This window comes from Carya illinoinensis, chromosome 12, assembly GCF_018687715.1.
Source record: "Carya illinoinensis cultivar Pawnee chromosome 12, C.illinoinensisPawnee_v1, whole genome shotgun sequence".
NCBI lineage: Eukaryota > Viridiplantae > Streptophyta > Magnoliopsida > Fagales > Juglandaceae > Carya > Carya illinoinensis.
Window position 1 is genome coordinate 17,169,767 of NC_056763.1, and position 116,586 is coordinate 17,286,352.

A 116,586-nucleotide genomic window follows, 5' to 3' on the forward strand; every position below is an offset into this window, starting at 1 on the left:
ATTCTGATGATGGGATGGAGAGAAAGAGAAGGAAAAGTAAAGGGAAAGCCATGGTTGTGAGAGAGAGAGAGAGAGAGATCAGAAAGAGAGAGAAAGTAGTACTCCGGCCTGCTTTCTTTTCCTCAATTGATCCTCCCCAAGAGAGGTACTGAGGAGGAAAGAGATGATCAAAAGCAGATGATCTAAGGGTTTGAGCGAAAAGAAGAGGGGAAAAAAGTTGGTAAAATTGTAGCGGATGGGAGAGGTTTTAGGGGAAGGTTTGTTTATATATATGGAGAGAGACAGATATATAGTTATATATATATGGGGAGAGAGAGAGAGAGAGAGAGAGAGAGAGAGAGAGAGAGAGTCATGAGTCTATGTGTGTGTTTGTTGGGAGTGCTATTTTTGCAAGGAATCTGTTGATGATGTGGGTGGAGGAGGAGGAGGATATTGCTATTTTTGCAATGTTTTGAGGTTTCTAGAGGGAAGATATTGGTGTTATTTAGCATGGACTGCGCTGGACCAGCGGAGCGGAGCGAGAAGCCGCAGCGCATGAGCTTTGCCGATTGGCCTCTCTGCATGCATGTCTCCAAATATCGCCTTCTACCAAAGAGAGATCAGAATGATACGTATCCATTTTGCACATCATATTCCAAACAAAAATCTTCTTTGTTTTTATTTTATGTCTTCTAAGATTGTTGATTCATGCCAATATTCTTAGATCTGGGAATTAGGCAAAACAAGTTATTGATGATTGTCAAGTACTATGGTTATCAAATGGAGTAATCTCAAGCGCGCATGACGATTGTGCTCGAAGGTTAACGGTATTACGTACGTTCAAGATTTGAGGATTAACTGTTTGAAGACCAGCTATTTTAGCAAGGAACGTAGTGATCATGATCTGATATTTGGGAGATAAAAATATATTCTTTCTTTTAACTTTCGAAATTACTCTCTGAAATTTGAACTCATCCCACTAATATTTGATATATAACTTACGAAGGCAAGTGTCTTGATTTTTGGAAATTCCCATGTTCGAAATCCATGGAAACCTTCATGGCAAAAGAATGATCAAGAGTTGATGAATTTTGTACAACCATTCAAGAATTCTTAAAAAATGGAAATATATAATAGATAACTGTTACAAACACAAAGAAATTATACAAAAAAGAATCCACAAACTGATATAGTTTTATAGAATCCGTACGTTAAACCTACTTTATAATAAAATAATAAAAGTAATTTTATAATCTGCCACATCAAAACATATCAATTTATAGATATACTTTTATGTAATCCCTTTGTGACTAAAAGATTTTCCTATACACACACACACACACCACACTCTGATCTTACTTTTATCCTACTATGTAATATATCGCGTATTAATCACTATTAGATGATAAAATCCATCCATTAAAAGATCATTCAATGGTAATTAATATGCCACATCTTAAAGTAACTCACCATACATACATGCAGGTCACGCTTAGCCTTTTATGTACAAAAAAAAAAATGTTGAATTAAAGAGAGATGAATCTATAAGGAATAGCATCATAAATCAGCAAAGTGAAGCACGAGATACTCCAAGTATCAAGCCTTGAGTCAATTCAGATTAGTTCAGAGGTTGTCAAGCATATTTTCTCCTTTATTGTAGTATTTTCTTAATTGTTTTCCTTGTGTATAGTTTCCTCGTATGTATAGTTTCCTTGTATAGGACAGCTTGAAAAGGATCTATATATATGAATAATATACATCCTCTTTATCTCAACACGTGAGATAGTTTTCATCTCAATATTTCTTTATGGTATCAAGAGCCAAAACGTGTTGACAGAGAGTGGTGTGTTTTTTTTTTTTTTTTGTTTCCTGTTTTGTTTCAGAAATGACTTCATCATCGTCAGTGTCCTCTAATAATTCAGATCCTTACCCCTATCCAATTTCACAAAATGTTTCAAACTATGTTTCTCTCAAACTCAATTCCAACAACTTTCTCCTATGGAAAAGCCAAATGTTGAATATCCTTTAGAGTTATGATCTCCAAGGCTGAAGGGTGAAATTTCTGCACCACCAGAAATAATTCTTGCTAAATCCTCCATCTCTCATCCTAATCCACTCTATCAGAAATGGAGAAGGTTTGATAGGTTAGTCAAAGGTTGGCTAACAGCAACTCTTTCAGAAGAGTTTTTAGGCATTGTTGTAGGTTTAAAAACTTCCTTTGAAGTCTGGAATGCTCTTGTTCATGCATTTGCAAGAGTATTTTCAGATCGAGGTCTTACTCTTAAGCAAAGACTCACTTCAATCACCAAAGGATTTGATTCCCTAAGTGATTATTTGAGAAAATTCAAGACCATTTGTGATGAGCTTGCAACTATTGGCTAGCCAGTTCTTTATCACAAAAAGTCTTGGTGGCTCCTCAATGGTCTTGGCAAGGAATTTGAGGTCTTCACAACCACAATGATAAGGCCTCATTCCCTTCATACTTTGAGGTAGTAACATTACTTGAAAGCTATGTTGACATATACAAACTTGATGCCCCTCCTACGTCAATGGTGTTCTATGGACAAAAGTCTTACAAGAACAAGAAACAAAATGGTACTTTCACTTCCAAGGGATGAGGTTTTGCTCAAGGAAATTCAACTGGGTCCAAAGCACCAAATCAGGGCCAAATTTCAAACAATAACTCTTGAGGTTCAAGCAATAGCAAACCTGCACAAAGAGAAGAAATTGTCTGTCAAATCTATCATAAAAGAAATCACATAGCCTTGAAGTGTTTTGATAGGTTTAATCATTCTTTTACACATGACAATCTTCCTAAAAGTTTTGCAGCAATGAAGTTGGAAGAACCAGCAGAAGCTTCTTGGCATCCAGACAATGGAGCCACTAATCATATGACAGCAAATCAAGGTAATCTTCAATCTGTCACTCCATATACTGGTAATAATGGAATAATGATTGGAAATGGAAAAATCTTGCCTATTACTCATACTAGTCAAGTTATGCTTGGTTCTGCTCAACCTAAAATTCAGTTAACAATGTTCTTGTGGTACCTGACATCAAGAAAGATTTGCTCTCAGTTAGTAGGCTAACATCAGACTATCCTTTAAAGTTTGAGTTTGATGGCAATGGTTTTGTGATAAAGGACGAGATGACACAGAGGACAATGGCCACAGGGAGGAACCAGAAGGGCCTATATGTTTTTAATGCTACAGCATCGACTTCTCCAGAAAAACAGAACTACTTTTCCTCCGGATTTCGAACAACAAATATAGAGAGCTGGCACTTGAGGCTAGGACATCCAAACTCCACATTTCTTGATTATCTTTGTAGTAGAAAGCTTATTTCATTTTATTCTAAACAAAATTCCATGGGAGTTTGTACGAGTTGTCAAATGGGAAAAGCTACAAAATTGCCTTTTCTTCCTAGAGCACAAACTGTCAATGCTTCTTTCTCAAAGATACACTATGATTTATGGGGACCAGCTCCCACTCCTTCAAGGGAAAAATTCAGCTTTTATGCTATTTTCATTGATGAGGCAACCAACTTTTCATGGTTAATTCCCTTAAAGCATAAATTTGACCTGTATCAAACTTTTATTCAATTTCACAAATTTGTTACTTGTCAATTTAATGCCAAAATACAAGTTTTTCAAAGTGATGAAGGTGGCAAGTTTAATGACAAAAACCTTATCACTTATTTTCAAAACCATGGCATTCTCCTCCTATCTGCCTATCCAAAAACACCAGAGCAAAATGGAAAAGCTGAGGGGAAACATAGAATTATCACAAATATGGGCCTAACACTGATGTTTCATGCTAAACTTCCAAATAGATTCTGGTTACATTGTTTCTCCATTGCTGTATTTCTTCAAAATAGGCTACCCTCTTATGTGCTTAACATGCATGGATTCTCATTTCTTTAGACTCCATAACAAGCATCCAGATTATACACCTCTAAGGGTACTTGGTTCTAGATGTTTTCCCTATCTTGGAGACTATAGATCAAATAAATTAGAACCTAAGTCCTTGCCATGTGTTTTTATTGGATACAGTAGCAAGCACAAGGGCTACAAGTGCCTCTATCCCTCTACTAGTAGGATCTATATTTCAAGGCATGTTGTCTTCGATGAGTCTGTATTGCCATACTCACAATGTACTCAGTTATATACCTCTTCTCCTATTGAAGGAGATTTTTTTCAAGTTTTGAGGAATGTCACAATAACAGTCAGTCACCACCTTCTGCATTTGCACCCCCTACTACAAGTTCTCCTCAAACTAATGTTGAACATTCTCCCTCAAGTCAGCAAGCCTCAAATAACTCACCAACTTTATCTCACAATGTTTCTCAACCAGGTTCCCCATTACAAAATATTGTAGCTGAACCAATGTTACAGGTCCCACCATTGCAACATCAAATGCAAACCAAGGCCAGAAGTGGTATTCATAAGCCCAATCCAAGATATGCAAATTTGCATAATCTGGTGCAATTACCAGCAGAGCCAAAAACCATTAAATCAACAATGAATCACCGTAGATGTTCAGCTGCAATGGAAGAAGAATTGAGAGCCCTTGCTGCCAACAACACTTGGAAATTAGTTCCAAGAACACTTGGGATGAATGTCATTGGATGTAAGTGGGTGTACAAGGCCAAACTCAAAGCAGACAACACACTGGAAAGACTCAAAGCTCGGTTGGTGGAAAAGGGGTTCAATCAAGTGGATGGTGTGGATTTTTCAGAAACCTTCTCTCCTGTTGTAAGGCCAGCTACCATTAGAGTTGTTCTTACAATTGCTACTATTAAACATTGGCCACTTCATCAACTAGATTTTAAGAATGCCTTCCAACATGGCTATCTTAACAAACCTATTTTATGCAAACCTATTTTATGCACCAGACTCTAGGATATATCAATAAGGATAATCCAATGCATGTATGCAAATTACGGAGAGCTTTGTATGGGCTTAAATAGGCCCCTAGAGCATGGTTTGACAGGTTAAGTGATTACCTCCTCCAACTTGATTTTTACTCGAGTGTAGCAGATCCAAGTTTATTTGTTTCACACTCAGAACATGGGGTTCTAATCCTACTACTATGTAGATGATATGGTGGTGATAGGTGACAACACACAAAGAATTCAATGGTTAATCACATAGCTCAGTAATCAGTTCTCGATTAAAGACCTTGGGTTCCTTCATCATTTTCTGGGCATTGAGGTTCAAAAATGTGGTTCTAATATGTTTCAATGATAGCATAGGTACATAGTGGACCTCCTCACTCAAGCCAGCATGCATGAGAGGAAGCCATTGTCAAATCCAATGCCAACAAAAGTACAACAGAAATCTGGTTCCCAAGAGTTATTTACTGATGTCAAAACCTATCGAAGTCTTGTGGGAGGCCTGCAGTACCTCACTTTTACAAGACCTAATATCTCCTACAGTGTGAACTATGTCTACCAGTTTATGCAAGCTCCAACAATGGTTCATTTTCAACTTGTCAAAAGAATCTTAAGATATCTACAAGGGACTGCAACTCTTAGTATCAGAATTATGTCCAACAGATCCCTTAATTTATACGGTTTTTCAGATGCAGATTGGGCTGGTTGCTCAACTACACAAAGGTTTACAACATGTTTTTGCACCTTTCTTGGAGGTAATTGTATATCTTAGAGTGCAAAGAAACAACCTATAGTGTCAAGATCTAGTGCAAAAGCTGAGTACAGGGTTATGGCCTCTACTGTAGCAGAATTAACATGGTTGTCCCTCCTTCTCAAAGATCTTGGTGTTCCTTTAAACAAAGTTCCATCACTACATTGTGACAACTTAAGTGCACTATACATGACAATTAATCATGTTCTACAAGCTCGAACCAAGCATATAGAGCTTGATTATCATTATGTCAGAGAAAGAGTAGCTCTCGGGTCACTTGAACAAAATTTGTTCCCTCCACTAATCAGCTTGCTGACATATTCACCAAACCTCTTCTTAAGCCACAATTTAAGCAGCTGAGACACAAACTTGAACTATGCTCTCTACCACAGCAAAGTTTGAGGGGAAATATAAGGAATAGCATCACAAATTAGTAAAGTGAAGCATGAGATATCTCCAAGTATCAAGCATAGAATCAAGTCAGATTAGTTCAGAGGCTGTTAAGCATATTTTTCTCCTTTATTGTAGTATTTTCTTAATTGCTTTCCTTGTGTATAGTTTCTTTGTATAGCTTTCCTCGTGTGTATAGTTTCTTTGTATAGCTTTCCTCGTGTGTATAGTTTCCTTGTATAGCTTTCCTCATATAGTTTCCTTGTATAGGACAGCTTGTAAAGCATTTATATATATGAATAATACACATCATCTCTATCTCAACACGTGAGATAGTTTTAGTCTCAACATTTCTTTAGAATCAAGTTCCTAGAATGGATTAGCGCCCAATTAAGTTGCTTGTATAATTTTTCTGGATATAATCATATAATCCAACTGGTTCTTTGGGAGAAAAGGTAGTCTTGGTGCTACTAGACATTGACTTTCAAAGTTGATTTCATTGAGTTAGATAATTTCCTGAAAGAACTTGGATAAGGGATGCCAAGACATGGCAATATCTTGACTTATTTTATTATTTCTTGGACTAGGGAAGTGTGATCGCTTGTCCATGCTTGAGGATAACTTTTGAATCTTAAGATAATTAAAGGTTTACACTTTTTTATGAGAACATGATAAAAATATGATATGTAATTGAGGGATCCTAGAAATATTTGGAGTTGAGTGTTTTTAAGATCTTATTTGATAAGAAGATGTACTTTTTATTCATCAAACTCAAACATTACAAATTTGAATCAACCCAAATAGCTCGGAAAATAAAATCTGGAATTGAGTCCCACCAAATACTAATATCTTCTAGATTCCATGCAAAACGGACCAAAGCATGAGCAACTCCATTTGCTTCCCTTCCCTTATGATGAAGGGACCAAGTTGGATACCTTTGAAACATGTTTTTTATTTCTTTAATCAATCCACCCCACAATGTAGTAGAATACCCTTCCTTTTCCAACTCTTGAACTGCTAACAAAGCATCAGATTCCACTCTGAGTTATGTAATTCCAAGGGACACACATAGTTGCAAGTCCCTTAAAATTGCAAGAAATTCAATTTCCAAATAATCAGCTACAGCAGGTTTAGATTTACTAGCAGCAAATAACACCCTCCCTTCATGATCACGAAGCACAACACCAACACTAGCCTTGCATTGATCACTAAATAGAGCACCATCGACATTCAATTTCAAAACACCTGCAAGAGGAGGCTGCCAATAGCACTTATACTTCTGTTTAGTCTTTATGGCCTCCGCTGTAGCTTTATGTTCCTGGTTAAAGGTAAAGCATGCTCCCTGACTTGCTGAGTTGATAGAATATTTCCCTCATATATCTTTTGATTTCTTCTATACCAAAGGCCCCATGCAAGAAGGAAAAACTTCTCCAATTCTCCTTTTTTCTTCGCTTAATAATAGAAATAGCCAATTGTGTAAACTGCATCCTGACTGTTGCTTGTGTTATGGAAGGGAAAAACTGTAGCCAGCAATCAATTATACAAGGACAATAAACCAGTGAATGATTTAGATCTTCATCTTTTGCATGACACCATTGACAAGTAGGTAGCCTCTTCCAGCACTCTTCTATTCTTCAGATTCTGAAAAGTTGGAAGAATATTTCTACACACTCACCATGCAAAGACCTTGACTCTTTAAGGAACATGCATCTTCCAAAGGTGCTTCCATAATAACTTATCATCTGCAACTCTTGAACTTTTAGCCTTATCTCTATTATGCTCCAGAGATTTGAAGAAATCATAAGCACTTTTTACACTGAAAATCCCACTCTTCTCATGCTCTCATATAAGTATGTCGGGTATGTTATCTGGAGGCAAGCGTATACTTAGCACTTTATAAGCTTCTCTTACTAGCAATATACTCGTTACCTTCTTAATATCCCAGCTATTCTGTTCTGGCATCATAAGAGAGGACACCATCTATAACCTTGTTGCAACAAGAATTTCGACCAAATTAGCTAGCAACTTTTGGTTTGGAAGCCAATATTTATGGACAGACCATTGCCAACCCTCCACCTATAGCCTTTAAGTAAACTGTTCTTGGTTTCCCATATACCCCTCCACACATAAGAAGGATTAGCACCCAAAGTAGATTCAATAAAGCTAGTGGTTGGAAAGTATCTAGCTTTAAAAATCTTATGTAGTAGAGAAGAGTCTTCATGCATTATCCTCAATCCTTGCTTAGCTAGAAGGGGCTTATTAAAAGTTTGAATACTTATAAAACCCATTCCTCCTTCCATTTTTTACTCACACATCTTCCTCTAATTAACCCAGCTTAATTTTCTCTCCTCTTGTCTCTGACCCCACCAAAAACTAGCAATTAAGCCTTCAAGTTTAGAACATAGTGACTTAGGCAATTTAAAGCAGCTCATAGTGTAAGTAGGTATGGATAGGGCAACAGCTTTCAACAAGACTTCTTTCCCTCCTTGTGATAAGGGTTTTTCCTTCCAACCTTGTAATTTAGACCAGACTCTATGTTTTAGAACAGAGAAGGCTTGATATTTACCTCGTCCAACCATAGGTGGCAATCCTAAATATTTTTCATATTGCTAGAAATGAGTGACACCCCAAAACTGTATGATCTCCATTATTTGAGCTAAAGGCACATTGTGACTAAAACCATGGAAGTCTTTACTCTATTAATCTTCTGTTCAGATGCTTTTTCATAGATATCAAGTCTATGTTGCAAAACTAAACAAGATTGCATGTTAGCTTTATAGAACAAAACACTATCATCTGCAAACAGTAGATGATTCAGCTTAGGAGCCCTTCTACATACTCGAATTCCTTCAATCTGTTGATGCACATTTGCCTTGTTCAGCAATGTTATAAGACCCTTAGTACACAGTAAGAATAGATATGAAGAAATGGGATCTCCTTGTCTTAGTCCACGACTTGCTGAATTGGTCCCTTGGGCTCTCCATTCACAAGGATTGAAAATGATATAGTTGTGACATAAAACATCACCAATTGAATCCATCTTGAACTAAAGCCCATCTGCAACATCACCTCTTCAAGAAACTTCCAATCAATTCGATCATAAGCCTTGTTCATATCCAACTTCAAAGACATGAAACCATCTTTTCCACTTCTCTTCCTTCTTAAGAAGTGCACCATTTCATAGGTCACTAGAATATTATCCGTGATTAATCTACCTAGTACAAAAGCTGTTTGTGATGGTGAAATAACAGCAAGCAAAACTAACTTGAGTCTGTTAGCTAAAACCTTGGAGATTAACTTATAAATGACATTACACAAACTTATAGGCCTATAGTCAGAAACAAGCTCAGGTAGTTTCTTTTTAGGAATCAAGGTAATAAAGGTATGGTTAATCTCCAAAGGAAAAGAACCACCGTTAAGGGCATTAAGCACTACATCAACAAATCAAGTAGCGCACTCTGGGGTAATTTTTCACAAATTTATATCCCCTATAAATCTTATCTTAGTTTGAAATAACTTAATTTTAGTTGCTGAGACAACTAGATCATTTGATTTGATTACTTCAAAGAAGGCATTTAAATGTTTTCAATATTCTTCAATTAAGTTTGAATAGATGAGGGCATCATCTATGTGTAATATTAATAATGAGAAAATTGATTTATATACATATGAGAAATGTTACTATGTCACTCCAATTATACGGTTATACCGTTTATTTTGTCTCATTGATGTGGCAAAAGGAGTAAAAGAAACCTAGGGTCTCAGTCTTCCTCATTTTGTATTCTTAGACGTCATTTGGTTTTGATTATAGTTTTTTTATTTTTCTAATAAATCACGTGTCACCATATATGATGGCGTCACATCAATAAGACAAAATAAACGGTATAACTGAGATGACATACAACAATATGAGTTTCAAAACAAAACTATACACGACAATTCTTTTGAAATTTACATGGGAATATTGTGAGTGTGCACAAACTTTTAATAAGTAATTTCCCTTACGAATAAATTGTTATAAATTTCGATGCACAATAAAGAAAAGAGTTAACTCTTTAGAGCATTGACAATGGATTCTTTATCTTTATATGTAAAATTACATCTTTTGAAGATTGATTTTGAATATGAAGAAAAATTCCTATATTGGATTATGTAGTTTTTGACCAAATAATAATAAAATATTTTTTTTCCTAAAATTCCTAAACACAGAAAAAAATAACCAAAATAACACAAAAAAAAAAAAATCACCTTTTGGGTTACACGAAATCACCAACCAACACAGAAAAAAAATAACATGAAATCAGGCCAAATAACACAAAAAAAACATTCTCCAACCAAACGAAGAGAAGAGAAAAATATAGAAAAGAGAGAGCTGTTCGGGGAGGAGAGAAAAAAAATAATAAAAATATTATTTGAAGAATGAAAAGGAGGTCTTCATATTTAAATAAGAACTGTGCATAGTTATTTATAATTTTACATATGAATAAACCAATACAAATAATTTTAAGGGCATATTTTTCAAATTCAAAGATGAAAATGAAGATAAATAACCCATTGCCAATGCTCTTATACTTTTTTTTTCTTTTTTTTTCTTTTTTTTTTTCAAAAGAGCCGAAGTCACATGTTCAAGAGTAACCCCTTCCCAATTTATTAATAAAAACCCTCACTTCAGGCGGAGGAATACCATAGAAAAACCATGAGGCAAGAAAACACACAAACGTAACCCACAAAAGCCAAAACACTTACAAAATAAGGAGAAAACCAAACCAACAAAAAAATAAAAGAAAACCAAAACCATACAACCAACATACGAACACGACTCAAGCCTCAAGACTGAATAGAAGGAAGGCCTATTTTGTCAAGCCGAACCATTCCGCGTACATATCTTGGTAGCGTATCACTCTCACCATAAATTTTGTTATATCCCTCCTCACCATCCTTTGCTAGAGCATCAGCAACTTGATTACCTTCTCGAAAAATATGAGATATAGAATAAAGCATACCTTGAAGGTTTTCCGTGAGATGCTCCCAGTAATCCCACAAGTACCACACATTACATGCCTTAGTAGTCAACCAATGCACTAATAAATCTGAATCACATTCAATTTCCACCCGATAATACCCATGCTCTTTGCAGACCATCACACCTCGAGATAAAGCTCTCGATTCAGCTTCATTATTTGTTCCATAACCAAAATATTCCGAGAAGGCCACTTTAACATTTCCTTCATGGTCCCTTATGACTCCACCACCACCGCATGTCCCCAGATTACCCCTACAGCTCCCATCCACGTTCATTTTCATCCAACCCAGTCTCGATTTCTCCCAAACCACCAGCCTTATGTTTCGATGAATTATTGGCCTAATGTCCATATTGAGATCAGACAGTAGCACATGATCAGCTGCTGATATTTTTCTGCACTTTACAATATTTTCAGAAACTTGACTCAACCAGAATTTTATCGCCATCCAAGTAGCCTCAGCAGATTCATACTTTGACTCCATTCTAGCTTTGCATCTACGGAGCCACAACCACCAAGTAATTATGCTTGGGAGCAAACCTACTAAAATACCACGTTGGGAAGCCCTTCTCGCACAACTGAACCAATCTGACATCCTAGCCCTCCAATTCAAATAACCCATGCATCAAACTCCAAGAGTTGACGCTGCTTTCTCCCAGACTTCCGTTACAAACTCCCCTGTGCACAAAACATGATCAATCGTTTCTAAAGAGCCTCTAGCACAACAATCACATTTTGAAGCCAACGATACCCCCATATAGTTAATTCTCATATCTACAGGTAGGCATCGAAACCAAGCCTTCCAAACACAAACACTACCCTTCGCGGTAACAGATTATGCCACATCCATCCCTCCCATGTAAGTTCTTCTCGTCTTACTCTTATAATCTCCCAGGCAGAAGTAGTAGAAAAAATGCCACTTTTGTTCAGTTCCCATATATAGACATCTAATCCCTCTTTACCAGCTATTACAGATTGCATAACCTCAAATGCTCTGTTTTGACCAATCAACTCCTTTAGAGCATTTTCATCCCACACATTGCCTACCCATAAATCTTTAACTTTAACCATCGGATTCCCAATATCTTGTACATGCACTGTGACGCCCCCAAATCCCCACGCCCGAACACGGGAAAATCGAGACGTCCGGATGGTGACAACCCAGGTCACCATCCTATCGACGGGTGCCAAGTGTGTGCAAAAGCAACAAATGTGCATGAATGAACACGCAGCGGATAACGAAAGTCATATAAGTAAGTACCAGAATTTTCTTAATATAATACAAGCTGTTTAAAACATACATAAGTAAAATATTACAAAAACACAAATACAGTTTTAAACCAAATATAAAGCATAGCATCAGCAACCCGGCGGAGCCGCATCCTCGGGCTCAGCCTCCTCCTCTTCATCCTCAAACTCTGCACCAAAAGCTACGGGACCAAAAATGGTACCGCAGGTAAGTAAAACCCAAACACTACTAGATAAAAACACATAGAACTCAAACAATATGCATGAAACATGCCCAATGCACAAAGCCCATAAAACATAATTTTTCCACACACGCCAAAAAATCCCATTTGGCCCAAAAACACATCCTTTCCGAAAAACACGCCAAAAGTCACATTTGGCCTTTATCTGACTCAAATCAGAATCCATTTTATCCGTATGCACCATGACCTCCCCTAGGGGTCATCCGCACACCCTGGCTCCAGTACCACACCGCAGAGTACCACTACGCATGTGACACCTAACGAGCGATGCCCAGTTCCACGCCCCGCGTGTTCATAGCCAAGCATCCTCTAGCCCTCACCAGCGAAGGGCCACGGAGTCGGTGCGTAGGGCGATGCCCGGTTCCGCGCCCGGCGCGTTCGTAGCCAAGCAACCCCTAGCCCCCGCTCCCGTCGTCTAGCGACAACCCAGGGGACATCACTCAGTTTATTCCACTCCCGAGTGACCAGAGGAGCTCCACCGGGATAATACCCCATCCCGGCTTTGGGTCGTGATACACACGCACCCGTAAGACCACTTACGCCAATACACAGGCTTTTCACACTATTTCACAAACACACGTGCATGCACCATGCAATGTCATAACAATGCATAAAATAAACCGACAACATAAATCAAATAAACAGGCAACTCCGTCCTCCATTCATCCGACCTCCGAACTCCTCGGACTCAGTCCGGAATCAGCCAACCAACAGATAAAATTATTGAATGAGCAATATATATTTAAATCTGAAAATAGGGTTTGGAAAATACTTACAGTGCTATATGGCAATTTTAGAAAGCATGCGGCGTTACAAACGGCAGAGAAAAAGCAACGTCACAGTGAAAATTCACTGTGGTCGTGGGTTGTGAAAAACTCACTTTTGAACGGGGACAAACTAGGGCTTGGGATTGATAGGGAATGGTCTAGGGATGATTGTGAAACTATTGGAAGTGGTGGTTGGCCGTGGGTGGCGGCAGAAATGGCGGTGGGAGGCCGGATTTCCCAAAAAGGAAAGCTAGCTCGTAAGAGCTGTTCCGGTGGTCGTTGGAGGCCGAAAATAGGTGGGTTAGGACGGCAAGGGATCGGTGATGAAGTGGTGAAGAAATGGTGGCCGGAGGTGGAGCGACGGCGGTGGATCGGAGCAAAAGCCGTGCGGGCTTTAAAGAGGTTTTTCGGCCAAACGGCCGGCCGGATGGGGGTGAGTTTCGGTGGGGAGGTGCGCCAGAGGGAGACGAACCGAACGGTGCTGGCGGTGAGCCGCACGGTGGCCGGACGGCTGTAGATCAGGGGTGAAAGGCTTCCGGCGTGAGGGAGAGAGAAGAGAGAGAGACCGGGGGGGTCGACGCGGGGAGAGAGAGGGAAAAAAGAAAAGAAAAAAAAAAGAAAAGAAAAAGAAAAGGAAAGGAAAAAGAAAAGGAAAAAGAAAGAAGAAAAAGGGAAAAATGAAAAGAAAAGGAAAAAGGAAAAGAGACGTAGGGAAAAAGATGAGGTCTAAACCTCATTCCGGGAAAACAACACTAAACCACCGCGAAGATATTAAAAACTGTAAACAACTAAAAGAAATAAAACACAACATCAATTAAATTAAAAACTAACAATTTTAAAATGCAAATAAATTAAAATAATAACTAATATATTAATTAAAATAAAACAACTATTTCAGCGAAAATACACCCAAAAGCGGGTCATCACATGCACATTAAGTGGTCCACTTGACAACCACTTATCATGCCAAAAGGAAACATTTCCTTCCCTAATACGCACCCTTGTATTCTCATATACCTCTGGAAACACCTTCATAAGAGCCTTCCACAACCGTGAACCATTACACCTTGAAGCTGCTATACCAAAACTTCTGTCTTTTACATACTTTGCACGAAAAAACTGCGCCCATAAAGTATCCATAGCGATAAGACGCCACACCAGTTTCATGTGCATCGCTTTCTGCATCTCATTAAAATCCCATACACCTAAACCCCCTTCAGTAGTTGGTTTACATATAGATGACCATGAGACCCACTTCCTCTTAGGCTTTCCATTATGTGCCCCCCAAAAGAAAGTAGCTAGAATGGAATTCATCTTAGATAATATAACCTAAGGAACATTTAATACTGCCAAGAGATGAGTTGCCATACATGACAACACATGTTTTATCAAGGTTAACCGACCTCCTTGAGATAGAGTTTTACATTTCCAGCCCGCCACGTTATTTCTTATTTTGTTACATAATGGTTCCAAGTGTCTAGCTGTAAGTTTGCCTGTCACCATAGGTGCTCCTAAGTGCATAACTGGAAAAGTTCCCTCCACAAAACCCGACATATTCAGAAGGCTACATCTCCTTGAGTAAGAAATCTTTTTTGACATGAACAAAGCTGACTTCTCTGTATTTATTGCTTGACCAGACCAAAGAGAATATTGCTCCAATGTTCGAAGGATTCTTCTAATGGACCTCTTATCCCCACTTGCAAAAATAAGAAGATCATCTGCATAAAGAAGGTGCGACACCAAAGGCGCTCCTCTCAGGTGATAATAAGGAGTGATTTTTCCTTGAACAAATTTTTGCTTCAATAAACGAGTAAGAGCCTCCTGCATGATAATAAACAAATATCTGATCCCCTTGACAAAGCCCTCGAGTAGATTTAAAGAAACCCTTATAGGTTCCATTCATCATGATCGAAAACCACGGGGATTTCACACAATTCTCCACTAAGACACAAACTCGATCCGCCAATCCAAAACTCTTCAAAACCAATCTCAAAAAAGACCAATCCACTCTATCATATGCCTTTGCCATATCTATTTTCAGCATTACATTCCCGCCATTCATTTGTCTATGGAGAGAATGTACCATTTCTTGCGCAAGGGTGATATTCTCAAAGATACTACGGCCCGGGACGAAAGCACCTTGTTCCCAAGAAATCATACAAGGAGCACATGCGCCAATCGATTCACCAAAATTTTTGAAAAAATTTTATAAGCCACATTGCACAAACTTATCGGCCTGAACTTATCAAAGTTTTGAGGATCCTGCACTTTCAAAATAAGAACAAAATAAGAAGATGAATAAAATCTAGGCAATGGTGTACCTAGAAAAAAATCTCGCGCTGCTTCAATCAAGTCCCGTTTTACAATATCCCAGCATTGTATATAAAAGTCAAAAACCAAAACCATCAGGTCCGGGGCTACTTTGTTTAGGAATAGACGCTATGGCCTTCCAAACCTCCTCATCCGTAGGCTCTTTAACTAGCCCATGGTTTACCTCCTCATTAACCACCAGTGACAATAAATCACTCAAATCAGGCACCACCGTGGGTCCTTCTCCTGTCAAGAATTCCTGAAAATATTCTACTGCTGCGTTATGAATTGACGTGGTTCCTGAAAATACAATTCTTCTATATATAGGCAACTTCATGCACGAAGATGCGCATGAACCTGACGTGGCATTCTGCTACGTCAACACATATTTTATTTTTTTAAAAAGAGAGAGAGAGAGAGAGAGAGAGAGAGAGAGAGAGAGAGAGAGAGAGAGAGAGAGAAAATCATGAAGAAGAAAGAAGATTTGGTTCTACTCTTGTAAGAAACCAGTGGGCAAACTGCAAACCCAAATCCAACTGATCTCACACGCTCAAAGCTTTGCAGCCCACCTCTAACCAAAGCATCAAATCCTTCACAGTGAAGAAAGAAAACGAGGTTCCTTCTTTGCGACCCACCTCCTCGTCAAATCTGAAGGTCAACTGCACTCCTCCGCAGCTCTGCCACCACTATGCCACCTACCCATCAAAGTTATACACATTTTCCAAGTTTCCTCTCTCTCTCTCTCTCTCTCTCTCTCTCTCTCTCTCTCTCTCTCTCTCTCTCTCTCTCTCTCTCTCTCTCATTTTTCCTGTCCATTTCTTTGCCTACTTAGGTTTGTGACAATCATTGGGTTTCAGACTTTTTGATGATCCATTACAACACATTTGTGTGAAATTGAAATGTGAAATGCCACTAATCTGGGTTGGTGAAGAATAACTGCAGCTTATGAAAAAAGACATGGAGTTCAAGAGGATTAGGCAACTATTTTTCCATTGGTATAGAATTCAAAGCACCTGTGTAGCCCTCGTGGGTGGTAACCACACTGCATCCAGATTTTGCACCTATTAGAGTCCATTTCTTTCAATTGTTTTCCTCACAATCTTCAACATTTTGCATCTAGTTGTTCTCCCAATTGGAGAATCAAGCTTTTGTTCACATTGATTGGATTTTGAGTTTCTGAGAACCTCTTCTATTTATAGAATTTCTTAGGACTTGTTCCACATCACCAACTACACGAATGACCTGCAATGAAATAAGAGAGAGGCACAAAGCGCCAAGTGGAACTTCGATGCCTAAGTTAGAGAGAAGTTGTCTCAATATAAGTTTGTGAGTGAGTGAATACGTTATCTTTAGGTGTTATTTATAGGAGTGTGATAATGGTGATAACAACTAGCTCTAGAGTTTATTCGGGAGACTCTCCAAATAAAATGGATTGATCACCTTCTTGATCAATCAAATGTGTTCTCTATTCTCTATTATCCAACACATATTAGTAGGGTTATTCCTTGGGCTTGTAGATCAGCCACGGCATCTCAGACCTGGGCATTTCAACGCATGGACTTATTCCTTTAAGGCCCTAAATATCTCTTCCAAAATTTGAGCACAAAGGTTAAGGAAGTCATGGAATTGTCTTGTGGGCTTGGAGCCAAGACCAAAAACAAAATGAAGCACTTGAATGTTGGAAGAACGGGTATGAATTCTGATATCCTAATGGTGATTCAGCTTCCCAATTCACAGGTTCGGCACATTTTTCTCGATCAGTGTTCTTGGCATTGGTTATTCTCACGTTGACTTACATCATATCTATTATAAGAGAATGGGGAAATGGAGAAGGAAAGAATTGGATCATGAAACACATTGTATGCATGAATCAAACGCACCATTTCGTACGCATTTTTCTCCCCCCCACAATTTTCTCTCTTGCCCTCTGTTTCTCTAATACGCTTCATTTTATTTTTGAGTTGACATATCAGGGGCTTCGTCTGCAAGGCGTTCACAAAATGGATTTAGGATAGACTTTTTCTTCTTTATATTTTGAGTAATACTATATATAGTCATAAAGTGTGCAAGTATCGTGCAGTCATTTTGAAAAAGAGTAAAGTTTACTATTAAAAATTTAATTTTCTTTTTATGTGAGTTTTGTATTTATTTACTTTTTTCAAAATAATTACACGATACTTACATGCACGACCGCAAATATCATTTATGCAAGTATCATTTATGTTATATTATACTTGCATCCGGCCCACTCCTGACAAACTATGTTGACATGGCATTAACTAATGATAAATTTAGTAATTGACAAATAACACCACACAAACACAGTGGAACAAAGACAAGAATGAGAATATACTATATATAACATCTCCTCAAAAGAAAAAATAAATTCATTAAAATGACATATCCAGTCTAGCATGCTTGTCATTATTAGCTTGCACATATGCCTGCCTGCAGTTGCACGTGAGAATAAAAAAACTAATGCACACTTTACATTACAGTAAATATGACAAGCCTATCAATTTTTTTTTTTTTTCTTGAAAACATACTTCATTATCATAATAATCGTTCAACAAACAGGAAATAGAAAATAAAGTAAATACAGCATATTACAGACAGGAAAATTAAGGGGGATCCTTGCCACTGTGGAATTCCAGCAAACACTGAGGGATTTTGATTCTGGGTATATATCCAAATACTTTATTTGTAATAGAATGCGTGCATCGATTCTGAGATCGATGTATTTTGATTACTTTCCAACTTTCAAACTTGCCTAGTCTTGATCTTGCATCGGTTGTAAAAGCTTCCATGATCCAATCTGAGCTATTATGAGATGAGTTCAAAGCTGAAATAACATTCTGAGACTTTGGGCCAATTTTTTTCTGACGCAAGCCTAATACCTATCAAGGCAGCAAGAGCTTCTCCACAATTCGGATTACAGCTTCTAGTAAATTGGGTCCTACAGCAAAGAAGATTTCCCAGATGATCTCTACAAATGGCCGTGGCTGTACTTCCAGAATTTCGGACAGCAACATCAAAGGAAATTAAAATGTGGTCAATTGGAGGAGGGTTCCAATGAAAATTGCCAAAGCATTCATTTCTATCCCAAGCCCTCTTATGATCTAGGTATGTCTTAAGAACAGTATCCACAAAGATATGAATTGGTTTGGTTGTAGATCCATGAATGATTTGATTTCTATAAAACCAAAGACAATCCATTGCTATAATAGCAAAAACTTGAAAATAATGGGAGTCCTTAGGGAGAATATTCAAAGTTGAGACAGGATCCAAAATAGCAAGAACCCAGGAAGAGATTTCCTGTCCTGCCACTACCTCAATATCTAGAGGCCAAGGTGAATGCCTCCACAAAATTCTAGAGTAAGGACAAGAAAGGAAAGATGAGAGAGAGATTCCTCAGCCAAAGAACAAATGGGACAGAGAGTTTGTTCTTCATTTAAAGACAGGCAGTTTTTCAGTAAGGTTCGAGTGGGTAAAATCTCATGGAGAATTTTCCAAGTAAAAAGTTTGAGATGATCTTGAATGTGCAATGACCAAAGCTTCTTCCAGATTTGAGGTGGGTGACCAGTGTCCAAAGCCTGAGGGAGGATTGTGAGAGCTGCATAAGCAGATTTAACAGAAAAGTTGCCACTAGAATGGTGTCTCCACTTAATCTTGTCCTTTGTGAGATGAAAATTAGAAAGAGTCAGGGGAATCCTTTCAATTTCTCTAACAGTTTCTTCTGAAAAGAGAGCTTGAAGAAGAAGAGAGTTCCACCTTCTAGGCTGTTCCAGAATGATTTCAGAAATTCTAAGATCCAGATCTTGGGGACAGTTTAGCGAGGAAGGAACAGGATAGGGAGGCACCATTGAGGGAATCCAAGGATCTTTCCAGACCAGGGTGTCGACACCATTGTTAATCTATTTACAAAAACTAGCAGCAAGAAAATATTTTAGCTTCAAGAGGCCTTTCCAAAAGGGAGAATCACTTGGGTTGATTGAGGCATCTTGCCAGTTCCAATTTTTCATGTAAATATTGGAGATCACAGAAACCCAAAGATTTGTTTCTTTGTTGAGAAGAGACCATCCCAGTTTGCATAAGAGAGCTTCGTTAAAACTGGAAGTATTTCTAATTCCTAACCCTCCCAGAGATTTAGGTCTGCAGATGGAAAGCCAAGATTTGGGAGTGAAATTGTGAATTTTTTTGGGATCAAACCCCCACCGGAATCTCATAAGAGATCTATCAATGCTGTTAGCAACCTTTTTAGGAAGCATGATGCTCGGCATAGTGTAGATAGGGATCGAGCAAGCAACAGCTTTGATAAGAGTTGTCCTACCAGCTTAAGAAAGCATTTTAGCTTTCCATCCAGAGAGTTTGTTTTGGATTCTACCTAAGATGTCCTCAAAGGGGCTTTTGATATTTCTGCCAAGATTCAAGCGAAGACCAAGATATTTGAGGTTTCTAGAAGAATTTTTGAAATTTAGAATCGATCTAATCTCCCTACTTAGGTTCGGAGGGGTTGTTTTGCTATAGTGAATGGAAGATTTGTTTTGATTGACCCTTTGTCCTGACCAATCAGAGTATTTGTCCAGACAATTTTGAAAAATATTTGCATTAGAGATCAAAGCACTTCCAAACAGGATGAGATCATCAGCAAACAGTAAATGTGAAATAAGATGGCCATTGCTACCCATCTTAATGCCTTTGATGTGTCCTAGTGATTCTTCCCTAGAGATGAGTCTAAAAAGGATTTCGCTGCCAATGATAAAGAGGAATGGAGAAAGAGGGTCTCCTTGCCTTAATCCTCGGGAAGGTTGGATATATTCATGGGGTTCACCATTAATAAGAACATAATAGGAAACAATTGTGATACAAGCTTTGATCCAGTTAATCCAAGTTGAGTGAAACCCCAGACAACTTAAGACTTTTAAGATGAAATCCCATTCCATATAGTCAAAAGCTTTCTCCATGTCAATTTTAATAGCCATTAACCCTTTTTTCCTTCTCGTTTTTTTCATGAAGTGAAAGATTTCATGAGCAATAATTGTGTTTTCTTGAATGACTTTTCTAGGAATAAAAGCGGATTGGAATGGAGAGATAAATTTTGCAAGGACCAATTTTAATCTATTTGCAAGAATTTTGGCAATGATTTTGTAACACATATTTGAGAGACTTATAGGCCTAAACAGATTTACCGTGTTAGGGGAATCGGATTTGGGGATAAGTACAATGTGAGTGTGATTAAGCTCTTGCAAAAGGATCCCATTGAGAAAAAAATGATAGATGACTTGAATGAAATCATCTTTGATGATATCCCAATAAATCTTGTAAAAAATTCCAGTGAAACCATCAAGGCCAGGGGATTTAGAAGAGGGGGTTTGTTTGATGGTATCCATGATTTCGATTTCAGAGGGAATTTTACACAACATTTCATTGTTAGAATGAGAGATTTTTTGGGGGAAGAGATTCTCAAGATTTTCATGAATGTTGGGCCTAGTCAAGGTGTAAATCTGATTGAAATGGTCAAGAATCAGATTTTTAATTGAATTTGGATCACTGGTCCATTGATTCGAAGAATCTTTGATAAAAGAGATGTCATTCTTCCGTCTTCTCATAGTGGCAGTCATGTGAAAGAATTTAGTATTGAGGTCCGTGCTTGTTAACCACTGCACTCTAGATTTTTGTCTCCAAAGAATCTCTTCTCTTTTCAATTGTTCATAGAGACATAATTTCAAATTTTCCTCTATGGATAGATTGGAATCGATTGGGTCTTCCAATTGAACATTTGTTAATTGACTATGGATGAGTTTGATGGAAGACTGGATGTGGCCAAAGCTTTCTTTATTCCAAATAGCAAGGGCTTTGCTAACAAGATTCAATTTTTGGACCAGAATATAAGAAAGAGTGCCAATGATAGAAGTTTGCCATTTTTCCTTGACAACCGTGTAACAATTTGGATCCCTTGTCCAAAATTCTTCAAATTTAAAGGATTTTTTTGCTTTTTTGGCAGCAGAGGTATCAAGGAGGATTGGAGCATGATCAGATATGTGAATGGGCATATGTTTGATCCTAGCATCAGGGAATAAAGTATTCCAACTTGAGTTTGCAATTCCCTATCAATTCTTTCTCTAATATGACTACTACCATATCTCCTATTGGTCCAAGTGAATTTTGGTCCAGAAAAACCTAGGTCGCTAAGACCTTGCTGATTCATGAAGAGCTTAAGGCCAGAAGGATTAGAGGAAGAGGCAAAGGGTTTTCCTCCTATCTTTTCCTGTTGGTTTAGAACAGTATTAAAATCACCTATAATGTCAAGAATTGAATTGAATATTTCTGAAGTATATTTACAGTGTAGGATCGTATAAAATATATAGTTACATGCCTTGTCTATCTATGGTAACAATTATAAAAGGAATGAAATAATTTACAATTATAATAAAATGCTAAGATCAGGGAATGGCTAATTTGGTGAGATATGATTCTGTTAATATATAACAAGTAAAGGACCAGCAAAGGAGGCTACTATTGAGTTGATTAAATCCCAAAAAGGCTGCTTATATAGAGATTGGGCAGGGCAATAAACTAAAATTAGGAGCAAGGCACATAAGTAGGATCAAAGTAGACTAATATAGCAATAATATTACAACCAACATGAACCGGTTCCACATCTAATCCGAGCCTCCACATACAAAGCAAACCTCCCCACTTCTTCAAAGGAGGAGCATTCACAAAATGAGAAAAACCAAGCCTATTTACACTACTAGCCGAATTAGCATCGGTAATTAAAGTTTCAGACAGGAAAATTAAATCAGGTAGATGCATCCTGATTTGAGCCCTCAAGCCACGAATTGCTAGAGGTCGGGCCAGTCTACAATTCCAAGATAAGATTTTCATAACTGAGTTGGTGGCAATTTAGGGCCTGCCACCTCAACCACATTTGGATCACTTTCAACTTTTGGAAAAGGGTCAGAGAAAACATTACCACCATCTTCTTTGTTACCAGCTTCAGCGTGATTACCCATCTTCTAAGGCTTTTGGAAATTCTTCACTGATTTGAGATCACTTTTAGATCCTTTCTTCTTCGATTTGACTAGTTGTCCAGCTTCCTCAATATCTCCATAATCTGAATGGGAGGGAGCTTTGATACGTGATCAAATCTCTCATAAAAGCCACTCTCTTCTTTGGAGGAATTTCCACACCAGAATGATCAATTCCCCTTTTGTAGATATTAGTCTGAGTTTCATCTGAGGCTGCTATGAACTTACTAGGAGGGGAACCAGGGAGGGATATTGCTTCTGAGAAGAAGCTCTATTCTGTCAAGGCAGGGGGTTTACAATACTGCTACATACCCCCGGGGAAGTAACCCCGCTGCGTCCCCGTGACTGACGTGGCAGTTGACACGTCAACCGATAATAAAAAATTAATTAAAAAAAAGGCGGAAAGAAGGCATAGTGAACTCAACGCGGGAGGGAGTAGCTTTTGACGTGATTTTGACCTCGCAGAGCCCAAAACAGAACCTCCCATAGCCGACGAGCTTGAGCTGGGTTTTGCTGTGATTTCATCTGTATTACTCAAGTAAGCGAACGGTTGCTTTTGAAGAATATTGAGGAAAACTGTGCAGAAAATCAAAATCGGAAACAGAGAACTGCCGAGGAGCTTTAACTGGCTTTTTGCTTGTTATTTCATCTGCATTTGTGGGTAAGACTATGGTTTTAACTGAGTTTTTCTTTAAACATTTGATCTGGGCTGTTGTTACACATTTTCTCGTATATTTCTTTGTTTTACCTTTTTTTTTCTTTTGTGTATTTGTTATTGCTTAGTACTGGGTGGATTTTTTGATAGTAGGTTGGTATTTTCTATTACACATTTGGCTGGAATATTCTCTACTTTGTTTGCTTCAAAACCCTCGATTCCAGATGATGTCCTAACTAGGGCCTTCCAAGTAGAAGAAAAGGTTGTCAAATCTGTAAAGTCGAAGCTCAGTTCTTGAGCTAAGACCATCCACTCTGGATAATCTCCCCTTTATGTGAAAACTGTGTTGTAGTAATGCTTTTGATTTGAGGTTGCATACCTCCTATTCTTGTGTTGTTATTCTTTGTATTGATTCATTGTGTTGATTTGAAGTTCAGTTCTTGTAATGCTTGTGTTGGTATTTAAGTTGTTTATCTTTATAGTCATGGTTGGTTACGATAAAATAAGGAAATAAAGGCTTTACAGTAGGAGGACACAGTACTCTGGGTACTCTTATGTAACTGTGAGGAAAAAAAGGTCCATCCATTAGAATCCAGAGGCACCGATTGGTAAAAAGAGTTGGCATAAATCTGCACAATGAAAGCCAATGATTGCATCACTGGCAGCGGAAGAAGTTCCATTTCTGCAGCTCTGGAAAGGGAAAAAAATGAAATAGAAAAAAAGAACAAAGAAAAATAAAAAAACAGGTAGATGACAACAAACAAAACACTGAAACAGGTTCTTGAGGTTATGCAATTTTTTTGTTTTTTCTCTCTTGTAAGAGAGCTAGCTGGGAAGTCTCTAAAATTGAAGGAAAGATCATGATCGACAGTACTATCTGTGAGCAACCTATGCAGCAATATTATTGTTGATAGTGATGCCAATGGCTCACTTTGCAAAGGGCCTTTAATTCATTTCATGCCTTTGTCTAAATGGTCAATAAGTCAACACAACGAGAAGCTAGCTAGGTAGATGAGAGAAATATCGATGGTTCAGGTGCCCAACTGCTCGCTCCAGCATGCATGTGTCCAAACCATTTATATATATGTGGATAGTGACCGATATTATAGAATTATAAGATGATCATGCATGTGTGCTTCATATATATATGCTTATAAACTGATGATGTAGACAATGATGCAGACTTTGAATCAAGCTTACCTTTTCTCCTTCTTAGAAATTATTATTATTAATGCACTGCACTGTAGGGTAGGGTTTGATTTTGGCATGCATGGCTCCATGTGATACCAATTGGGGGTGGTGGGGTGGTGGTGGTGGTGGTGGGGTACATGAGGAAAGATTCCATTTGGTGTCATTCCTTATTTATTCTCTTTGGTTGTTACTTGAGATTGTAATTAATACGTTGCATTCATTTGATTAAATGCTTTTAATCAAGTATTTAATATTTCATATTTATGTTTCCATACTTAATTTGTGGCAGTTGTATAATATTTTCGCAGCATGGGAAACGAGAAAGAACAGCAAACTACGCAAACATCATCTAGTCAAGACATTCCATCAACTAGTCAAGACATTCCAAGTTACATGCCTGGTTACTTTGGACCAGTGCCTACGTGGCCACCAACTTTTCTACCATATCCGACTGGTAACCAATATGGCATCAACATACAGGTAGTGATAACTTGTAGCTCGAATTATTGGATTATAATTAGCTTTTTTGCAACTACTAAAAAAAGTCAGAGTTGGCTTAATTGCATGCTGGAATATTGATGACCTTTTATAAGTTGTTGCAAAATGCTAGTTACTCTTTTGAACATATCATGGAACCTCCGACTCATATCAGTAATACAAGCTCTGCCACGAGCAAAATAATTGCTAAAGATCTCGATAATAGAGCTGATGGTGGGGAATCTGAAGCGCCACTTGGTTCTCCTCTAGTTGAAGAACATACTGAGGAACGGCCAAATCCCTCAGAATCTAATACTGGCAATCCCTTGAAATGTCATAATGTCCAAGTGGTTGATGATGATACGATTGAGGAGCCAAAGTCGGGAATGGAGTTTAATTCCCTTGAAGAGCTATTGTGTTATTATAAGGAATATGGTAAAAAATGCGGGTTTGGGGTGAAGACAAAACGGACTGATAGGGAAGAAAATGACTCTGTTAGATACGTCACTCTTTGTTGTGCCCGTGGTGAGAAGGCCCAGAATAGGACGTTGAATGTTGCCAACCCACGTCCGACAGGAAAGACAAAATGTAAGGCAAGAATTAATGCATTAAGGCAAGATGGAGTGCTGAGGTTGACGACAGTACATAATATCCATAACCATGGCCTCAGTCCAAAGAAATCCCGCTTCTTTCGATGTAATAGAGAAGTTAGCGATGCCGTAAAAAGGGTCCTAGATACCAATGATTTGGCTGGCATCCGAGCCAGTAAGAGTTATGGATCTCGTTGTTGGCGCGGGTGGATTCGAGAATCTCCCATTTCTCGAAAAAGATTGTCGCAATTATATTGACAAGGCAAGACATCTACAACTTGGCGCAGGTGGTGCTGGAGCCCTCCAACAGTATTTTTTACAAATGCAATACAAAAATTCTGGATTTTTTTATATGATGGATATAGATGATGATGGGAGGTTAAAGAACGTCTTTTGGGCAAACCCCTGTAGTAGAGCTGCGTACTAATATTTCGGTGATGTGGTGACATTCGACACCACATACTTAACGAATCGATATGGTATGCCCTTTGCACCATTTGTTGGTGTAAACCACCATGGGCAATCAATTTTGTTGGGAGCTGGCTTGATTTCTAGTGAGGATACCGAGACATTTGTTTGGTTATTCGAGACATGGTTGCAATGTATGGATGGTATCGCTCCGAAAGCCATTATCACTGATCAAGATAGAGCGATGAAAAATGCAATCGCTCTTGTCTTTCCAAATACAAGACATAGATTTTGTCTTTGGCATATACTTAAGAAAGTTCCCGAGAAACTTGGCTCATATGGTTCCTACAAAACTGGGATGAAAGGTGCCTTGATGAAATGTGTATATGACACCCAACGTGTTGATGAGTTTGAGAAGTGTTGGGATGAGTTGCTTACCACTTACAACTTGCATGAGAATGCGTGGTTGCAGAGCCTATACGTTGAGCGTGAACATTGGGTCCCAGCATTTTTGAAGGAGTGTTTTTGGGCTGGAATGAGTACAACGCAACGAAGCGAGAGCATGAATGCATTCTTTGACGGTTATGTACATTCTAGAACAAATGTAAAGGAGTTTGTAGACCAATTTGACAACGCATTGAAAAAAAAGATTGAGAATGAAAATCTCACAGACTTCCAGTCATTTAATGTCACAATTCCCTGCATATCTAGATCTTCGATTGAAAAGAGGTTCCAAGAGTTGTACATGATTGCTAAGTTCAAGGAAGTTCAGCAGCAAGTCAACGGTATCATTGACTTGAATCTGAAGTTACTACCAAGTGATGGTGCAATAAAGACATATATGGTTGAGGATGAAGTAGCTTTGGAGGAGTTCACTAAGTTGGTTACGTATTTTGTGGACTTTAGTAAGGTTGATGCAGTTGCAAAGTACTCTTGTGGATTATTTGAGATGAGGGGAATATTATGTCGGCACATTTTGGCTGTATTCAGATGTAACGATATTAGATATTTTCCGGAAATATACATTTTAGATCGATGGAGGAAGGATATTAAAAGGCGATACACATTAATCCACAGTAGCTATGATGAAGGGGACCAATGGCCAGATGCTAATAGATATTCAAGTCTTTTGAGCATTTGTTATCAGATGATTACTCATGCAGCTAGTTCGAGAAAGTATACTGAGGATGCGAGAAGTAAGTTATATGCGATGATTGAGCTCTATCGTGCCAATGAAGAACCCCCATCTTTCACTCAAATTGGTTCTAATGCTAGTGACACGGCAAATGACACTACGGTCGGGTGTTCTGGGGAAGTACACAGCCCACGTGTTGTGCGAGGCAAAGGCAAACCTCCATCTCTAAGAAGAGCATCCAGGATGGAGATAGACATGCGGAAAGCAAAAGCAAAGTTGAAGAAAGCACCGGCAAAGGGGAAGCGTAAAGAGGTGAAAATATTAGAATGTTATTCAAGTCTTCCAGTCATTTTATTAAAAGTTTAATAACGTATATTTGTTTGGTAATTAGCGGGATGGAGGCGATACCCGGTCCATGGATAAAGGAGATACACCTGTTGTGGAAGTATGCAGGAGTTTATTTGGCCCTTCTGAGATCGATCGAACCAGATATGAACACATGCAGGTATATTAATTATTTTATATTTATTAATAAGTTTAAAAAGGTGGTTGTATATTGACCTTAGACCAATTTGCAGCAGGCTATTTCAGGTGTGGGTATAGACATGACTACAACACAGGCCCGACAAAGTGTGATGCAGAGTCAATAAAGCGTAAGTGGATTTGTGCACTTTATCCCCTTTATTAATACTTATATTTATTAGTACGATTAATATTTTTGTTTATTATTTACAGATGCAAGTTGAGTTGGATGGATCACAATTGGATCGATGTGGGTTGGACGGCTCACAACCGTTGCAATGAGAATTATATTTTATTAAGCTAAATTCCAAGCTTATGAGGTCAGAATGGCATCCTTGTATTTAATTTCAATTGCAATCATATGATAACCACCATGAATCCTTATTTGGTGGTGCTGGAGAAATGTATTAAAGTAGTTCAACGTCATACTTTATTTACTTTTCTTTATCATGATCGCTTGATTAAGTGACTGGCATTTCTTAGGTTCATATTTTTGTCATACTTATCAAATTATCAACTAATTGCATCATTTCCATACTTATCTGTACGTGCTGATGGTTTGAAAAAGATTAGGTTTTTTTATAGGTGTTTGAAGGGGAAAATTTTCCTCAAAATGATGTGTTCTTTTTTTTCCTCCCTATTTTTCACATCTTTGCCTCTCAGCTAGATAAACTAATTCTTATATTTGTTTATCAATTTTACAGCCTGCTGGTGGTCAGAGTTCAATCATGTTTAGTGAAGAACCATGTAAGGCAAGAAAAAAAAGATTTTACGTCATTACCATTCAGGGGAAAGTGCTCCACGATTTTACGTGCATTACCATGGTTGAGGATGAAGTACTCCAGGATTTCACTAAGTTGTTAAAGGCAGAGACATTTACGTGCACCAATTAATTTGATGTAAAATGACTATTTGATTTATGACTAACATCAATAAATTAGTTAGCCGTATGTATCCTTCAAATGGGAAATAAACCTATTCTATCCATAGGTTACAACAGATTTTACGTGCAGCTATTTATTGATGTTCAATGAGGATCAACTGATGGTTGTGGTAATGGTCAATTTTTGAATTATTCTGTCAAAACAGATAGACCAAATTGCTGCTAGAAAATATTAGCAGCTAGAATTCGAACCATTGCTAAGTTCAAGCACTGTATAACATAAGAGAATGCATTCTAATGCCTACCAAAAAGAACATCTCAACTCCCTATATCTTCCATCACAAAATAAAAGAAATAATGATACATATCCATAACCATATGTTCCTTCCATCAATTTCATTCCAACCAAGCATTTGGGCAGAGTTACATTTTCTATTCTCTGCCACAAAAACAAGTACCCAGCAGACCAAGCATTACATTCAGCGTAAAGAGTTATATAACTAGGATTTACGTCCACAAAATATCATGTTACTAGTTAACAACAATCCCAAATTCACTTATATAACACTAGGTAAAATGCATGCACAAATACAAAACAACAGTAAATCCAAAATAGCGTGCACAACCCCCTTCTTCTAGCTTCTTGTGCATTGAGCAGCAACTCCTTTTGCGTAACCTCGTCGCTTTTATTGGACAGCACCATGCTTACCCTCTCGAGGCGATCCACTATCTTATGAAGCTCAATCTCCCTCTTTTCCAGCATCTGAAGTATGTTCTCTCCATCTTTCTCTTTCTTTAAAAGTTCATCAATTCTTTCTTGAACTTGTAGCTCAATCACTTCATTACCATCCAACCACTTGAAAAACTTACAATATGGTAAGCCCTGCACATTTCATACATATATTAGAAAAGAGGAACTGTGCAATTTATTAATGCTTATATAAAATATTTTAGGCAACAAATATTTTACTTACCTGGGTATTATACTTTGAACACCCTAAGAAGGGTCTTCTTGGGTTTTTTGTAGTCGTTGACCATTTCAATGTGGCTTCCAGCACGCAAAAGCACAATTCTTTTCCCAAACGTAGTTTGGGAAAAGATGATGAAGATATTGATGGCAATGATTTTGACATTCTAATATGAACCCCCATAAATCAATTGAATAACAGTTGAATAATGATGGAATAATTAATGAAGAGCGGGAAGTTTTGACAGATTAGTGAAGAACAGAAAGTTTAGAAAGTATTATTCATAATATAATTAGTTAGTAATTTTCAACTTTTTTTAATGAAGACAAGTTAATGAAAGGAGGCCCGAATTTCAGGTGGACCTAAAAGACCCAGGTGGTTACTTCTGGGGAAATACTTGGTTACTGAACGACCATTCAAGTGCACATTTATAAATGAGATTCAATAATCACTAAACAGAAAAACTAAGGATAAACATACCAATCAACTACCTTGAAGCCTTGAAGTGCAACTAAGGAAAAACCAACAACTGAACGACCATTCAAATGCACATTTATAAATGAGATTCAATAATCACTAAACAGAAAAACTTAGGATAAACAATCCAATCAACTACCTTGAAGCCTTGAAGTGCAACTAAGGAAAAACCAAGCACTTAACGACCATTCAAGTGCACATTTATAATTGAGATTCAATAATCACTAAACAGAAAAACTAAGGATAAACCATCCAATCAACTACCTTGAAGCCTTGAAGTGCAAGTAAGGAAAAACCAACAACTTAACGACCATTCAACTGCTCATTTATAATTGAGATTCAATAATCACTAAATAGAAAATTACTGTGAAAAACCATCCAATCAACAACCTTGAAGCCTTGTTGTTGCTAGTAAAACCAAGGAAAAACATTGACTTGAAATCAATAATTAGTTTAAGGCATATGGTAGATAGGGGCTTTTATTTTCCTAGTTTTCCCAGACCTCCCTAATTTCATTCCTACCCGATGCTATCCTTCACAGCAACATTTCTTTTCTGTAATGTAACAACTTTTTCCCAAATTTTCCCAGCAGCCATATGCAGTAAGTATTAAAACCACTCATCTCAAACAGACTCGAAAAAACGATATAATAAAGCTATATGAAATTTCTGTGCACAAACCATAAAAACACAAACATCAGACTCGAAGAAATCAAAGTAGCACATTCGACAATATTCAAAAGACACAATGATAGTTGTTCCCTCTTTCCCACATTCTCTCAGCAACCAAACAGAACTACAACAGCTTATAAGATCCTAGTCCGCCAATAATACCCAAAACTCAATCCAATCAAACCCAACCGAGCAGAAAATAAATAAATAGAAAAGAGTTGGTAAAACAAACCAAAACCATTTGAAAGAAGTACATAAATTCGTGCCTTCAGGGTTCTCTGGGAGAGATTCGTGCCTTGAGGGTCATGGGTTCGTGTCCCGTCACGGCCTCAGGTGTCAAGACGACGGGGATGGAGGTTTGGGGGAGAGCACAGGGTGAAGACTGAGTGGGTTCTCTGGGAGGACGATGGGGAGAGGGAGGGCGAGTGGGTTCACGGGTTCGTGTGGGTTAGGGTTCGTGTGGGTTACGGTCAGGGTTGAGAGGGATGATGAGAAAGGAGAGATGAGAGGGAGAGATGCAAGGGAGATGAGAGGGTTAGGGTTCGGTAGGGAGATGAGAGGACGAGAGAGAAGAGAGAGACGAAAGGGACGAGAGAGAATAGAGATATGAGAACAAAGTTCAAACACATGCGGGAAGGGAAAGCCACCGATGGGATTCAAAAACCAAAACGACGTCGTTTACATTAAGTTGCCACGTAGGCAATGGGGACACAAAGGGGACGCACCCCGGGGATGTTTAGAATTTTCCGGGGGTTTAATGGTAGAAATGATATGTGGGTTGGGATTGCTTAAAGGGCTGGGCTTCATTTTATCATCAGATGAGACAAAGGGATGAGGCCATATGGGGTCTAAGTGGTGCGAGTTAAGTTGCAGATGGGCTTTGGGAAAGTCTGTTGGGACGAGATAATCATTTGTCAGTTCCTTCAGAAATTCAACGGATTTGACTAATTGATGATAGACTAAGGCATTGGACAGCAGATGGGCTTTGGGCCTAAAATCTTGAGCAGCCACGTCTATTTGACTTCAGAAGAGTACGTCTACCTTGCATTGATGAGGGGAACAAAGAGTAAAGAGCAGGATCTACCTGATGCTCTCTGTCACGGATCTCTTTTGTTAATGGAGTTGTAGGGCTCAAAGTAGAGACGTTGTCAGGTGCCATTAGTGTTGGACTGAGGTGAGTAAATGCACTAACAAGGATTGTCCCAGCACACTATTCATTCTCCCTGTTCTTCGGTTCCCACTGATGCGAACTAGGCATTGAGCTCTTGACTGATTTTCCTTACCTCTGATTTTTCCATGGTTCCGCATTCGTGATTCCAGCAAATATATTGATGGTGTTTTTTCCACTGTTTTCTAGCTCAGAGAAGCAGTTGACTTTGTCCACTACGATCTTCCCTTTCCCTTTACTGAAAAAAGTTTTTTCAGTTGAAGCTCTTGCCTAGGATAAGGACGCTCTGGATTCTCCAATGCGAACTGGTGGAAGTACTGTTCTGAGCTGCCTAGTTACACGGGTTGGGGCTGAAACTTAAGTCCTCTGATCACCAAAATTATTGAGATTTGCAGTATCTTCAACTACTGCTATTTGTACTTGTGGTTGCGGTACATGTACAGCGTCTGCTCCGAGTACTGGGTGGTTTATTTCTAACATCTGTCTTGGGTTACGTCGAAATTTTTAACTTTCAGCTCTCATCCGCGGGCCAAATCTTGAATTTGCAGGAATAACTAAGTACGTAGGACAGGCTTGAGCTATATGTCCTAGTAACCCACATGCATAACAGAATTCGGAAAGTCGCTCGTACTTGATCAGAATTTTTTTCGGCATTCTCCCCTGCCTATTTAGGTCAAATCCTTCTTGCAAAGGCTTCTTGACATCTATTTCGACCCTTATACGAAGATATCTTCTAAGTGCTACTCCAAACACTGTAGCTTGATCCACTTCCAGTAAGTTACCCAGCACCTGACCAATCTTTTCGACATTTAGATTAGTTAACATGTTGAGGGGCAAACTGTGAATCTGAACCCAAAAAGCAGACATATTCAGATCGACTTCTTGAATGCTCAATCCCTGGGGCTAGTTTTTAAGGACCATGTGGAAACCTTTGAAGTTCCACGAACGGTTTTCCAGGATTCTTTCTTTTTCTTGCTGGGTCGGGAATATGAAGAGAAAAGTATTTGTGTCTATATCATCAATGACTAACCCAGTAACAAAACTCCAGACAGCTTTAATAAAAGCATGAAAAGTGTTGAGATTGAGAGGCTTGGATGCTATTAACTTACCAATCAACGTCAAATTGGATCGGGTGTTTGCAGTATTTTCCTCTAGTTCTAACTGAAGATCATTCCAGGAGAGGGCCCTTGCCTGACAGATTAGTTGATCTATCTCCAGTTGGCTTGTGTTTTCGCCGTTGACTTCAGAAAGGGTGCTGATATCAGGGGAGTTATATACTTTTTTTCCTGATTCGTCCATGTTTGGAAGAGGGGGTCCAGGAGATGAAAATGGCGGGATTGTTGTGTGGGACATGATGGGCTGGGAAAGGGATGGGTGAAAATGGGAGAGGAGTTTTCGTAAGGTGAGAAACTTCCTGTAATGGAAGGGAAGGACTAAAACTACATAGAGGGGAGTTGACTCATGAAGAGATGGAGAGACTCATCCTAAAGAAAGAGCAGCTTACTTTGTGAAACAGTATATTACAACACACGGCCTATCAATTTTATTAATGAGCAAAAACGGTGTTTATTTAATTGAAAATCCTAAATGTACATTTAAAAAAAAAAATTATTTCTCTATGTATCAATTTTTGATATAGTCAAAATCATGAAATTTAAATTTCAGGAAAAAAAAAAATGAGTCTTGTGAATGAGCATCACTGATCATCACTCATCACTTTTTAAAAATTCCAAATAAAAGTTTCTCATTTTTTGTAATTATCAAAGACAATATTATTTACTTTTTAAATTTTTCAAATCAAATATTCTACTTTTTACATATGTTAAAAAGAATATCAATTGCTTTTCAAAATCTTTACAGAAAAGCAACTACATTTTGCATATGTCAAAAAGAGCATCAATCACTTTTCAAAATTTTCAAAATTATTATATAAATGTGAAAAATGATAATCAATCATCTATCAAATTTTCAAAATTTAAACTTTCAATTATGTCATGCACATGTGAAAAAACCTACTTGATGCTTTATGAAAAAAGATTTTTTTTAGCCTTTTTCAAATTTTGAAAGACGTATACAAAATTTACTCTAAGGATTTTATTTGTAAGTTTGTTCCTTTTTTTGTTCATACTTGATACGTTAATATGATTGGCTCCATTATGTATACAACTTGAACTTGAAACTCATTTATACTTCAAAAGCTTCGATTCAGCAATGCAACAGTACTCTTATTTATTATCTGGGTGAAAGAAAAACTTGTAAAGCAATGGGTGGGAGATAATTTACTGTCCTAAAGAGGGGTAAGTCGTTTTTCACCTAATGTGCATGATTTTTCCATTAACTCAATATTTATTTTCCATTAGCCACTTTTTTCTGCTCTTTCCAAGCAGGCGGCCAATTAGAGGTGAAAATATTTTTCCAAAAAACATTTTCAGTCCAAACAAACACAACCTGTGTGTCTGTCTTTTACCGACATTTCTCATTACATCTTTCATATGCACATTAGGGAGGACGGTACTGCTTTATTAATAAATACTCACATTTGAAGAAAGAAAACCGTAGTTAGAAGACTTTCCAATAAAATAACCTTATTATCAAAAAAAAGGGGGACTTTCTTGGCTTCTTTGGGGCTTTTGAGGGGGACTAATTTCTCTGCTTTTTTAGGCTTTTTTCTATTTATTTCTCAGCCTGCTTTTCTAGGCCTTCTTTCAATGACTCCATACTATGTGGCCGTTGGGTCCAAATTATAGGCTTTTTTTTTATTTTTTAACTGCAGAGCCTGCTTTGGAGAACGCATTTTGGGAATTATTTGCAACTCGCATCCTTCTTTGAGGCTCATTCAATCCAAGTAAGCAAAAAGGAACAAAAAATACTACAGAAACATCCAACACAAACAATTTCATAAAAAGTTTTACTATATACAAGCACAGTCACGTATTAATTTGTGTACCAATAGTGATTGATTCATACTTAAAATTTAAATTAACACTGTTTTTAATAAATTTACTTTTTGATCAATCGCGTCACATTGGTGTACAGATTAATACATAATTGTGCTTGTAACTATATTTTTCCTTTAATGAATAAAGGTAGCCCATGCTATTAAGCATAAATTGAGGGGCGAAAAAGCAACCCAACAGTTGATCTAGGGGCAGCAACCCAACAGTTGATCTAAAATGGAGGAAAAAGAGCAAAATTACCAAAGTTCACAAAATTGTCCAAGATATTACAACATCAAAATGCCCCCAGCAGCAGCACAGCTCATAAATCACCCTGCAATCTGTCCATTCCAATCCCCAAAAAAAATAAAAAAATAATAAAAGGAAAGAAAAATTGAAAAATAAAGCATTGAACAGAAATGAAAAAAGTATTGAAAACAGCTACCCATAGCACAAATAAATCAAGTTACAAGTACATGGAACTAAAGAATATAGGAAACAATCGAAAGCGTAAACGTAGAAACCAGCTTTTACTTTAATTTTTTAATAATTTATTATTATTTTTTTCGATTTTTAAATAATTCATTTAATATTCTCAGTTTAATAATACTTATATTTTTTTCAAATATTTTTCTTAGTTTTTTTTTATCAATTTTAAAATTTTTTTAGATTTGTTTAATTAATTTTTAATAAAATGGCTAATGTGGCATTTGATAAAAGATTAATAAAGGAAAAATACTTTAACTACGAAAGAATTACATAAAAGTAAACTTACAAATTAATATTGTTTTATATGATATGTTATATTGTAAAGTTTTTTTTATTATAAAATAAATTTAACAAATTCTATGAATCATATTAGTTTATAAATTTATTTTATATATTCTTTTTATATATATAGCAATTTCTTTTTTTTTTTAACAAAGTTGTGAAAACTTAGAGGCTGATGTTATAATTAAGCTTAATAAATTCCAATACTTCAATGTGGTATTTTGCTTGCGAAAATGTGGACGTAGAAGGCTGCCACTCGCTCCTTTTTCAAACACATTTTTTCTGCAACGGATAAAGGACACGTAGATGCAACCTTACTTCAACTTCAAGTCAAGTCTTAATCCATGCACTTATCAAGCACTACTTCTCTTTTTTTGTCTTTTTTTCAAAAAACAAAAGGAGAAAATGATGTATGAATTATACACACAATCTTTGAACAATTCCGAAACATGTGTTGTTAATTATTTATTATTGCTGAACAATGGGTGAATGATAGTTTACAAGATATTATTAGAGTGTGTAAATCCTTCACTCCACGTAAAAAACAAATTTTTTTTTTTATTTTTACATGGAACTCAAATTTATTCATTATTTGCAGAGAAAATATATGAGACCTACACATTCTAGTTGTGATATCTCATTTGGACAAGTGATGAGGGTAGCTAGCTAGTGTATGTATCTCACATTGTTTGAGAATAAAAAATTCTTATTCTTTATAATATTTCAATAAGATTTCAATTATATCATTACAAATATAGATCATATGACTTAGCCTTCTATTAGACTTGTCAACATCTAAAAAGGTATAAAATTCTAGAAAGGGAGAAGGATTCATTTCCAGTCTCGCTGAGGTAGTTCTAAACCTGGATCGGTATTGTGTGAACCCCTGACAATGGTCTGATGCAGCTGTACGGTGTCTGTGCATACATCTATGGTACTAAACAATAGATAAATCTAAAAAAAGTAAAGATAAATGAACACACAGATTTACGTGATTCGACACTATGTCTATGTTCATGGGATACGGGGAGGGAAAATTCACTATAATAAACTTGTTTAACAGTTTCTTATGGTCTCTCATCTTCACTATACAATAGATTTCGATGTCTCTCTTCAGATCCAGACCTCATCGCTAGAACCCCTATCTTGATGTTAAAGAAGCCTTTATGGAGAAACCTAGCTAAAAGTCCCTAAAGTTAGGGCTGAGCAGAAATCCGAAAATCCGACTCCGACTCCGACTCCGACTCCGATCCGGCTCCGCTCCGACTCCGATAAGCGGAGTCGGAGTCGGAGTTTTTTTCCCCTTGGAAGTCGGAGTCGGAGTCGGAGTCGGAGGCAGAGGTGTCCCGACTCCAATCCGATCCGACTCCGACTCCGACTCTGACTCCGACTCCGACTCCGACTTCCAATCCGACTCCGACTCCGACTTCTACTCCGACTCCGACTCCGATATTGTGCATATTTTATAAAAATATTTGTTATCAATATATTAACATCTAATAAATAATAATCTATAAACATTATAATGAATAATATAAGTTAATATAGTTACTATAAGTTAATTTACATTACTAATTTACTATAAGTTAGTAAGATACTATAAGTTAATATAGTTATTAGTTACACTATAAGTTACTAATTACTATACCTTATATAGTTAATTTACATTACTAATTTACTATAAGTTACTATAAGTTACTATAAGTTAATATAGTTACTATATAAGTTACCATACCTTATATAGTTAATTTACATTACTAATTTACTATAAGTTACTATATAAGTTACTATACCTTATATAGTTAATTTACATTACTAATTTACTATAAGTTACTATATAAGTTACTATAGCTTATTTTATATTTTACATTACTAGTTTACTATAAGTCAATATATAATATATAGTTATATATATACTATATATATTAAGGGCTTGTATAGTATATAGTTACTATACTATGTATAGTAATTAACTAACTATACTTATATAATATATATAGTTATACTTATATAATATAATATATATAGTTATATATTAACTTACTAATTAACTATATTTATATAATATATATAGTTATACTTATATAATATAATATATATAGTTATATATTAACTTAGTAATTAACTATACTTATATAATATATTGGAGGAGTACTTATATACTAGAATATATATAGTTATATATTAACTTACTAATTAACTATATTTATATAATATATTGAGGAGTACTTATATAATATAATATATATATAGTTATATATTAACTTACTAATTAACTATACTTATATAATATATATATATATATAGTTATACTTATATACTATAATATATATAGTTATATATTAACTTACTAATTAACTATACTTATATAATATATATATATATAGTTATACTTATATACTATAATATATATAGTTATATATTAACTTACTAATTAACTATACTTATAATATATATATATAGTTATACTTATATACTATAATATATATAGTTATATATTAACTTACTAATTAACTATACTTATATAATATATATATATATATAGTTATACTTATATACTTATAGTAAATTAGTAATATACTAGTTATTAGTTATAACTTTAAGTTATTATATATATTAAATATATATCTTTAAGTTATTATCTATTAGTACTAGTGTAACTAGTGTTATGGACATATTATTAGTTACTAGTTAGTAGTTATTACATCTAGACTATCTAGTTATTAGACTATAGTAAATAAGTTAATAAATATTACTAATTTACTATATATTAATAGACTAATAGTATTAGTATTAGTATATTACTAATATATAATATATTTATTAGTATACATTTTTACTAACTTAAATATATTTTTACTAACTTATTAATTTATTTTTACTAAATTATTAATTTGTATTTTAACTTTTTTTTTCCCAATTTTTTAAAAGTGAAAAGTGGAAAACCCTAATGGGTTAGGCTGAAACGGCGCCGTTTCAGCCTAACCCATTAGGGTTTTTCACTTTTCATTTCCCCCCCCCCCCCCCATTCCCTCCCCTCCCCCTTCAGACTTTCAGTGTTTAGTGCCCACTGCCTTCACAACTCATTTTCTTCCTCACTCCTCAGTGCCTCACCTCTCATCTGAACCCGTGCCGTGCCGTCGCCCCTCCGACCTCCGTCACTCCTCTGAAAGCCCATTCTTTGCAAAACCGAGGTGCCTCTCTCTCTCTTTCTCTCTCTATAATTTGTATATCTTAACTATTTTTGCATTATTTTTGTTCATTTTCTTGATAGTTGTGGATATTAGGTTTGTTTGTGTGCTGGAATCGTTGGATAGTTGTGGATTTTAGGATTGTTCTGTGCTATTTATGAAAGGCCATGGGTTTTCTTCATGAGAGATGGATGGGGGTCATGGGTTTAAGTGTACAAATGGTTTAGAATTTATTGAAGTATGGAATTTGTTGGAATTTGTTGTTAGGATCTACTATGAAATACACTAAATGTTGTTAGGATCAATCTCCTTCAGTAGCCCTTGATGATCTGAAATGCTATTACTTGTTTTTTCCCATTCCTCTAGTAAGCACTAAGCAGATTCGCAAAAGCTTTTAACCCAGTAAGCACTGAGTTCGCTCGAGCGAAGTGTCGAGCGAAGATCGAGCGGCACACTCTGCCTGAATTCGCTCGAGCTCAGTGTCGAGCGAGGGTCGAGCGGCACACTCTGCCTGAATTCGCTCGAGCTCAGTGTCGAGCGAGGGTCGAGCGGCACACTCTGCCTGAATTCGCTCGAGCGAAGTGTCGAGCGAGGGTCGAGCGATGCAACCACATTTATAGATTCATAGGACATTTTTTCTCATTACTACTATATAAGTATATATGTATATCATATAAGTTACTTGAGTAATCTTTACATTAGTTCATGAATTTATTTTCTTTATGTTTATCTTATTTGTTGTGCTCTACAGTTCTAGTTATTAAATAATGGATATGGAAGGCACAAACACTCCTACATCCACAGGTGCATCTTGTCCTGGCATTCCAGCCCCAGAACAACCGATTGATATTCCCATTCCAATAGTTGATGAGTCTAGCGGACCAATAGGCTCTTCAGTAGGTACTCCTAGTGCCTTTCATTCTACCCCTTGCCCTCCACCTGGTAGTAGAAATATTAAGAATAGGTCTGAGGTATGGTCCCACTTCACAAGAGTGCCCGATTGTGATCCCGAAGAGCCTATAGCTACTTGTAATCATTGTCATAGGCAATGGAAATGCCATCCCAAAAGGCAAGGCACTTCGGCCATGAAAACACACATCCAACTTTGCCCTAAAAACCGTAAGAGTAAATTGGATAAGAGTCAAACATTCTTGGTCCCGGAAGCAAGAAGTGAAGGAGGGGAAGGGGAGAAGACCTTAGGGATGGCCAAATATAATGAGAAAAAAATACGAGCTGCCCTTGCTAGGATGGTGATAGTGGATGAGCTACCATTTAGATGTGTTGAGGGAGAAGGGTTTCGGGAATTTGTTAAAGCCCTTGATCCAAGGTTTCCTATTCCTTCTCGATTTACCGTAATGCGTGACTGTATGAGGGTATTCTTGAGAGAGAATGAGAGCTTGAAGAAAATGTTTTTGACCACCAAACAAAGAGTATGCCTAACCACCGACACTTGGACTTCTATCCAAAATATTAATTACATGTGTGTGACCACTCACTTCATTGATAATAATTGGAAGTTGCATAAACGGATCATTTCATTTGTTCGGATTAGTGACCATAAGGGGGCAACGATTGGGAGGGAGTTGGAGGAGTGTATGCTTGATTGGGGCATTGACAAAATCCTCACAATTACAGTGGATAATGCTACCTCTAACGACTCTGCTATTGATTGGTTGAGAACAAGGGAAATAGGAAGTGCGGATTGTATAGCAAATCACGAGTTTATTCACATGAGGTGTACGGCACACATCTTAAACCTTATTGTGAGTGAAGGTTTGAAAGATGTTGATGACTCAATTGTAAGGGTCCGAAATCTGATTAAGTATGTGAAGTCTTCTCCCCAAAGACTTGCCACTTTCAAGTCTTGTGTTGATAGATCAAAAGTTCAATGCTCTAGTTTTTTGACTCTTGACGTGCCTACTAGATGGAATTCGACTTTTCTTATGTTGGACGTGGCTGAGAATGATCAAAAAGCCTTCCAACTTTTGCTTGATGAAGATCCCTACTCACGAGTTTATTTGTCTGAGGATGGACATGGGAGAAAGGGTCTAGGAGCTCCTGGGCCGGATGATTGGGAGACCATAAGAAACTTTTCGAAGTTTCTTCAAATATTTTATGGTGTTACATTGCGCATTTCTGGTACACTATATGTCACATCAAATAATTATGTCCAGGAGCTTATTGCCATTCATAAACACTTGAATAATTTTTGTGACAATAGTAATCGACGTTTGAGTTCAATGGCTTTCAGAATAAAGACAAAGTATAATAAATATTGGGGTGATCTTGAAAAAATAAATCGGTTGTTGTTTATTGCTGCTATTCTTGATCCGCGGTTTAAATTGGTTACTCAAGCATATTGGTTCAAGAAAACATTGGGTGAGGCGAAGGGTGAGGAATTTGTTGCACTCCTCAAGAGGGATATGGAATATTTGTATGAGGCATATGTAGAGTTTGGTGGTGGGTGCGTAACTGGTGCTAACAAAACTCAAAGCGGTGAAGCTAGTGCATCAATGGGGAGTAGTAGTACAGTTACAGACTATGATCCCTTGGATTTTTTGAGGGAATTCCATAAAGAGCATACAGCATCTTTGATGGATTGTAAGTCAGAGTTAGAGCGGTATTTGTTGGAGAATATTGAGATTCCTACAGGGAGTTTTGATATTTTAATTTGGTGGAAAGTCAACTCTACCAAGTATCCAGTTCTTGCTCTAATGGCAAGAGATATCTTGGCCATTCCTATCACCACCGTTGCATCTGAGTCAGCATTTAGCACAGGAGGCCGTGTCCTGGATCCGTTTAGGAGCTCTTTGGCTCCTAGAACTGTAGAAGCTCTCGTGTGCTCGCAAAATTGGTTGAAGTCTACTCCCATATGCTTGAGTCAAAATTATTCTGAAGCCATTGATGATGCAGAGAGTTATAAGCTAGACTCAGGTAATGTATTTAGAGATTTTTTTTAAGTTGTTATATGTGTTGATTTTAACATTTTGTAATACTAATTTCCTATACTTTAACATCTTAATGCAGAATTAGCCAATTCTATGGCCAGCATACTCCGTGAAGAGGACTGACAATCTTGTTTCTGGTATCTTATTTCAATTTTGCTTTCTTTATTTTTATAAATTTATATGATATCTTATTTCTTTACTAATTTTTTTTTTTTTCAGGCACAAGTTGAAAAATTACATTTTTTGGACCTTTGGTTATGTATTTTTAATTTTAGGTTGTAATTTTGGACTTTTGGTTATGTATTTTTAATTTTAAGTTTTAATTTTGGTTATGTATTTTTTAATTAACATTTTGTAATTTTGGTTATGTAATTTTAATGTGTGTATTTAGTTTTAATTTAGTTTTTAATTTTAGTTGCACATTTGAATTTAGTTTTATTTTTTATAGTGATAGATTTTGAATTTAGTTTTATTTTCTAATGTGATGATTTTGGTTAGATAAATTAGAAATCTCAAATTATATTTTAAAAAAAAAATTGATATAGAAGTCCAAATCCGATTAGAGTTGCAAATTGTAAAATTGAAATGTTAATTGGGTTAAAGAAAAAAGTCTAAAAAAAGGCCCAATAAAAAAGCCCAACTCCGACTCCGCTCCGACAAGTCGGAGTCGGAGTTGGAGCGGAGTAGGGTGTAAGCGGAGTCGGAGTCGGAGGTCGGATTCGGCCTCCGACAAAGTCGGAGTCGGAGTCGGAGGATGCCAAATCCGACTCCGGTTCAATCGGTGCTCAGCCCTACCTAAAGTCATATGTGTCAGTGCATTTTGTAACAGCCCGCTAGAAATTCAATTGTGAAATTTCTATTAACTTTAGGAACCTCATAAAAACCCCATAAGTTTCACGAATCCATTAATCGTATAGGTTTTTGTCTAACTACATAGTTAGTGTTATTATTTACTATGGTATCAGAAGTGTGTTTTTGATTATTGGAGATAGTTAGAAGTGTCAAAATGTATTATGGTTTGTGCCATTAGACTCGGAGGGTTATTTAAAGTCTTATGGCGCAATAACATTTTTTTTATATTTTCAGACAAAACGTCTGTTCAAAACTGTAGATATTATTGGATAAAAAGAAATATCTTGAGGTAATTTTCGTGAATATTATTGGGTAAAAATATTTTGAGTTGATTTTTATAGATATTATTAGATAAAAATATCTTAAGTTGATTTTTTTGTAAATATTATTGGATAGAATATTATGAGATAATCTTTTATAGATATTTTGGGTAGGAGAAAACTACACTCAACTCTCAATTTCAGCCTTATCATCTTCTTTATCTTGTCCATAAGTAGCTCCAGCCATCACCTACAAACTTATCTTCATTTACACGTTCCTTTAAAAGAATATCAAATACTTTCTCTCGGACAGCTTTTAGGAGTTCTTTTGCACGCCCATTTCGAAGCTTTTATAAGTGTTTTATCATAAAATCTCCTTCATATAAGTTGTTCCTTTTTTAGTCTAGTTTACATGGATATATTATTTGTCCAATTTGAAGATCATTTGATCAGTAAAATATTATATAAACTATAAAAAGGTCATTCTGGAAGATAAACTGGAGAATATGTTATAGTTTGGAGTTTTTGACCAAGCTAATGGAAAGATATTGGTCCGAAATTTTTATGGAGTATTGTTAACATGTATATGTGACTATTGGTTGAGGATTTTTGCATGATTAAAGGTTTTGATGAAATATTTTCTTAAATTTAGAAACTTAGAAACTGGAAGAAGGAAAACAGTTTCTTCCAGTTTCTGTTTTGAGAAAATTTAACTCTTTGGTGGTCTAAACCTATTCTAATGACTTTAATAATTTTATTGGAGGATCATAAGCATCTTATATACATGTTATATTATTATTTTGAAGATATTTGATGTTAGTTTCAAAGATATGAAATTTTATGCAAAGAGATATTCAGATAAGCCAAATGTGGATATTCTTGACTAAATTTATGTTTTGGTTAATTTCTAACCATGTGATCTTGAATTAGAAGCTTATATATGTTTTAGGACATCTTTTTAAACCATGTGATGGTTTGGTTTGAAGATCATATATTTATAAGTCATAAATCAAGAGATTTATCAAAACTAGTTGAGGAAAAAGTTTCTGTTTTTGGACTAAGTGTAAAACCAAAAACTCCAAATGTTATTTTGTGATTTTGGTAACTTTAGTTTGATGATTTAAAGCATGGTTGATGTTAGGATGATATTATGAATATGTTAGAAGTAAGATTTGATTTTTGAAATTCTTGAAGATGTTTTGATTTAAGGTCAAAACTTGTTATTCAAGTGCTTGGATCTTTTTACAAAAAAGTTTGGTGTTAATTATTAACTTTTTCTAAATGGATGTTTTAAGTATGGTTTTGAACTTAAGATTGGAAGATGTTCGTTGCAAAATTTTGGTTTAAGCATGAGTTTTGAAGTTGGAAGGAATTGCAACAAAAATCAAGGAAAATGGCCTATGGATGTTTCGGCCATTGTGTGTTCTTCATAGTTGTGTTTTGTTTTAAATTTTTCTGAATTGATATTTAAGTTTAGGACAAAATTTATATGAGGAATGTAAATTTTGGAAACTTTTAGAATTAGTATGCAAAATCCTTAAGTTATGGGTAAAACGGTCATTTTCCCACATGTAGAGAGTAAAATGAAAATTTTACTCTTTAAGTTAGTATTTTTCATATTTCAAATTATTAGTAATTTAGGTCTAATTTTTAAAATCACTAATTACAGTTCCTCATGATCGCACTTGAAGTTTTATAAGAAACGCGGAAATCGAGGTAAGTTAGCTTTTAACTTATTAGCAGTCTACTGTGTATGTGTGCTAAGTAAAGGAGCTACAGTGTATGTATGTGTGTTATCATATATGTCATGACATGCCAAGTTATCACGTAATTGTCCATTATACAGAATTTATTCTGTCATCAATTTTTTATCTGTTACATAATATATTCTGTCATGTATTACTGTACCTTACAAGTACGTCATGCTAAGTATGTCATCTATTACATGTATGTCAAGTCATGTAATATTCACTGTTGCAAGTATGTCATGTTAAATATGTTGTCTATTATATGTTATGCCATGTTACGAAATGTTTCTATCTCAAGTTGGTCGTATTTCAAGTTATGTTCAAGTCACGTTATGTTACGTCAGGGTTTCAGTCATTTCGTATTCCAGTCACGTTTCATCTTGATTACTTATGTATGGGGTCACAGCAATTGTTGCGCATACACTACGTGAGACACAGCAATTGTGACACGTAGAATACATGGGGCCACAACAACTGTGGAGTATGTATTTTTCATGTTAATTCAAATTTCAAAGTAAGTTCATGCTAAGTCAAATTTCAAATCAAGTTCATGTCAAGTTGTGACGCCCCCAAATCCCCATGCCCGAACACGGGAAAATTGAGACGTCCGGATGGTGACAACCCGGGTCACCATCCCATCGACGGGTGCCAAGTGTGTGCAAAGGCAACAAATGTGCACAAGAAATACGCAGCGGATAACGAAAGTCATAACTAAGTACCAGAATTTTTCTTAACGTAATACAAGCTGTTTAAAACGTACATAGATAAAATATTACAAAAAAAACACAAATACAGTTTTAAACAAATATAAAACATAGCATCAGCAACCCGGCGGAGCCGCATCTTCGGGCTCAGCCTCCTCCTCTTCGTCCTCTAACTCTGCACCAAAAGCTACGGAACCAAAAATGGTACCGCAGGTAAGTAAAACCCAAACACTAACAGATAAAAACACATAAAACTCAAACAAGATGCATGAAACATGCCCGATGCACAAAGCCCATAAAACACAAGTTTTCCACACACGCCAAAAAACCCATTTGGCCCAAAAACACACAACCTTTCTAACTAACACGCCAAAAGTCACATTTGGCCCAATATCTCGCCAAAAGTCCATTTGGCCCAATACCACGCCAAAAGTCTCATTTGGCCTCTCAAACCATTATCCAATTTTAACCGTATGCACCATGACCTCCCCTAGGGGTCATCCGCACACCCTGGCTCCAGTGTCACACCGCAGAGTACTACCACGCGTGTGACACCTAACAAGCGATGCCCAGTTCCGCGCCCCGCGCGTGCGTAGCCAAGCATCCTCTAGCCCTCGCCAGCAAAGGGCCACGGAGTCAGTGCGTAGGGCGATGCCCGGTTCCGCGTCCGGCGCGTTCGTAGCCAAGCAACCCCTAGTCCCGCTCCCGTCGTCTAGCGACAACTCAGGGGACATCACTCAGTTTATTCCGCTCCCGAGTGACCAGAGGAGCTCTACCGAGATAATAACTCATCCCGGCTTGGGCTCGTGATACACACGCACCCGTAATACACTTACGCCAATACACAGGCTTTTCACACAATTCCACAAACACACGTGCATGCACCATGCAATGCCATAACAATGCATAATAAAATAATCAAACAACATAAAACAATTAAATAGGCAACTCCGTCCTCCATCCATCCGACCCCCGAAACTCCTCGGACTCAGTCCGGAATCAACAACCAACAACAATAAATAAATTGAATGAGCGATATATATTTAAATCTGAAAATAGGGTTTGAAAAATACTTACAGCGCTATATGGCAATTTTAGAAAACAAGCGGCGTTGCAAACGGCTGCGAAAAAGCAACGTCACAGTGAAAATTCACTGTGGCCGTGGGTTTGAAAAACCCACTTTTGAACGGGGACAAACTAGGACACGAAATTGATAGGGAATGGTCTAGGGATGGTTGTGAAGCTATTGGAAGTGATGAACGGCCGTGGGTGGCGGCGGAATCGCCGGAAATGGCCGGAAAACGAAAATCGGAGACTAAGCTCGTAGGAGTTGTTCCGGTGGTCGTTGGAGGCCGGAAATGGGTGGGTTAGGACGGTAAGGGACCGGTGATGAAGTGGTGAAGAAATTGTGGCCGGAGGTGGAGTGACGGCGGCGGATCGAAGCAAAATCCGTGGAGGCTTTGGAGGGCTATTCCGGCCAAACGGCCGGTCGGTTGGGGCTGAGCTTCGGAGGGGTGGTGTGCCGGAGGGAGACGAAGAGAATGGGACCGGTGGCGAGCCAAATGGTGGCCAGACGGCGGTGGGCCGGCAGAGAGAAGGTTTCGGCCGTGAGGGAGAGAGAAGAGAGAGAGAGAGAGCTCGGGGGGGGGACGACGCGGGAAACAGGAAAAAGAAAAAGAAAAAAAGAAAAAGAAAAAGAAAAGAAGGAAAAAGAGAAAAAGGAAAAAGAAAAAGAAAGGAAAAAGGAAAAAGAAGAGAAAAAGGAAAAGAGCTGCAAAAAGAAATGAGGTCCAATCCTCACTCCGGGAAAACAAAACAAACCGCTGAAAAGGGATTAAAAACCACAAAACAACTTAAAGAAATAAAACACAACATCAAATAAATTAAAAACCAATTTTAAAACGCAATTAAACTAAAATAATTAAACTAATATATTTATTAAAATAAAAACAATTATTTCAGTGAAAATACACTCAAAAGCGGGTCATCACACAAGTCAAGTTCAGTTCATGTTTCAATTTAAGTTATGTCAATTATGCTATGTTGTACGCCAAGTTATGCTTTAATTACTTATGAATTTGATTATGCATTTATGCTTTTACTGTCATGCATGCATTATTAGCTTGTGTGGAAGTTTTTTATTAACTTACTAAGATTTGTAATCAAATCTCACTTTGGTAGTCCCAACTACCATTCCCCCCGAATGGTAGATCTTGTTACAGGACCTGAAGGAGGATCAAGAGCTGATCAACTAGACACAGTTGACTAAGCGACGGTGCGACATAAATATTAATATAGTAATTAACGTAAATTACTACTTGTACGATTGAGTTGCATCTCTAGTACTTTTTGGATCATAACCATTTTGGACTAGTGTTGTGATCTTAGTTGTTCAATGGATTTTTATGTATGAAGTATGTTTTAAACATTTGGGATATTTTCAATTTGGTGCATAGTATTGCTAAAGAAAAAAATTTATCCGTTGCGAATATTGCATATTGTTAAATACATATTAGGAATATTGCATCTTATATGTCATGAACGGGGGCAGGTAACCTTGTGTTGCATGTCTCGACGCTTCAAATGTCCGTCCGATCCCAAACGGAATTTGGGGGCGTCACACATTTTATCTCCTGCCCTCCCTTTGTTATATGTCACATCATCCCTCATTTATGTCTTATCAACTCTTTTCTTTCTAACACCTTATCTTCTCTTTCCTTTCTTCTCCGTCCTTTTTCTCTCTTTTTTTTTTTTTAATTTTTTTCTAGTGATATCCCTTTGATAGACTGGGCATTAAGCAATGAGAATCATTCTGGGTATAGTATATTTTACCCTCTTAAAAGACCATTATACTAGAGTGCACAAATCATTTCCCTTCTTTAACAAAAGAATGAGTTATATATGTTCATTATAAAGCATAAAATATCAAAAGCGCATACATATGGTAATTGGCAACTTAGCTGGTATTCGAATATATATCGAAGCATTTAATTTATATAAACATAAATTTGGAACAATGCTTAATTAAAAGCCTTGTTCTTTTAATCAGTTTTTTTTCATTTTAAACAAATTTGTGAAAACTTAAAGGCTGATTTTATAATTAAGCTTAATAAATTCCATTACTTCAATTTTGTATTTGATTGCGTAAATGTGGACATAGAAGGTTGCCACTCACTTCTTTTTCAAACCCACTTGTTCTGCAACGGACAAAGGACACGTAGATGCAACCTTGCTTCAACTTCAAGTCAAGTCTTAATACAAACACTTATCAAGCACTACTTCTCTGTTTCTGTCTTTTTTTCAAAAAACAAAAAAGAGACAATGATGTATGAAAGCAATCTATGAAACATGTGTTGTTAATTATTTATTATTGCTGAACAATGGCTGAATAATGACAGATCAAGACTAATAGATATCATTAGAGTGTGCAAATCCTAGACTCCACTTTAAATAAAATAAAATAAAAAAATATCAACCATTAAAAATTAAAATTTTTTTATGTGAATTTCAGATTTATTTATTTATAAAAAAATATACGATGCCTGCACATTCTAATTGTGATATCGAGAAGTGATGAGGATAGCTAGTCAGTGTTACAGTATATAGATCTCATATTACTTGATAATGAAAAAAATACTTTAAAAGCCTTGTGCGTGGTATTGGTCATGTAGTAATTCGTTCTCACACTCGATTTTGGTAGCAATTAGCAACATGAATCATGTGTTTGTATTTTTAACCTAAATAGAAACAGTGTGTACGTACCTACATGTATTCTTACCGATTCGGACGTGTGAACGGGATTTACCCATCTCTTGCCCCTTCTTATTTGTTTTGGAGTGCCTTCTTTATTTTTTTTTTTAATGAAGTTAATGATATATACAAATCTCAAATGTATAAATCTCAATTCCTTCATTAAAAATATACCATACTATAAAAATATATGAAAAACTCACTTTTTCTTAATGGGGCCTACTTGTTTACAAAACTAATATTGATCAAAGCTTGTGTATTTTAAATTTGTACTTAACATTACTCTTTCTTTTTTAACATTCATGTCTACCAATACATATTCTATAATTGGTCTGGCTGTTGCTGCTTGCGGATATGCTTCTCACCTCATCTCTACTATATATATCTTCTACAAGTTTTATCTTTCAAATATAATTTTTGCCTAATCATTTGTCTCGATTTTCATATTTTAAAAAATAAATAAAAATAAAACCCAAAATTTAAAACACCAAGATTTAATTACAGTTGGATAATGAGGTGATTTCAGATAATCAATAAATAGTAGTGAAAATATTATGATAAAATCTTAAATAGTAGTGAATAGTAATAAAAATAATAAAAAATAAATGAAAAATAATGATAAAATATTAAATAATAGTGGAGTAATGGCCAAACTCAACCGTCTCCAAAGATTATTTGAATGTGCCATGCATGCAAACTTTACAAGTTGTAGTCATCAGATAAGATTTTTCTCAATCCATATGCCCAAATTGTCAATAATAATGCTATGTACAGTTCTCATTTAGGGATTATAATGCAGGTTTGGATAATTTTATTTTTATTTTTTTAAATTATAAAAATATCTCTATTAAAATAATATTTTTCTCATTTAATAAAGAACTTACACATATAATGAGGACTGTAAATAAAATTTCTCAATTTCCAAATATCTACGTCACTTTATGAAATATCAAAGGATTATTATATGGTACTACAAATGAGCATCAGTAGTATCCATCTCTTCAACAATATGTTAACTTTCGTTTCACTCCTATTAGAATTATTCGTATTAATGATAAGATCATTAAACGGTACCGTTAATTCCTTGTCATGATTTGTACTAGAAATATTTGATCTACAAAGATATCTTAACTTAAATGGTACATTATTATACTGTAAAGTATTTTTTATTGTAAAATAATTGAACTTATGATAAAATCACATCAATTTATAACTTCTCTACGTAAGATCTTTGTGTAGATCCTATTCCTCTGTTTTTACAACCATGTATAGGATAGAAGATATTTCTGTAAAATAATAATATTTCTATAATGACAGTAGTTTTTTTAATAAAAATATCTTTATAAAAAAAATTGTAACTTGGTCATTATTTAGATATAAATGATAGGGCTATTACCACTAATAACTTTAATACACACAACTAACATAAAAAGAAATTATAATAATTTTCCCACTTTAATTTAAACACATGATATGACAGTCAATAACGTTAAAAGAAAAGAACCGTGCAACATCCACCCAGACTGCTCCTGACAACAGCGAAAAAGTATTTTTATTTTTTTATTTTACTTCATTCATTTTTTTTATATTATTAAATATTTTTTTAAAAAAATTTATAATATCACTAAAAAGCACCTCTTTAATCATTAAATTTAAAATAAAATAAAAAAGATAAAAAAATTTGTCGAGATCCAACTCTAGGTGACAATAGTATTCTTCAAAAGAAAAAAAAACCTTTTTTCATTTTAATATATGCCATCCTCAGTTACACTTTATAATGTGACAAATTTCAAGTCGATGAAAAACACATCCTCTACGTTATTGACATAGCATTAATATTTGATTGTTAAGAAGATTTTAATTTTAAACTTCTTTTATTAATTATTAAATCATACTATATAGGGGGGTTAAATCGTGTTAATGGGTCGTGTTCGTGTCGTGTCAAATCGTGTTAACGAGTCATATAGGTCAACCCTAACCCGACCCGTTAAGCTTATCGTGTCAAAATCTCAAACCCTAACACAACCCATTAACATAACGAGTTGTGTCGTGTCAACCCGTTTTGACCTATTAATAAATATTACGAAATATGTTTTTTTTATAAGTAAATAAATAAATTAAGAAAATATTACAAAATAGGTTAATACGACATAATACAACTCATTTTAAACTATTTATATAAATAGGTTGAATAGGCCTGAAATTAACCTTTTTACCATGATTAAATTTAGCATAATTTTATATAAATGTTAAAATTACAATATCTATAAAAATTATAAAACTAATTATAAGTCCAAAACTACAATCCAAATAATAAAAATATCAAAATTAAAATTCTAACAATTTTATTTTTAGATATAAGGGTATAATTGTAACTTTAACTTTCTTAACGTGTCATAACGGGTCAAAACGGGTTAACCCGTTATCAACCCGTTAAGCAATCGTGTCTTAACGGGTCAACCCGTTTTGACCCGAACCCATTAAGGCTAAACCCTAACCCTCTATTATCGTGTCGTGTTCCTGTTGGGTTAACGGGTCGTGTGACATATTGCCACCCCTAATACTAGATCGGTAATGAGTAATGTTACGTACAATCTCTATTTGGAGACTGTAATGCAGGTTTAAGTGATTTTATCTTTAAAATTTTTTAAAATTACAAAAATATCATTCCTAAAATAACTTTTTTTTTTTCATTTAATAAAAGGTTTGCACATATAATCTCTACTTAGAGATTGAAAATAGAATTTCTCATCGATAATATAGAATGTCTTTTGCTCCAAATTATAAGTAGTATTGTTCTTTTAAGTGATTAATAGAAGAACTCACATTAAATGTAACGTATCATCATCCATAAATGTGGATAATGGAGTTTAGGATGGAAGTAAAAAGTTAAGAAAAATGATATCTATAATCTTAAGTTTTGTTTGAAGTTTTGAATGAGCTCAACTCATCTTAATTGAGTTTTATTTTAAACCTATCCCAACATTCAGTATATAAGTTTCAAATCATTAAACATCATTCAACGTAAAATGATAAAAAAAAATTTCAACTCAATACCTCTTTACTATGTGGGACCCACAACCTTTCTAAACTTCCTATAAATATATTTAAATTCATCTTAACATCTAAACACATCTAAACTCATCTTAGATAGATTCTACAAAACTCATTTCATCATCTGAACTCACTACTATTTATAAAAAAAACTCAACTCACTCAATATCTAAAAATGTGTGCAAGTTTTTCATATTTCTTTTGAAAAAAAATTAGTAATTACGAAATCGATCATTCTCACTCTTTTTTAGAGAAAGTGTTGAATTTATACACTGTATTTAAGTTACTCAAATAATTGATATGAGTAATTACGCATCATTTTTGTTATAAAAAAAAATTAAAAAGTAATATTAGGTATAAGTTCTAAATAGACAAATTTTATACAAATTTTTTATCCCATTAATAAAAAATAATATTTTTATATTATTTTAAAGTGGAATTCAATTTTTTGCAAAAAGGATGTGCTATTCCCACCGCTATGGGCTCCGGGAGCTCCCACTAGGCTATTTCTATTTTTTTCTATCATTTTTTAATATTTTTAAATATTTAAAAAAAATTATAATATTATTAAATAATATTTTCTTAATTATTAAAAGAAACTTAAAAATAAAAATAAAAAATAAAAAGGAGCCGGAGCTCTAGCGGGATCTCAATATTTTCCTTTACAAAAACTTATATTAGACTTACCCATCTCTTACTTATCTAAATCATTTATCTAAATTAAAATGAGTAATATTATATATTATACTATTATTTTATTTATATTCTATTATATATAATAAATAATTATTTATTAATGATAAATATATATCTTATTTAATAAATAAATAAATAATATAATAATATGGTATATATAATTTTTAAAATAAATATTATTTTCGATTAGAAAGCACGCAACTGGCTAACAAATCGAGGAACACCAAGTGGCAGAGCGAAAGCACACGTGATACCACAGGACCCACGGCCCAAATCATGGGACTTCCGAGGGAAAGTCAGGCTGTGGGACCGTGGGTCCATTACATCACTAAAATCATGCGGTCGAAAATCCCCTCGAGAGTATCCTTTCCAGAAAAGTTATTATTTTATTTTAAGTGGCAGGAAATCAAGGCAACAATATGCTTTCGCTCTTTCCCTCTGCCCTCCTACTTTCATTCTCTGAGAGATTCTCGTTTTCCCTCAAAAATCTTCTCTGATTCCCTCTCTGTCCCCGCATGTTTCTTGTTCTCATTAGCAACGTGGAAAACAAGAATTACTGCATGGACACTACTGTCCTTCCCATGTTTACGTCTTGTTTGTTTATATGCCAAGGACAAACTTGGGTGTTCATATCTTTCTAAATAAATAATAAAAGAAAATGAACTGATATCTGGATATACCCCAATGATGCTGTTTTAGATTTATTGGGAAAAATGGCAGGATTGATGTACTAAGGAAGATTCCAGGAAGTAGAAGATGAGTTTCATGGGGGGGTATTTTTCAACTTCTGATGTCTGACACGTTTGTTTGTTTCGTTTAGGAAGATGTCTTTCAATGAAATATTCCAGAAATATAAATAAAAAAATAATTTTAAAATGATATCATGAAAACGTTAGGATAATCGACTTTTTAAACTATATGCGGATGTATCATTGCTAAACTTTTATCAAACGAATCAAAGACAAGAGTGTTTGAGATTCTCACCTACCAATCGTAGAATTGGAGAATATTAGCGACAAGGTATTTTGTGTGTACGTAGAGGTAAATTCAGTAACACCAAAATATGTTGATGCCGTGTCCAATTCCTAGAATCTCGTACGTGCTAATTAATAAGACTACTTATAGTTGAATTTCTCAATATTTTTTTTATCATTTTATAATGCCACGTTACTATTTATTATATTTTATCTATGAACTTATTATTGATTAATATCACTTTAAATAATGAGAAAATTATGAAAAAAATAGATAATTAATAGATTTTTTCAAGTTTTAAGATATGTTTCATTGTTGAAAATAATTCAATTTATTTTAAATTAATTATTGACGGGATCTATTATTTTTTTAATTTTTTATAAAAATGTTAAACTTTTCAAACACATATGATCTCAATCTATCTACATTCAAACACATCTCAATAGGATCCACTAAACATTACTATTTATAGATCAATTTAAGTCATATGAGATCACTTCAGCATCAAACTCAGTCTTAAATCTTGGAAATGTTTTTGTGTCCAATTCCTAAAATCTAGTGCTAACAAGACTTTTCTAACCAACTATTTCCATGAAAATATAAGTAATGCTAAATAGAAGTATTGTGTAAAGTTTGCTTTAATTAAAATTATTTTTATAAAAAAAAGTAGGTCATGCTAGAAAAAATTGATTTTTTTAATATATTTTTTACATCGGGATCCACCTTTTTACAAAGGACATACGCGAGCCTTATAATATATATATGGGTTACTCTTAAAGATATATCACTCCAGTAATATATGGATATAATATGGATTATGATATATGATATGATTATTGTACTTGACACATTAAATGTTTGAATTGATCGCTGAATTTGCGTTACAAACATTTTTTTTTCTTGAAGTAGGACCTCAAATTACATGTTATCCACAGAAAGCAATTATACAATGTGTTTAATTTGGAATTTCTGATATTGTCACTTTTTGTAAACATGTTTATTTATATTTCTTTAAATTATTGACTGATCTAAACTGTAAGAGAGATAAATACATAAAATGAGTCACACAAAATATCATCTCAAATTTAAAATTATTATCTCATCATTACAACTTTTTTAAATTCTCATATAAAATATAATAAACAATTCAACTTTTTCAAATCTTAAAATAATAATAATACTAAAAATAATATTTTAAACTCTCATCTCAAACTCAAAATTCTCATCCCTACCCTCAAACCTCCCCTTACAAGTCTTATATATTTAAAAAAAAATGAATAAGTATGACATTAATATGAAAAAAATTAAATTTTTAATAATAAATCTTATTAAAAAAGATAACGTAAAATTCAAACCCCCTAAAACTACATTTAGCATTACTATATTTTTATCTCATTAGTAACTCTCGTTTAACTAGGAATTGACATGAAATTCAATCTGAAAATATATTTATTTTAAAATAATATTAGATATAGTTTTAAAATATATAAATTTCGCGCACATATTTTAAAAAAGAATAAAATTTATTATTAAAAAAAATTAGTTTTTTATTTAAATTTCATATTCATCTATTTTTTTAAAGGAAGTATGCAAGACTTACACAGTCTAAATTATAAATATTATTATTATTATTATTTTTATAATAATAATAAAGAAAAATGATAAATAGGAAGAAAAGGGTAATGTTATCTTACGTACCTACCGTACCTTAGCCTAAACGGGGGAATCCAATGTGGCCAAGCAAAATCGCTTGGTAGGGCACACGATCTTAGTAGATGACTGCATTGGTCACGTTACGCGCCGAATTGATAGCTACCTTGCTTGGTAGAATAGTCTAAAGGTATATTCACCCGCAAATCCGTGTCATTTTGTGGACCCCATCTTTCTCTTTTTCTCTCTGCAACAAAGCACGAAACGCGCTTTGTATCTCTCACACGGGACCCTCACTCTCACACTCACACTCACCCTCACTCTCACTCTCACTCTGACGTGTCACCTTCCTCACTAATGCCAAAACAAGATAAAGAAAAGAATAATATATGGGAGAGAACCTCATGACCGAGAAGCATCCCGGACGCAGCCAAATTCAGACGGTCGATAAAAAGACGACACTAAAGTACGAGTACTATTTTGGAGTCTACCTCTTAACTGTTATTTAGTGCGATTTACTTGCATAGTATATATATAGCTGCTCCAGTTTGGTATTGCTGTACTGCATGTTGGTTATCTTCTCTTTCCTTCTCTCTCTCTCTATTGTTTTTTGTTGTGGTTGATCTTCCTGGTTGGCTGCAGCACCAGCACCACCCTCCAAATTGTTTTGAGTTGTTGGGATTTCATGATGTCGCATAAGAGGCACCAGGAGGATGTCAAGGCCCGGCCAGATGGGAGTTTTCCTCAGGATAAGCGTAGGAGGCTTCCTACTCTGAAGAAGTAAGAGGGACTTGTTTAATATAGCTTTGATTATTTTTTTCTTTCTGTGTATCGTTGCTATGTTACTCTTTCTGGAAATCTTGTCTGAGGCAAGTAGAATATTGAATGTGGAAAGAAGTGGGTTATGCTTGTTTGGGGAAACTTGTTTATGACTGTCATTTATTGCTATATGGAGTAAAAATGATATGGGCTTGGTGTAACTAAGCTTTGTTTGTTTGCTTGTTAAGTGGAAACTTTTCTCAAATGTGTCTTGCTCATGCGGAATTTCATTGTTTCTGGCTTTGACATTTGCGGGGGAATATCGATGCCACTGGTCTTCTGGACCAAATGATATCTTCTTAATTCCTTCTGTAACAAGCGAATGACTGTTGAGTGTAAGGTCAGAGTTCCAATCCTGTAGGGTTCGTGATTTTGGGCAAATGTTATTTTTGGTTTCCTAGAAAGGGATATTAATTATTGCTATAAACTTCGGGGAAAAGTAGTAGAAAATGGTTTCTGATTGAATAATTGCACCGTTGTGCATGTGTACTGAAAATTGTTTCTGCTTGCATATGAAAGTGCACTTGGCTCTATACCCGGAAGACATTATTTCTGGTTTTTCATTTATATATATACATATAATATATATATATATGTAGTGTGTGTGTGTGTGTGTGTGTGTGTGTGTGTGAATTTGATGAGGTATATATACTGGACCAAACTGGTGACAACTTTTCTCGTGAATACGATTTCTAATGATTATGTTCATGATGTTCAGTGTTGTTATGGAGGTCATGAGAATGCAATCAGTCCATCATTTGCTGGAGCCCATTCTAGAGCCTCTGATTCGTAAAGTGGTAAGTACTTCTATCTTCTTTGCTAAGCTTATCTGTGATAATGGGCTGGACAGTTATATATTGAACTTAAAAAAATTGTGTTAAAAAACAATTTATCTCTGTCCATGCCAATTTGTTGAAATATAAGATCGATATAGTCCTCAATGTAGACCCTTTCTAAGCATCGGAGATGTAATATGCTACCATAGTACCATGGCTTTGTAAGCTGCAGCTAACATGAATGTCAGCCCATTTTGTGATGACCTTCACAATTTTCTGCCACAAGTATCTTTCCATTGCGTGATGACTGCTCTCTTCTTCCTAGGAAAACATTCTAACCATATGATGTTTGAACATTGCTCGATTAGTTTTCTTCTTCCAAGCACGTGTGGAGACTGTGATAATACAATTACCTCGCAAATCCACAAAGTTCCTGACTTGATACATTAATAGCTACTTTAGGATTTTAACTACTGCACTTTGACTCTGAGTGCCTTGGTGATTGGACTTCTAAGGAGTTAATTCCTACCTAATCATGGAAATTCATCAAACTGGATTTGGCAGATTAGGTTTCTATTTGCCACATGCAAGATTAAAAAAGACTAGAGAGGTGTGATTGTTCTGTTTTCTCTGGTCTACTTCTTAATTTTCATTATTTTATAAATTCCTGTTGTTTGGCATAAAGATTCTTGTTTGAAAATTTCTTAACTCTGATTATTTATTTTGGATTTTGTGAAAGACGCGGGGCCCCTAGAAAGTACTTTTGAGTTGAGAAAGTTTTGAGATATATACGTATAGAAAATGCTATATACTACAGACTTGATCGAAGGGTAATGGGGTAATATCACATTTATATAGTGGAAAGGGTGCAATATAATTTTTATTGGGTTTTTAAAAGTAGTGGGGCCAGTGCAAATATGTTCAGAAGAAAATATGTATGGTATGTGCTTTTGGGTTTTTATAAAAGTTGTTTAGGTTCTGTGTTTTCACGGTCAGGAAAATTAAGACAAATGATTAGATCAAAACTTTATTTTGTAAGATGACATCTTTTTTGGAATTTAAAAGATTATTGAACTGACGTTGAATTTTTTTAAATGTTCTCAAAGTTTGGAAAAACACAACATGGCCAAATTTGTTGCGTTTATATCTTTCTTGCGATTGTTTTTGCGAGATGAAATCTCTTTTGGTGTTTACTTGCTACCTTTCACTCTCACGCACAGCACAAGGGTTTTGGAGTTTATTTTGCAGGTTGTTTTTTTTTTTTTTTTTTTTTTTTTTTTTTTTTTTTTTTTTTTTTTTTTTTTATGTTTTCCAAAATAGTGGAAATATGGTATCATGAAGCACTAAGTTTTCATTTCTGAGTTTTGGCTAACTTAATCTTGGTATTGTTTCTATTCAGAATTTATATTGGTCACAGTTTCAATTGGTGGTTGTATAATTGGTCAATACTCATTGAGGTTCTGCATTTGCAGGTCAAAGAGGAAGTTGACTTCGCCCTAAGAAAGCATTTGAACAGCATGAAACAGTAAGAAATAATACCCTGGTGATTAAAATTACTTTTCCAAAGGTTGTCATGTTAACTACCATCAGCAATAAGATTCGATAGATGACGCATCTTTTGCCATTCTGTTCAGGACTTGTGGGAATGAAGTACAAGTTTATGGGAATGATGTTCAGATGTCTGAGTCAAGAAGCTTACAGCTAAAGTTCGTTAACAACCTCTCTCTTCCGGTATTTACTGGAGCTCGAATTGAAGGAGAAGATTGTTCTAACATACAAGTAGCTTTGGTCGATATTCTGACCGGGCAAATTGTAAATTCTGGGTCAGAATCCTTAGCCAAGGTGGAAATTGTTGTTCTTGAGGGTGATTTTGACAGTGATGAGAATGAGAATTGGACGCTTGAAGAGTTCAAGAACAACATTGTGAGAGAAAGGGAAGGAAAGAAACCCCTACTTACAGGAGACGCGTTTGTAAATCTTAAAGAAGGCACTGGTTTAGTCAGTGATATTTCTTTCACAGATAATTCAAGCTGGACGAGAAGCCGTAGATTCAGGCTAGGTGCAAGAGTTGTCGAAAACATTGATGAAAGGAGAGTAAAAGAAGCAAAGACAGAATCCTTTATTGTCAGGGATCACCGTGGAGAATGTGAGTACTTATTATTAATAACTTTTTGCTTTGGTTATCAAGAACCAATTTTAAAACTTCAAATATTGTGTTATTAGCGGTTGATTTTGCAGCTCATTTTTAATCACATTGAAGTTTTGTTTTATAAATCTTCAAGTTCTCTGTTTTACTATTTTCTCTTATATTACATGCCAATCCCTTATGCGTGTGCTCACTTATCGTTAGAGCTATTGATTACAGGTGGGATCAAATAACAAACCGAAAAATATTGAAAACACATCTTTATGAATTTAGTCTACTTGGCGAGTTCAATGCTTCTATTAAATGTACTCTTGTAATATGAATAACTTGTTATCTTGTCATGTCTTCCATGACTTTCTTGCATAATTTGAAGACTAAGCATCTCAACTTTGTTGACAAATATGGTGAGCATAGGCTTCTAAAGCAACTCGAGAAAGAATTAAATGAAACTGTGTTTTAACTTCTGATTCTGGTTGCAGTGTACAAGAAGCATCACCCTCCTTCACTGTTTGATGAAGTATGGAGGTTAGAAAAGATCGGCAAAGATGGAGCTTTCCACAAGCGTTTGAGTCGAGAAAACATCAACACCGTGAAGGACTTTTTGATCCTACTCTTCATAGACCCTCCCAGACTCCGAAACGTAATTAAAATTGCACTTACCTATATTAATTTCCTTTTGAAGTCTTCACTAATTTATGTCTAGAATTTTGAGTTAAAGTACTATTTCCAGCGTCTGTCTTGTAAAGGATCGTGTACTGCTGTATCGATATTCTCGCCCGTACAAGTTAAAACTCAGAAAACAAGAAAAAGTTAACTGATTTGAACAGCCCATATTTTTTTAAACGAGGATAATGGATACTCTTGGATGCTTTTCTTTTTGGAACTGACAAGGGACAATTTCTGGTGCACCAGTGGAATAAGGAGATTTTGATTTTAGCTTGTGTTTCCAAGTCATACATGATGTGTGTCAATGTTGAAGATTTATAGACATGACTATAGTTACACCTTTAGTTTCCTTTGAGATTAGTGGTGGATCGCGCACTTGGATGGTCCAGACACCATCTGTAGGTGTATTTCCAGTGTATAGTCTGCAGCCAGGGTTATGGTATGCCATTTAGAATCAAGAGTCCAAATCAGTGTTCTTAGTGAAACCTACGAACTAATAGAATTTATATGTCGTCTGTGCTCAGACATTGAACTCCAATGTACTCCTTTTATAAAATAAAATAAAAAATAAAAAATAAATAATAAAAACTGAACTTTACTGCTGCTTAAATAGAATTTCCAAGTACAGGAAAAGATATAGTAATTGAGCTCTCTTTGAAGTTTGAATTGAGTAATTATAGTAATGGCTTTGGACGTGCAGATCCTTGGCACAGGCATGTCAGCTAAGATGTGGGAAATCACTGTGGAGCATGCTCGGACATGTGTACTTGAAAAGAGGATGTACGTGTACTGCCCTCCAAGTTCTCAACCGAAAACTGGTGTGGTCTTCAACGTTGTTGGACAAGTGATGGGACTCCTTTCAGAGTGCCAGTTTGTTCCGGTTGATAAGCTTTCAGAAACTGAGAAGGTACTCTTCTTATTATCCTCAAATCTACTTGTATTTCAGAGTCCCTTTCTCTTGTGCATTTCTGACTTCTTAAGATCAAAATTTTCCTTTAGGTTGATGCCCACAACTTGGTAATTTCTGCATTCGAACACTGCGGGGAAGTCATCGCTTTTGATGATGAAGCCTCTCTTGTGGATGGCTCTTCACACATGAACACTGTGAGCTCACCAAGGACAGAGAGTTCTAATGGGAGTAAGCTTCTGGCTTCTCACAAGACTAGTGGGTTTGATTTTACACAACAAAGCGCCTCTTCTCCGGATATCATTTCATCCATCTATTCTGCTGGGGTCTCTAGTGGCTTGGATGATTATGTCTTGCCCAGTATTGACAGTATGGATCTGAGGTATGACCACCAGGCTTTAAGTTTCCCAAGCCAAGTCACCAACTCCCTGATCTGTGACACAGAGTCCATGTCTCAAGCTTTCTGTGATGAGGACCATCTGCAATTTTTTGATACTGATCTTCAGTCTCAGAACCTCACTTTACAATCGCCATCGGATCTCCAGAGTGCCGTCGACAACTTCCTGCTGGCACGTTGCACAGCTGTTGCTGCCGTTGATAAAGCTCAGAGGAGATGGACAAAGCTATTTAGTGTGCTAAAATGGTTCTCAATAAGGAGATGTGTGGCTTCAAAGAGAAAGAGGATTTGGAAAACTCAGAAATACAGTAATGGATTCTGAAGCAAATGGAGTAAAAAAAACACCTACTATTGGTATGATTAAACTTGCAAATATAGTGTTAGTGAGTGCTGCCGAAAAATTTTGCGTGCAGTTGTAGTGAGAGAAGTTAGAGGTGTTATTAGATGTTAATACATCCATAGTTCCAGGTATCTTTGGCAGCTGCTGAAAGATCAGAGAACTCTTTTATCTGCTTAAATGAAGTTGTAAATATGAGTTGTTTTTCACAGAATCAGGGCAAGTTTCTGGTATTGATTGCTGCTCAATCATCGAAGCAGTAATTCCAGGATGCTTGCACTCACTAGCATTTATGTCCAATTATAGTTTTGTATGAAATTATTTGTTCAATAATGGTATTTTCAAATCTTTGTTCTTCCTTGGATTAATGATTTACCTGAGAAATGTCATGATAATTTTTAATTATCTATTTTTTAAGATGATACATGAGGAGGGAGTGGGGTTCCCCAACAAACGCCCAAAAGCAATAAATAACAGTATATAGTGGTGGAAAAAGAAAACAAAATGGATTTAATTGAGACCAATTTCTTGATCGTTACCCATGTCCTACAAGAGGAAAAGATGGAAAAGAACTACCGCCTGATACGGTGGGACCTTTACTGGAAGCAGTGGAGATGGCGGGTACACTGTCACTTGTTGTCTTGAGATGATTTTTGGATAAGTCTACGATCCCTTTTGCAATATCACGGTTTAGGAAAAACGGAAATAACGAGAAGCAACTGGAATCATCTGTATACTATATGATTCCCGAAGTGTTAAGTTTTGCTATCATGAATTCACATCATCAATGATCTCACTATATAATTATAATATAATATATATTATCATATTAAACTTATGAAAATATCCAATTAAATTCAGAGAAATGCTTTTACTATTAAAAAATCTTATAAAAATAAATTCGCAAATTAACATGGCTTGATATTGTACATTAAATTGTAAAATTATTTATATTGTAAAATAGATTTAATGTATCATATAAAACTACATCAGTTTGTAAATTTACTTTTATGAAATCTTTTTAACTAAGTTAATATATATATATATATATATATATATATATATATATATATATATATGCACTGCAAAAGTTTCAAATTATGGAATTTTGCTCTTATGAAACACACCATGCGCAATATAATACTATTAAATAAAAATGATTTGTATATTATAGAAAACTACTCTCTTTAAAAAGAAAAAAAAAATAAGATTCCACTAATAAGAAATAGATTTTTCCAAATGATTTAACGTTTATCAACCTTTCTTTTCAAATGCAACACGAGTTTTGAACAACTTTACTATCATTTTTCTTTAAGATTAAGGAGATTGAGGGGTGTTTGGACAGTGAGGTAAGATAAAATAGTTTTAGATAAAAGTTAAAAATTAAATAAAATATTATTTTTTAATATTATTATTTTTTTAGGATTTAAAAAAATTAAATTAAGATTTAAAAAAATTGAATTATTTATTATATTTTATGTGAAAATTTTAAGAAATTATAATAATAAAATGAGATGATTTCTGAATCTAAATAATCTGAAAGCCACATTTGTCTTTATAATTTTTATAATTGTATTTTTATAAATAATTTTATATATAATTGTGAAGTATGTAAACGTCACATAATCATTTAAAAAAAAGTAAAATTTACAATTAAAAATTAATATTTTATATAAATTTAATATTTTATTTTACTTTTTAAAAAACGATAACACGATAATTGTATAATTTACATTACAAATATCTTTTCTATATTTTTATTCGTCATTTAAATTTATTTACTTAGATGAAGCCACGTCTTCATCCCGGTTCTTAAATCATTTGATTTTTGCTATTTGCTATTTAATATTGTGCTAGCCGAGCTGCTTCGTGCACTGAGTCAGACTTCCCTCTTTCTTCTTTATCCGCTTTCAACTCTCTCTCTATCTGCGAAAGCTTCACTAACTCGGACTCCGCCATCAAGCTCAGACTATCGTTTGGCTCCAAACTCGTGATTCCACCCTCACCCAACAAGGAAATTTCCACCAATGGGAACCCTCTGATCGACGACTACAACAACAACAACAACAACAACGTTATTGTTGCTGCCAAGTCACAGGTTGAGTTTTAAAGGCTACGATATATATGGTCCTTATTATAACTGTCGGTCTTACTGTTTTTCTCTTGATCACATGATAAGTCAAATGGGCTTTTTGCTTTTAATTTTCTTACTGACTGGAAATGTCATTATTTTGTGAAGCAATATTTCCTTTTTGGATTATATAAGCGATCTCAAATCAAACCGAGGTGGGGTTTTTATGGGTTATTGTAATCCATTTTTTGTGGCTGAAGAAAGCTTTATGGTATTTCGCTTTATATTTGGCTATTATATATGTATGCCATATTGTAATTGACATGCGTTGAATGGTTGAGCTTATTGCATAATCTTGCTTCTTTTAGTCAGTATCTAGAGTGGTTAGCAGTTGAATTTTTATACAAGCCAAATCAAAGTGGAAAGCCAAATTTTCACTGAAGAAATAATGCTTTTTGAATTTTTTGACATGGAACTGCAATAATTGAAAGTAGCCTTCCGTGATGGAATGAGGCCAACACACAATCATCAGGGAAACCTAAAATTTTTGGTCCTAATACAGTCTTTTCCAAAATAAAATCTTCAAAGCAGCCCACCATTTCTACCTAAAAAGCATTCACAACTTTTGACCCTAATGTCAAAAACAGTGAGCTACTTCTTCAATGTTGTAACATAATTTTTCATGGTAAATTTGCTCAGGACTCTCAGCTAGAACGCCTATAAGAATATCTCTTCTATTTACTGAGCAAATTCCATCTCTGTAAACAAGAAAATGAACAACCAGAGAGGCCATGTCATTGTGCTCACATATCCTGCCCAAGGCCACATAAATCCTCTCCTCCAGTTTGGAAAACGTTTGGCCAGCAAAGGACTCAAGGTAACTCTGGCCACTACTCATTATACCGTCAAGTCTATTCATTCAGCCACAGTAGGCGTGGAGCCCATCTCAGATGGCTTTGATGAAGCTGGATTTAAGCAAGCTCCAAGTCTAGAAGCCTACATAGATTCTTTCAATTCAGTAGGATCGAAAACTCTAGCAGAGCTGATATCAAAGTTCAATGATTCAGCCTCACCAGTAAACTGTATTGTGTATGACTCTTTGCTACCATGGGCTCTTCAAGTGGCTAGGCAATTTGGCATCTATGGTGCTGTGTTCTTAACAAACTCGGCTTCCGTTTGCTCCATGTACTGGCATATCCATCATGGTAACCTGACTTTGCCTGTGAAGCTAGAAACTGAGCAGCTGTTGTTGCCTGGCCTTCCTCCCCTTGGCATTTCTAACTTGCCAGCTTTTATTGAGCAGCCCACACGTGCCTCTGCTTACTTGACATTGATCCTGGAGAAATTTGGCCTTTTGGAAGAGAATGATTGGGTGTTCTGTAACAGTTTTGAAGAGCTGGAAAGTGAGGTAACTTTGCTCTATTTAACCCTCACAGATTTTATGTTTAACTTTAAGAGTACCAATTGCTGTGGTAGTTTACTATTATTGAGAATAGATGCTATTTAGGTGGGAGAGTGAAAGGAAGAAGCATATTAAGGAAATCAGCGAAGAATTAATTCTTAAATGATCTAACAGAAATAAATTTGAACCAAGAGATAAAAAGAGATATTGAGAAACAGAAGATGTTGAGAGGGAAAAGAAGAAGAAGGCGAAGATGAAGAATGAAAATCATACTTTTTTATATTATTGTTGTTTTGATAGGAGTAGAGCCAAAGGAAGTTCACAAATTTTACAGCTTCTCATAATTTTGGATAATGAATAAATACGAAATATATAAGGAGAAATTACACTTTCCTCAAAAACATCTCAGTTTTTGTAATATAAATGCTTGCTATCAAAACTAGATATTTAGTCCTTAAAATATCAAATTTTGACAAGTTACACCATTAATCAAAGATTCGAATGTTAAAAATTGTCAGTTTTGATAGTTTAGAGTGCAGATTGGAAAAAAAAATGGTAGAAGTTTTCAATACATAAGTATAGAGGGCATAATCAGATAATGAGTGCTTTATGTATTTCGTTTCTTTATGTTAAGTCGTAAGTACTGCATATTTATACATCTTATTTTATCTCTCTACTGGTGAAAAGCTAGTAAAGGCTATGAAGGGACTCTGGCCCTTGGTGATGATTGGTCCAATGGTGCCATCAGCCTACCTAGACCAGCAGATCAATGGAGACAGAACTTATGGAGCCAGTCTTTGGGAGCTTAGCAGTGACCAGTGCCTGAGATGGCTTGAGACACAACTGCCAAAGTCAGTGGTATACGTATCATTTGGAAGCATGGCAGACATCACATCTCAACAGGCTGAAGAAATTGCAGGGGGTTTAATAGCAAGCAATGTGCATTTCTTACTGGTTGCAAAAGATTCCAGGGACAAGTTTCCGAGCGGCTTTCTTAATTCAGTACAAGGAAGAGGATTGATTGTGCCGTGGTGCAACCAACTAGAGGTTCTAGCACACCCGGCTGTTGGTTGCTTTGTGACACATTGTGGGTGGAACTCAACATTGGAGGCCTTGAGCATAGGGGTGCCAATGGTAGCACTTCCACAGTGGAGTGACCAGCCTACTAATGCCATGTTTGTGGAGGAGTTGTGGTGGGTGGGAGTAAAGGCCAAGAAAAACAAAGAGGGGATCGTGTCGCGGGATGAGCTAGAGATGTGTATAATGGAAGTTATGGTAGGAACAAAAAGTGAAGAGATAAAGGAGAATGCAAGTAAATGGAGAAAGCTTGCAATAAGAGCTGTTAGTTCAGGTGGAAGCTCGGATAAGAACATCAATGAATTTGTAGGTAAATTGATGAAAGAGAAAGGAGTGGGGAAGAAAGCTTGATTGCTGGTTGGCGCCTGATGAACATATGAACTTGTATGTATGATGATATGTGTGATCCAATTCCGGGAAAGATACTTTAGAATGCTAGACTTAAGTAGGGACCAACTCATACTCTTTCAGGATGTGTTTTGGTCTTTCGATGTTCAGTAAGAAAGGTAGCAAGTATTCGTCACAGCTTGAAGTGATAGATTACTTTGAATAAAAGACCATTACATGGGTATAAACCGCAATCTTTGATCTGATTTGGTTTGGCATGTTTTCTGGCATATCATTTGACACATCAGAAGCATCTTATTTTCAGTTCTAGTTTGGTCTGGTTAAAAATTAAAACAATTCTACCTTTGGGTTCTCAATAAATGTAGAAGCAACTTTTGGCACAATGTCACCTTAGATAAAGCATTTTGAAACGAACTTAGAGCATTGGCAATGGCCTCGCCATTGCCCAATGCAAGTCCAAAATTTAGAATCTTGTGATTATTTCCCTCTGCATCAGACTAGCTATATATCAAAAGCTTAAGACTTCAACTACAGTAAATCTTAGCCACTCACCATACCTGGCGAGTTACTGTTCACGGACCAAATCTATATTTTATTATTCATCTAACTCCCGCTCTCTTTCCGTTGTTTTCTCTCTTTCTTCTGAATGAAACCTCCGCATTTCCTTTTCTTTTCTTTCTTCTCCCGAAACTCCTTTCTCTTCTTCGATCGAGACAAACCCCACTTCTCTCCATCGCAAGAATCTCTTCTTCAACCTACAAGCCCCCTTCTCTCCGTCGATCTTCTAGCCAAAATGGTAATCTCTCTTCCTTGCTCCTCTCTCCCTCTTCTCTATTCGTTGGCTACGTTTTTTCTAATTAAACTTTGAATGCTAGTTTTTTTCTGGTTGGTAGGGCATTAAATTTCTGCATTAAGCCATACAAGGAAAAGAATTATTCGGAATAGCAAGAAAACAGTTTAAACTTGGGTACAAGGAAGTTGTCTAGTCCTTTTTTTTTTCTTGCAATATTGGGCAGCCCCAAAAACTGTAACTTGGGTATAAGGAAATTGTAAAACAGTTCTAAAAAATACAGTTCTAAACTTGTAGATCAAGTCCCCACATAATACTTTTTTTTTTAATTTTTCCTGCAATATTCTCATTTTCTCTGTGGAAGTTGTAATGTCTATGATGAACATAATGGGAAGAATTCTCAATTCACTACTCTGTTTCAATATGCCCAGAAGTTAGACTTGGGTTCCTATTTTCACATTTTGAGGCCTAGAGTACTTTGGAGGTATGGATGAACTCTTAACCTAGAGATAAATTGAAACTTCCAAATATTACATCCCACATTTCACTAAAACTGAAACAGAGTGGGTGAAAACTTAATATGGTACTAAACCCAAAGGGATGTCTCCACAATTCATATTATAGACCCAACTGCACAAGTAAATGAATGACATGATTTCATCATTGACTGGTCACGGGAGATTTGTAATGACCCTAGAATGATTGTGATTTTCCCAATTAGCCAGTATAGATTTTTTTTTTTGTTTTTTTTGGGTCCCAGTTGTTATTTCAGTCTATTTTACTTTGTTTTTGCAATTAATTGACCAGTGGAAACCCAAAACAGTAACGTGTTTATTACAGAATAATTTCTTGCACAGATTCCTCAAGTAGTTAGTAGGTAAATATATCTCAGATAGTGCATGACTGTTCTTGCACAAATTCATGGTTAAATATTTGACATTTTCTGTGTCTTGTACCTCAGCTGGATGTTCAATATCTTTATCCTCATGCAACAATTGATTCTAGCATTGGACTTATAACCCAACTCCTCTTTTGGAGCTTTCAGCTGCAATTGGCAGCAAGGATCTCAGTTAGCTTGGGTCAACTGAACAGGTCTTTATCTATTGTTTGCTTCATTTTCAGAACTGGTCTGATATGTGGTGGTGTTGGGGGTTGGGGGGGGAGAGAGATTCACGAGGTCTAAAGTGGAGTGAATTTGTTGGTTTATGAACTGGTTTGATACTGAAATGTGAAAGAGTTGCTGGTTGAAGAACTGGAAATGTTGGTGGATATGTTGGGTAGAGACTGAAATAGAGTGGATTGTGGGCTGCGGCTTGGCCTTTGTATTATAGGTTGATATTATAAAAAGTTGATGATAAGGAATCGTAGGCTACTGAAATGCTATTATAAGAACTTGTATGAAATGTTATTATTGATCTTTTTTTCAGATGTTTTTTCTCCAAGAGGAAATGTTATTCCAGGAAACTATGTAAAACTTCCATGTCAAAATCACAAAAATTTTAAAATTGATTCTATAGTTGAAAACAAAAATTTTAAGTAAAAATTAAGTTATTGATTAAAAATGGAGTGTATTTGCAAAATATTAAAAAAAATTGTTATTTAAATATATAATATTATATTATTATTTGGACTTTAGAATAGCTAGTCCAATGTAGGTCACTATCTCTATTGGTTTAGATTTTAGCTAAAAACTCTACATTAGTCAAAATTTGGACTTGGCAATGGCGGATTCAATGCCAAAAGATTTCAATCAGGCAACTCTTTTGCCTGCGTTAAGGGTTTGATTTCACAGAGAGGACTTCCAGCTCTTTAAGACACCTCGCGTGGTATCAGTGCCTTTGTCATCGATTTCAATGGGATGACCGTAGTGTCGCTAGTTATAGAAGATCACTTTTGTAGCCATGCACATAACAAACTTCAATACACAATCAAATATTAACTGCTTTGGAACTTGGCCCGGATGATGACCAAAAGCTCTAAGGTAGTAATTAGAGACTTATGCGAGTTCTTAATATTCTCCTTCTTCTATCTGACAAAAGTAGAATATCATAACTTATACATTGTAAGAGCATAGGGGATTGCATTTGAATTTGGAATTTACAATTGGATGACTGTACTAAATGATAGCAGTAGACTGTAAAATTACAGCTCATTTTGAAGATGTTATTTTGAAGTAAAAAGAGGGGGGGCCTTGAAAACTCTGCTTCTGGCAATTGCCCATCAAGCTCGTATCTTACAAGTATTCTTGTCATTACATACTTCACCCTGTGATGAAAACAGAAACCCAAACATCGATCTATCAGCACTAGATACCTCAAATATATAAATTATGGAACATTTTATTGAGGACAATACGTGTAAGCAAAACTGCTTCAGCTAGCATTGTCATTTCTGTTTTCTAGTAGTTAATGTTCATGCATCCCGTGTTTACTATTACTTGAACTATAGCTCTTTTCATTTGGTTACATGTAAAATATACAGTTGACTAGGAGAACGACCTGATAATCTGATAAATGAGCCATGCAGAGAGTCAACATACATCATCCAAGCCTCTTGTGTGTGTGTGTGTGTGTGTGTGTGTGTGTGTGTGTGAGAGAGAGAGAGAGAGAGAGAGAGAGAGAGAGAGGAATGGGGAATCAAGAGAAAAGGTTAGTTAATAAGTTTCTTCTTCTTTTGTTTAATCAGCAGATAGTTTTATTCTCTAGAGAACCTGGTTACATTAAGTTAATTCTTGATATATTCTATTCTCAAATGTATGCATGCTTCAGTTCATTATCGATATATGCAGGCATTATAACCCGTGCAGATGCATAGTATGTCAACCTTGTTCTTCTTTCGAGCCTCCAAAACCTCTTCTAAAGATGGCCGCCCTAGAAAAAACGAGGATATAAGTTTTGCATCATATATTATAATTTATAGTTCAATTGAGCAGAGCAAAATTGTATCAGTAACCAACTAAGTTAGGTTTCAAAGAAGGCAGCATTCATTAAAAGGAGCAAAGAGAATTTTTCATCAGACAACTGCAATCAAGGATTTTTACAATTCAAAACTTATAAAAACAATAATTGCTTATCATGACAGTGAAAAACATCATGGACTTGAATGTGTGGATTCTTATGACTGGTGCATCTCTGGCCATCAAGCAAAGAAGACATAATAACTTCCAGGAAATAATCATACAAAAGTGTTCAGGCAATATGAATTTACCTGTGATTTGAAGACGATATTTAGCCCAAACACCGTATATGGCATCAGCTACTGTTGCAATCTGTTAAATGCTCAAGGTTATTTTAAGTTCCAGTACGAAAAAAGGACAAGGAGATTTATCCAAAACCTCTGTTTCTATAGGTGGTAGCATTCAAATTGAACTCCAGGTAAGTCTGGAAGAACAGATAAACTTACAGGTTCATATTTGGTAATGGCATAAACCCATCCAAGACCCACTTGTTCATATAACCTTCTAAATGCCTGCAGAAGTTGCATTTGATGATTTTTTTTTTTTTTTCCTTCTAGATAGAAATGCATGTTATATAAAGAAAACAGTAACAACAGAAAGGCAATGTCTTATCTTACTAAACTTGTCCAAAATTAATCCATATCTAAAAATTTCCAAATGATTCCCACAATAGTTACATCTCCCATTGACAGAACTGTTTGGAGAAACTATATTTTACGCCCCCTAACTTCGACCGTTTTTAATTTACACCCAAAATTATGCAAACTGGCAATTAGCATACTAAAGTACCATATGGCAATTTTCACCCTCAGTTATGGTTTGAGCCTTAAGATCGATGAAAAACAAGACATGACATAATCGTAACGGTCAAAATCTTAACCCATCATGTAAATTGTCATGTTGTGGTATTAGGGTGCCAATTGTTAGTCTTGACAGTCTATGGTGCAAATTGAAAAAATAGTGGTAGTTTGGGGGTGCAAAATGTAATTTTTCCAAACTGTTTTCATCATTGCAAAGGATACAGACAAGTCATTTGGATCAGTGAGAACCAACGTGATCACATGTTAATTAGTTCAACAGGGTGATTAGCTGACGCCTGATGGTGGCATTGCCCACTGGCCTTTAGGGTCCTCAGTACACTCGCTATGCATAAAGTGGTGGAAATCCTGACGATGAACAGTGGTATTTACTAGTTCCATATCCTTAATCTGCAGTTAGGCAGAGTTCAGATATTCAAATCGAACATGATTGTCTAAATGACTCCAGACTGTACTAGTTGATTCCTGTAGTTGTTTAAAGCTTCAGCACCTGTTGGTTGTGTTTCTTTTCAACAATTTCCTCGTAATTCCCATTAATATTCTAAGTTTAGATTTAGCCACAGTTTGGACTGTTGAAACGCATACTGGTTCATTTTCACATAGACAACATGCACACATGCACGCAGCTTACACGTACACCCTAAAAATAAAAGTACAAGATATTGCAGTAGTACTTAATAGAAGTTTAGAGAGAAAGGAAAACATAAATTTGGAGCATTGACACAGTAAATATACTACCATTTTTTTGGGGGGGGGGGGGGGGGGGGGGGGGGGGTTGTGAAGGTAAGAAATAGGCGTACATCAACATCAGTGACTACAGTTCCATCAGATAGGATTGCGTGAATCCTTCCCATAACCTGCACAACAAACAAAACTTCTTCACTAGCATCTTATAAACCCGAAAAAGAGATGCTTCCCAAGGTAGATTTATAGATGCTACAAAGTTTCTTGCTCTGTCTGCAATCTACAGAGTTAAAACTATAGAGCTACAAGGTCTCTCAGGTTGGATTTTTCCAGGAGAAACCCTTTGATCCATAAAAACTAGGGGGAAAAACAGAACAAGTTATCATACAGTTTTGTAGTCTAGGCCTTGATTTTCCTCTGGGGAGTAATCATCCGAGCTTATATCAACAAATTTGATTGTACCATAGCGCTCATTCCTCTCTCTGAGCATGTTAACCTGACAATATAATGAAGTCAAACACATCATCAAAATATTAAAATCACCAACTTCCACGATAAATAATTTAATAACCAATTAATCAGCATGTTAATACAAGCTAAAATAAAATGCAAGAACAAGAACAGGTCCTTCAAGGTAGACCTCACGCATACAAAGCGGGCAGTCCCCATCGTACAGCATTTTGATCTTCCAATTCGGAGGTGGTTCTTCTCCAACTTCCTTCTTGGGTGTTACCGGATTGGCAGTTGCCTCACTTACAGCACGAATTGGGCATCTAAGCGCTGCACAAATTCAAGTATCTCGATAACCCACCAAATTAAGTTTCTTCAGTTCTTTGTGTGACTAATCAGATTATTGACTAAAAAGATATAAACTTGTAAAAGGAATCCAAAACTTGGGTTACAATGAGAATGACCAAGTGTTTTTGCACGAATTTCAGCTGAACAAAAGATTATGAGTTTGAACCTAAATGGATTATATAAACCATCCAAATATTATTCGATTATTATGTGATTTCGTGCTCACATATTAATATTTCAACGGAAACAACCAAGAAGAGTTTAAAGCACGAAATACGAGAATCAAAATAGACTCACCGGGTTGGTGCATAGGAAAGGCTGTGAATCTATGGAGAGGATGTGAGGGAAGTCGATTAAATTTGAATCCGAGATAGTGAGGAATCGATAGGAGAGATGTGTTCCTCTGTCTTCCCCCAACGTTGCATGCCGCAGCAACAGCTCCTCTCAATGCCATTGTTTCTGTGTTGTGGTTTTCTGAATCACGAAGGTGCTGAAATTGTCGGGTTTTTTTGTTTTGTGTTTTTTTCCGTTTCCTTAAAGGCTGCTCTTGTTCATGGCTGCTTTCCTTTACGTGGCAGCGCGGGCTTCACTCAAAAACTGGAATACTTGGCCCCCGCTCCGTCCTTTCAACCTGCACCTACGTTAAGTTGGGTATATATTTTATAATAAAAATAATTTTATAAATTTGTTTTTGAGTGAAGTCAAAAACTTATCCGGTAAAGAGTTTTATTATATATAAATAAAATTACGTACTAATCTATATATTAATATTGATTCATTCATACTTAAAATTTAAATTAACATTATTTTTAATAAAATTTACTTTTTGACCAATCACAATAGATTGGTGCACATATTAATACACAATTGTGCTTGTAACTAAATTTTTTCTTCGTTAAAAGCAGATACTGTTTTGTCTTTAAACGTCACCTACGATCTATTTTTACTCATTATTTCTTTACACATGACATTCATGATTTTTTTAAAATATAATTAAATTTATCTTAATATTAAAATATATTTAAACTCATGTTAACATCTAAATTCATATTAAGTGAGTACAATAAAACTCATTTCATCATCTTAAGTTACTATTATTTATAAAAAAACTTAACTCATCTTAACTAAACTTAACATTTAAACGGGTTCTAAATTATTCTATAAATCAAATTATGTTACAAATTCTAAAACACATGGATTCAAAGTGTAAAAAGGATTGAAGTATAGAGTCTCTAGGAGATTGCTTAAGGTTATGTTTGGTTATTGAGACTGATCTACCTCATTACTATTCACAAATTATTCATTATTTTTTATTACTATTCATTATTTTTAACTACTATTTATAAATAATTTGAGATTACCTCAACATCTAAAAGCATTAGCATTAGATCATGGATAAGGTCTAGGAAGCATAATTTTAACCAAAAATCACGAGGCACCCCCACACTGAATTATGTAAATATCAACTAAACTTGCCAAGTATTATTATTTTGGGGTGTAACTCGTTGGGTTTTGTAGAATTTTTATAATCAAACTGGTTATATATGTTTTGCATTTTTAATAAACGATTCCGCACCAGTTATCCTTCTAAACTAGTACTTTCGATTTTATCGGTTTCTATCCAGTTCGGTCCAATTTTTTGTTTTAATCAAATGTTAATTTATATTATATATTAATATATCATAGTATTATAGTGTTACTACTATAAATTATAATGTTATGCTAATATCATAGTATTAATACTAACATATTAAGTTAATTATATTATGCTATAATTCTTATAACATATGATCAAATAAATTAGAAATGTTCATATTTAAGATTAAAATTTTATGTTATAAATTATAATATAAAATTATTTTATATATGATATATTTATATATAGAAATTTCATATATATAATTATATATAAAAATATTTTATATAATATTAAAATTTTAATTTATATATATATACTTTAAAACTGGTCCAATCCCAAAAAGTACAACAAAAATAGGACCAGATATGACCAATTTTTACAATATAAAAACTGGTTTCAAACCGAATCGATTCAAAACAAATCAACCGGCTCAATTCGATCCGATCCGAGCCAGTTTTCCAGTTTGAAATTTCACCCATATACTCATTTTATCTTGATATCTAACAAATTGAATACTGTAGCTTTTGTAACTGGGTATTTTGTTTTTATATATTTTAATGATTATAATTCTATGATTTCTTTTTCTTATTTATCTACCACAATTTATTTTTAATTACAATTAGGCTACATCTAATGATAGACCATTATAGGAATAAGTACTCCCAAATGAAATAATTAGGAATGTTTGAACACTAAGATCCCGTTTGGAACTTAGACTCAACTGAGATCAACTCAGTTCAAACTTCAGTTTAATTTTAAATTAAATCTAATATCTAAACACCTAATTCTTAAATTATTAAACTTATATCAACTTAAAATCGATTTATACGTGGGACCCATTATGTTTTCAACTTAATACCTCTTTATATAGGCCCACAACTTTTTTTTTTAACTTTCTACAAATATATCTAAACTCATCTTAGGTATGTCCTAGGTAATAGCCTAAATGACCTTACCATTGAGCCGGCCATGATTGTTTGATTTTACTTCGGTTAGATATATATATATATATATATATATATAGCATAGTATTGTCTTTAATTCACAATTGTAATGACCGAAATAGAGACTATAATTATTTAAAAATTACTATTAAAATAAATGACCATAAATCAAAATATATTTAGATAAAATATTAAATATGATGATTAAATAAGAAAATAATAAAACATAATTAAAAAAGCATTTCGTTTAGCCAAAATTATACATAATCCAATGTGTTATAGATAAATATAAGTGTACTACATAAACTAGTCAAGACCGTATTTGTAGCTAAATGTTAATTACAAATATAAAAAAAATTTAATGTGAAATACAATTTTCCTTAAAATATAAAAAAAGTTAATCAAAAATGACATCCAATAGATGTTGGATATGAACTTTATTTTACATTTTGCTATAGTATTTTCAGAGTACTCACAATGGTTTCTCTATCCTATCCTTCAAAATACATAATAAAAATTTATTTTTTCTATTTTACATACTGACTTTTTCAATATACCATACATTAACTTATCTATTTTTTCTTCATATCATTTAAATATTATACTTTTTATTCTTTTTTATTCATTTAAAATATTTTCTCTAACTACCAATGATATCTTCATATTTATATATTTGCAATATCTCCTCATATACAATATTATATAATTATGTTCTATTTTAAATTAATCCAAATTTATAAACTAAACCAAAATATAAATTAATTCAAAAAATAAAAAGAATAGATTATATAATGAAAATATTCTCAAAGCATATTATGAGAATATCTATTCTCGATAATTGTAAAAGAATATTTTTAAAATATTTTTGGATATATTTCATGAATATAGTTGATCTATAAATAATATGTGAGACTCAAGTTTATTAAAATATTACTGCTCTATCTAGCAAAATGAATAATGTCTCAAGTATTACAAAATATGATAAAGTTAACTAGAAGTAATCACAAGCTGGCATAGAAGATGGCATTGCCACAAATTGAAATTCTAAAGCTGAAATTCCTTATAAGCTCTTGGTAGATGCAAGATATATATTTGAAAAGCCTAAGACCGATTATAAGAGAGAGGGGCCTGAAATGAAAATAAAAAGAACTTGAAGAAATAGGAAATCGCACAAGGAGGAAAGAGTAAGTAATTAAAAATGTTTATTTTTGATTAACAAGGTCCTTTACATGTAGATGGATTATTATAGAAAAATGTATAATGTTTTTAAAATACAAAATTCAATAGAGTAGTATTTTAAGAACATTTCTTTATATTTTATATTCTTAGAGCACTCCCAACAGATGTTTTATAATACATTCTTCTTTAAAATATAAAGAAAAGTTCTTAAAATTGCACTCCATTGGATCCTTTATTTTAAAATCATTTTACATTTTGCTACAGGAAATCCGCTACATTTAGCCTGTTCATCCCTCTAAACATTTTTAATTCATTTATCTTTCATAGCTAATTTTCCCCATTTTTCTTTTTTCTCATTTCAGACCCTCTCTCTCTCTCTCTCTCTCTCTCTCTCTCTCTCTCTCTCTCTCTCTCTCTCTCTCTCTCTCTCTCTCTCTCTCTCTCTCGTTCCCACCATTTCTTCCTTGCTTGGTGCCGAAACAGAACCAGAGCCTTCCGTGTTCCTCGACTTCGCTCGTCAACTCCATCACTGATCATCCATCGTTTTCTACTTCAAGCTTTGCTCTCTCTCTCTCTCTCTCTCTCTCTCTCTCTCTCTCTTCAAAACGATTGAAAGCACCAATTTTTTGGGGTTTGTCGTGTTGGGTTTTTTTGGGTTCGTTAATTCTTAAAAATCTAGGATGCAGTCGAATGAATTCGTGTTGGGACATTTGCTTTGGGGAAGACTTTTTTTGGTAGTGAATTGGGCGTTGGAATGATATGGCGTTGTATGCTTTCGAGGAAAAATGAGTCATGGATGTTGCTGATTAGTCCGATTGTTCAAATTTGGTAATGGAAGTGTATTACTTGATTGTCATTTTTCGGAAAAATTCGCATGAAGATAGCTTCAACAACCCCATCTCCGAATTCTTAACAAAATTGCCAACTGTTGGCTTATTGCAAATATAAAAAATACAAGGATATTAGAGAAAATATTTGAAATCAATAAAAAAGAATAAAAAGTATAATATTTAAATAATATGAAGAAAAAATAGATAAGCTGATATATGGTATATTGTAAAAGTTAGTATGTAAAATAGAAAAAATGAATTTTAATGATATATTTTAAAAGATAAGATGAAAGATTCATTAGGAGTGCTCTTAGATGTGGAGTAGACTGTTCACAACTCCAAAAATTTTTAATTAATTTCTCTCTCATCCTTTTTTCACAGTGATAAATCTTTTTTTTTTTTACTTTTTTTCTTCGTACATTTTTTTATATATTTAAATATTTTTTTAAAAAAATTTATAATATTATTTAAAAATATTTCTGTAATTATTAAGGAAAAAAATAAAGAATCAATAACAATTTTAGTGACTTTTATATGTCGACTAAGCATTATCCATTTTCATTTCAGTCAAACTCTCTCTCTCTCAAAAGTGGCTTTTTAAATGACCCGATAAGATGTATTTCAAATTTAACGAGAGAATCTCACCCTTCTTTACAATAGCTCTGGCAATGAATATCTGACTCTCTTAAAAATATTTTTATAATATAATTTCTCTTTTTTTAATCAATTTATATTTTAATTTAACTTATAAATTTGGATTAATATAAAATAGGATATAATTATATGACATTTTATATAAAGATATTGAAAATATCAAAAGATATAAAGATATCATTAATAGTTAGAGAAAATATTTGAAATAAATAAAAAATATTAAAAATAATAATATTTAAATGATATGAAGACAAAATAGATAAATTAATGTATACTATATTGTAAATAAATTTTAGTAATATATTTTAAAAGATTTGATAAAGAAACCATTTTGAATATAAAAGCTTGATCCAATTATTGTAACAGCTTTTTTTGTTTACTCTTTGGTTCATAGGTTAGTTTACTAGAGCCCGAGGTGCGTATAAATAAGGGAAAGGCTATGTGTAAGGGATATGCAAGGAATTTTGCTTAGATTTATAGAAATAATTTGGAGAGGGTCAAGCTTGAACACTAGCCAATTCATATATATTTTTGGATTCCATTTTCATTACAAGTTTCCAAAATAATTGATTAATATATTCCAATTCGTTCAAATGCCAATTAGTATATTACAAGGAGTAATGATATACGTATAACTTTTTTTTGCAATCTTTTATACAAACTTTTAACATCGTGTTTCGTACACATTCGGGTCGGGTTCCAGTGACTCAGGTCTTCAATCTTTCACTTGCACAAGTAGAGAAAACATAAAGAGTTGGGGGCCTTGATGAAGGCCGAGGAATCGCTAATGCTTAAGTTAATATCTCTTTAGTAGTTTGCACAAGAGTCGAGAGGAATCATAGAGAATTCTTTATATCTAGGGATTGGTTTTTATACTAGGTTTTCAGGGGATACTGCCCATACCCTGTATCAAGGGTATATGTCCCTTTTACTGTTCCTTTAGTTAGAATCATTTGATGCGACGTGACTCTTGGGGTGGAGCAATTAATGCGGCATGGAGTTCTATGATCAGTGTCATTAATGTAGCATGAATTCATGTCTCTTTTACTCGACAGATGTACGCTGTTAGGCTCCTCCTTATTTGTTGTCAGAAGATCAAAGTCTCTTTGCATTTCCCACCCACTTGCCTACACAGGTTTTCTGAGGCTAGGTACCATAGGGGAGTGTTGGGGCAAGGTGTCCCCTCCTACCTTGCTTTTTGGGATTTCCTATGTGATTGTGGCCATGGATCGACCTCAGCTTTGGGCCAGAATCCCCTAACGGGCCGAGGGGCTGTCCAATTGGGTTGGGCTCCCCTTATTTGGGCTTGACTTTTGGGCCTTTGGCTCGTGGGGGAGTGGGACAATCCCTTTACAGTTACCCCGCCAATTTCTATTGGATTAATCTCTTGTCTCCGATGAGAATTTCTTATTGTCTTTGTCTCTATGTCTTCCCGCAGTTGTTACAGTTGGATCTCCTCTCTTTTTGAAAGTACTTCCCAGATCTTCCATTTGTTAAGTTCCTGGGCACCTCTGCTTGGTCTTTTCATCATTTAATGCGGCGTTTGATGGTTCTCTTGCCTAGCCCTTTTTCTGATGGTTGAATTCTAGCACTCGATTGCATATGTTATAGCCCTTTAGCATTGATGGTGTGAGGAGGCTCCCTCCACATTGCATCATACAGTTCACACCAAGGGATTTGCACTGTGCTCACTGGCTTTGTGGGGTGCGTGTGTTCCCATGACTCTAGGATGTCAACTATTGCCTACAGCCTATGGAAGCCCCCTCCCTTTGTAGTTGATGCCCACTTTATCTCTTCTTCCTTTCTCAGAGTGCTTCGAGTTTCTTTCTTTCCTCTTCAAATTATTTTGTGTGTGTTCTGCCTTCTGTCTTCACATTCTCATGGCTCCCAATAATTCTTCGCATCCTACCCCTAAACACCCATTTCAATCAAACCTTCTAGTCCTCCTTGGGCTGGAGGTGCCGTCTCTCGATGAAGGCATCATGGGTTTCAAAGGGTATGAGTTAAAGGTGGCTCTGTACCCCGACATGTTCTCCAATGGCCTCAGGCTGCCTTTTTGTCGACCAGTCCGCAATGTGCTTGATTGTTTCTGGGTTTGGCTCCTACCCAACTCCACCCAAAACGCATGGAGGATCTTGTTGTTGGTTTCTATTATCCCGACCTTACTACCCTCAAGTTCCTTCTTACCAATAATTTTCTGAGGCAAAGTGGGAACACCTGCAGTTTCCACTCTATCCAAGCGCTGACTCATTAAGAGTCACAATACAATGGGGTAAAAGGATGGAGTCGGTGCTTCTTCTTTGTGTCCAGCAGAGGGTGGAAGTTCCTAGTTGGCAAGTCAATGGGCGCGAGTTGTGACGCCCCCAAATTCCGTTTGGGATTGGACGAACATTTGAAGCGTCGAGACATGTAACACAAAGTTACCTGCCCCCGTTCATGACATATAAGATACAATGTTCCTAACATGCATATAACATTATGCAATATTCGCAGCGGATAAATTATTTCTTTAGCAATACTATGCACCAAATTGAAAATATCCCAAATGCTTAAAACATACTTGATATATAAAGACTCATTGAACAACTAAGATCATAACACTAGTCCAAAATGATTATGATCCAAAAAGTACTGGAAATGCAACTCCATCGTACAAGTAGTAATTTACGTTAACTACTATATTAACATTGATGTCGCCTCGTCGCTCAGTCAACTGTGTCTAGTTGATCAGCTCCTGATTCTCCTTTAGGTCCTGTAACAAGATCTACCATTCGGGGGAAATGGTAGTTGGGACTACCACAGTGAGATTTGATTACAAATCTCAGCAAGTTAACAAAAAAACTTTCACACAGGCTAATGATGCATGGATGACAGTAAAAGCATAAATGCATAACCAAATTCATAAGTAATTAAAGCATAACTTGGCATACAATATAGCATAATTGACATAACTTAAATTGAAACATGAACTGAACTTGACTTGACATGAACTTGATCTGAAACTTGACTTATCATGAACTTGTTCTGAAACTTGACTTAACATGAAAAATACATACTCCACAGTTGTTGTGGCCCCATATATTTTATACAAACTTGACTTAACATGAAAAAATACATACTCCACAGTTGTTGTGGCCCCATGTATTTTATACAAACTTAACTTAACATGAAAAAATATATACTCCACAGTTGTTGTGGCTCCATGTATTCTACGTGTAAATACATACTCCACAGTTATTGTGGCCCCATGTATTCTACACAAACTTGACTTAATATGAAAAATACATACTCCACAGTTGTTGTGACCACATGTGTTCTACGTGTAAATACATACTCTACAGTTGTTGTGGCCCCATATATTCTACGGAAACTTATTTTTTTAACTGCTTAAATACATACGCCACAGTTGTTGTGGCACCATGTATTCTACGTGTCACAATTGTTGTGTCTCACGTAGTGTATGCGTCACAATTGCTATGTCTCACGTAGTGTATGCGTCACAATTGCTGTGGCCCCATACATAAGTAATCCAGATGAAACGTGATTGGAATACGAAATGACTGAAACCCTGACGTAACATAACGTGACTTGAACATAACTTGAAATATATGACCAACTTGAGATAGAAACATTTCGTAACATGACATAATATATAATAGACAACATATTTAACATGACATACTTGCAACAGTAAATATTACATGACTTGACATACAAGTAATAGATGGTATACTTAGCATGATGTACTTGTAAGGTACAGTAATACATGACAGAATATATTATGTAACAGATAAAAATTGATGACAGGATAAATTCTGTATAATAGACAATTACGTGATAACTTGGCATGGCATGACATATATGATAACACACATACATACACTGTAGTTCCTTTACTTAGCACACATACACAGTAGACTGCTAGTAAGTTAAAAGCTAATTTACCTCGATCTCCGGGTTTCTTATAAAACCTCAAGCGCGATCACGAGGAACTGTAATTAGTTATTCTAAAAGTTAGCACTAAATAGTAAAATTTCCATTTTACTATCTACATGTAGGAAAATGACTGTTTTACCCATAACTTAAGGATTTTGCATACTAACTCCAAAAGTCACCAAAATTTACATGCCTCATGTAAATTTTATCATCAACTCAAATATCAATTTAGAAAAATTTAAAACTAATCACAACTATTAAAACTCCATAGGGCCGAAATTCCCATATGCTATTTCCATTGATTTTTGTTTCCAACTTGTTTTGATCAACCTTTTGATCTATGACTTATAAATATGTGATTTTCAAACTAAACCATCACGTGGTTTAAAAAGATGTCCTAAAACATATATAAGCTTCTAATTCAAGATCACATGGTTAAAAATTAACCAAAACATAAATTTAGCCAAGAACATCCACACTTTGGCTTATTTGAATATCTCTTTACATAAAATTTCATATCTTTGAAACTAACATCAAATATATTCAAAATAATAATATAACATGTATATAAGATGCTTAGAATTCTCCAATAAAATTATCAAAGTAATTGGAATAGGTTTGGACCACCAAAAAGTTAAACTTTCTCAAAACAGAAACTGTTTTTCCTTTTCCAGTTTCTAAGTTTCTAAATCTAAGAAAATCTTTCATCAAAACCTTTAATCATGCAAAAATCCTCAACCAATAGTCATATATACATGTTAACAATACTCCATAAAAATTTCGGACCAATATCTATCCATTAGCTTGGTCAAAAACTCCAAACTATAACATATTCTCCAGTTTATCTCCCAGAATGACCTTTCTATAGTTTACATAATATTTGACTGACCAAATGATCTTCAAATGGGACAAATAAGATATCCATGTAAACTAGACTAAAAAAGGAACAACTTATATGAGGAGACTTTATGATAAAATACTTACAAAAGCTTCGAAATGAGCATGCAAAAGAACTCCTAAAAGCTGTCTGAGAGAAAGTGTTTGATATTCTTTTAAAGGAACGTGTAAATGAAGATAAGTTCGTGGGTGATGGCTGGAGATGCTTATGGACGAGATAAGAAAGATGATAAGGCTGGAGTTGAGAGTTGAGTGTAGTTTTCTCCTACCTAAAATATCTATAAAAGATTATCTCAAAATATTCTATCCAATAATATCTACAAAAATCAGTTTAAAATATTTTCCAAATGTGGAGTAGACTTGGAAGAGTAAGGTGGCTAAAATATTTCCATGTGTATTTTAAATCTCTATTCTTAAGATATTTTTCAAATGTGTATTTTGCTTAGGTGTCATGATCTCACACGTTGATTTCCTTCACAATTCCATCTAATGGTTTCTCTTTGTGCCAAGTATCTAATATCATTCATTATGTGTGGTTAAGATCTTGCCAAGTGTCCAAATAAAATATCGCTAACCTAATTTAGACATTTCATACTGTGATTTTGAAAACACTGTGCTTAGTACGTTTACCGATGTTACTATTCACTCCAAAAATAAACGTAATAACCTTAGTACTGAAAAATCTTAAATATTCAATTAAGCCTAGTGGTGTAGACTATAATGTATTCTGACACTTCTAACTATCTCAAATAATTAAAATCGCATTTTTGGCACCATAGTGAGTGATAACACTAACTATGTTGACAGGCTAAAACCTATGCGATTAGTGGATTCGTGAAAGCTTATAGAGTCTTCACGAGATTCTTAAAGTCAATAGAAATTCCACAATTGAATTTCTAGCAGGCTGTTACACGAGTACCCCATTCGAGCCATCTGGAGGCTTGTGAGGGATGACAAAAGCGTCAGGCCCAAAGGGACTCATGAGAAAGTCTGTGGTATTGAGTCCATCCAGGCCTGGGTGCAGGCCCATCTGGCTGATGTTCTCTCCGAGACCTTGCTAGAGGATAGTAGCATTTGATGGTATCTGCCACCCCCGACCAACTTGCGTTTTGCTGACTGGGGCATCCTGATGTTGGCGATTGTACCTCAAGCTTGAAGGCGTTCCCCTAGTCTACCTGTGGAGAGGAAGGGGACGAAACCCAGGAGGGAGTCTCCCACCAAGGCCGACTTTGACGAAATGCCCATCCCCTCTTCAGGGTAAAGCTTTTGTGAGGGTGCTCATTCAACAACCTAAACTATTGTCACCGAAGAAGGTGGTGGTGTCTTTACTACTTCATCGAGTTGTGCCTTCTTCCATTCCTTCCCATGGCGAGGGTGGTGATGCCCCCTTCAACAAGTCTGTGCTAACCCTCCTATGGTCGGTCTAGATCAGCTCAGGGAATACTCATCATTGTTTCGAAGGCTTCCTTTCACACCTTGTTGGGTAACGAAGGGATCATGGAACTTTCTCCCGGCAAGGAGTTGTTGTTCTTGCAATTCTATGGAGTTCTTCTGGATCGTCCCCCCCCCCCCCCCGCATCCACCTTGAGAGTCGCAAGTTGTGCCCTCATCCCTAGATATTGACCTTGAAAGGGTCCCTTCACCTTCGCTCGAGGAGCATCTTGCTGGGGCAAAGACCTCCTTGACCAGGTTTCTATCTTGGATTCTCCCATTCCTTACTCTACAGAAGTTGAGGTTGTTTGGACTGACTCTGGCTTGGAGGGCGACAATGCGGAGGCTGAGAGAGATATAGTGCGAGCCATGTCGTGGGCTGAGGAGCAGTCCTGACGAATGCACCCGAGACTAAGGTTGCAGTGGCATCAGTGGGGGTCAGCGAAGCTTCAACTGTTGTGGCCGACACCAAGGCTCCTTTGTCACTCACTTACACCACCCTGTCTTTGGTTTCGGCAAGAGATGGTGCTGGCGTCGAGGTCAGCAAGGGAGATGAAGCCCCAGTCACCTTGGTGGACTTTGGTGCTTCCTTGCCCCTCACTTTCACCAACCTGGCTTTAGTGTCGACGGGGGTAATGGACAAGACGGGGATGGAAGCTGTAGTTGAATTCGAGGGAGTCTCCCTCAGCATTAGTATAGACACTTTGGTAGCTGTCAGGACACCAACAGTTTCAATGGGTCTAAGGGTCAGGGAGGTTCATGAACGTGCCGTGGAAGCCAAGGGTGAGGGAGGTCCATCCTTAATTCTTTGTTTACAAACAATTCTTGATGTTCATAACCTTATGCACATACACAATACTTGTTGTTCTTAAGACATTTTCATGTCAAGATCTTCAAAAATTAAACAAAGAAAAGAATTATCAATCACCAAACACACCAAATATTTCACCAAACATATGCCTAAGAAAAATTACTTCATATTAGCAAATTATGAATGGAAGATGTGACAAAAAGATAACACATGAAAAATTTTCAGAGAGCTTAAAGTGTCATGTCCCACATAAAAAGGTTTGGGATAGGAAAAAGATTACTTCATATTAGCAATTTAAGAGTGGAAGATATTCACCAGACTGAATATCTTTTTTTAGCACTTGTGGAGTGACAAAGAACACTCATTTAGTTATCCAAAAGCATGCTCTCTTTGCATGACTTATCTGACCCATCATATCATTTGTTCATTCTTGAAATAATTTGGATTTGTGGCTTTTTGGGTGGTTTCTAGCGACATGGGGGTGGATCCTTTGATTCACGCATGTAGCTCTCTTTCGATGTTTGATGGCTCACGGTGGTTGATTCTCATGGCTGTGACATGGAGGAGACAGGTGGTGCAATAATGGGTTGTTTGTAGAGTCTTTAGTGTGGAGGAGAGGACGTATGGTGGTGCTCTATTTTGATGGATGCAAAACAAGGGGTCTTGAGGCTATTGCTTGGTGGTGGATCCACCATGTAGGGTGGTGCAATTTTGTCATGGTGTTCTCACTGGGTTCAGGTTGCAACCAAGAAGGTACAGAGGTGGGAGAGTTTCTTGCACAATGGAAGGGAAACCAACGTTGGCGCTCTCTTTCTCAATTCCTTTGGTTTGTGACTGCTAGTTGGCAGTGAGGATGTGGTGCTTCACGACTGACTGTGCAACAAGGAACACATAAGTGCAATGGCTTGATCTCGGGTGGCTCAAGGAGTCTTTTGTTGGCAGTGGCTTAGAGGTTGGCGCTATTGTGGCTAAGAAAGGGATGGTGCATTGATGTGGTGTTAGGTAGTGGCTTGAGGTTGTACGTGACATTGAGGTTTTTGTGTACGGTGTCTTGTGGTCTCTACATGACATTGATGTGCAAGGGCGACATAAAGAGGCTCGAAAGGTGGTTGCGAGGTGTTGTGGTGGTAAGGCTCTTGTGGAAGGGAAATCGAGATGTCGTTTATGATTGGGCTATCGTGCATGTGTGTGTATACTTATATATTTATATACATATTGTCGTAACCCTAGGATAGAGGAAGAGGAGGCATGTGCATGGGCTACAGGGGTTGGATATCCTGTTTTGGAATCTCACTTAAAGCCTACAGGCCGATGTCAAATTCCAAAATGAGCATAACTTTATCTAATAATATTTTTGGATTTATAAATAATTTCTTCGGCCCAATACCAATTAATAGGACCCACTTGTCCATAAATATTAATTGGGCTTTAACCAAATTATCGAGCCCAATAAAAAAAAATCCATAATTTACCATATTAATTTATGGTCCTTTGGTCTATTCAAAATAAATTATGCAATAGATTGTAACTGGGTTTATTAATATGACCCATCTACTATAATTTAGGCACAATAAAATTATCCTTATAATTATTGGGTCGAGTCATTATAACTCCATTCTTGGCATCCCTAGATGGTGGAGGACGCCACAAACGCGAGGGAGATTTGGGGGAGGGGAGAACATGACTAATGGGTGGGGAGAGAGGAATTCGAAATGAAGGAAGGAATTGGGGCGAAATGAGTGTTTAGGTTAGTAGAAAAGAATAAATAATACACTGGCATGTGTACAATGTAATTATGTAGGGTTTCTCTATAGAACAACTCGCACTCAATTAATCTTCACTCCTCATGAACTTAATAAGTCACGAAACATTCTTGGTCCCAAAAAATATTCAAAAGAAGATCTGACATAACTTAAAATAGCAGAAAAATTATGTCCATTTTCATAATTCATGTCCTTCTATCTTTTTTTCCTCATTCATGCTGCCCCATTCTTAATCATGTTTTCCTCGCCTTAGCCATCTTCCATTGCATCTCCATGTGCATGGTTGCCAAGGCACAAACCCATGTCACTAGGAGTGCTACCCACACCTCCCAAGTGAGCAACCCTTAGCCTCACCCCCACATGGGCCAAGGGGTAGAGTTGAGCCCCCGGGCCTCGTGGGCAGGTGCTTCCGTCCAAACACTAGGTGTAGATTAGCCCCAGTGTTGTCCACCCAATACGAGAGAGAGAGAGAGAGAGAGAGAGAGAGAGAGAGAGAGAGAGAGAGAGAGAGAGAGAGAGAGAGAGAGACCTGGGGCTAGGTGCGACAATTATGGAGGTTGGGAGCTTTTAAAACAGAGGAAACAATAGACTATCGAGGGGGAGGGTTTTAAAAACAAAAACTTAAGGAAAAAATGACATCATTTTTGTGGGGATTCGAACGCCCCGCTGCCCAACCCTAATGACCACAATTGGGGATCTCTATTCACACCAACTTACAGCAAAGCGTGTGGTTATAAATCTCAAATTGACATCGGGATCAAACTACGGGTCTAGATCTCAAATCAAGATTAAGACCCGTAAACCCATCTACTATTGTGAGTCTCTATCTATTTTTTTTCTTTTTTCTTTTTTCAATTTAATCTAATTGGATGAGATTTGGATGGTGATTTTGGAAATCGGTTCACTCATCCAACAAGTTCCGGTAGGCAAGAGTGATGGTTGTGTTAGGGTAAAAAATATTAACTTAATTTTTTCAAATCTTAATTTAATTTTTTTAAATTTTAAAATAATAATAATATTAAAAAATAATATTTTATTTAATTTTTATTTAAAACTATTTCATCTCTTATGATTATCTAAAGGAGCCCTAAATTGAAGATTTTTTTATTTTTAAAAAATGATATTATTTTTGTAAAAGAATGTGAAAATTGACGAGGCAAAAGTAAGAGGGTACCGCAAAAATACCAATTTATTTATTTTTCCGCTGCATTCTTTAGCCGCTGCTTCTCTACTCTGCTGATCCCTCTCATAGCTCTGAAACTTTACCGAAAATGGCTTTCTTGCTCAATAAAATGGGCATCGCTTCCAATTTCCGTGCTCATTCCCAGGTACACTCCCTCTCTTCTACTTGTTCCCCCTTGCATCGATGTCGTTCTGATCTCTCATGTTTTTTCACTCCGGTTTTATGATCTGATGAAGCAGAAAACAGAGGATTCGTTCTCTCTGACCCGCCGCGCATACCACATGGAACCTGGGCCTCGCGAGAAAGCCGTGAGTCTCTCTTCTGTTTTCGCTCTCTTCAGATGTCCGTGTATGTGTGGGATATATAAGCTTACATATGCATATATTTTAATAAATACGCATATTGGTGCGATTTGCTTCGTATCCGAAAATCTTTTAACAAAACCGTCGTTAATCAATTTCAAAAGCTAGATTACGTCAAATTACTTGTAAAAAGGAAAAAAAAAAGAAAAAGAAAAAAAAAAAAGAGAAAAAGAAGAAGCTAGATTTGGTCAAATTAATGGCAAAAACACCGAATCAAACAGGTCAAAAACTTTCTTTATTTTGGTTCGTGAAATTTTTTCAGGACTATGGTAGTATTTTCTAAGCTCATTTTGATAAATTAACGAATCGGATACGATGCATTTCTGAGTTGCTTTTGTTTATGAAAAATTTCAACCTTTTTTTAGGACAACTTTGACTATGGTTTTGTAAATTGATGATGAAAATCTCGATGGTACGAAATTATTTTTACATCAACAGATTGTGTCATTTTAGGAGCCTGGTAATTCACGTGATATGTGATTTCCTTGCTTCATTTGTAATTTTCTTGTGCTAAGCTGAATCGTTTTGCAGCTCTTGGCTGACGACCCAGCTTTGAAGCGATTCAAATCACATAAAAAGAGTGTGTGGCGACTCAAAAGAGTTGGTGATGTTCTCACTATTGTTGTTGTTGCAGGTACTTTATCTACAAGTTAAATAAAATGGTTTATGGGTGTTCTAGTCTGCAATTGCTCTATGAAAATTCAATTAGCATTGATACTTTTGTTAAGGGTTTGGTGATTGTGCCAAAATAGCCTTTTTATCTTACCGTTACCAAAAACTCGGCGGGCCACTTATGTATGGAGAAATTGATTTTGAATTGATACAATAGGGCACTAAAACATGTTTAGAAAATTTGATTTTGATTGATTTATCAGCATTTTTAGCCCTTGAGGTGGTTCATCAATCTAATAATTCTAATCATCACATGCCAAAAGTCTTGAAAGAATTAAACAAGTAATGGCAATGAAAATTCATCAACTCATAGAGTTCGTGTAAGTCCACCCATGACCACATAAAACACATCACACTCACTACGGCTTTCATCCCTTCTGCTCGTCTTCCAACCAAGATCCACATCATTAGCTCTACCTGCAGGTCATCATTTTCTGTTGACGTGACATGAGCTCTACAGAAAATGGCAGTTTTAACTAAAAATAGTATCTGCTGCTAACTCACTCCATAAGTTATGTATATCTTGATAATTTTTCTGATTTCATACTTTCATTTTATTTTTCTTTTTTTCAAGTTATATTTTACATTGTTATGCTACCCCTTAAGTTAAATTGCAGTAAGGAAGTAAAATTTTGAGGTTAGAACCTCATAACCACTTATTTAGTGAATGTGGAGTGAGACATAAGGATATGTCAAAGAAGTTCATAGTTTTTGTGTGATACCCCCATATGATAAGATTGAGGGTAGGTGGTATATGGGATCCCACATTGCTTGGGAAGAAGAAGTTCTTGCTCTTTATAAGTTTCCAATGGGGCTTCAATTATATCATTGACTAGTACTTTTGGAGTATAGGCCATGTGGTTTGGGCTTTCCATTGGGGCGTTACAAATGATTGTGATACACCATATGATAAGATTGAAGGTAGGTGGTGTTTGGGATCCCACATTGTTTGGGAAGGAGAAGATCTTGCTCTTTATAAGGTTCCAATGGGGCTCCAATTGTATCATTGACTAGTCCTTTTAGAGTATAGGCCATGTGGTTTGGGCCTTCTATTGGGCTGTTACATTTTGCTGGGCGCCTCTTTGGCTTGATAATTAGTATTGCCTCCTCACCCAGCTGTATCAGCAGGCCCTAAGATTGCAAGCAGTAGTTTAAAGCTTTTCAATAATTTTTTGGTGGTTGAAGGGGGTGATTGCCAAATTGATAGTTTGGGAGTGATTGAAAATTGGGTGGTAGTTTGAGGGGGCTTTGTATATTTATCCTTATGTACAATCCACAAAAGGAATCTCTAATTTTTAATGATAAAAAATGAAGCAAGGAAATCAGATCTGACATTGTTTAAAAGTATTTATAGAAGGGACTCACTAGAAAGATGCCTAAGAATAGAGCAATGACAATGGATGTTTTCTTTAGATAATTACAGAATTATTGATTTTGCAAACTTAAGGAAGCTAGGTAAATGGGATGATCGTGCCCTTTTCTTTTAGTGTGAAATTTACATTTTCACAAAAGAATTTTCAAGTTACATGTTACAATGTTAAGGCTTTCTTGCAAGCTTTTTTTATGCACCTATTATATGATATGTTATGAAAATTAATTTTGCAAATGTTGTAAATATGCATGCTCATCCAATGTGATATGAAATGCATATGCTATGATGAAAGTTAAAGAAGCAAAAATAAATAAATAAATAAAGAATAAGAAAGATGATGAATGTATGGTTTTCTAAAGTTTCTGTTCTTAGGCCATATGATGATTTGAAGGTATTGGAGCAAAAGGGTGAATGTGCAGGTCATACTGAAGGATGTTGAAAATTGTGGACCACCAGGATATTCACATCCATAAGTGGCTTTCCTTGTGGATGCGGGATGTGGCTCGATGCACAACCAAACCTTGAAAACCTAAACTTTAAACCCTAAATCCTATTCATGCAATGTTAAAATATGTTTAAACTATGTTTTCAAAGAAAATCAGCTTGATAAGGTTTTTACGATATGATTTTCTGTTTTCTAAATATTCAACTCATTTTGGTTTTATGTTTTAAAACTATCCAAATAACGATGAGGATGAGTCCATGGGCCAGAGCTGGTAGAGCAGACAATTTACCTTGTAAAGATTGAAATACACGTTTATCAAATGAACTATTCGGATTTCATTTAGGATGAGTTTATGGCATTTGGATAATCTTTTACCACATTGTGAGGTGGCCTGTGCTTTGTGGAATGATTTATTTGGCCAAGTTGGTTTGGCTTGTGTCAAGCCTAGAAGCATAGTTGATCTTTTACACTCATGGGGAGGATTAGGATGTAGTCCACAAATTTCAGCAATGTGGAAAATAATTCACTCACACCTTATGTGGTGTATCTGGAGGGAAGAGAATGATAAAAATTTCATGGACCACAAACTTTTCTTTTTCTATTTCAAGTTACGTGAATTTCTTGAAAGCATCTTGCTGTACTTGGATTGCGCATTTTGTGCTTAAAATAAAATTCTTATTACTTATTTAAAAGAGAAATTATTTCATACCTCTTTGTGGGGAGGTATGGGCGAGGAGACTAAATTTCACCTTGTTAGTTGGAATCGAGTTTGCTCTCCTATTTCAAATGATGGTTTGGGGGTTCGTAATTTGAGTAGTTTCAACAAGGCTTTGTTGGGGAAATGGCTGTGGAGGTCATTAGGAAGGGGAGTTGTTGTGGAGGGAGATTATAGATTGGAAATATGGATGTGATTTTGGTTTTTTTTTGTTTTGGGGGCGGGGGGGGGTGGCGTTCTGAGGAGGTTAGGGGGACCTACGGTGTGTCTTTGGAAATTTACTAGAAAGGGATGGGAGAATTTTGTTAACCATACGAACTGTGTTGTGGGTCAGGGTTCAAGGATCCGTTTTTGGTTTGATACTTGGTGTGGTGATTGGGCTTTTTTTAGTGTGTTTTCGGGTATCTTTCGCTTAGCTACTCACCAGTATGCTTCTGTTTCTGATGTGTTAGTCCATTCCTATGGATTCTTGCATTGGGATGTTGGTTTTACTAGAGCTGTACAGGACTGGGAACTCGATGAGGTGACTGATTTTTTCAGCTTCCTTTATTCCTTGCGGATTGGGGTATTGAGAGGGATAAACTGACTTGGAAGCATATAGGATGTAAAAAGTTCTCGGTTTGGTCCTATTACAAGGTGCTGACTGTCCAGCACTGTTCTTCTTGTCCATGGAAGACAATTTGGAGGTCTCACGTGCCTTCCAAAGCAGCACCTATGCTTTTATTTCAACTGACAACTGATAACTTCAAGCACAACCATTTAGACCTTTCTGTCAGGGATATTGGCTGTGACAATTGTGGTAACAAATGCTAGGTGCGTACAGAAACCGAGAGAACTGGCTGGCATTGACGATAACTGGCTGCTGGAGTTAGGAACCAGTGGAGAACCGGTCAGGAGGTGGTGGCAATTCGAAGAAACCGACGTAGGCTAGTTTGGTCCCGGTTTGGTTCAAACCGTCGAACCGGCTAATCTAATATATACATATTTTAAGTAAAACGACGTCGTTTGGAATTAGAGTTCGAATAATCCTCCCCTCCCTCTTCTTCTCCCTCCCGATCTCATTTCTCTCTCACTTTCTCACTCCTCACTCACTAAACTCTGTTTCTCATTCCTCTCTCTCTCTCTCTCTCTCTCTCTCTCTCTCTCACGCAACGAGTCTGCGACCTCTGTTTTGGTGTTTCCTCTGTAAGTTCCTCTTCATGGCAGACAAAAAGATTTCCTCTATGAATCCGTAAGTTCCTCTTCGTTGAGTTCGTGTGTCTATCAATCAATAGTGTTTGTAACTTTGTGAATTTGTGATGATTGCGTTCGAGTGTTTGTGTCTTTGATGATTGCGTTTGAATGAACATGCGAATCTCTGTTTCTCATTCCTTTTTCTCTCTCTCATTGTGCCACCGATGATGCCGGCGAACCAACCAAAAGAAAATCGAGACCAACATCGATGATTTTTTTCCCTTCACCAACCGGTTTTGGTCGAGATAAACACATTTTCACCTTATCGGTGCGGTTTCGATTGTGGACCAAAACCAAACCAAGACCTTTGGTTTTCACCCCTAACAAATGCCATATAGCCCGCATCATTGGACAAAACTTATTTTTCTTGAATGCTCAAATCTTTTTCACAGTAGGCATTATACATGGTCCTATAATATGATAAGTTGTTGGCTGTCTACTAATCTTCTTTCTGCTCCATTTTAATTGGATCATTCTCTACATATGGAATAGGTTGATAGTAGTCATTTAGACTCTGCTCAATATAAGCAACTGCCTCTTTATTTGATATTTGGAATCAATGTGGTTAGTTGTTAGATAAACAAAATATGGTTGTTCATGTCGATAGTGACAAAAGAATACCTGCATTCATTAATTATGCCACAACCAATATATTCTTCTTTTACTTGTTTCTACTCTCAAAGATTTCATCATAGTGTTTATGATGCCTGCTTGTCTCAGGTTGCTGCTACGAAATATATGTTAAGGCAGTAATGCGAGAAGAAGCTCGCAAACAAGCGACGGCTGCAGGCGGTAGTGAATAAGTGTGAAGAAGAAAAAAAGAGAGGAATAATGGGATGTAAAATTGTTTGGAATGATGCTACTCTTTTGGGTAAAATAAGCAGTAAAAACGATGACGCTAAATGTTTGAATTTAACTTTCTTCTTGGTCGATCTGTGCTGGGTTTTATTTTATTTCATCTGTTGTTATTGCAGCCGAGGGCTCTTGGCCTCGGACTTTAAAAAGGAAACCAACTGACCTGGATTCCTTGCAAGGTTTATACGTCTTGATAGAGAATTGGAAACCCTTGATGACAGTAGGGAAGACTGGGTGTGTTTGATTGAGTGGTGGAAAATCAATGCAATTAATATTCAGATGTTTTTATTGCTCTAATTCTCTAACGTGAATAAAATCCAATTAAGGATAATTCTGCTTTCAAATTGCAGTTACTCTCTAGTCCCTGCCACGTGGATATTGAGGTCTGGTTTAGATTTAGAGATAAAATGATGTGAAATAAAGATAATTTTAGATAAAAGATGAAAGTTGAATAAAATAATTAAATTAAATATTGTTAAAATATTATTTTTTAATATTATTATTGTTTTGAAATTTGAAAAAGTTGAATTGAGATTTAAAAAAATTGAATTGTTTATTATATTTTGTGTAAAAATTTAAAAAAAATTATAATGATAAAATGAGATGAGATTAGATGAGATGAAACGTGAATAAAAGGTTTGAGAGTTATTGTCAACAATAGGACAAATAACACTATATTTGTACAATCACAAATTTTTGTGTTTAATTTGTTTGATATACAGTTACTTTTGTATATTTATTATGCATGTTACTGATATGATTAGTTGTGTTAATTTTTTTAATATTAAATCAATCACATCAGTAGAGTATATAAAAGAGTATACAAAAATAATTGTAAATAAAATTTTTATTAAAGATTACTCTCCGCTCTATTCTATTACTTTGCCTCTTTAAACTCTTTAGATAAAACCTGTTCTTTGGTTGAATTGAGAAGGGAACCGTAATAAAAGGCTGCACTTGATCAAAGAGGACTGTGGTATATTTTTTTACGTTCTTAATACAATTCACAATATATTTTATAAAATAAAAATATTTTTATAAAATAGTTTATAAAAATACTATTTCTTTTAAAATATTATAACGTAAAGTATTGTAAAAATTGCCTTTTAAGTATTGTAAAAATTGCCTTTTAAGTATTGTAAAAATTGTCGTATATTTATATATGTATATATATTATTTGAAAGGGTGTATATATATATATATTACAGTTGGCTGCTCTCATTGGAAGTTCTCGATAGTTTATTTTAAATAATTTTTGTATTTTTTACATGTATTTTTAAATATTTTTTTTAAAAAAGATTTACAATAATATTAAAAAATATTTCATTAATTATGAAGTTAAAAATAAAAATAAAAAATAAAAAATCCGACGATGCCTGTCATTTTCCAATTTGAAATTAGGAGGAGCAAAATAGCAATAGAATGATTGAGGTAGAGGAGTACAACGTGCAAGCACTCACATCACTCGAAGATAATATATAATATAAGAATGACAAAATTTTATTTTGAAGGAGGATTCTGATCTCATCATTACTGTCCTGTCCGGGTCCACACACTAGAATATTTTCCGGCTCTATGTCCCTAAACATGTGTATAGATATAGATATGAATGCCCCCACATTTATTTTTAATCCCTAACTTTTTCTTTTTGCCTAATTCATGAGTAATAACCACGCTCTTAATTCACAAATGAGCGATGGCCTTCTCTAGGTTTAAGGAAAATAGATTACAAGGTTAGTTAGAAAGTGAGATGAATCTCTTTTTAAAATTTTTTTAAAAATATTATTTAAATATAAAAAAAATAATATAACTTTTGTTTTTATAATATTTTTACAAATGGGTCTCGATTAGATTCCTATTATTATTTTTTATTTAGTAATTAATGAAGTGTTTTTTTAGTGATTTAGTAATTTTTTTAAAAAAATATTTAAGAATATAAAAAAATAAATAAAAAATAAAAAATTATTCTTCTCGAGACAAAGCTCGTGCTGGTAGATGTAGCAGTCATATTATTATTCTACACATGACATGAAACTTTTATTTATTTATTTATTTATTTTTGTTAACCTAATTAAGTTCTTATGTTAAACATTCATATATAACATATTTGTTAAAATAAAAAAAAAATAAAAAATTATGTGTGAAATTATTTGTGATGTGTGATGTAGATAAAAAAAATGAGTTTTGTTATAAATAAACAAAACCGTATTCTAATCTGCATATCAATACTAATTTCTTCATATTCAAAATTTAAATTAACATTATATTTAATAAAATCTATTTTTTGACCAATTACACCAGACTAATATACATATTAGTACGTAATTGTGCTTCCAACCAGATTTTTTAAAAAAAATAATTCAAAACTTGTACCCATTTGATATGACACTTTTTTATGTTAAGTTATTATTATTTTTTTAAACTCTTTTGCAATAATTATAAAATATTAATATTGTTGCTATTTACTCACGCGCCGACTCAAGAGAGTGGGATAAAACTCAAGAGGCAGTGAGGCACGTAAAAATCGCGATATGTTCGAATCTCTGTGTTGTGCTAAATTTACTTTTTAATCCCCACCGCGGAGCAACAAATTCCACATGGACACGTGTCATTTCAAGGGCATTAACGTAATTAGAACTTGGACCCATAGTTCGGTGTAAGCCAAACCCATCATTATTTGGACCCATGGTTACCAAATTGTCCCCGATATAATGCTGGCAATTTCTATATTGTCTGGAGTCCGAAAGGGGACCTATTTCTAGCTGTAACTAGTAAGGAATCGAGTTTTGAAACAGTCCTATAGAGAGTTCGAGGAAGAGATAAAAGTAGATTTGGAATTTTTCATTTTTGTGGTCTGGGTTTTAGATTTGTGTGTGTGGAAGATTTTTTAGCATGGCAACATTTGCAGGTACTACCCAGAAGTGCAAGGCCTGTGACAAGACCGTGTACTTGGTCGATCAGCTTACTGCTGATAACAAGGTCTACCACAAGGCCTGCTTCAGATGCCACCACTGCAAGGGTACCCTCAAGGTAACAATCCCAATAAAAGGAGAGTCTTTCTCCAATAGAGAAACACATGGGAACACTTCTTTCACATTTTCTTGGTTTTGACCTTTCTGTGTGCTCAATTCCTTGTTTTGTCACTTGTATACTTGATTATGGATATTCTCACCTGGGTTTTGTCTGTGGATTATTATTGTGAGCTTATATGGGGCACTTGGAAATGAGTATTATGTTGATGGATTGTAATACTATGTTTGGTTGATGACGGAATCATGCTTCATGATGATCATTTTTCGGATTTTGGATGGTGGTGTTGATCTTCTGACAAAATTGAGTTTTTTGGAGTAAAATCTTGACTTATTAAAAAATCTTCTCGTTAACCTGACTAGGTATGAGTTGCATAAACGAGTTTTCAGTTGGACTGTACTTTAACATAGAAGTTTGGATCAAATAGGATCAATGAAATCCTAAAGAACAATTAGGAAAGTATTTGAATAACCCTTGCCAGTATAAACGGTAAAATAGATAAGAATTTACTTGAAAAATTTGGATGCTATTTGAGTTTTTATTTTTTTCCTGAATTTAGAGAACTTAGTCAGAATTTCGAGCAGTAGGCCCCAAGAAAACATATTTTAAGCATTTGGAATGGAGCTTTCGATTGGCATTATTATGTTAGTTACATTGTAGAGACCATGAATGGATTGAAGTTTATCGGCCAAGATGGCTGGCTCAATGTGTGACTGGGTTTGATCATCAAAGCTATTTTCACAAATTATATTGGATAATTCATTCAAAAGGTATCATCTCCACCATTGATTTTAGCAATCACACACTGATTTACAACTTTGATGCGAGTGGAAGGATTAAGATGATTCATTGGGAGTGGATTGTAAACAAACTTTAGTATTACAAGGGTATGGTTTTCAAATTTCCGTTAGGTATCACAACCCTCTTTGTTAAAGCATCAGAGCAACCACACCCATACACACAACGATATCGAGACAGATAGTGAAATAAATACGAAAACACAAGAATAAAGCACATACACACGATATACAGTATTTAGCGTGGTTCGGCAATGTGCATTCGTCCATAGAGCTGGAGGGGATCTTATTCCAGAGGATATTACAATCACATAGTGAGTTACAAGCACCACTCTACTCACACAATTTTAACTCTCTCTTTCTCTAGGGTTTTTTCTCTCTCACAATATGCTCTCACACCTTTTGCTTTTATCTCTGTTCAATTTGACACTCACTGATCTACTCAAGAGAACAAAACATTACATATATATATATATAAAAAAAGGGTGTTGGAAACCCTAATATAGCAAAACTAGGTTCTTTGTTGGAGAGGGTGTTGAGGGTACCTCGAGCGAACAATCAATTAAACATTGGCTCAAACGGTCTATCGAGATTTGCTTCAGCGAACACTAGGGTTAGTGCTTCGCTCAAGCCCAACATCACACACACCTCGAGCGAATAATCTGTCTGACATTCGCTTGAGCCCACTATTGAGCGCGCCTCGAGCTAATTCACTATCTGAGCTTCACTTGAGTGCTAGGTCGAGCGACAGTTGAGCAAACTTTCTATTTGCGTCTTTTCTACTCACAAACTAGGCTTCACATACAATCCAACAATCTCCCACCGTGTTTGTAGTGTCATCCTCAGTTTGTTTCTGATTCCGGCAATCTCTTTTGATGTGGCCCGACTTGCCACAATTCCAACAAGTGATATGCTTCCTAGATCTCATCGTGTTCATGCCTCTATTCTTGGAACTTGACCTGTCAAGTCCCCGGCCCCAATCATCAACACTCAAGGACAAACCAATACTAGAAAACTCGCTAGAGTCTTTCTTGCATGCTTCCTCAGCAAGAATCATGTCACGTAAATCATCATATTTCACTTTCATCTTGCTGGCTGAATTACTTATCGCCATCCTCATGGCCTCTCAACTATTTGGCAATGATACCAACAGAATCAACGCTCTGATTTCATCATCAAACTCAATCTCGTTCAAAGACAATTGATTTGTGATAGTGTTGAATTCATTTAAGTGTTGGGCAACTGATGTACCTTTCGACATCTTCAGATTGAACAGCTTCTTCATCAAACGCACCCTGTTATTAGCCGTCGGCTTTTTATTCATACCTGACAAAACTTCCATGAGATCCACCGTGGTTCTCTCCTTAGTAACGTTGTGCGTCACTGATCTGGAAAGGGTGAGCTGAATAACCCCTAGAACCTATCAATCTAGAAGATTCCACTTAGTATGGTCCATGCTCTCCAGCTTCAGTCTCAATAGAGGAAGGTAGAGCCTCTTCCCGTAGAGATAATTCTTGATTTGCATCCTCCAATGACCAAAATTTGTGCCATCGAACTTCTTGATTTCAACCTTCACGTCTTCTCCAAACATCATTCAGCCCTAAACTCCAATCTTGGAGTTCTGATACCAATTGTTGTGACGAAGCACCAGAACAACCACACCCACACACACAATGATATCGAGATTGACAGTGAAATAAATACGGAAACACAGAAATCAAACACAGAGCTACAAGAGATCTCATTCTAGAGTAGATTACAATTATACAATGAGTTACAAGAGCACCACTCTACTCACACAATCTCAACTCTCTCTTTAGGGCTTTTTCTCTTTCACAATATGCTCTCAGACCTTTTCCTCTCTCTCTATTCAATCTAACACTCACTAATCTACTCAAAAGAACAAACATTATATATATATATATATATATATATAGAGAGAGAGAGAGAGAGAGAGAGAGAGAGAGAGAGAGAGAGAGAGAGAGAGAAGGCGTTGAAAACCCTAATACGGCAAAACTGAGTTCTTCGCTCGAGCGAACACTAGGGTTAGTGCTTCGCACAAGCCCAATATCATGCACATTTCAAACGAACAATCAGTCTGATGTTTGCTCAAGCCCACTGTCAAGTGTGCCTCAAGCAAACTCGCTGCCTAAGCTTCGCTTGAGTGCCAGGTTGAGTGACAGTTGGGCAAACTTTCTGTCTGCGCCTCTTCGCTCAAGCGAACACTAGGGTTAGTGCTTCGCACGAGCCCAACATCATGCACATTTCAAACGAACAATCAGTCTGATGTTTGCTCAAGCCCACTGTCAAGTGTGCCTCAAGCAAACTCGCTGCCTAAGCTTCGCTTGAGTGCCAGGTTGAGTGACAGTTGGGCAAACTTTCTGTCTGCGCCTCTTCTGCTCACAAACCAGGCTCTACATACAACCCAACAGCCACAGTGAAGTGGCGAGCTTAGAGCTACACATGATTGGAAATTCGTGGAATATCCATTTTCTTAAAGCTGCACGGGATTTGGAAATTGGCACCCTTTCTGATCTGTTCAGTTTGCTGTATGCTATGAGTATTGGTAGGGATGCAATGGATAGCAAGAGATTCATTCTTTTTTCTTTTTATCAATAAACAAAATTTTATTGAGATAGGATGAGATTCATTCTTGAAATACTAAGTTCACTGTTAGATCTATGTACAAGGTCTTGTCATGTTAGAAACATAATCCTTTTCCTTGTAAGTGCATGTGGAGAAGCAAGGTGCCTTCCAAGGTTGCTTTCTTTGGTTGGCATCACCTCTTGGGAAAATTCAGACCTTGGAAAACTTGAGGAAGCGTGGGCTGATTGTTAGGGATTGGTGTTATGTGTGTAAAAGACATGGCAAATCGTTGGATCATTTACTACTTCACCTTGAGGTGGCAAGGGTGTTATGGGATGAGATTTTTAGCAGGATGGGATTGGTGTGCTTAATGCCCAAGACAGTGGTGGATCTCTTTGCTTGTTGAAGACACCTTTGGAGTAATTCTCAATATGCTGCTGTAGTAAATGATCCCATCCTGCTAAATTCCCAAAACTCTGGCCGTTCCTCTCAAGCCAAATTCTTCTATGAGATCAGAAATGCTCATTGGATGAACTTAGACGTTTCTTTTTCGATACCTTATATCTTTGGGCTTCAGCTATTGTATTCGATGACGCTAGTGTTATTGATTTTCTTTTATCTTTTTCTAGTTCCTAATTTGTAATTAGGCATTCGCTTTTGTATACTTCTTGTGTACTTGGGCTAATCCTATTTTCTTGATTCTATAATATCTTATTTTACCTATTAAAGAAAATTTACATTCGATAACTGCAGCAGTTGTGTCATACTTTGCAACAACAGCTATTTGTAAATATTGTCTGCTGAATAACCAACTAAAAGTTTTCTTTTGATTCTCTCAATCCAACCTTCACTTTGACAATAGGCCAACATCACAAACAAAATGAATGGAATAGAGAGCAACTCACCATCGATGCCTCTAGATTTATCTGCTTCATGAACGCATTTTAGATGGGGAGGTTGATGCCTAAATGTGGCATGTAAAGTTTTTCAAGTAGCACCCTGATTTCATGATATCAATTGCTACATCTTGATGTGCTTGAATATTGAGTTGCACTTATTGGCTGCTTTTTGAAGCAATGAACTGGGCTCATTTAAAACATTTTTAGTTTGTTATGGTGATAATTTCAATATGGGATATGCTGATTGATTTATGTGTGAGATTTTTTCTTACTAAACAATAGATAACCTCTTTAACATTCTCAGTTGGCCAAGGTAACTTGTTAGTGTTTTTCACATCTTTCTTGCACTTTTGTCATCTTTCAATAATGATGTAGGTTCTTGATATTCTGGGCTATACTGTGTCTTAAAAGGTCCTAAAGTACGTAGAAAACAATTCTTTTTTCTGCTTCTACCTTCTACTTAATTCCCCTTTCTTTGATGTCTTTGCAGCTTAGTAATTATTCCTCCTTTGAGGGTGTATTATATTGCAAACCTCACTTTGATCAACTGTTTAAGATGACTGGCAGCTTGGATAAAAGTTTTGAAGGTGATTGGCTGTTATTTTGTTGTTTCATGCAGATTCACTTCTGCTTTTATCTGATTGATGAGTTGATTTATATGTTCCTTTTCCTTTTCTCTTCTACAGGCACTCCAAAAACTGTTAGAGCTGACAGATCTACCAATCAGGTGCCTAAAAACCCTTAATTAGATCATTTTTCTTTCTAGTCATCGCAATTTCTCGTCATAGCAATTCCAGCCATGAAAGGAGCGAAGTGTTCCTTGTAATTAATATGGAAATCCTTAATCGTTACTTATGTTGTCTTATTTTCTTATTTTGGGTGGAGCTGTGCAGGTTCAGACCAACAGCAAAGTTTCAAGTTTGTTTGGCGGAACTAAAGAAAAGTGTGTTGCTTGCAGTAAAACTGTTTACCCAATTGAAAAGGTATATCTTAGCAGTTCAACATTCACTTATGCGATCTATATAAGTTGATTTTATTATTATTATTATTTATTTATTTAATAATATAAGGTTTTGGGTGTCTACTCAAGCACTAAAGTTTATTCTCGTCAATCCAAGTACCTTGTATGCTCTTGTATGTATGCTCGTCGTTGCACTAAAAAGATTGAAAGAAGAAAAGAGACGAGTTCAATTTGTTGTAGTTGTTCTTTTTCTAGTCCTTCAAACAAATTTATGACAACATATCACATTTTGGTTGGCAGATATCAATAGACAATAGGTTATAATACACGATATCAGATGGATGGAGATTCTGAGAAAATTGTAAAATGTGAGAATCCATAATAGTTTCAACGATGTGAGTGGAAAACATGCAAGTTGTACATCTATCAAAACCTCTGATTGCTGGAGGAAAATATTACAAAAATTTAGGAAAATCACTGCTCAAACAACCTTAAGTGGAGTCATGAAACAGTCCCACCCCCTCCACCCAGACCCCTCTCCCTTCCTCCTATACTTCTTCATATTCAACTATCTACCCCTTTTCCAGCTCTCCCTTACTCTACCTCTTTTCTTTTCCTGCCCCCCTTTTTCTCTTTTACAACATTCCATCCACGTACCTCGCCACTAGAATCACTGCTGTCTGATTACCCTTGCCAACCATCAGTTGGGCCATCCCAGCAGCACATGGCTGCCAAGTACCACCAACGGGCGTAGGTGGCTGCCGTGCACCACCGCCAAGTTGTGGCCTCCAAACCTATTCTGATCAGATTTTTTTACCAGTCTCTACTAGCATGACTCTAGTTCATTTTGTGGCCTTTCTCTTCTCATTTCCCCAATTTCCTCCTCCCTTCTGTTCAGAAGTTAAAGCCTCCAAGTTGCCACCATCTGCACACTATAGCCACCACGTGCCCCCCTAGTCTGGCCACCTGTCAATCTAGCACTCTACTGTCTACATCACTGGACTAGAGATTCAACGTGCGTAACTGGCCCACACGCTCCCTTTCCGATAGCACTTTAAAGGGTTTGCTTCCTACTCCGAGGGACAATTTCTCTTTAGCCAAAAAGTCGACTATCATTCTTGCATTCTTGCTTCCCTTTCGAGGGTTATGGAGGATGAGGTCATGGAAAGTTTCACTTGATGCTCTGAAGTAGTCGATTCCAATACATTCCCCAAACAGATTTTAGTTTCAGTATTATAATCCCCTAGCAGGATTGCATAAAAAACTCCCTTTTGTGGTGATCCTTTCATGCCCTGTATTTATTGTAATGGGCTATTTATTGGGCAATCCCTTCCTCCTATATATCTCTCTTTAATATAAAATGGAAAATGCTGCTCAAGAAGAAACTGAAGTTATAGTAGTATTTTTCGACATATCCGCAGTATAAGTAATAAATTGAGGTTATACTGTGGGCTAAAGATTGCTCTTGTTGGTGCTTGAAGAAGTCAGCAAGCTGTTAAGCACATTCAGAGTTGAGAGAGAGATGGCGCATTACCCTGATTGTTTTTTATACTTTCTCCCCTCTTTTCTTTCTCATTTTCAGGTGGCAGTTGATGGTGTATCATACCATAAGGCTTGTTTTAGGTGCACTCATGGAGGCTGTGTGATCAGCCCATCAAACTATGTGGCCCATGAGCATCGTCTCTATTGTAAGCACCACCACAATCAACTATTCAAGGAGAAGGGAAACTTCAGCCAACTTGGTAGGCACGAAGAAGTTGCAGGGGAAGGTGAGAAATTCAGCCAAACTGACAAGCATGAAGAAGTTAAGGTGGTAGCTGACAATGTGGTGGCAGAATAACTACTATGAGAAATTTATATCCCTCAGATTGTGGGTTTTGAAGCAAGAGTTGGGATGCTCTGTTGTAGTGTACGAGAAGAGGTTTTGGAATGCCCTTTCCTTAATTTATAGGTAATGTGCTACTCGGGTATAAATCATTGATAGAAGAGTCGGTATGTTGTTAATTTTGCGAGTGTGAGCTTTGAATGGATAATACAGAGAGAATGTGTTTATTTCCTTTAATAAACTGATGTGTCGAGCCCAGTTTTCCTTTTTTTCACCTTTGGTTTGAAGCTTGATGTGGTTTCACGTTCTATAGCTGGTGTGTTTCTGCTCATTGCTATTGACTACATTTTTGCATTTGTCATCTTTGGCACTCTGTAAAACGCTGCTGAGCCTCGACCTCTATGACTTTCAAACGCATGAACATACCCAAACAACACGATAGCTATGGCCTTTTGTAGTAAATTGATATATTGCCTTAGCTAGTCATTGAAAAAGCATTGTGTTCTAGTTCGAAGTTGCATGTGTATCCGAGATTAGTCAGGAATTTATTCTGAACAGGCGGCGCCAATAAAAAGAGAAACTAGTTTGAAATATTATCTTATGGATTTTTGTTGTACATGCTGCTCAGATGAATTTGTGCACTGCACTCGAAAGATGTGCACTCGAAGTTTGGTCTTGGAACGTCTTTGCCAACCACCTCATGATCAGAGCCTATTCCAAGCTCTAGAATCTCGGAGAGTCCGTCCATTTTTCAAAATGTTATTGTTAAAAGGTCAGTAATGTCTGTCCTGGAAAAGTACAGATTTATCTTTGTGATTACTGTGTAGGTGTCACAGTAATGCCTCAATGTGTGTCCAGTAATGCATCCCCTGTTTGGGAATATAGAGGGTGCTTTGAGAGTTGTCGAGAGAATGCCTGAATGTGTTCTCGTGGTGTAGTGCCTGGATAAAACATGAGGAAGGGACATTTAAGCCCTTGGATATGCGAACATTGAGTAACTTGGAGGTTAGGGAATATATTTTGAAATTGGTGGGAATAGATTTTAATTTATAATGGAGACGTCGCCTAGATGCTCTTGGTAATTTAATACCTTCGCAAACGGTATACATAATACTTAAAGCAAGTAACAAACATTAACATAGTATGTAAAACAAGTGAAAAAATAAATGTACTTTGAAATTCTACTTTTATTTAAACTAGTAAGATTAATTACAACCTTAAGATTTACTTGAATACATCACTTGAGATTCCAACTTGGTTTCAAACAAACAGGGATACATCAGAAAAATAAGGGAGTACTGATTTCTCTATGATTTTCTCTCTTATACAGTTTGCTTTTTGGTTACTGGTATTTTTTGCCATGTGTTTCTTTGTTTACTAATCTTCCCTTTTATAGGGCTGGGAGCTAGGAATGCTCACTAGAATCTTCCGACTGTGGTCGATCTGGAAATTTACCCAGAAGAATTACTATAGGTCATAAGACAGTTTTCTACGGTCATCCAAGTTGATTAACATGATTCTCAATTTCATGATTCCCTCCTTTTCGCAAGTATAAAGTCTCATGGATACTAAAATGGGAATTTGCCAAAGAACAAGATACTTGTATAAGAAAATTCTATGTAAAATGGTGGGATTAGTTCAAGTTTCATTGAGTTATCATACAAGTTCATAAAGAATTCCCATCACCAACAGACCTGTCAAAGTTCCTTGCAGAAAAAGCACGACTCTAAATAGTCATGGAAGAAGTCAAGACTAAGGGAGATCTGCAAGAGACCATGTTACAAATTGAAGAAGCACAAAATGAGACATCTCCAGCTTGCATCATTCTCAACAGGTTCAGAATAAGAAAATGAGTCATCAATAAAGCTTAGCTAGAGTCACACTCCTAAATCTAGGCTAAATTCACGACTGAGTAAAGTTTTCCAAGAAGAACAAGATCCCTATTCATTCCTAAGTGAAGAATTTTTGCGCTAGAGGGAAGATAAGGTAAAAGTAAAAATGTAAAGGAAAATCAAGTCACTGACACTATTTATGGAATGTTAAAGTCTGACAAAACAATATTAATGAACAGTACATCGACCAGTGATCAAATTCACCCCAAGTCTGTATAAGATTTAACTACCAGAAGATTATTGCTACAATACAATAAACTTTTGGTGCTACAAGTCAAAAGCAAAATAATGTGATAGAAGAGAAGTAAAGTGACCTCTGCATGGTAGGAATCAGTCTCACTTTGGTAGAGAAGGACCTTGAACCATGCTTCCATATAGTCATAATAACTAAATGGTTCTTCATGATCTTGTAGTTTCTTGAGGATAGATGGGTGAGTTCTCCATTATTTTTTAGAAATTATACTTCAAATGTATAGCTTGTAGAATGTTATTTTTCAACCAGTGGGGTCAAATTTATCCATGATAGGGTTGAACATGGCTAACTTAGTTAGTTCAAGGGTTAACTTGTAATACTTGATAGGCTTAGCTGGGTGAAATGGGGAAAAATACCATTTCGGAGGATAAAAATCTTTGGCCAAGTCTCTTAGATCTTTTATGTGACTTTGATCAGGTTTTGTTCTGAACAGGTTACTTATACACTGCTTAGGAATGTATGTCGACTGTTTTTTTGGGACATAAGGCATCCTCTAGCTATTTGGTTGACTTTCGAAATCCCCAACCTGATATGGGTTTTTCGGCATGGATGGTCTTAAACTTACATTTTGCTGAGGAAGTCAAAGCAGACTCATAGGTGGGTCTGGCAATTGGTCCAAGGGCTGGTCTTGCAATTGGCCCGAGGACTTGATATATGTTTTGATTGAATGGTGACTTGGGGAGATGATGAGTGTGCGAAAGTGCACTCTATATACCCTATTATTAGACTAAAATGTTAAAATGTGAATAGAAATCATAGGAATTAATGTGTATTCTTAAATTGAATTTCTATTTATGTTGAAATACTCCTAAGCAGTTTTTTTATGTCTAATTTCAGAGTTTATAAAAGAGCAAGTCAAGCCCAGTCAAATTCAAAGGAGGACATTCATGGGGTTTGAGAGCAATTTGGAAGAAAAGAAAAAGAAAAAAATCACAAAATGAAACCACAAGAAGTCCAAGTCCGAAATTCGTTAGGAGACAGTCTGGACATACTTTAGTCTTTTGACTGTATCGTTTTACTCATATATCGGATTGATGCGATTCTTGATGCATTGGAAAGCTATCTTAAAGGGCTATAACTTTTTCTCTAATAAGGATTTCCAAATTCGAACTCCTGAAGGCTGTACGTGGCTGCCAAGATAAGTTCTAAAATTTAGGCGATTTTTTTATGCGGAAAACAAGAGGACATTAGTGTTTCTTTCTTACCCTATATAAGCATATCATTAGCACGAAATGGAGGGGAGGAAGAGGCACAAGAGGCAGATCTAAAGAGAGGAGAAAATCACTTCTATGGCCACCGTTCGCTTCAGTTTTCTCTGGAGATTTTTGTTGTCCATTATATTTATAGGTAACTAAATTCTCAAGTAGGGTTAGGGATGAACTTGCACATTAGATGGTATTTCTAATTTATTTTTAGTTCATGTATTTGATTTTCAATTGCTAAAACTCTTTTGTTTTATCATTCTCAATTTATCGTTGATGTTTTCTTCTCCGAATAATCATAGAAGTTATTGTGTTTATGGATTCAGTCATGCTTTTTCTATTGAATGGATTAGTTCTTTGATTATGTTTAGATCAATTATTTATCTATATTGATTTAGTTTTTTGCTGCAATATCGCTTCCTGAGTATATTGTCGTCATTGAATTTTATCAATAGGGGTAGTAATTCACGTTTTTTTAAAAGTGGTGAATGTTTTTTCAAAGGGTTACATTTGATTTAAGTCTGGTTTATAAATCTATATCTTCCGATTGGGAATTGCGGGAATTGAGTTCCTAATTAAGTTATCCAATAAATTAAGAATAATTAAAATACCAGATTTGTGTAAGGGATTCCCGACGCTCTACTGTTTGTCAAATTTGAGTAATTTTTTCTGTTAATCACTTTGCTTCAATTGAATTTACATTTAAAATTAATCTTTGTTCTCTATTACTTATTTAATATTTTTTCTTTAGTTTCTTTGTTCCTCTTGCTATTCTTTTAATTTGTCTCCTTGTGGAATCGACACCCCAAAGCTGTGCTACAACTACCGCGTTATTTTTTGGGCGTAATCAAATTTTGGCGCTGTTGCCGGGGAGACAGTAGAAAAATTGTGAGACAGTTTTTCTTTTCAACAGTTTGTGAAGGCGGTAACTTCGTTCCCTATTTTAGCTTGCTGCATCTTTTTTTTTTCTTTTTCTTTTTCTTTTTATAGTTTTTTTTAGTGTTGGATTTTTCTCTACCTTGCATGCACAGGTATAGAAACGCCTTGGGTCGGTTTGCTTGTAGACCTGTGTTAGAGTCAGAGTTTAATTTTTCTGATCATTTGTTTGATAATTCTTCTAATTTTGAGAAAATGAGTGAACACGAAGATCAACCCACTAGGACCCTTCAGGATTACCTCCACCCTACACGCACAGCCACACCATCATGCATCATGTTTCCAGCAAATATTCGCCAATTGGATTTTAAAACAGGGATGATACAGTTACTCCCTACTTTTCATGGCTTGGAAAATGAAAATCCATATGTGCACATTAGGGAGTTTGGGGAAGTAGTTGCGAGTTTTCATAGTCAAAATGCAACTGATGACATTGTGAGACTTAAGTTCTTTCATTTCTCTTTGAAAGATAGAGCTAAGAGTTGGCTATACTCATTGAGACCACGATCTATTGGGTCATGGAATGAGATGACTCAGGTCTTCTTTAATAAATACTTTCCCCAACATAAGACCAATGCTTTAAAAAGGCAAATCTCCACCTTTGTACAAAAGGATAGTGAGACTTTGTATCAGTCTTGGGAGAGATTTAAGGAGCTATTAAGTATGTGTTCTCACTATGGATATGAGAATTGGCGCTTAGTGAGCTATTTTTATTAGGGACTTACACCTAGAGAGTGTCAATTTGTGGAGATGATGTGTAATGGTGAGTTCTTACAGAAAGATCCTGATGAGGCCATAGAATACCTCAATGAGCTTGCTGAAAAAGCTCACACTTGGACTGGATCTAGTGCTACTGAGAGCACAAATAGGTCACGACCTGCAGGAAACCTAAATGGTGGTGGAATTTACCATCTCAGGGAAGAAGATAACCTAAAGGCTAAGGTTGAGATGCTCACTAGGGAGCTAGAGGTGTTGAAGAATAAAGACTTAAAGCCAACACACGTGGCTAATCATGCAGAGTCTTTTAGACCATGTTTTGTGTGTGGCGGGGTAGATCATCTTGCCCAAGAGTGTCCCACATTTGCTGACATGAGAGGGATGTATGAGGAACAATGTAATGCCTTAGGTATGTACATGAAGCATGTTGCACCTTTCTCTGATAACTACAATCCTGGGTGGCGTAATCACCCCAATTTTAGCTAGAAGTCTGAAAAACAACCGCCTACACAACCCCCTAGATCATATCCTGCACCATATCATGCACCTTCATCTTCTAGGAGTCCTTTAGAAGACACTTTGCATGCTTTTATTGAGGCACAGAGTAAAACTAATCAAAAATTTGAATATTTGATTATGCAGGTTGTTGAAGAAAACAAAGAGATAAAGAGTCATATATCCAAGATAATGAGCTCCTTAACTGTGAATGAGCGTGGCAAGTTTCCTTCTCAAGCTCAATCCGCACCCCAAGGTCAGCATATGGCACAAAAAAATTTAAAAGAAGTCAATGCCATTATGACAAGAAGTGGTAAATCCTTACACATTCCAACAACTGATAAGCAAGAGGATGTTGAAGAGGAACAAATCAATGATAGCACCGAGTTCCCCAAGGATGCCGAGGTAATCAAGAGTCCAGTTAAGGTACCATTTCCTCAAGCTTTAAATCTGGTATGCGAACTTTGGATCCTAGTAATAAAATCTTGAAGAACCTCAGGCAGGTAAAGATTAACCTTCCTCTTACGCATGTTATTAAACAAGTTCCCACTTATGCAAAAGTTCTTAAAGATTTGTGTACAGTTAAGAGGAAGTACCATGTTAAGAAGACAGCATTTCTGATAGAGTAAGTTAGTGCTCTAATTGAGCAGCGAATTCCTCCTAAGTACAAGGATCCTGGTTGTCCAACCATTGCATGTAATATTGGGAATCATGAGTTTGGGCAAGCCTTGCTAGATCTAGGAGCTAGTGTTAATTTGATGCTTTATTCCATTTATTTGCAGCTTGGTTTGGGTGAAATTAAGCCTACTTCATTCGTGCTTCAGTTGGCTGATCGTTCAGTTAAGAAACCGAGAGGGATAGTTGAGGATGTTTTGATCCAAATTGACAAGTTTTATTATACTGTTGATTTCTTAATTTTGGACACTCAATCAGTTGTTGAGTCTAACTCTAAAGTTCCTCTCATATTAGGTAGACCTTTCCTTGCTACGGCTAATGCACTTATAAATTGCAGGAATGAGTTGATGAAGTTATCTTTTGGAAACATGACCATGGAGGTCAACATTTTCCATATTAAGAAGCAGCTAACAGATGACGAGTGCCACCAAACGTATATGATTGATGCACTCATAGACAAGGGAGTTCACACAACTCATGATTTTGATCTCCTTGAATATTCCCTTGTGAATTTTGAGTTTAATACATCTGTTAGTGATTCATCTAATGTTATTGATATTTGTGTTGTTTTTTATGAAACTCAGGATTATGGCACACAGGTTTGGCAACAGAAATTTGAGGAGTTGCCTAAGAAATGTGGAAAACAGATTCCTGTAAGTATGAAAGCACCAAGAGTTAAATTGAAATCTTTGCCTAAGTCTAAAGTCTATAAGGTTAAAATGAAAACGTTTCATGATAAAAATATTCTTAGGAAGAGGTTTAAACCTAATGACCGAATATGCTTATATGATTTTGGATCTCACAAGCACAAAGGAAAACTTCGGTTTAGGTGGACTGACCCATTTCTAGTGAAAAATATTTTTGTAAATGGGGTGGTAGAAATAGAGGATCCTAAGGATGGTCGGATCTTTAAAGTAAATGATCAACGCCTTAAAATATTAATTGATAGGCAAGTTCCGGAAGTGGAAAACATTTCACTTGTGGATCCAGTCTATCAACCTTGACCACACTACCAAGTATGTGTTTCTTTATTTATTTTGTTTTGCTTTGTTTTGTTTTTGTTTTTTCTTATTTTCTTTCTTTTCCTTTTTGTTTGCTGTTGTTTTCTTTGTTTTTGATTGCAGGATAGTTTCATTTCATCATTTCAGATTACCATCTTTGGTGTTTAGGGAGCTACCCACGTCACTCATCAGGTGTATTCTACTATTTTCAGTTACTCCCCATTCAATTTTGATTCTTAAACATTGAGGACAATGTTTCATTTAAGTTGAGGGGTGGTGGTGCAAATTCAGTATTTAAAATGCTTGTTGGAACTCTGTGGCATATTTTCATGTGTCAAATTTTTTTTAATTTGCATCACACGTGCATCATTTTCACATGTGTACTCATTCTCATTCATAGTCATCTTCGTGAATTCACCAAACCCACCAAATCATTTTTTGCTAAAACATTCACAGAATTCTTAATGCACTTATCTAAATTTTGTGGTAAAATGGTGGTTTGACACATGTAGCTAGAGAATTCTTTTGCTTAAGTATTCATGTGAGTTTGGAGAGGATTAAGAGCATACAAATGCAGTAAATTGTGATAAGCGTTCATTGATCTGTTGAATTAGGCACTTCTTTTGAGAATATCATTACATGGTTTGCGGTACAATGGTGAATATACTTGGGATATGACGAAGGTCAACTTAGGATTAACGTTTGAGCCTTTCAAGCTATCCTTTCCATCATAGACCCCTAGTAGCCAACTTTGAGCCAATAAAACACTTGTAGATTTTTCTTTTCATATGCCCATATCATCCATGCCTCTCCACATTGGAGTATAACCTATACACAGATTTTCTTACCCTTTTTACTTCCAAGTGTATACTAGGTGTGGAATTTATATTTTCTTTCTTTAATTTTATCATTTTCAATTAAAAAAAAAAAGAGAAGAAGAAGACGGCAGAAAAAAAAAAGAGAAGAGTACAAGTTGCAAAGTGTTCAATTGAGTGAGCTCCAAAAAAAAAAAAAAAAAAAAAAGAAGTTGGTATAGATGGAAAGAATACAAAAGTGGCATGTGTTTGTCCATCAAATTGTTTAAAAAAAAAAGGAAGAAGAAGGAAAAGCATTATTATTTGATGATCTAAAAAGTTGGAAAGTATATTAAGTGAGAAGTGTGGTCTATTGAGATATTTAGTAAAATTCCATTTGTATATACTTGGAAGTTTTTGAATCTCTTTCATCTTTTTTTTTTTTTTCATATAACCCCAAAACCAAGCCACATTACAACCTTTTATGTTGACCATTCTGATCCTAAATAAGCTGTTGGAAAGATTGATGGAAGTCTCATTTGTTAGTATTCCTATCATAAGATCAATGTTTGCTTGTTGCTTGTACATAATTGCCTAATTTTCCATGAGAGTGTATATACACCCATTGTCAACTCCATAGAGACAGCCCTTACACGAAACACTATTATTCCCGTGAGTTATGAAGTTGAACCTTTTGCTTAAGATGTTCTTAATGTTGCGTGTGTCAAGATTAGTGGTACGATGGTTATGGCTTGGAGAATACACACACACACTCTGTGGATTGCTATAGGTGGATTGATCTTGATGGGTTAATGGATTCTTTAGATTGTTTTGATATGTGAATCTGGAAAGTGTGACTTGATGGCCTTTATGTGTGATTTTCTTTGGTCTCTTTCGTTGTTTTGACATGAAAATTGCTAGGGACTAGCAAGGAGTAAGTTGGGGAGTGTGATGAGTGTGAGAAAGTGCACTCTATATACCCTATTATTGGACTAAAATGCTAAAATGTTAATAGAAATCATAGGAATTAATGTGTATTCTTAAATTGAATTTCTATTTACGTTGGGATACTCCTAAGTAGTTTTTTTATGTCTAATTTCAGAATTTATAAAAGAGCAAGTCAAGCCCAGTCAAATTCAAAGGAGGACATTTATGGGGTTTGAGAGCAATTTGGAAGAAAATAAAAAGAAAAAAATCACAAAATGAAACCACAAGAAGTCCAAGTCCGAAATTCGCTAGGAGACAGTCTGGATATACTTTAGTCTTTTGACTGTATCCTTTTTCTCATATATCAGATTGATGCGATTCTTGATGCATTGGAAAGCTATCTTAAAGGGCTATAACTTTGTCTCTAATAAAGATTTCCAAATTCGAACTCCTGAAAGCTATACGTGGCTGCTAAGATAAGTCCTAAAATTTAGGCGATTTTTTTTTATGCGGAAATTAAGAGGACATTAGGGTTTCTTTCTTACCCTATATAAGCATATCATTAGCACGAAATTGAGGGGAGGAAGAGCCACAAGAGGCAGATCTGAAGAGAGGAGAAAATCACTTCCATGGCCACCGTTCGCTTCAGTTTCCTCTGGAGATTTTTGTTGTCCATTATATTTATGGGTAACTAAATTCTCAAGTAGGGTTAGGGATGAACTTGCACATTAGATGGTATTTCTAATTTATTGTTAATTCATGTATTTGATTTTCAATTGCTAAAACTCTTTTGTTTTATCATTCTCAATTCATCGTTGATGTTTTCTTCTCCGAATAATCATAGAATTTATTGTGTTTATGGATTCAGTCATGCTTTTTCTATTGAATGGATTAGTTCTTTGATTATGTTTGGATCAATTATTTATCTATATTGATTTAGTTTTTTGCTGCAATATCGCTTCCTAAGTATATTGTCGTCATTGGATTTTATCAATAGGGGTAGTAATTCACGTTTTTTTAAAAGTGGTGAATATTTTTTTCAAAGGGTTACATTTGATTTAAGTCTGGTTTATAAATCTATACCTTCCGATTGGGAATTGCGGGAATTGAGTTCCTAATTGAGTTATCCAATGAATTAAGAATAATTAAAATACCAGATTTGTGTAAGGGATTCCCGACGCTCTACTGTTTGTCAAATTTGAATACTTTTTTTGTTAATCACTTTGCTTCACTTGAATTTACATTTAAAATTAATCTTTGTTCTCTATTACTTATTTAATATTTTTTCTTTAGTTTCTTTGTTCCTCTTGCTATTCTTTTAATTTGTCTCCCTGTGGAATCGACACCCCAAAGCTGTGCTACAACTACCGCGTTATTCTTTGGGCGTAATCAGGAGACTTAACTGGTATTTTATACCACGTGCAGGGTTGACTACTAGTTTTTCGAGCTCTTCTTTCTTAGGTGTTTTGATTTTACTCTTACTTTGGGAGGAATATGGTTTTTTGTCACTCATTTCTTTCTGTAAAAATTCACGAGTTTGGAAGTTAGGAATTGAATTTTGATCTTCCTTTATATATTCTATATAAAAATAAAAATACTTAAAAATGAACTGCCATCTTGTAAAAACTTATTTTGATGCTATATTTCTTACAGTTTTTTCTAACAATTTTTATACTTCCACAATCTACTCTAACTAAAAATTTTAGGTTGAAAAGATCTTGCTGAAACTTTGATATACATAATACTATAGATAAATTTCTTTAACAGTACTATAATTAATTTGAGCAAAGTTCAATATGCCATAATGGGATCGGAAAATTTATTCTAGGGATCCAGGTATGAGCTTTTGTTTGAGGATGTCATCGTAACCTATCTCATAGGCTTCTGTTTCTATGATTTTGAAGGAGTCTGTAGAGGGATGCCAAGACAGAATAGTGTTCGGACATATTTTTTAATTTCATGGACCAAGGAAGTATGTTCTTGTGTCCATGGTGGAGGATTATTTTGGAGCCTATCAAATAAAGGTTTGCACTTTTTTCCCGAGATCTTGGTAAATTCTTAAATATAATTCAAGGACCCTAAAAACCTCTACAACTGAGTTTTTTTTTTTTTTTTTTTCTAGGATTTGTTATGAAAACTTATCAGCAAATTGGATTGCCCTATTTAGAGGGTTGATTCTCCCTTCATAAATATTATACTCTAAGAATCTTATCTTAGTCTGGAATAACTTTACTTTAGTTGATGAAACAACTAATCTATTTATTTTTATTACTTTAAATAGATGAGGACATCATCTATATATGCTATTGAAAAATGGGAGAATGGGCTAAAGATTTCGTTCATTGTATTTTGAAATTCAATCAGTGCATTTTTAATCTAAATGGCATTACATTCCATTTATAATAATGTCCAAACGAGGTTGTAAAACAGTATTATATTTATCTTTCTCGTGGATTTGTATTTGCCAAAATCCCTTTTTTATGTCAAACTTGAAAAATATAATGACTTGTCATATCCGATCAATCAAATATTTTTATTTGGAATCGGATGTCTAATCCATTCTAATACTTTGTTTAGTAGCTTGTAATTTATTACTAGTCTTGGTACACCTTGTTCTAATTTAGCGTTTTTTGAATATAAAAGGTTGAGCATGACCAAGGTGACCTACTTTTTCTTATGATTCCCTTTTGTTCATGAATTTATGTTTTACAAGATTTCATTAGTTCTTCATTCATCTGAATTGGGCTAGCTTTAGTAGGAATGTTCCTCTCATTAAAATCTTTTATGTATGGTAGTTTTACTACATGTTTATTTCTATGCCAAAAAGCATTTGAAATGTCTAAACAGACTTTCTTCTTTCCTTTTTTCTTGAAATCTTTCAACCTTTTGTTGAAAATTTTTATTAGTTAATTGTTCTTCAAGTATTTTGTATTTAATTTCTTCTTTTAAATAATTTAAGTATTTTGTCTTGTTTTGTATGAGATTGATTTTTCTTGAAATGGATGCTTCTTTTAGTGTATGTATTTCCCTAGGTTCTGGTTTGTTTGTGAATTCAAAATTTACTTCTATCCTAAGACGATCGTTGTAATTACATTATTATCTGTTATAAATTGATAGAGTAAACGCACAAAAGGGTTTCCTAATATAACTTTATTTTCTTGCGTATTTCTTTTATTAAAAAAAATAATAACTCAAAGCATGCTCCATCTATTGATAGTTTGTAATATATCTTCATTTTCTTCCTCTTTAGTGCAAGGAATATATTCTATTTGGGGAATATATTTTTTATCTTGATGAAAGACTTGTTGTTTTTCATAAAATTCTTGGTTAATGTTTAATTAAGATTGTTACTTCTTCTTGTAATTTTTTACTTTCATTTTTTAATGACATTATTTATTTCTTAATCTGGCTTATTTCATGTTGTAGATCCTGAAGGATTAAGGATTTTTGTGTTTTTGTGAATTTATCTATCATTTTATTTAGATTGACTTGTGGCTCAGGGATAGTCTTTTTTGTTGTTTCTTCCTTACTAAGCAAGTCCTTAAATTTTATAAGGTATTGAGCTTTTAATTTACTGTCATCTACCTTCTCTATTAAATCTATTAGTAATTATTCTTATTTACTTAATATTGATAATGTTTTATTTTTACAACATGTATCTAGACATCCTAATTCAATATCTAGATTGCTAGATTCTTCTACTTCTACTGCCAGATCCGTAGTGCTAGTATCTTCTTTTAAGATTTTACTATTAGAAGTGGGAGGGATATTTTCAGTTCACACTAGACTGGGCTTGGACCAGGTCCAGGAATCCCAATGGATAGGATGTAATAAGCCCTCTAAGCAATAAAAGAGGAAGAGGGCCCAATGCCCAGGAGGGAAAAATGATCAGCATGGGAGCTGGGACAGCGCATGCTCTCACACAACCTTGTCTAGATGGCCTACAAGGATGCAACGCTGCATTAAATGTGTAGATACGAGGCACATACAGGAGAACCTGGCTGAAGGTAATGTTCCTGGTAGAATGCCCAGGTAGTGGCCGCACTAACCCACCTGCCTTAGGGGACGTGACTCTGAAGAGCCATGTCGCATTAAAAGTGACAACATGGAACCCTATAGGAGAGACAGATGCCCCTAACGCAGGAAGTGTGCCCCACCTCAAGAGGAAGTATAAGAGCTCAACCCCAGGTCAGAAATTGACTCTCACATATACTTACATACAACAATTCTCTCTAAAGTTCAGAAAGCTGAATTAGGCATCAGAGGTGTCTCACCACCCCCCGAGCTCTCACGTTCTCGTGTGTAGAAGTATTGAGCCCAGTAACCAGTGTGTGAAATATGTAGTTAACAGTGGTACTATTTGTGGGATCC

The 116,586-nt window shown here is 35.6% G+C and overlaps 8 protein-coding genes across 11 annotated transcripts in view; 5 read left to right on the forward strand and 3 right to left on the reverse strand.

Moving 5' to 3' along the window:
• Positions 1 to 257, reverse strand: part of LOC122290113 (peroxidase 65-like) — a 1,319-nt gene extending 1,062 nt beyond the window's left edge. Inside the window, exon 1 of the mRNA XM_043097662.1 lies at positions 1 to 257. This exon is cut by the window's left edge and continues 1,062 nt beyond it. Coding sequence (XP_042953596.1) covers positions 1 to 52 — 52 coding nt within the window. The 5' untranslated portion in view covers positions 53 to 257.
• Positions 258 to 26,026: 25,769 nt separating this feature from the next.
• On the forward strand, positions 26,027 to 28,503 carry LOC122289290 (protein FAR1-RELATED SEQUENCE 5-like). Its single transcript, XM_043096275.1, has 4 exons — positions 26,027 to 26,472; positions 26,551 to 27,400; positions 27,480 to 27,593; positions 28,315 to 28,503. Exons 1-4 carry the CDS (start codon positions 26,027 to 26,029, stop codon positions 28,501 to 28,503), a joined length of 1,599 nt encoding a protein of 532 aa, XP_042952209.1.
• Positions 28,504 to 28,715: 212 nt separating this feature from the next.
• On the reverse strand, positions 28,716 to 29,831 carry LOC122289291. Its single transcript, XM_043096276.1, has 4 exons — positions 29,468 to 29,831; positions 29,086 to 29,376; positions 28,858 to 28,932; positions 28,716 to 28,763 (listed from the first exon to the last, which is right to left on the reverse strand). Exons 1-4 carry the CDS (start codon positions 29,642 to 29,644, stop codon positions 28,716 to 28,718), a joined length of 591 nt encoding a protein of 196 aa, XP_042952210.1. The 5' UTR covers positions 29,645 to 29,831.
• Positions 29,832 to 55,855: 26,024 nt separating this feature from the next.
• On the forward strand, positions 55,856 to 61,728 carry LOC122288837 (calmodulin-binding protein 60 A-like). Its single transcript, XM_043095630.1, has 7 exons — positions 55,856 to 56,092; positions 56,850 to 56,928; positions 58,380 to 58,432; positions 58,542 to 59,053; positions 59,533 to 59,693; positions 60,420 to 60,626; positions 60,719 to 61,728. Exons 1-7 carry the CDS (start codon positions 55,998 to 56,000, stop codon positions 61,343 to 61,345), a joined length of 1,734 nt encoding a protein of 577 aa, XP_042951564.1. The 5' UTR covers positions 55,856 to 55,997; the 3' UTR covers positions 61,346 to 61,728.
• Positions 61,729 to 63,204: 1,476 nt separating this feature from the next.
• On the forward strand, positions 63,205 to 68,476 carry LOC122289639 (UDP-glycosyltransferase 74B1-like). 2 transcript variants are annotated; one of them, XR_006236212.1, is made up of 4 exons: positions 63,205 to 63,458; positions 64,131 to 64,839; positions 65,521 to 66,478; positions 68,010 to 68,476. XR_006236212.1 is itself a non-coding variant. In XM_043096811.1 (3 exons), the coding sequence occupies exons 2-3, from the start codon at positions 64,204 to 64,206 to the stop codon at positions 66,259 to 66,261; spliced, it is 1,377 nt and encodes a 458-aa protein (XP_042952745.1). In that variant the 5' UTR covers positions 63,205 to 63,458; positions 64,131 to 64,203; the 3' UTR covers positions 66,262 to 66,515. The 2 variants fall into 2 exon arrangements, 1 of the variants encoding a protein (XP_042952745.1); XM_043096811.1 differs by lacking the exon at positions 68,010 to 68,476 and having other exon boundaries at positions 65,521 to 66,515.
• Positions 68,477 to 69,051: 575 nt separating this feature from the next.
• LOC122289640 (uncharacterized protein At5g50100, chloroplastic) lies at positions 69,052 to 72,920 on the reverse strand. Of its 3 annotated transcripts, XM_043096812.1 has the most exons (8): positions 72,602 to 72,918; positions 72,147 to 72,286; positions 71,895 to 72,002; positions 71,623 to 71,679; positions 70,451 to 70,516; positions 70,256 to 70,316; positions 69,872 to 69,918; positions 69,052 to 69,313 (listed from the first exon to the last, which is right to left on the reverse strand). In XM_043096812.1, exons 1-8 carry the CDS (start codon positions 72,756 to 72,758, stop codon positions 69,269 to 69,271), a joined length of 681 nt encoding a protein of 226 aa, XP_042952746.1. In that variant the 5' UTR covers positions 72,759 to 72,918; the 3' UTR covers positions 69,052 to 69,268. The 3 variants fall into 3 exon arrangements, with proteins under 3 accessions (XP_042952746.1, XP_042952747.1, XP_042952748.1); XM_043096813.1 differs by lacking the exon at positions 70,451 to 70,516 and having other exon boundaries at positions 72,602 to 72,920; XM_043096814.1 differs by lacking the exon at positions 69,872 to 69,918.
• Positions 72,921 to 87,555: 14,635 nt separating this feature from the next.
• On the forward strand, positions 87,556 to 93,304 carry LOC122290334 (succinate dehydrogenase subunit 7B, mitochondrial-like). The gene is made up of 4 exons (XM_043097974.1): positions 87,556 to 87,716; positions 87,811 to 87,879; positions 88,465 to 88,567; positions 93,091 to 93,304. The coding sequence occupies exons 1-4, from the start codon at positions 87,660 to 87,662 to the stop codon at positions 93,171 to 93,173; spliced, it is 312 nt and encodes a 103-aa protein (XP_042953908.1). The 5' UTR covers positions 87,556 to 87,659; the 3' UTR covers positions 93,174 to 93,304.
• A 2,643-nt stretch (positions 93,305 to 95,947) lies between these two features.
• On the forward strand, positions 95,948 to 103,597 carry LOC122289814 (LIM domain-containing protein WLIM1-like). Its single transcript, XM_043097119.1, has 5 exons — positions 95,948 to 96,255; positions 101,028 to 101,124; positions 101,224 to 101,264; positions 101,431 to 101,520; positions 103,081 to 103,597. The coding sequence occupies exons 1-5, from the start codon at positions 96,118 to 96,120 to the stop codon at positions 103,336 to 103,338; spliced, it is 624 nt and encodes a 207-aa protein (XP_042953053.1). The 5' UTR covers positions 95,948 to 96,117; the 3' UTR covers positions 103,339 to 103,597.
• Positions 103,598 to 116,586: the final 12,989 nt, after the last annotated feature.

What these genes read in the sequence shown, in the direction of transcription:
- LOC122289291 (XM_043096276.1), bottom strand. Translation starts at nt 29,644, where the DNA reads ATGGGGGTTCATATTAGAATGTCAAAATCATTGCCATCAATATCTTCA. An exon ending in GTTCAAAGTATAATACCCAG is followed by an intron (nt 29,377 to 29,467) that starts GTAAGTAAAATA and finishes TGAAATGTGCAG; the next exon opens with GGCTTACCATATTGTAAGTT. An exon ending in TTTGGATTTACTGTTGTTTT is followed by an intron (nt 28,933 to 29,085) that starts GTATTTGTGCAT and finishes TTTTTGTGGCAG; the next exon opens with AGAATAGAAAATGTAACTCT.
- LOC122289639 (XM_043096811.1), top strand. Translation starts at nt 64,204, where the DNA reads ATGAACAACCAGAGAGGCCATGTCATTGTGCTCACATATCCTGCCCAA. An exon ending in TTGAAGAGCTGGAAAGTGAG is followed by an intron (nt 64,840 to 65,520) that starts GTAACTTTGCTC and finishes ACTGGTGAAAAG; the next exon opens with CTAGTAAAGGCTATGAAGGG.
- LOC122289290 (XM_043096275.1), top strand. Translation starts at nt 26,027, where the DNA reads ATGCCCTTTGCACCATTTGTTGGTGTAAACCACCATGGGCAATCAATT. An exon ending in CAAAGGGGAAGCGTAAAGAG is followed by an intron (nt 27,401 to 27,479) that starts GTGAAAATATTA and finishes TTTGGTAATTAG; the next exon opens with CGGGATGGAGGCGATACCCG. An exon ending in CCAGATATGAACACATGCAG is followed by an intron (nt 27,594 to 28,314) that starts GTATATTAATTA and finishes TCAATTTTACAG; the next exon opens with CCTGCTGGTGGTCAGAGTTC.
- LOC122289640 (XM_043096812.1), bottom strand. Translation starts at nt 72,758, where the DNA reads ATGGCATTGAGAGGAGCTGTTGCTGCGGCATGCAACGTTGGGGGAAGA. An exon ending in CTGTAGTCACTGATGTTGAT is followed by an intron (nt 70,517 to 71,622) that starts GTACGCCTATTT and finishes CAACTTCTGCAG; the next exon opens with GCATTTAGAAGGTTATATGA. An exon ending in CCATTACCAAATATGAACCT is followed by an intron (nt 70,317 to 70,450) that starts GTAAGTTTATCT and finishes AGCATTTAACAG; the next exon opens with ATTGCAACAGTAGCTGATGC.
- LOC122290334 (XM_043097974.1), top strand. Translation starts at nt 87,660, where the DNA reads ATGGCTTTCTTGCTCAATAAAATGGGCATCGCTTCCAATTTCCGTGCT. An exon ending in ATTTCCGTGCTCATTCCCAG is followed by an intron (nt 87,717 to 87,810) that starts GTACACTCCCTC and finishes CTGATGAAGCAG; the next exon opens with AAAACAGAGGATTCGTTCTC. An exon ending in CACTATTGTTGTTGTTGCAG is followed by an intron (nt 88,568 to 93,090) that starts GTACTTTATCTA and finishes TGCTTGTCTCAG; the next exon opens with GTTGCTGCTACGAAATATAT.
- LOC122289814 (XM_043097119.1), top strand. Translation starts at nt 96,118, where the DNA reads ATGGCAACATTTGCAGGTACTACCCAGAAGTGCAAGGCCTGTGACAAG. An exon ending in ACTGCAAGGGTACCCTCAAG is followed by an intron (nt 96,256 to 101,027) that starts GTAACAATCCCA and finishes ATGTCTTTGCAG; the next exon opens with CTTAGTAATTATTCCTCCTT. An exon ending in CTGTTTACCCAATTGAAAAG is followed by an intron (nt 101,521 to 103,080) that starts GTATATCTTAGC and finishes TCTCATTTTCAG; the next exon opens with GTGGCAGTTGATGGTGTATC.
- LOC122288837 (XM_043095630.1), top strand. Translation starts at nt 55,998, where the DNA reads ATGATGTCGCATAAGAGGCACCAGGAGGATGTCAAGGCCCGGCCAGAT. An exon ending in CATTTGAACAGCATGAAACA is followed by an intron (nt 58,433 to 58,541) that starts GTAAGAAATAAT and finishes CATTCTGTTCAG; the next exon opens with GACTTGTGGGAATGAAGTAC. An exon ending in CAGGGATCACCGTGGAGAAT is followed by an intron (nt 59,054 to 59,532) that starts GTGAGTACTTAT and finishes TTCTGGTTGCAG; the next exon opens with TGTACAAGAAGCATCACCCT.